We start from the raw sequence: 130,030 nt of genomic DNA on the forward strand, positions 1-130,030 counted from the left end.
CGTGGCAGTCCGTGAATTTTTGTAGCAGTAGACCTAGCAATTTAATAATATATAAATACCCATCTTTCTGCACTCCTCGGATTCACATACAGTTCGCTTTTCTTCCTCATTATCGCTCAATTTACGTGAACCGAACAACCTTTCCAAATTTGAAGGATATTTGTGAACTTTTAACAGCGTAACATCTTTTGCTAGAAAGATGCCAATAAAGGCGCTGCAAATTAAGATTTAAAAATACAGCTATTAATAATAAATATTAATATATAATACACTATTATTTAATTATTACAATATATTATTGCACTATGTTTTAAAATACACTTCAAGATATTTCTATTTTTGCGCATAAGAAGAAATTATTATTTATAAGACTGTAAATTTATTCCATCAAATACATAATCACAAATTATTAAGAGACACATATAAAAGTATATAAATATATTGTAATTATTTTAAAATTATATTCAATTTCCAATTGTAATGTTAAATGTCTATATAATAATTATAACTAATACTTTTAATAAATATATATTTAATGTAATACTGTATTTAAGGAAGCAATTATTTTAATTACATACATAAGAATGAATCGCCTCATGGCAAGGTAGCTTGTTGGCCGATATAAATTTTTATAATTCTGTACAGCAAATGTTCCGCAACGTTTTCTGTCACAATGTAAAGTTATTTGTCAGCAATTTATCCTTTTATATGTTGCTACTTGAGCGGAAAATCTCTAAAATGCAATCATATCGAATTGATAGAGTCGAAGGCCGCACACGCCGTTTCGTCCTTCTGAATTATATCTATGAAACTTGTCATAATCAGTACTGTATTTGCAACTTAAACAATAGCACTTCTAATTATTTTTTATTTATCTATTGCATAAATTTAATTGGAATTCTTATCATGGCCAGCGAACTCTGCGTATATTTATTTAGTTAATATATTTACTACAAATTATCAATTTTATAACATCCGTCATTTCATAATTATTATATCTACTTATGTAATTTCATTTTAAGCGAAATATTAAACAAATTTTTTACGGAATTTTGTATTGCGCGTTGCACTAATAGTACTATTCAAAATTTCTTTCTTAAATATTATTGGATTTATGAAAAATGTATTGTAAAACAAATAAAGAAACTTAATAAAATTTAAGAAAATACAGTTAAAATACACACACTTTAAGTAGTGTCCAATTAGATTTTAAAAATTGATGTGATATCCATAAATATCTATTCCGCCCGATAATAATATAGTGATTAAGTTGAAGTATAGATGTTTTTTTTTTAACTTATCTTATCAAACATTTATTGAATTTTTATTCATATTATTACTATAATGTACTGCCGTTTAAGATGTACTGTCTGTATAATATTAGCTAAAAATTATCGAAATTAAAAATCGAAGAACTTTTTAGTTTTATTCCTTTTTCCTAATAAATGACAAAAGATTTTGATCATAAATATTTGAATTTGGCTCAAAAACCAGTTGCAAAGAATAAACCAAATCATTTGGTTAATAATGTCTTTTGTAACGTATGACTATATTTGTAGTTTTAAGTAAATAACATTTAAACAAATTAAACAATCAAAATCAGCCTTTGCACGAATATCTATTAGATTTAATAATGTACGTAAAAAATGTGATTTAAATCACAATATCTACTTTCTCATTAAATAAGCAAAGAGTTATTATAAAATATTATTTTACATAAAAATTAAGATCAAACAAAAAATCAAATAAATTTTAAACTAATAAGAAGACTTCACATAAATTTTACAAAGTAAATCAAACAATAACAAAGCACTATGACAGAGCAATCGTTGAAAATTTCATATTGTTGATTATGCTTTGAAATGTGATATACATTCTTAACTAACATTTATCTTTAATATATCGAAGAATGCCCAAGTTCAATCGAGTACAATATTTAGAAGTTAGAGGAATGAAAAAAGAAAAAAAACATTTAGTCAAACATTGTGCATAATTTTATTTATCAATACATCTGGATAAATAATTTCTGCAAGATATATTTATGAAGTAATTTGCAAGTCTTTTTGGGTCATTTCCAAATATTGAACTTTTCGGGATTCATTGGACTGTCAACCGGACAATTATAAGCTGTAGCAGTCATTCAAATTTGATACAGAGCTTATAACTCTCAGTCGTCCGATGCTATGCATATCTTCTTTGGCGACGTTTATTAAATAATCAGGATTGATTGATTTGCACTATACCTGTAAATTTCATTATTTTAATATAATTAAACCATAGAAATAATATAATTCATTATTATCTTTATAATCTTGTATTGTATAGTTCTCTTAACGTCTATGATACTCAAATTGTCAAAGGGTAAAAAGAACAATTGATTATCGGTAAAATCTTCCATACCTGGTAACGCGGTTGCTCTCTCTTTCTCTTTCTTAAGTAGAGAGAAATAAAGATTTGAATTTTCACACTAGCTGTAGCTAATAATAATAATTGTAGCAATAGATTTCGCTATCAAATACCAAATTTTTTGCACTCTCGAGTTTGGCATATGCTAGGCTTGTCTTTTTCTTTATGTTTTCTCTCATTGTTTTAGGTGTTTTCAGTTAATTTATTGTTTGAGCCAAATAACTATGCCACATGTGAAGAATATCCTTGGTCTTCGAATGGTGTTGCATTCTTTATTAAAAGTACACCAATGAAGGCGCTACAACGTACAATTCAAAATAAGATTAGTACAATGTCCTCATATATTGGAAATGATAAGTAGTGTGATATATAAATTTATTAAAATAATAAATAAAATTTTAAAAAATGATAATTTTTAAATTACGTTATTGATTTTTAGAATCTGAAACAAAATAAAAAAAGTCATATGATAATGAATCGTTTTCTTAAATTTTTAATGCTTTTTCTAATCAGTAAAAAGTAAAATATTTTTCATAAAATAAAATTAGAAATTGTTGAATTTTCTTATGAGAGACTGACAAGTTTAAAAAATAGTTATCATTTACTTACAAAAAAATGAACCGTTTTATTGTTGGAAAACAATCTGAGGCTGATATACATTTTAGCTGCGCTATGCGAAACGTATGTGTTTTTGTATTCTCCACTGTAGTATGTAAAATTATTTGCTGCAGAGTTTGTTACTCTTTTATATATCACTTTTTTGCGGAAGGATCTTACTACGCAACCATATCGAATTGATAAATCCGAAGGACGGAGATGCATCTTCCGTCCTTTTGATTTATATTTATGAATCTTTCCGTAATCAGTCCTGCATTTGAAACTTAAACAATATTCATTTTCACAATTTGTTCTTCTTTTAAGTTTTATTAATGTGCAAAATAGTGTGGGACGTAGATTTTTAAACAAAATATTTTTTTTGTAATGATTTGGGAATGATAAATGAAGAATAATGATAAGATAGAGTTACTAATTGAATCTCCAAAATGTCAAATAAATGTTTAGCAGTTATTTACTGTTAGATTACTTTTACACAGTCCAACAGAAAAAATTGTGGCAAGGAAAACTAGTATTTTTATAGCGAATTCGGTCGGATGCACTAGTATGCACTAGTGCATATTAAGGCCGTTTTACATTAATCTAATATTAAATCAAACTGCAAATATCTTGACTGGCAAAATTTTTAATACTTGTATCTTATCAAATAACATAAAAGAGAAAATTTCATAATTTAATCTGTTTATATATTTATACTGACAATGAACACACATCTTACATCAATTTATGTACGAGTACGTTAACTTTAATGTGCACCAGTGCACACCGGTGCAGTCCAACCAAATTCGCTACTAGTAAATTCAAGGTTGCTGAATCCAAATCCGCCAGCAAAAAATACCCATCACACGTCAGACTTTCAAGAAAAATTGGGTAACATAGGCCAAAAGCAGTTTCTAACATATTTACTAGTTTACTATGAGCACGGAACGTCCTGTTACGTTGAGCAGGATGTCGTAGGGAGTACCTGTTATAGTCCTGGGACGTCCTCAAGGCGTCCTGTGGACTATTAAAGAAGCGCCTTATTCTGTCTTGTAAACATCCACAGTTCTAATTCTATGAATTCCTTCAAAATATTTGCATAAATATTATATTATTACGCCACATAATTCCAATGAGCAAAATTATATTTTTGTAACATTTTAAAAAACATTTTTCACAAAAAAAATCTCGGAAATTTTCGAGAGAAAATTTCCAAGTGACCACCCATTCAATTAAGTCATGATCGCGGTGGACGATGCTTCTGCGACTATTGCAAACTGAATATCTCGTGATAATCTATAAACACTTTATACTTAATACGTATATAACTGATAAATTAGGTGAATATATGTCGAAAAGATGGGGCATGTATAATTAAAGTACATTATTTATATAAATATACATATAAAATTAGTTTTTTCACTGATTTTTACAAATGCCAAATAACATCTAGAATAACTTTTTTGTTATTTGTTTAAATAAGAATGCAACTATGAATATGTCAATATAATACAATAAATAAATTAAGTTATAATTATTATAACAAAATTTTTATTAAAAAAAACATTTAAAAATATTGTTTAATTTGCTTATTGGGACGTAAATCAAGGTTTTTTCACCCATTGACTTATTTCGTCTACCGATAATATTTATGTTCTTCAATAGTACTGTTTCCAAAAAAGAAATCATAAATTTCAATATTAAAAAAAGCACAAGCATAAGTTTTAAATAATTAATATATGCTGTCCAGAAATATAGCTACAAAATAATGTAGCTAAATTTCTGGAACAAAATAACCCTGCAGATAAAAAAATCATTGGTATTATCAAAATCATAGATTACATACGTGTTTGACGTGTTTATAATCTATACGACAAATCTCCCGATATAACTGACAAGCATTACGTATGAAATAAAAACTTGCGAAAGTCGGCGTAACGGATATAAAACTGATAGGACCAATCACTGATAAGAGCATTCCGCCAATTTTGTATTGCGCACGTTCCACATCCATGGAACTTCAGCCTCAGTGCGTTTTCATGTTTCGTACACGCGAGTTTCTCCGCAGTAACAAGGTTTTGCATTCACGATTTTGAATTTACTATCGTTACAATAGCGACCAATTGCATCGACGACAACGTGCATTACGTGCAAGAGCTGACCAGTGAAGATAAGGAATATGTAGCAGCACATTTGAATGAAACTGATGTAATTAGAGAGAATGCTATCGCAAAGATTAAATGCTAGATTGAAGAGAGCGATAATTTGTCCGATCGAATTGGTAAAAATGTTATTGTATTGTAATGACAGTAACCACACATGGTAAATATGTCGTTAAAATATGTCGATGAAACTCAAGTACAACTCGTTAATTTTAGTTCGAATAAAATAAATTACCTCTAGCATTGATATGATGTCATTTTTTGTATTTAATTCGCTGAATGAGTTGAAGAATATAACAGCTGGTATTTGGAATAAAAAACGGAACCAATTTGAAAGTTTCATAAATAGTAATAAATTATGTTAAATAAAACGAGAGAAAATTTGTATCGATAAAATTTTTTATCGTACTATTATTAATATATTTTATTTTATATTTATTATATTTTATATTATAATATATTTTATTTACTATTATTAATATATAATATATTTTAGTATTTTTTTTTAATTTCTTTGATTTTTTTATATGCTTAATTATTATGTGCATAAATTAATTCGGTTTTTTTTTATACAAGTTAAAGCTTATTCACAAGAAATCAAATAGAGGTTTAATGTTTTATATTAATGTCAAAAGCTTTTTACAACACTGTTATGAAGTTCATTAATTACTTGTTGAGTTATAAGAATCTGTGAAAGAATAATTCTTTTTTTAAATTTAATTTCACACAAATGATTTTCTTATTCTACGATTTTTGAGAGTCTGAAAATTTAATCTTGAGAAAACGAAGGAGAGGATAAGAAACTATTACAAGCACCGATCCAACTTACCGGAATGGTACAAAAACAAGGACCCGTTTCGACCGGAACTACAAGAACTGCTTGAAATGGGGTAACGACCATCATTAAATGAAATCTTTATTCTACTCTATTGCTGTTCGAATTATATAGCATTATTTTTTAATTTTTAATCATTTTGGAACTTATAGCGACCTTAATTTTAATGACAAATTGCTTAAATTAAAAATAAGTTTTTTTAACTTTTTTTTTATAGTTATGTTACATTTTATTAATAAAATTTTTTTATAATTGTTTGAAGATGATTAAATATAAATACTGTGACAATTAACTTGCAAGCATCATGAAAAATACACAAAAGAAGCGAAAATACTTGTTAATTCTATTATTCTATTAGGAGTATAAATAAGTTTCCGCCATTTCACAAAAAATGGCGCCACTAGTATGTTATGGTTGAAATTGTCTGTTGTAAAACGTTATATCGTAAGGTTGGACATCTGGCAACAACATAACTTTAAAATATTAGCGATTTTGTATCAGCATCATATATCTTTTTTCGTGCGAAAATGTCGAGTTTTGAGCCGAATAAGCGTCATTTGCGGGAGCTTTTGATTTACTTCTTTAATTTGAAGAAATCTGCAGCCGAGGCGCATCGATTGCTTGTAGAAGCATATGGTGAGGCTGTCTTAAGTGAGAGAAGTTGCCGTGAGTGGTTTCACAAGTTTAAGAACGGTGAATTTGACGTCGAAGACAAAGAACGTAGCGGAAGGCCGAAAGTGTACGAAGACGCGGAATTGGAAATTATTAGATGAAGATTCTTGCCAAACGCAAGAAGCACTTGCATTTACATTAGGAGTGACTCAACCAGCAATTTCACATCGCTTAAAATCATTGGGAATGATTCAAAAACAAGGAAACTGGGTTCCATATGAACTGAAGCCGAAAAACGTTGAACGCCGATTTTTCACATGTAAAATGCTGCTTGCCAGGCATAAACAAAAGGGTTTTTTGCATCGTACAGTCACTGGTGATGAAAAATGGATCCACTACGATAACCCAAAGAAGAAGAAATCATGGGGACCACCTGGCCATGCTTCAACATCGACAGCCAAGCCGAACATTCATGGAAAAAAGCTCATGTGTATTTGGTGGGATCAGCTTGGTGTTGTGTATTATGAGTTGCTCAAACCGAATGAAACCATTACTGGGGCTCTCTACCGAACACAATTGATAAGATTGAGCCGAGTACTCAAGGAAAAACGTGCCCACTACTACTCCAGACACGACAAAGTTATTCTTCTGCATGATAATGCTCGTCCACATGTTGCGGCGCCGGTCAAAACCTACCTGGAAACACTCAATTGGGAAGTTTTACCCCACCCGCCGTATTCACCAGACATTGCTCCTTCTGATTACTACCTGTTTCGATCGATGGCGCATGGCCTGTCTGAGCAACACCTCACATCATATGAAGATACAAAAAATTGGGTCAATTTGTTGATAGCTTCAAAAGATGAAGCATTCTTCCGACGCGGTATCCGTATGCTGCCAGAAAGATGGAAAAAAGTAGTGGCTAGCGATGGACAATACTTCGAATAAAACATTAGGTACTGTTCTTTCACAATAAATGCCCAATTTTTGATAAAAAAACGGCGGAAACTTATTTATACTCCTAATATCAGTGGAGCCGTGATTTGCCAAATTGCATTTCGTGTTTTTGGAGGTTAATATCTCTTCGAACTTCTCTTTATCACGGCACAGATGAGACGTGCATCCGCTATCGATGCACCAGGTATCATCCTTTCACATATTTCTTACTGAGCACAAAATGACATTAGTCACAGAGATTAGGAAAGAAACGTCCTCGCCGATGGCGATTTTTTTCTTTGTTCTCACGGCGTTTTGTATGCTGCTCGTCTTTTAAGACAATCGAGGGCCTTGTGACCGATTTTGCGGCATCGATGGCATCTAAATTCAAAGGTAATTCAGGATCTTCCGTCTTTTCGATCGATTTATTTGTTGCTCTACGAGTGTTCCTTCTCACATTCGATTTTTCTTCTCGAGCAAATATGGCGTTATCGTCGACTTGACTCCGCTGTCTTTTCGAAATATTTTCATCGAGGATTTTGATTTTTAAATTTTCCGGAGTGGGTAATTCGTCTTTCGATTCGATTGCGCATCCAAAATCATCAAAGCTTTCGGGTAGACTATGTAACAACATAATAGATTGCAATTTGGCACTAACTTATACTGACAACTTCAATAACTTGTCCAACATTTGACTATGTCGAAGAATTCGTTGACATGCTGTTGTACGTCGCCGTTCTCGTCAAGTCGATGACCCGTCAATCATCTCCATAACAATACATTCTTCGCAAATTCTTTTGATTCGATAACCAATTTCAGCCAAATTTTTCAGGCCGTTGTGCAATACCTGATCTGCTTGAGTTCGACGTCACTAAACTGCAAGATACAAATCAGTTTTTGCCTTTTCGTCCTCTAGCTTCCTTCCACGCTTGCATTGCTTTGGCTGCTTGCGGGGCAGATTTTCTTCCACTTGCGTAGGCCCACGTTTTGTTTTTTGTCATCAAAGCCTGAATCTTTCAAGTATTGTAGTTATCTCTCTAGCAATAGTATATTTGCGTGTTATGTTCGCTCCTTGTCCGTCCATGATTGTCGTGTAGTGATGTTATACTTCCACGTGTATTCCGCAACGATTTCTCGTCTCGTCGTTATTTCTACAGACTGCTTAGCACTTAACTGACTAAGTGGTTGGGCGATCAATTAAACTGAGCCCATAACTTGTTGAGAATACGTAGGTAACGAGACAACTGAGACTACGAGATATAGGTCTTAGGACATTTGCTTTATTCGCGTGTGTGCGTACAAGATGGCTACAGTGAAGAAGAAAAACATGGGTCATGGGCATAAGTGAGTAGAAAGTTCAGAAGGCAAACCGCATGGTTCGCTATGGGGATGTTACGGTCGCCCAGTGACAAAAACGCTGGATGAAATTCTAACAAATTGCATAAAAAATACACGTAAATAAAATTAATAAGAGATCGAGTATGTAAAGTTAATTTCTTTATATGTGGATTCAACATTTGCTTTCTACGCAGTAAAATAAAATATTATTTGAAATACTTGTTATCATCGTATTTTAGTAACTAGTGCACTCGCAGTAATTAATTCTATTTTTGCGAGTCTTGAGTATGATGAAGAATTGAAGAAAGAAGGGAAACCTGAGGAAGATCAGGCACTAAACTAAATCAGAAAAACAAGAGGAAAACAAGAAGACAAAAGACAAAATATTTTCAAGAGAATAGTTAGATATGATATATTCAACTTTTACTAATATTTTATAATAATAATTATATATATCTTTATATTTATTTAGATTATTTAGGTAAATCTGCCGCAAATGTACAATATTTGACAGATCGGATGTTATGCGCGATTTTTGAAAATATCATCAGCATTTGTCTATATGCGTGTACGTATTTAGTCCATTCAGATATTTGTATCGTCTGTAAATCGTTTCGTCGCATTTTATGTTATAAATTTTTACATATGTATTCCACTTGTATCGATCGTGCTCCACAATGTCGCAGTTCATGAATGGACCACTGTAATGTACAATAGTAAGCTCGACCTAAATCTAAAGACTTGAGAGCGCACTACCCATATTCACAATATTGGAAGGACACTTGCAAAATATTCTTGCCACAAAAAGTTGTACATGTGTATCAGAACCATTTATATATTCGTCGGTCGCAGGTGCCTCGCATGGCACCTTCGGATACATAATATCTTGCGTTGTCGTTAAAAAATAGTAGAATCGATACAGTATTGCAAATCTTACATCGAGGAAAGTAGTTCATAAAAAAGTGCATTACAGTCGAAAAATCACTAAAGTAAGTTAATAAATTTATAAATGATAATTCACAAGAGCTTATCTATCTTCCATTAATCCTCAAACATCGGAAACTGGATCGGATTTTTATACCCGATATGTTCATTTAAGATTAGATTAAAATATGCTTGATGTTTAGGAATCGTTGATACTTTTCTTATGCATTAAGTACATTGAAAACATTTTTTATTGTATAATAAGTAAAGTAAATATATTTTTATTTATTTTAATATCACTTCTTTGATTTAAAAAAGTATTTTGTAAGTTTATAAAGAAATTACTTCGTACGTGTTAATATTTATTTAAACATTGAAACTGATACAAAATAAACATATTTTATATTAAAGCAAATTTTTTTATTACGCAACAAAAATTTTTGTTAAATATCTTTTGGAATAATTGAAACAAGTTGTATTAAAAAAATAGCAGATTTTTTACTTCCGTAGATCAAAGAACACAAAAAATGTAACATTGACTTATTTCGCTATTCACGTCCTTTCCGCTGTGAGGATTAATCACCAAAGTGATTGATAAAACAACCTGCACCAGAATTTTGTATAGTATCGACAGTATGGTTACAAGAATTGCTATACTAAATATGTCGGATATTAATCTAGGAATATTAAAATATAGGGGATATTTTGCCGCATGCATTTTTCGACATTTCATATTTAGTACATTGTAAATATACGTCTCGCGCCAGCATTAACATTACAAAAGTATATAATAATTAATTAAAGAGATTGTAAAGTGTTGTTCCTCGGAATGCGATCGCAAGTTCAATCGTCAATGTTTTTTTCCACACCACTATTTAAAAAATATACATGTAAACGAGTTATGATATGTGTTTAATCAAAAATTTTTAGAGAAAATACAGTATCTAAAGCAGTGATATTAATATAAATTAATCGATTAATTTATGTTCTAATTAAAATAATCGACTGAAGATTTAAAAAGGTATATAATCATGATTAATGCAATCAATTAATGAAATTAATTGTCAAACGTTTAATTAATCAATTAAGTTTTTATCTAATTAAAGTAATCAATTAAAAATGAACGAAAAGCATAATTATAATTGATCTAATTGACGATTGAAATAAATCAAACGTTGTTAATTAGATAAAATGATATTGTTTGTAATTTGTTGAATAATGTATTGCTCAAAAATAATATTTAATAATTATTAATAATAAATAATACGTAATTAATAATAATTAATCATTAATTTTTAATTATTTTTCAATAATTACGTTTATAATTTTACGAACAATTACGATTATATTTAAAGAACGTTACATTGAATAGATATTATTCATATTAATATTAGTCCAGAAATCATTTTATTTATTATATTAATTAATGCTATTCATCAACAGCTATAAATCAGTGATTAAAACTAGCGATTAATAATTGACGATTATTTTTTTAATCAGAAGTAGTTAGATTAATTATTTTCAATCAATCGATTGAATTAGACACAATTACACATAATTTCTTTTAATCTAATCATTTCAATTTATTGATTAAAAATTTATCGTAATTGTTTAACACCTAAGATTTATTCCAAGACAACTGAACAATTTTAATCGCTTATTATAATCATGAATTAAGTTTTCAGTCGTAATTATTAATCGATAACTTGATTAAATTTTGTCCAATACTGCAATAAAAGAACAAGATACAAAAATAAATTTATTTGCATTATAATAAAATTGTTTTATTTTTTTAAGACAGTACCTTACCATTATTACGATTGCATTAAAAATAAATTTATAACGACCTCTCACGTATATAATATGTTGCATAACTTGTTACGGATTCTGTTCATTATTTTTCGGTTGCTCAGACTGAAAAATGATTGTTGTATGGAAAATGACTGTTGTTTTGGTTTTTTCCGTATTTCACACATTTTTTTTACAAACGCGCATATAGGAAGCCTGCTGTAAAGTTTAAGTTAATCTTTTATCTTTAAATTCGCAACAAAAAACATTATAATCTTAATTAATATTAATTGTTATTTATATTATTAATTATATACGTGTATTATATCGTCTTTTTTTTATTGTTACAACTATTTACATACGCGATTATTATATTTATATATGCAGTGCTGCATTAATTTTAATAAAGTTTGTTTTAATATAATAATCGAACAATATATTTATCAATCTTAATTATTTAAATTAATCTGTTGCAAAAAAAGAAAAGAACCTCGATCATTGAGAAGGTATATAAATAGTGAAGAAAAACGTTTGCTAGCGCAGTGTATTTTACGTTGTAATAAATTTGGTCAGTTATTGAACTATAAATTTAAAATTCTATTCACTTAAGATAGTTTTTTGAGTTTTTAAATAATTTTGCTACACTAATAGTAATGATTTTGCTGCAGAATGCTAGCGAAAAATTATTTTGATTCAACAACAGGTGTTTTCCGTATGTAAAGATTGAGAATTTAAAGATCAATTCCAGCGCAAATCATGAATGTTAATCTCATCTATTAGATTTATTTTTCAGGCAAGTTATTAATGCTGCAGGTAAATTTGAGAATTTGTTTCTGTGCAAAAAGTGTATAGAGTGGACGCATACAAAAGTGAGTGAATAACGTTCTCATTATTTCGTTGCGTAACTTTAAGAAAATTTTAAGAGTGACTTGGGATTGCCATTCGCAAAAGAAGCGCATCGCACGCTTCCAAATGCCGTTTGTCTCCTCGCAAGTCGCTTGAGTCACAAGTGTATAAAGCCTTAAGACGTACGAAATTATCGACTACAGTCGAATGAGAAGAGCAACACCCCAAAAAGACGTGGTTTACTTTAAAATATTGAAACATTTTATCTCTCCGTTTTTTAATACTTAAAAATATTTTAATTTTAAACGGTATATAGATTCAAAACGTGTAAAAACTGAAATCTTCAAGAGTTTTAAACATTTTAATTATTTGAAAACAAAAACAGAGATAAAACATTTCTATTATTTTAATATTAAACACGTTTTTTGAGTAAATCGACTATGTTAGTCAATTTCTTATGTTTTTAAGGTTTACTACACCTATTGTAGATTCACCATTAGAAACCAGCACACCCTCCATACACGAGAGGAGTAAATCTTACTAAATAAGATCTTAAAATAATTATCTTAATAATAGCCAATAACAGTATCTTACAATATCCAAGTTGTCACGCTATAGTTATTTATCTGTATGTTATTACGCATTTGAATCACAAGAAAGTAAAACAAAGATTTCATCCGGATAAAGATTGAGGCAAGTGTTCTCCAACAGCGGCACGCGTTACACATATGAACGAGAATCCGAACGTTATCGTCCTGCATTCGATTTATTTTCTGGTTGCTCCGCTTGAATCATCAGATTTTACATGAAGAATTTCCTTACAAAAACCAAATAATTCCAAAAACAATCTGCCTTATGGCACCAAATCATTCTTTATCAGTAGTGCCGCACCGTGAACGATTTCGTTGCGATAAAAATCAAATGGAAAATAGGAGCTAAAAATATAAATAGGCAGCAAATATAAAATTTTCATTTCATTAAATTTAAAATTGTAAATATTTACATAGATATTATTAGGCACCAAGATCCAATTCAACCAAAAGGTAGCATTATTTTTCGCGCTTAATTACAAAATTTCTGCAAGATCAATTCTGCAATCAACAAGACTAAAAGATTTTGTTATTTAAATAGCTAAAATATTAATTAAAGTATAAAACTCGTCTTTTTGTTCTCACAATTTATTTTTATATTTATTAAGTATCTAGAAAAAATTACCGTATTTGTACAAAAAGAAATATAAAAGGACGTTTTTAAGAATAATTAGTAAAATTTTGCAAATAAATAGTGAAAAACTTACTTTATTACTACTTAAAAATTACTCTATATAATATTTCCTTCCTCACTTTTATTATTATTAATGTTAGAATTAGCGTAAAATATTAAAGATAAAAAATTTCTACAAGAATCACACAAGTCCACAGGTTTTTTTTTGTGTTCTTTTAAATTAGTTCTTAAAATATTCATCAATCAACTTTGCTTTCTTGTATTTATTACATATCCAGAGAAAAAAATTCCATAGTTATACAATAAATAGTTTTGAGAAATTTCATAATTTCTGAAAATTGAACTTTTTGGATTTATTTGATTTTTGTTAGAGAAACTCGTCATACACAAACACACACACACACACGCACGCACGCACGCACGCACGCACGCACGCACGCACGCGCGCACGCACATACACACACACACACACACACACACACACACACACGCACACACACACCACGCACGCACGCACGCACGCACGCACACGCACGCACGCACGCACACGCGCACGCACATACACACACACACACACACACACACACACACACAGTGAGTGTACACGAGACTGTAAATCCTATAGTTGTCAAAAGCACGATGGCAATGATTCTACAGATCAAGTTTACGAATTATTCATTTGTCTTACGTCTTATATCGGCGTGATCACGGTCTGGCTCGATAGACGGACCATAGAAAATTGTTTACAATAGACAGCTAGAAGGCAGAAACGAACTTCAGATGTACGGTCCCACTTTTTACACGTTTATACGAACTATAGCGTCGGCAGGCTGGGCGTCTACGTGTAAAACGGCTTCTTTCATTAATTAATCTACGCACGGAATATCCAAATTATTCTTCACGTGGTTTTTTTTCTGATGCATTATATTACATTCTAATAAGTTGAAAACTAACGTTGCTACTTAATTCCTCGCCCATTTAACCGCGAGTTTCGTTAACCGGGAGCTCGACAAAGAAGTGCAGTTTTAAACGTGTGCCAAGTTCTTCGTTTTTTTACATTAGCGGGTTTTGCATAACTGTCGTAAAGTCGTAGGCTAGATATAATATTTTACGTAGAGAAAAATATGTACACAGATGATTCCAACGCTGATTCGAGCGTGAATCGAGAGGAAAAGACCCGTGAGTTCCATTAAAAAGGAGAGAGAGGGAGAGTTTGGATGTATCTCCTAAATTCATTTTTGCCCTAGCGCATACTAATATATAGGCACATGATCCACGGAAAACGCGTGCGCATAGAAAAGATTCGCCGATCGTTTCATTCACATTCATCCGCGATATTGTTTGGAGCTTTAGTCGAGATTTGCAAGAGTTAGAGCGGTGCTGCTTCATTCATTAGCGCGACGTGTCGAACGAATTAAAACTAGTCCGTTGGACGTCGGCGATAAGAGAATATATTCGACGTGTCGGTTTAAACTAAAGCGGAGGTATCTGAAAGTTTACAATAGGTAGAAGGAGAGAGAAAAAGAGAGAGAAAGAGAGAGGGTGGGAGAAGGTGGGAGACAGGGGCGATCCTTCGGACACGGTTTTCTAACTTTTCACTAGAATAGATTGCATGTCAAGTCGCGAGAGAATAACGAACTTCGTCGTTTGATTCGTTCGAATTTACGTTATTACTAGTTCAATACTGATATAAGCGCGTTATTAGTTGTTAATTGTTATTAAATTTACTGTACGAAAAGAGAGCTTATTATTTGTATGCGATAAGCCTAAGTTGTTACCTTAAACGATTCTATGTCTACTAGAGTAACTTGGACTAACTCCACTAACTTGGATTGCGTGCGCGCATACACGATTTGCGTGTTTATCATATATAATGTTATCATGTATGTACATACATGCACGCGTTTGATGAATAAAAATTATGTTACATACTTTTTCAATCGAGATTCACTACTTGCACTTTGAGACTTTTTATAAGATAATTTTGCAATTACAGTAATTATTAAATATCTATGCTCGTATTTACATACAATATACTACATATTTATTTTCAATTAGTATTTTTTTATAATTATAATCAATTATTTTTTGATAATCATGATTCAAAGAAGAAAAGATTAATCCTTGGTCAATTATAATTCAATCATATTTAAACAAATTGCGAAAATGTAGCAGAAGCTTTAGTTATAGTTTTTAATAATTTTTGTAAATAAAAAATCTAACGTTCGCATCAGTTTGTAGAATAAAAAATCAAATTCTTAATTAATATAATATATTTGAGCTTTTTCAACAAAAATATATTTTATACAAAGTGATTAAAGAGTTATTGCTTTTGTAACTGGGAAAAAGTGGCCGTTTTATAAAAATAAATTCGAGAGACACGATAAAATAAAAAAAATGCCTAAGAAAAAATGATCCGTATACAATCGTATGTAACAAAAATGATTGTTTTAATTACTTTTTAATTATTTTTTATTATTTTATTTTTTATTATTTTTCCAACATATTGAAAGAAACGGATTATATGTATGTATAAAGTTGGGTACGTTAATATTTTTAAATATTAAATTAACGTTAAGTTGAAGTTAATAGTTTATAATATTAATTTTGTTACGCTTGTAAGCAATTTAATTATTTGCAATGCACTTTTTTACATAGATCAGGAACCATGATGAAGGTATGTCGAACATAGACGTCTTGATTAGATCTTGATTGAGTCTTAATTGCACATGATCATTAGCGATCGTTTCCCATTTCACAATACAACAGGCGATTTCGATTTGTAAGAGTCAGCAAAGTAACGCATATTTATTTTGACTCCGAGTTTTTGTCGTGACTAGCTTTATTCGAGATTATAAGTGAAATATAACAAACATTGATATATGAAAACTTTGATTTTTACCGTTTTTACACACTTCCTTATTAATTAACTATACTGACTCTTCTTTAATCCTTTTTATTTTCCTAAACATTAAAAGTTGTATGCACAAAAAACTAATACAATTAACAGTTGCGTTACAATTAAAAAATAAATTTAAGTTAAACTAAAGATTAATTTAAAAAAAAAATATTGTATATATTGAATTAAAATTTTTAAGAATTAGATTATATTAAATATTAAAATAATTACAATATACATCAAATAAGTTACTATTTTATTTATAATTTAAGTTTAATGAATTAAGTAATAAAATAATAAAAAAATATCGTTTTTAATATAAGAATGTATTTTTTCTTTTACATATGTAAATTTTTAACTGAAGAAGAAAGGAAAGGTTAAAGTTTATGTATTTTAGAATTAACTATTTAAAATTAAAAATCAACTAATTTTAAATTATCTAAGTTAAATTAAAAAAAAATTAATTTTTTAACTTTATTATTAATACACATTTCCATGAATTGTATAAAATCAATAAAAAAGTTAAAACTGAAAAAAAGATCAATAGTCATAGTGCAGATTTTAGTGCTCAAATATTATTTCATATGTGATTTCATACATACTTTCTTGTTTTTCAAATTGTGCGCCGTTAGTTTCGGTCTTGAAACGTAATTCTTTAATCGACTCAAAATAATAATATCACAATATTAAATTGATGATCATTTTAATAATGTTGATGTTTGCAATTATTATATTTATAAGATTTTCCTCACTCCAAAACTTTATTATTTAACATTTAATTTTTCAATTAATTTCCCCAACTCTGTGTTTATATATGATTATATATGGACCATTTTTTTCCCAAACGTCTTTCTACATTTTTGATTTATACACTATACACTATACAGGATCGATCGCCTTTTCCCAAGTCGTATATACAATAATGAATCGGCATGATAATTATCGAAATAATTTATGTAACGATACTAGAACGCGAGGTTATAGAATATCACTGATTTTTACGTAACTATAAACGGAATTCATCAACTTATTTTACATACTTCGTTGACTAAATTGTTTACATCGAGAATCATTATTATGTAATTCGCGAAAAGAAATTCGATTTTTATGTAAGCGCCACGTCAATGACGTTTATTGATTATTTCTACTTCTATAATGATAACCACCTCTATCTATTCATGATTGTATAGTACTTAAATTTCTTTATCGTGCACGTGCTCTTTTTCTTAACGGTACTCGCTAAGTCTCTTTACATGCGCGCAAAGAATTTCCCATTATCTATTTAAGCCGCTTGAAAAAGTGAAGTTGACGAAGAATAAAAGTGGAAATTTGGAAAGTCATGGTCGTTTCCCGAAATTCAAAGATAACAAAATTAATAAAGTTACACAGTAAAAAATTTTGTATTAAATTTAACGCATTTCATCTGTCCCAGAAAGTTCATCCAAATTTTTATATTAATTCAATACAAGATAAATATGTTAGAGAGTCGCAAATACCATGTAAGAGATTAACACAGAAAATATAATACTTTGATAAAATTTGGAAACAAGTTGTGGAAAAGCATGTTTCTTCAGCAAGAGTAACTCGTTATTCATAATACGTTGACGTACAGGTATACCTCTACTAACGATAGAGTTACACTAAAAAAAAAAGAGTTTAATTTCAAGATATTAAAATGTATGGTTTCTGTTTTCGTTTTTAGATACTTAAAAATAATTTAGTTTTAAACGGTATTTATATTTAAAATGCAAAAACATTTAAAAATGAAATCTTTAACAGCTTTTAATGATTTAAATCTAAACACCATTTAAAATTAAAACAATTTTAAGTGTACATTTCAAAATTTTGGTTATAAATCGAGTTTGTCGTAAGTTGAATAGCATTTTTATTCCATTTGAATAAAATATTAAAATAATTACTTTATTATTACTAATAATTATGGTTTCCTAGGAAATGACAAATTTTTTTACGATTATAATTCTTAATGCACTTGTTATTTTAAATTTATTATAAATAATTGGACATTATAATATATGTTTGATATTATAGAATATTTAGATTAAACGTAGATAAACAAATAATGTATTTAAAAAGAATTGCTATTGTTTTTTAAAAACATAACCCTTAATATAATAATAATGTTATAAAATTATTTAATTTGGATTACTCGTTAGTAAGTGCTTAATCAATTTCGTTATAATCTACTAATTAATTTTTAGTCAATAGTCGCAAATCCGGAAACTCGTAAGTAGGGAGTATCTGTACATTTTATTCATTTATCTTAAAATTTATGTTTCAAAAATTACGTTATTTTTATGTTACTTGTTCATTTACTATAATAAGTAAATTGTTATTTTAACGTTTAAGAAACGTTGAATATCAATTTAAAACGAAATATTTGAACATCGTCGCATTGTGTAAATTAATAATCGGATATGTCGAAAATTTAACATGAAAATTTGAACATGGATCTGTTTCAACGCAAAAAAGATATTTTTTTACTGCGTATCAATATGAAACGATTAGCAGATAAATGAGAAGGTCTTAGTCACTGCGCCGTCGTGCGTACCGCGAAAGCTACAAGTTGCATCGCATCGATATTCTCTATATATCTATCATTTATAATCTATATGTTACCGCAAGTTTTTGTTACTCGATCGTGTTAAGGTGGAATAAGTTAAGTGAGAGGCACCGTAGATTGTGCTCATACGCACGTATAGGCTAAAGCGTGTTTTACAGAGTATTTTGCTTACATTTTTTTTTTTTCCAGTGCACTTTCTTCGCATATTTTTCGATGAGATATACGCTTATAATAAACTGATAGTCAAATCGTCGCGAGAATCAGTCCCGTAAAAAGTGATCAAGTTTCACGGAGCGGGCCGTGTAAAAATGTCAAAAGTGCTAATTGTTATCAAAATCGGAGGAGTATTCATCTCTCGAGTATCCATTGTGATTGTCGAAAAATAGAGGAACGCTTATGTTTGGTCGAGAAAACGTCAAGTTTCGTATACAGTATTTACTTTTTAAGTGGTACGACCGTTTAATTCTGTTTACTTTTCAAAATCATCGACTCTTGACTATCATTTTATTATAATCGATAGAAGTTGTGCTTGATTCAAGAACAATTGAGCATTCGACGTAGGTAATAAATTATTTTGTACAGTTCTTACATACACATATGTATACCCGGCATGAAAAATACGAATGGGAACTGGCACGACACAAGACAAATTAAACGGTATAAAAACAAGTGTGGGGACAGGCACTGAAGTATAATAATACTGGAATGCGCACAGCCAAACAATCCTTTGTTAAAAAGTGATTCGAGAGCGTCGTTCGCCTGATAGACTGCAGTGAGAATCATACGATCTCGTGAAAACCCAACGAACACCCAGCAAATACATATTACATAGAAACTTGTGTCCGGATTGTATTAAAAAAGAGATGAAGTTGTTACTGAAGATTATCTTCGCCGAATCACGAAACTGGCACTCCTGTCAGATTGGAAGTTCCCTTTTCCCCTTTAAATACACATTTTGTTGTTATCATAAGGTTTTTTTTTGAGCAGATAAAAAGTTTAGGGAAATTTTTGTCCTTTCCAGAAAAATTTCCCGTGATAATGATAATTAAGAAAACAAATTTGGTGGAAAATCCCTCAAATCCTCTGACTCGTGCGCGTTCCAGTATTATTATAAATGTACGTATTTCAGTAGAGACAAGTTGTAACTTGGTTCGCGCGCGTAAAAACCAAATAGACGCACAATATGCACGTAACACCGAGTGTGCTTGATCGGCTTAAACACGTGTATGTACAGCTGAATTGATCGGCTCAAATCAAGCACCACGTCCATTGCAGCAGTAAAGTGTGGTGTTTTGGTTCAAGAGAAAGTCTTGTAAAATGTGTATAATTTTGGACCCTACACCTATATGTATATATTTATATATATATTTATATACCTACGTATATACATATATATAATATATATGTATGCATATAATATATGTCTCTCTGTGTGATTAAAAATACTCTTAGAAGCCGCTCGTTTTAAGAAAGTCGCCCTAACTCTACTCTCACTGTATATATGTACATAATAATATGTATATAAGAGGTGATAGATATATAAAGTGCGATAGATCCGCCTAGATAAAGAACGATCTCCCACCCGCGAAAGACTGGCCGTACTTTAATCGATCGACGCGAAAAGCCGCCAGTCGTGAAGCGACGCGAACCTGCCCCAGAACTTATTAACGTCGTATTGCCTGCTTATAGATCTTTGGCAGTCGAGAAATCATAAAGAATTGCGACTAACATTCGTATCAGTTCGATCCTCATTCGATCGTTCTCACTTAAGTCATCTTTGTTCAATCTAATTTAACGAAAAACTATTAGATTGCTTATCTTTGAGAGTTCTGTGCCGCATCGCGGTTTGTGGCTTCAAGAAGAGGATGTATACATCTAGACGGGTTTAGAGTCCCTAAAATAAGAGTCTAGACATACTATCTAGTTCGATAAAGTATGGCGTTGCATTAAACAAAAACTGTGGTAACGTGTATTTACGTGTGTAGATATTGTGATATAAAAACAACATTAATAATTAAATCAAATAAGTTATAATGTTATATAAAATAAAGTAAGATATGTATGTAGAAAAAAAATATTATAATATAAAAGATATAACGCATGCTCATAAAAATCACAATTCCTAACCTTTAATATTGTATTTAATGTTCATTATAAGTTACATAAATTTTGTAGGAAATACCTGGCTGCTGTGTACCTAATTGTTCTAATTGTACGGAGAAAGGTTTTTTTGATAAAAAATTTCCCGTCATACGAGACTTGGAAGGCACTATGGATAGAAAATATAGCTAAATTGCCATTATTAAATAATATTACCTTAATTATTAATTTTTAATCATAATTTTTAAAATTATATTGTTCGTATTTTTGTATTTTTATATTTTTACACAAATAAAACAGTTAAAAACAATTAAAATCAGAAAACATAGCGTAAATATGCCATTATTAAATAATATTAACTTAATTATTAATTTTTAATCATAATTTTTAAAATGCTATTCTTTGTATTTTTGTATTTTTATATTTTTACACAAATAAAACAGTTAAAAACAAATTTGTATCCCTATTGTTTTACTTATCATTTGAATAATACCGCGAGCAAAGTATTAATTCGAGATACTTTATTGGTTCCGCCATATTTTGTCGGCACTAATAGGATGGATGACAAGACTGTCCAGACTCTTACTTTAGAAACTCTAGACAGGCCTAGGATCTAACTTTTGGGGGAAAATGAAAAGAGATAGTGAAGTAATGTTTATTCCATTATAAAGATTATATTTTTTTTCTAATTGATATTTAAATTTTACTAAAAAATCGTGTAAAATAGCTATTCGATCGCTATACAAGTTCTTTTAAATCGTGTTTTCAAAAAATCGTTTGTATTTTAAAAACGACACGTAACCAATGAATTTACAATTTCACATAATTTTCTTTAAACACCAAAAGCTGAAATTAGTGTTTAACAGAAGATTTTTTTAACAAAGCTTTAACGATTGCTGTCGCAATAAAAAAAAAAAGCAGTAAAATTTATAATAAAAAAGCGCTTTAACTACCTATTTTGTTCAAATTTCAATATTTCAAATAATGATCATGTCGAGCACAGAATTGAGAATAGTGTTTATAACTTTCTGAAAAAATAAATTGAAGGAAGCCATGTTTTTTTTCTGTTCTCTTTTCTAAACAAATATGACAGCGTGTGATAATGACGGATTTTATTGATGCATTACATACGTATTAGAGTTCTTAGATGTAAAAGAAACTTGAAACCACTGACGTGTAAAAAATAATAAAAACGTCATTATCTTAAAAGAAAAAAAAACCGAAAAAAATATGGTAAGAAAAATCTGGAAATGACCTTTTTTTTTTAAATTTCCAAGAACTTTTTCAGACTAGAAATTTTATTTTATTTTGTTATTTTCAATTTATTATTATTGTACGTTTTGCTTGTAATTAATGAAAAATGCAGTATTTTTCCTTTGTTTTTATTCAGTATTGCGTTATTTATATTAAGCAGATTATATTTTACTCCCAACCATGGCAAAACTGTAACTTACTTCTATAAAGTAGTAATTATTTCCACAGAGTAACTTTTCCAATTCCGGTCAAGTACTAGATGTATGTTTAAACTTTACAAGGCTTGTACCATTTTGCTTTTTGATGAATCCCGTGGGAGTAATAGTGCCCATGTAAACATCATTTTTTTTTAAACATGACGTAAAGGGCGACGCAATTTTAACTTGTTTCTTAATAAAATTTAATTACCAAATGAAAAAAAGTTTGATATTTATAATAAACACGTCTCTGTCTCTTTTCATTTTTCCACAGAAAATTCATAAAGCTAGGAGTTGTTTTGATCCGTCTAAATGTATATATATTCCCATTAATTCTAAATAAGAAAACTTTAAGGTTTGTTCGCGTCGCATGCTCCAAGAGCACTTGGATCGCTTGGATCACTTTTGTCACCAATCACAGCATTAGTTCTATCCAGTGATCCAAGTGCTCTTGGAGCATGCGACGCGAACAAACCTTTATAATGTTGTGAGTCGCGCGGATTCAAGATCGCGTGATGCACGTCTCCGACTCTTATAATGTTCCGTAAGTAATGTACATATAAAATATAAATTGTACTTGTATGCGAGAGTGACGCGCCGCCACGCGCGATATATATACACATCCCTTTCGTCTCATCTCCGAATACCTGTGTCCTTATAATTCGTTTAAATTTTCATTTTCACGCGTGTATCGAAGACTAATATATATTACGGACACGTACATATTGCATATCGCGGATTTCACGAAACAGCACGGAGCACCTAAGTTCTACTTTAGACGTAATTCTCTTCAGGAACAGGCGCTGCAGGCAAGTGCGATCGGGCAATGCCGCAAAAGAAGAAAGAGAAAAGAGGATGGAGAATTTGTACAATGCGAGCTTGAAGCGGGCTTATCTCGAAGTATCTACATTTGTGCTAGGCCGAAGAATTAAGTCGGGATACAAATGAATCAAGAGAGCTTGCGCTGGCGAAATCGAAACTGGAAAAACACTCCGCGAGTGACGGAGTAAAACTATGGGTTCTACTTTCGCGGGGGCGCCACTTCCGTGTTCGAGGATCGAGAAGAAAACGGCGGAACCCACAATTTCGTGAAGTCGCGAGCCCTGCAGAATCGTTGGAATCTTTTCGGGACCGTCGACGAGCGGTTCCGCCGTTTGACGAACGAACGATCAGCCGATCGACGGAACGACCAGCATGGGTTTAATTAAAATCTGCTCTAGGAAGTTCAGTGTTGATTATTGTTTCCTCCTTATTACTTCTAGTTGGCCCGAGTGATGTTCCCATTGGCATTTATCCATTTTCTTTCGGCGAAATGAAAAGACGGAACGGAGTCGAGATCCTTTCTTTCCTCTCGACGACAGGGTCAACCTCCACGGGATCAAGAAGAGCGCGAAGGGATACGTCATTAATCGACCCTCGCGCTCTCTGTCTTCGATATCGCCAGCGATTATCCTGTGATATTTTGTTTTTATTTACGAAATGTCATCACAACGACGATCTTCGTAATTTTCCGGCGATTTCTGTAATCCCATTGCGCACACAACGCCGCAATAGAATTACAAAGATCGCCGGAGTTGCCAGTACTAGTGGCGATATATCTTCGATGCCACGAAACCCAGCCACGTCTCCCGATTCAGCAGTCTCTCTCTTGAGGGTCGAGTGGGGTCGAGCAGTCCCAAACATGTCCGGAAAGTACAAATATTATAGCGTTTGTTACATGTTCGAGACATCAATATCGGACGCGTGCCATCATCTTCCACGTTAAGAACCCTCGCTGAACATATTCTGCGTCACTGTAGTTATGGTAACGCGAGGCAGGATCTGTGGGACCGTGGCTGCTTGTAAAGCGAATTGCACGAGCTCGCCGGGAGTTCTATGTTACACGTCGTCCTCTATACTGCGTAGGGGTATCTGTTGCTTATGCGCTACCGCGTTCAGCACGTACACCAATTGATCCAGCTTCTTGTCCATCACCGACAGCTGAAAGCAGAGTATTTTACATTCCGATTCCGATCTTGAATATTTGTTCTAGGAGTGGCAAGTAAAAACGGGTATTTTTTTATTTGTATTTTTTGAGTTGCTAAATCTGGTTCTGACGTTCACAAATTTATAATTTGTCGGGAAAGTAAAATTAGCACATGAAGATATTAAATATCTATCACGAATAGATCTTTTATTACATTTTACCATATATGGGTGATGATAAAACTCGAGATAACTCTTGATAATCTGTCAAATATTAAAAGTAAGAAAAATTCTACTTAATAAAAATTACGTATCATTGTAAAATGTTTTAAGGCCAAATTTTTACAACTTGAAATAAAATTTTCATATATAGAAGAATAGCGACGTACTACTTTATTTATTGATTTTATTTCCTAAACAAAACCTAAACTTTAAAAATATAAAAACAAATTAAAAAGTGTCATTTATCAGATGATGTAATAGTTTTTATAAAATTGTTTCGAATTTTTTACTAATTAAGTTTTTTGTAACGTGTGTAAAAATGAACGTCTGGTGCAAAAGAAATGAGCTCCAAAACCAATATAGTAGACAGTATTAATGCTGAAATTTCCTTTTTTCTCCCTTTCATATGTGTTATCTAGACAAAATATTACAAGTTGGTGTATATGACAATTCTTAGAAGCCTTTTATTTCAATGCGTGAAACAATTTGTTGATTTATATAAATATCTTACCTGCTCCGCAAAACGCAACATGTAAGGCGATAATGTACAAACATTAGATTAGGTTAGGTTAGGTCACTAACTTAATGGATAGTTCTAATATGCTGTATATTTTATTTTACCCTGTATAGTTTTTACTATTTTACAGTTACCTTATCAACAGTAGCAGTTTACACTATAGGCTGATTTTATCTTTAAAATCAGTTTATAAAAAAAATAAAGAAGAGAAAAATAAAACGGTTTTAGAACGCTACAAATATGTAAAATGATATAATATTATAGTATTATTGTTTAAACTGTGCAATGTGCAAAAGAAATTTGTGTAAATTTTATTTTTGTTTTTAAAGAATTGGTTTTTAACAGGTTTTATATAGAAAAAAGCCAAGAATATAAATGGATTTTGACTTTTTTAATATTTAAGCAGAGGTTTCCAATATTAATAAAGTACAATGTTTAGTTTCAGAGAAATAAGAAAGTGTCGCTTTAAGAGATGAGACCCATGCTAATACTGGCTAATACTTTCTTCTAGCAGTAAAAACCATTTCATATTTATGTTAAAAGCACTCCTTGTTAAAATTTTTGTATTAAATTCTTAACGTATCAAGTGCTAATTTAATATAATGTGATTATATTATTTAATATTTTGTGTTAAATTGGTAGTTTAACACATTTTTTAGTGTTACAATAACACAATTTATAAACAAATAATGTAAAAATAATGTAATTTTAATATAACAATTAAAAAAAAATAAAATAAAATGTACGTATCAACATATTATAAATGTTAATTTTAATAAAAAAATATATTTTTACATTCCATGCTGTCATCTTTAATAGTTCAATTTTTGCTTAATAAAAAAATTGAAAAAATTATTAATATCTATTAAAAACAACAATATTATCAACGGAATTATTTTTGAAATCTTGACTATGGCATTTAACATTATTATTTATTATTGTAAGCTTTTGGCAACATGTAATAAGTACGATTACACTTTTTCTCAAAAAAACTAGCCTTCTATTATTTGAAGCTATAAAGGTCTTTTTTATGCATAAAAAAGGTTATAACTTTTTTTATTGCAACATCAAATTGCGAATTTTGCCGATTCTGCTTCATATTTGGACACGTACAAAAACAATGAAAAATGTTTTGGATCAATTGTGAAATCATATTTTGGATTGTTGGAAGAATGTACCAAAACTTTTTTAGATTTTTTAAAGCTTAAAAACTCTTTCAAAAACATTATCAGGCACCTATCACGGAGTTGGAATAGGAAAGCAGCAAAAAATAAACATTGGATCACGGAGACAGCTTCGTATGCTAATTTTTTAATAAAATTTTTTAAAAGTCAGAATCAGAATTAGTGTCTTAAAAAGTGCAAGGAAATGTATCCTTTTGCTTTGCCATTCCGAGTGCTGAAATCGGTGTATTTTACTTTACTCATTGTTCTTTTTGTCGTGATTAAATTTTATATTTTAATTTAAGTAAAGAATTTATTCGAAAATTATGAAGAAAAGACCTTTTCTACAATTTCCTTAATTAAATTTCTTGATTTATTTATTTAAATTTTTAATCAGGTAAATCAAAACATAAAAATTGAAAATAAATTAGCATAATTTATATAACTGACTATACTTTCAATATAAGGTCGAATGATATTTTAAGTAATTAATTCCAATGTTAGTTTTTTTCATATAAGCCAATGACAAAAGTAATTCTACTCGTATTTTTCGTCGTTCATATTTTTCTTCTTTCGGGTTAGGAAAATCTGGGAATTGAGAGAATAATTAATAGAAAGAAATCTACGCAAATTTTCCGTAAGAGAACAACGAGGACAGAAAAATTCGAAAAAAATCATTTAATAAAGATTGCGCAGATGTGAATATAATTCTGTCTATTCTATAACCCCAACATAAATAAAAAAATTAATTTGCACTTCTTTCTAACTTTATATTTTAAAAATGTACGTTCAATAAAAAATAGCTTTTTTTCCGAATTAAAAGGATTTATGAAATAAAATATAATTCTGGTCCTCGAAATTACAATACTGAGAAATTTGAGATTAAAGTTGAAACAGAAAGCAATTTTAGCATACTTAATTATGTCACAACTATAGCGTGTAGGAAAGATTTTATTCTATTTTAATAAAGTTAAGCCCGTTATAAGAACTTTCAATTCTCAGAAAGAGTTGTGAAGATGAAAATTAATACGATTTTCTTGATTAAATATTCAATCTACTACCTAGTGAAACAAAGCCATGGAGAAAAATAATTTACCGAATCATAAGTAAAAAAAGTAATATAAGGGGTCAAAAGTATTATTAAGGGTTAGCAAATTATTAAACACAAGTCCAAAATTAGAGAATAAGTAGAATTAATTAATTAGAGAGAAACAATCAATTTATAAAATATTTTCCAATAATTTATTCAAGCTTAAAAAGATTTCAAGTTGCTGAATACAAATTTAATACAACCTAATGATAGTTTTATCGATATGATGAAACTTATGTACTGATTAACAAAATTAAAAATATTTTAGATTTTTTTCAAAAATTTATAGGAAGAAAGATTTTCAAGTATACATATTAATATGCATATTAAATATGAATTCTAAATTATATAGAGGTTAACGATAATGTCTGACGAAATCAAATGTTCAATAAATTGTCTATAGGAATTAATACGGTTTAATTCAGAACTCTCTTGTAATAAATTCAATATTTGATCGCGAGACACTTATTAATTTTAATCTTCACAATGAATTTCTTTCAAAGATTGAAAATTCTAATAATACATTTAATTTTAAGAGGAGTAAAGCTTTTCTAGCGTTGACCATTTACTTTAACAGCAGTATGGAAAATTAAATTGTATAGAAAGTTTTGTTCCTTTTTAAAACTTGAATTTCAAACTAAAAAATTACATTGTATGACATAATATTTCCGTGATCAAATAGCAATCAGCAATAAAGATTAAAAAGTCATAAAAAGTATTTTTTTTCTACGGAATTGTTTTGGATTATATTTATTTGCATGTCTTTTATTATAACGATGTAGAAGGCTGATAATAAATTTGTAAATGAGTAAAGTGTCACTAATACCAATATAAGTTTCCTAAAGCGGCACCTCTTTCTTTCTCGGAAATTAAACATTGCATTTTATTAATACTAATAAAATCTGCTTCTTGTTAGATAATTGAAGAAATAAAAACCCACAATTCATATATCCGTAGCTCTTTTCTAAATAAAATCTGTTACAAACAAATTTTTTTTAAAAGCGAGAATAAAATGTTCACAATTTTCTTTTGCAAATTATGTAGTTTAAACTATAGTAACTATAATATTGGGTAATATAATATTAGATCATTTTACATGTTTGCAGCGTTCTAAAATTGTTTTAATTATACTTTATTGTTTCTTATTATTCTTATAATACAATTTTAAGAATAAAATCAGAGTGAGTATAAGCCGGCACATTTATCGATATGACCGATTATAAGTAGAAGCTGTATGAAATAGGAAAAAGGTACATCATTATCTATTCATTGCTTAATAACGTAGTTTAATCTTTATATATTATCGCTATATATTACGTCTTGCAGCATAAAATATTTGTATAAATTGACAAAAAGCATTTTACGTCTAATTATAAGTAAGAAGCTTCTGACAATCCTCATATACGTACATTAACTTGAAAATATTTTGTATTTTAATTGACTCATATAAAACTCAATCATTACAATATTACTTATACAATTATTATATCATCTGATAGAAAATGCTTCCTAATTTGTATTAATGTTTCTGAGCTTATATTTTTAGATTTTTGTTTAAGAAATAAGGTAAATGTACTCTTTATGGCCTGCTACCCGATATGGTTTACTTGCTCGCTGTTTCTAAGTAGATACATAATGAATTGAACAAATAACGCTAGTATGTCGTACAGGCTATCAACATGACTCGTTTGCAACAGTTGACTGTAGTTTGTGTATTTCGTTGTTCACAATGAGGTCAAAAGTAGAATTGTTTGGATTATGTTTCTCATGATCCAATATTTTGTTGGAAAGTTACTGCTTTCTATAATCAAATGATAATTATTAATCTCTACACTCCATATTATCGTAGCTTTATATTTATACTTTACAAAACTGTATTTAATATTTTCATCCTGCTTATAACCAAAAAAAAAGGGAAACTCTTTGCAAGATAGAACTAATATGGTCTAGATCAATAATAAATACAAACACACATCGATTATAATACTTTTTTTGGTACTTTTATGACTTCAGATTATAAATTTTTAATCCCTCTACTAAATTCCGGTTCATTAGTCATGGTTTTAAGGGAGAAAAGTTAAGATGAGTTAATTGCTTAAATTTTAACGGATTGTTGACGAAAATATTTCTTTGTTTACGTTAATGCATTAATATATATGGATTCGTTCTTACATTAATATGTCAATTAATAAACTTATGTTATGTAACATTGGATCACTTTATTTTCCTTTTTTCTACAACTTGATGTGAAAAATAGGAAAATATAATTAGGTCATGTTGAGTAGATACGTACCCAGTACGATTTAAACAGCATTCTTTCTAAAAATCTTCACTATGTCCACGTAAATATTTGAAATTTTCCTATGTTTTAAATTATTGTTTAGAAATGTTTCTTACTTTGAATCTGGCCACCAGTTTTTAATTTTAGATTCGGCAAAAAATTAGAAAAAAAACGCTTAGTGGGCTGTAGAGTGCAGTTATCTTGTAATTTACCTTATAATCTAAAAGTAGAAATGTGCGAATTAAGCATTTATGAAATCGATTGGAAACAAATTAAATCTTTGATAATATGTTCGAAATCGAATTAAATCAAATCTAAAATTTTCACATCAAATTAAATCGAATTGAATTTCTTTGATTCGAATCAAATTCGAATCAGATTTTTCTAAATTTATATAGCAATTTAAATGTTATAAAGTATTTTTAATGACGTTGAGGATCTTTTTTTAATAGACAAAAAAATTAATTGCAAGAATTTTAGAAAATAATTACAAAATATAATGTATTGATAAGTTAAAGTTTATAATAGATACTATGTAGATAATAAGTGTAAAAGTATTGTATTGATAGATGTGAATGTTAAATATACACCATACAATGTTACTATCGAAGCTAGTACTTTATTAGAAAAATAAAATATAGATTTTTTTTTTATTTTACTTTAAATTCTATAAAATCACGACAAACATATGAAATGTTGAAACAAATTTACGAAGACGATTGTCTTTTGCGTATACAAAATTTTACATAGTTTATCTAAGATTTAGAAAAATTTTAGAAATCGACAATCAAGCATGAAAATTGATACACGCGGGAGATATAAATGAAACAAAATATGCGACCAATTTGAAATCAAATCGGCAATTCGATAGTTCGAAATTCTCTAATTTCAAATCAAACGCACTATAATTCGATTAAAACTCGAACTATTCGCATCTATCTGAAAGCAAAGTGATATATCGGGATCGACGACTTTCCTTTAATTGTTAAAAAGTATGGATTCAGGGTTAGGATTTGGCAGTATTTAATTATGCGCTCCCCAAATACGAAGGTAGATTCGTATACACGCGTTAAGATACGCAATCGGGAACTAGGGCACTTATATATTCATAAAAGGAACATTACGGTAATTAAAGGGAAAGACGCACCTGCTGCTCCACACGGTATAAACGCGCGCCAATCGTCATGGGTTTTACGTTGCCTGCCCGGTCGATTCCCGCCAGGTAGCTCCCAGGTTTACCCAGGGTCTGATCCAATCTCCTCTGCAACTCCTGCGGACAAATCGAACGTGCAATCAACCGCCCCGTAAATCTACACGGCGAGGTTACCCCGAAAAACGCGACGGTCGACGAGCGGCGCAGACGTGAAAAGAGAAATCGTTATTTGCTGTTAATATTTCATATTGTTAATTAATATTGCTTTACACCCTCGACCGTCGGCCCCTCGTTTCTCTCATAGTGCCTGTGACCCAGCGCGATTTTGCAGTTAAAATAACGGAGCGAGTTTGCGAAATTATCGCAAATTCTTGACTCGCATGAAACAGATGATAGCGAAATTAGAGGTAAAAGACGAAATTTCGAGGGAGGAATTTACGACGGTGCTATAATTAGGCGATGCGCGAATGAGTCCTAGTTGCGCTTAAACCAGCGCGCAGCGGTTTGAAATTTCGTCGACGGGACTCGCTGCGAAACACCGGAGCTCGAGAGTGTTATCGATCTCCTCGATACATAATAGAATCCTGTATTCGTTCGCGAAGCACCAAAGCTTCTTTGGCAAACAAAAGACACAGAGTGTGCTTACAGAAGTAGAGCTTATCGTGATTGACGTTTCGTCTTTGCTGACTTTTTAACGTCAACGAATTATCGTGCAATAATTTGGAAAAATATTTCGATACAAATGCCTTTAAGATTTTGCAAATAATTTATACGTTAACGAAAACTTTTGCAAACCATTCTCGGTTCAAGCTGTTTAAAAAATGTCAAAAAATAATAATTGATCTTCTAAAACTCAAGAGCGAGAATATTCTCTTAATGAATATATGTATATATATATACTCCGAAAGCGTCCTCAGAGAGCATCTTGAGAGAAATTTGAGAAGAAAATTATAATAATAGTAACAAAAAAAGAAAATTATTCACAAGCCGATTTTATTACAATTTTATCGAAATAGCAAAATACAATATTTTTTTATTAGATGAGTAAGCGTTTAGATTTAATAACACAATTTTATTTGGTTACTCGGTTTATTTAATAAATTTAATGAATTAATCGACGTAGTAACCAACGATTAATTATTTATACATCTACAAATAGTTTTAAAGTCAGTAACAAAATTTTCGTTATTCATACTAAACATTTCTCTCATTGTCAGTGCTGAACGAGGAGAAAAGCGTCGAAATTCACGTGTTATTAATGACCCAGATTTGCCCGAGACATGACCTAGGGATTTGGAGGATTTTCTCCACAAATTTGTCAATTGTCAATTGTTATTATTACAGAGATTTTTTTTTACAAGAATAAGAACGTTATAGATCTTTGTATTTTTCTTTCCTAAAGATTCAGCTCAATTTTTTATCCATCCAAAAAGTTTCACGTGATAACATGATAACAAAATTTCGGGGAAAATTCCGCAACCTGGCAATGACCTCATGAGTACTGTGTGCATATAATCGATCTTTGGCGTTCGACGGATGTAAGCCACGCCAGCCGTTTGCCGATATTAACTGACGGCTGTTGTGCGCCAGCAATAATGTTCCATGAACCAACATGGACTTTATGCGACGTAGCCTTCGCTACTGCGTGTCGAATTAATCGTTTGGCACGGTCGATTAAACACGGACCGCTATTGACGATCGCTCAGTAATCCATCGAATAAGAGCAATTATAGCTATTACGCGGGGGGATTGGTTTATCCTGTCGTGTGTCGTTACGATGACTGATTCGGAACGATTTGTCGACAGCCACGGAGATTCGTCTGATAAATGAAACAGCGTTTTCCAAAAGAACCAGCCGTCTCTATTAAATAATAATCTTTAAGAATGCAGAAATGTGAATTCAGAATGAAAGATCGACTCACCTTAATTCGCACCATCATGTTCAGATGACCTTGACTGTACTGCTCGATGACGTCACGGACGTCGTACGGTTTCCGTGCCTGTTGAAACTTTCTGCGAGCCACAAAGTACTTGATCTTCCTGATCGCTCGGATAGCGTTTCGGTGCGCCTCCGTCAATCTAAAAAACGTCAAGATGCGAAATTCAGATTGCAAAAACAAATTCCCCCAACGGAGGAAGGGGGTACTCATCTCTCCCTTTTTTATTTTTAACACATGTAAATGCAACATTATCTCGTTAGATGTAAAAATGTAAGGATAAAAATAAACCAAAGACTGGTTTGAAGAAATAACTGAACTATTATAGGTAAGAAAGAAATATTGGATGACTACAAAAGTTTGTACCCAATTCCAAGATGTCATTACAAAAGTATAAATATGGTAGCGCCATTATGTGTATACATACTGCACATCCATTAGAAATTGATATATTCAATGATTTGAGTAGAAGACTTATGTTTTAATTGAATTTATGTTGTGAAAAAATTTGGAAAATAAAGAAAAATTACATTTTTACAGCATGTTAGGATAAGGTTGCCGATATCGTTCCGGCTCCTAAATCACATTTGATTATAGAATTGATAATTTTAACTTTGCTGTCAGCAACGGGATACACAAACTGAGCAATCAACTGCTACAAACAAATCACATTGACCATTTTGTACGATATATTAGCGGTATTTGCTCAATTCTATATGTGGTTATTTACAAACAGCAAATAGGTCATATTGGGTAGAGCTTATTACTATAATAAGTTCTATATAAAGAGAGAAGCGACATAGAACCCCCTCTACTACCTCCAGTAGTATCCTATATAAACTTTGACACCCCATCATCACGTCTAGCATCGTGATTGCTTCGAAGTCATCAAACTCGATCCATTTAATGTAAACATACTGTCAGTGTAAGATTAAGATTTATATTGTTTAATACACATGTCGCAATTTTCATGTTTTTTTATTTAATAAATGTGATAATTGAATAATACTCATTGTCAGTGTTTACCATTATCTATATAAAATTATCTAGATAATCATCTAGATAAACAAAATAACTTCATCTTATCTTTATATAGATTATTATAATGTACATAATCTTCATGTTTATCTTAGATAAAAGATATATTATCTTTTTTAAGTTATCTAAGATGATGCGAATAATGAGAACAAAGTACTGTCTTAGCCTTAGCCTCCAAGTTACCAATTATCCTAACAGATTTGTTCAAGAATTGCAAAATTTATTGCCAATACTGAAAATCTGTAGATACGTAATATGAATTATAGGCTTTTAGTACTGGCAATAAATATCGAAACGTAGTTCAGATCAACAGTAGTGCAATATAAAAATTGCTCAAAAACTATTAATTCAACAACTTATAAGAAATTTTGTCAGTCATTATACATATAATGCAAATTATATTCATATGTATATTTCTTCTATTTTTAAGTTTTATTTTTATTTGCGTATTGATTTAAATTTAACGAAAAATATTTTTTGTTAGTATAATTATTTGAAAAACTTTTGTTTTTAAAAGTATTTCTTTAGAAATAAAAATATGAATATATTTCATATCCTAAATTTGTTGCTCAATAACGATTATCTGAAAATTATCTAGATAAAACTGTATATTTTTTCATCTTTTACATAAATAAATTAAAATTAAATCATCTATATCTTATCTAATTGTAAGATATATTTACACGTAATTTATCTTACCTTTATCTAGATAAATTTTAAGTTATTTAAGCGTAACAATGCTAATACTTGAAAATTACATAAACATGTAAATTACATATTGTAACCATTTTTTTCTTCTCATTTAGATAATCTAATCATGAAGGATCAGTTTTGTAAGCAGCTGAGGTCACAATACGGCTGCTTCACTTAGAAGGTGATGCCCAAGAGTACCAATTAGATTACCAATCAGAGCTTCGAACATCAATATCGTTTCTCCCTTTATATAGAATTCTACTATAATATAACTGACATATTACATGTTAGGTTGAACCATTAAGAGTAAAAGTAGGGATAGATGAGTGTGTGGTCAAGAAATATTATAAACAAAATACCTTCTTGGCAAAGCACTAAAGTAAGTCAATATTCTATTCGATAAAAATAAAAATGTGCTCCAGCTCTAGAATGAGGAAGTAAGTTTTATCGGAATTGAAAGTATCGCACTGACAGCATTCGATCGCGAGCCACTTTGTTGTAGTTGCGATTTCAAATTTGCTCGATTTAGTTTAGAAGAGAAATCGATTTCTCCTCAAGTTGCTATCTTCGTTAATTTAATTTTCCTAGTCGATCACGACGCGGCAAGATAGAAGACGCAACTTGATACAGCTCGTTTTCCTCTCCCATTGTTAAAAATAACCGAGAAAATACAACGCTGCGCCTCGTTAACGTCATCAAGTACACCATGTTCAAAGCTACCTCTAAAGGCACTAACGTTTTAACAATTTCTCTCTGTTAGAATAATCATATAAATAGAGACTAACTAAATCTACTTTTGAGATAAAGCTACGAGACGTAACGTCGATGGAGTCCTTTTTATAATTTGCACAAAATAATTATTATATGAGTTAGAAAATTGATTCGTGTCAAACGCAATATTAGATGTCAATATTTATGTCGCATTATAAGCTGTCATACGTATATTGATCAAAATATTTTCTTCTCTCTCTTTCTATCTCTCTCTCTTTTGCTCGAGTTTACACTAGTCATCCATCGGCTCTCGACCCCCTAGCGCTTAGTCGAAGAACGGGGGAGTATACTCGAGAAGAGCGCCCTTTCTTCAGGTGTTTACGTCTCTGAGAACGCTTAACTGCCTGGTAGATGCTTTTGTCGTGAGTGTAAATGTGAGATAGAGTGCTTTATACAATGGTAAAACGTCACCTCGTCGTGAAGAACGCCTATGAAATGTCACGGTGGAAAATTCCATTTCCACTGAGAAAAGTAGGGTAAGGTTGCCGAAGTCGCACCACATTTGATATAAAGGCTTATAATTAAGAAATTATGAGGAATACATTTAATTTTCTTATGTCATAATAAAATACAACATTTCTTCGTTTATATTTATTTTTTTCAGAATTTTATGTATTGTCATAAATTTTTAAATGACAATTTTTATAAAACCTTCAAATAGTGCGATTTAGGCAATCGATCCCCTAAATCGCACCATAGGTTAATATTACTCTTTTTGGGGTAAAGCAACAAACTAGATTCTTCCTTTTCGTGAAAAAATGCGTTAGATAACTATAATTCTATTAATATTGAAAGTAAATACCATAAACTAAATATAATTTCTGTCAACGTCATCATTTCAATAACTTTTCAATAATATACCAATGACATTACTACATACGGTAATATTGTTATAATGCGCGCTTTGTATAATTATTATATTTGATTTTATACATATGAGCACGATCAAAGCAATATTGCGATTTAGGAAATTAATACATAGTGCGATTTAGGAGACTAAAGCATTTTGTAAAACTTTATTTATTTAATTTATAATTAAGAACACAAAATTATTTGAATTTTGTCAATCTAATTTTAATAATATTGTGATCATTACAAATTATCAAAATTTAGATTATTTATTTTACTTTTTTTGCAATCAAGCTACGAAATGTGTTGAAAAATAGCAGCGAAGTTACGATCTTTCTATAAATATTGATATCAAACTTTCCATTGTTCTTACCATGTTGAGTTCAATGAAGGATAATAGTAATGTTATATAGTAATGTTATATAGTTAAATAATTTACACAAAGAGTGTACAAATACTGTGGTTGAATTTATACGCGAGAATTTATACGTACGATTTAGGATCCGGTATCATATCGGCGACCTTACCCTAAGTAATAAATAGACGAATAAATTGATGAATTTCTTTTACTTCAATTGGAATATAAATCAAATTAGGAATATAAATTATTTCTTTCTCTTTCTCTTTTAATAATTGTCATATTACATATTTTATACTGTTTAAACTAAAAAAAAAATTTATATTAAAAAAATACAATCACGAAATTAATTGTCCGGACATAGGATATGAAGTTTACTTTATGCTACAAATTTAAATATAACTTTTTTAAGGAAAACTTCTTAAAACTAAGGATAAAAATAAAAATCTTTACTAGTATGCATTTCCATAAAAACTGCATTTCCTATAAAAAACTTTTGATTTGTAGTACAAAATAAATTCTTAACATCTTGTGTGTTCGCACAATTTGTGACTGTAAATAAGATTTCGTTTATTTAATATTTATTTCTTCACAATTTTCCCATTTTTTTACACATATTTTCCGGCTTAAGTAAAAACGAATAAAGATAGAGATAAAGTCAAAGTGGCGCGTTTTTGCTATTTTATTTAAATACATCTTTCAATCTGATTTTGTTAATGACAGATCAATAAAATCTTTCAGTTTGAACATAATATTAATATAATCTAGTTTTGATAAAAACTGGATCATGGTGACAGAGATTTTCACTTTCAATCAAGTTTTTTTTTAAAAAATATAGATATTTGGTGAATTTATTATAGCATAAAATAAACTCCTTTTTGTGACAACAAATATTTATTTTTGTATCATTTCCTGTATTTAAATAAATATTATCAAGTATAAAATTATTTCTTTACAAACTTACGAAATATAAAACAAAAAAAATTTTTTAACATTTCAAGAAAATGAAATTTATTTAATAACTACATATGCTTATGTACATGTGTGTGTGTGTGTGTGTGTGTGTGTGTGTGTGTGTGTGTGTGTGTGCGTGTGCGTGTGCGTGTGCGTGTGCGTGTGCGTGTGCGTGTGCGTGTGCGTGTGCGTGTGCGCGTGTATTATAAATATGTATAACTTTATTTTATACTATAATATATTTACTTAGAAAGCTTTTTTAGTATACACGTTATTACATTTAATGTAATTGTTCCATATGATTAAAAAAGAATTTTTGCATTCATTTTTATTTATAATGGACGTAGAAAACAATACTTTATTTACTTTGAGAGCATCTAAAGACAATGAGAATTAAAATACAATATATCTCGTGAAAATAATGCGAGATTAACGCTACAAAACATAAAAGCTCTTATGGTTCTATATTTAATCCTATTGAGTAAAAAAATTGGATAATAAAATTCTGTTATTATTATTTCTAAACTAATGGAAGAGATCTGCAGGAAAATAAAAATCATTAAAATTTGATATACCAAATCTTATTAAACCAGAGCATATTCAATGAAACTCGTACATAACTGGTAACAATAAAAAGCAAAAAATATAATGAATATCAGGATAAAAAAGAGAAGAACGTGGACACGTGCGAGAGGACTGAAGGATCTGATTTCACGTTGAGGGGCATAAAATGATGTTTTTAAGCAAACTCGAGATGGATGCGGTCGGCAATGAAACGCTAAAAGATACCCAAACAAGATGCTCTTCAGTTGGCAAGCGCGAGAAAGCTTCGGGCGGAAGTAGGTGAACCGCGAGAGCGAAAGGGGGGTTGAGTGAGGATGGAAGGGAAAAATCTGGCAAGTGTCTTTATGTACAAGTTTCGAGACACGTGAACTGGCGGGCATGTTCGTTCGACGCCGCGAAATCTGGGTCATTCGTACCGGCGCGGAGTAATGGCGCGATGGAAAAAGCACTCACGAGTCCGTGCGGGTGTACGAAAAGGGCCTTTTGTGCGGAATATCCGTGCGTTTCATTTCTGCCCGCAAAACCGACTCTCTTCTGACCGAAATGTCAATGACGCGAAAAGCCGCCTCACTCATCCCTTATTCCTCAACGCGCCTCTCTTTTACGCATTTAAGTGCGACGTGCAATGAAAGCACCAAAAAATTATTTTTGATGCAATGAATACCGATTATACATACAGAATGTATGTTCAATATTTGTATCTATTTAAATACCAAGTTTTATACTATGTATATAACGTATAATATATATACAAATTAAAAGTATATCTGACATCATCGTCAAAGGTGGAAAATTTGCTGTCTTAACAAAAATTTATATTTAAATATCCTAATTATAACTAAAAAGTAAGATATCAAAATTTCAAAAAAATGAATTTTTTAAAGGATGCGTGCAATACACATTCATGACTTCTGAGAATTTCAAAATAACATTACCTTTCTTAAAAAAGAATTTGAAATATTACAAAAAATCATATTTTGCACATTAAATCTCAATTATATCGAAAATCTAACGTGCTGAATTTGATTTCAGTATCATTTTCAACATGCAATCTATCTGTGAGAAATGCTTTGTTTGATTTAAAATAATTTTTAGCTGTAAACTAGCGTAAATATTAAATATTCTAGGAATGAGTCCCATGCGTATCGATCAAAAAAATTTATACATATAAACATAGTTTCTAGTATCGCTTAATTTTTAGTGATAGAGATAATTTTATTATGAAGCAAAAATATCTGAAAAACAAAATAATTGACAAAAAATGGTTTATACAAAAATTGTATGGTCTAAAGGAAGAATGATAACAATAGTAATAAATTTTTTGAAAGTTCAAAGTTATATAAAGGTTTTACTTTCTTTTAAACAAAGTTATGACCTTTTTTATTATGATTTGTCTAGTTATTCTGCACAAAAAATACTAAAGTAGAGCTATCAAAAAATCAATAGTTTACAAGATATTTTGCTTTATCCTAGTTTCTCAAACACAAAGGCAATAGCTTCGTTTTCAAGGTTTATCACCGTTTCACAATAAAATTCCTCCTATTTCAGAGAGAAGCATTCCTATACTCGAGTTTGTGCAAACAATTTTTAATGTTTAGTCGATGAAAATACACCCCTAGTATATTTGAGCTTATTTATTTACATCCTGTATTTAAAGCGTTAATTAAAGTCACGCTATAAAAACACATTCTATAAAAATGTAATGTACAATAAATATAAGTTTTGAAATCGATTGTAGTAGAAGTTTTAAAAACTTCTTCGTGAGATTATTCAATAGTGTACCGAAGTGTAGAGTACATGTATACGTCTCTTTAAGTAATATTCAATATCCCCCATTTTCACTTCTCTCTTGGCTTTCATTCAGCTGGAAGCGATTGGTAATAAATGGTGTAAATTGAAAAACGCGAATGCAAATGCGGGAGCGCATGATGAAAATGACGATCAGATTACATGGCTACGGCAAATCACAAGGTATTTTCTCGACAATATTACAGATCGAAACCTACGCACGTTCGGTTATCCTTTCATAGAAATTCGAGCCTTAGTATCCCGAGCATCGCCGAGCGGATACACGAAGAAGAATTACAGGATTTTCGCGAAATTAAATTTCGTCGAAGAGGAGAAGCATGTTGTATTCTAACAGAACGCTAACGCGCGCGTAACGATCTGCACGATATTTATCCGTATATTATGATAGCGGGTATGCACGAGGCACAGGAAAATTCCTAGACGCTATCGATTCCGCATACAAAGTAGAAGTAATTTGCATGGAGATATACGTTCCTCGACTTCCTATACTCTGATTTCGGTCGGCGCGGTCTAACTCGATGTACACGCGAAACGGGCGTTTAATAACTCGACGATCGACCACCACGGCAGTGGGTTACGAGGGTCGTTTTAGAAGATACCAAACAGATCGTAAATCTCTGTGTTTTGGTTTATGTTATCAAAGTTATCAGCGACCAGGGAAAACCAGGAAGAATAGATGAATTATTAACTCAACATAAGATTAAATTAACGTAATACCAAATTATTGTGACTACTGCGTATGGCAATTTTAAATTTTTGAACTGTACTTCTTTCAAAATTATTAAATGGAATTTTGAAAATTATTAAAAGTAAATATTTTTTACATATTTTTTCTATTTTGCAGTATGTAAGTGAATTTACTATTTGCAGAAAATCATTGACAGATACAGTTAAAAAGGAAAGTTATAATCTTGATTTTTGCAAAATCGAAATATGTGTTAATCGCTCAAATCACTCATAGCAAAATTGCAAAAAATTCTACAAAATATTTATGATGCTTCAGTATGCATTTATTTAAAAAATTTATTTAACGAATTATTGCAAGAGATATTTTACCTTCGTTTCGCATAAAGATTGTTAAACGTTTTAAAATTACATAGTGTCAAGATGAAACATTTTATTATTATTAAGATGGCAATTATAGTGTTTCATTGAGATGATTAAATCTCAAGAAGTCAAGGCGAAATATTCGCATATAAAGTAAGAAAATTAAGTCATTCAATCAATTATAGCACAAAGAGAAATATACAATACGAACTAAGCTGCAGATGGCTTAGATAGGATTAAAATGAGTAAAAGTATGTTAATTAAGAAGAGCAAAATTCTCATCAGGAATATTCGACATTAAAAGAGCAGAAGGGACATAAAACTAAAGAAGAAAGAAATTCGAGAAAAAAAGGCGTAATTTGATGAAATTATAAGAAATTAATAATCAAGAAACTGAAAATTATAGAATTCTGTCTAGAGAATTCAAGAAATTACGGAAATAGGAAAAGATATAATAAATACACACCTTTGAAAAGTGCAAGATTAATGTTTTTTGTATTAAAAATGTCTTAAAAAATTACGATAAGTTACGATAAGTTAAATTTTATTTTATATTTTATTTTGTTATTTTTCATTTATTTTTACTTTACTTTTCGTTTAGTAATTAATAAAAGAGTATTTAGTATTTTTTTCTTTAGTTTCTATTCACATTGTTACAGTGATCCTTTCAAACTTCAGTTAAGGAACTTTTCTCGCAGAAAGTTCCCAAAAATTCACCTGAATAAATCAAGGAATATATTTTTGTTTCGCTAACAACCTTCAATATGTCTCAACACATATGGGTCTCGTAAAAAATATTGTTAGATACTTACGTGGTTACTCTCTGCGGTTCTTCGATATCGATGTCAATTTCATCGCTGGTAGCCTCTGTTACCGAGCTCGTTTGTGAGGTGAAGAGGCTTCCCCTACCAACCGGAAACACACTATGATCAAACTATGGGTTCGCCAATATCGTTCCATCAACGTGATCAACATTGCTCCGGAAAAGACGCTCTTCGGCTGACGCGTCTGTCAGTGCGAGTTTTGTAAATCGCTGTTTCCACAATTTTGCAAGAATTACTTCAATAACGTCGCTCGCATATTTTATTTTTTCGCAAACTTTGCCCAAGTTTCACCAAAATATTTTCAATACGAATCAAAGTTGGGGCCAAAAGTAACGTGTTATCACAACTTATAGAAAAATACGTTTTCTTTCACAAAATTTTGAAAACTTTGCCTGGTGAAAATGTTTCTCAGAATTTGTATACGAATTTCAGAAAACTCTTCAGAAATACTGAAAAAATCTACAAAACTTTTTTCAGAATTTTTCACATACATTCTGAAATATTCTAAGAAATATTCGTATAAAAAAATTTGATTGTGAGAAAAGTAATAAAATTATACGGTGATTCTGAAAAATTCTAAAATTTACATAAAAATTATTTAAAAAATTAATGAAAAAAGATCTAAGACAAATTTTCACCACAGTTATAAAATTATATTATATTAAATTTTGTGAATTTTCAGATTTTTTATGTAAATTTCAGAATTTTTCAGAATTTCTTTTTAATTTTAAAACTTTTTAGAAAATTGCTCATATCTTTTTATACGAATCTTAGAACATTTCATAATTTACATATACAAGAAATTCTGAGAAAAAAAAATATATTCTCTTACTATTTCTCAAAAATAATCCAATTCGTGTAAAAATTTTTACAAAGATTTTTTTAAAATGGCATCCAATTGTCTGTGTCGCTATTTCACCAGTTTAATACAAAATCTACAGTAATTTTAATCGCAAATAATTCATGCGCTGTACATTTACAAAGTAAGGGCATTCGTTACTTCCTGTTGCTTACTGTAAAAATATAACGTTGTTACCATTACTGTTACAGAAAAGATAACAATTGTTATAAAAAGAGTAACGGTACTTTCGATGCCTAATTCATCAGAATTCTCGACTTCTACGCAGCACGTAACTTCTGAGAGTCTTTCTCCAGAGCAATTTGTTAAATATGTTTCTTGACAACAGAGAGAAATACAGTTGAGAGAGAGAGTTTATGCCCGTACAAATAAGAAACAGTAAAACAGACGGTTTACATTCTGTTTCGAAGCGGTGCATTAGGACAATACCGCAGGTATAAATTCTCAACTCGCATCGATCAAATGCAGATTGCGGTGAACACTTTGTTTTGTTTCGCGCGATATAGCGTTGCAACTTATCAAGATTTTACGTACGTGCAGGAATTTCTGATGAATTTAATTTAGATAATGCAGCAATCGATAGTTTCAATGGCTTCTTCGATATATCGTCAATTTGTACGCTTCGGAAATTCACGATTCTTCACGGACAAATTATGTAGGAATACTATCTGATATCTTGCATCAACTTTCGAACATGTCGATAATTGATGCGCTCGAAAACCGGTGGAAGATATTAAATATGTATGTGATATGTCGATGATACGTCAAATTATTGTTATTCTCAGTATTATTTGGAAATTTGTAGGTTTTTCATCGTACATATAATCTGATATTTTCAATCAATTCTCGAATGTATCTTCATAATTAATGAATAAACATCAAACAATGTACATATATATACTGATGTGCATCATGTGATATTTATGCGTGGATATAAAGAATTGCACATTTTCACTTCAACAATCTGTATTAGCATTTAATCTCTTAATACGCGAGTACACTAAGAGAAAAAAAAATGGTTGCTATCAGTACAATTTAAACATAATTATAGTTAACTATAGTTAAAATAGTTATTCTATAATAGTCATTTTCAGTTTGCCTACTATGGTTGTTTTAGCCATGCACATTGTAATTGTTAGTTATTATATAACGTAAATAGTAAATGTTAGCAAAATAATACCGACTATAATTACGATTATAATTATTACATAAAATTGTTTATTTTACTTTTAAATTCATTATTTTACATCAATAATTGAAATTTTCAAAATTTTTAATAAAATTTTTTCATAATTGCTAAAACTATGAACACAAGGTTACTGTTATTAATATTACAACAATAATAAAATAGAGCTGCTATTCATAATTATTTAATTTATAATTGAAAGTACCAGTTTTTCTTATTATAGATGATGTAGATTAGAAATGTCATTAACATATCGAAAGTGACATATAATAAATAATTTGAATTGTTGACATTTAATATTATAAAAATATAACATTATATAAACTAACAATTTTTTTGCTCAAAATTAACTATACTATGCTAAGTGAAAAAGTATTAGAGAACAATTAAAATAATTTATAATCACTTCTTATTATATATTTATATTGATAGAAAAACATTTATTATATCGATTATTGTTATTATTGAACTAAAAATATAAAACAATATTTTGATTATCTAAATTTTTAAAGAAGATTCTAAATTAAATATAAGCAAAATTATTATTAGATAAAAATGTAATTTTTTACTTGTACTCGTATATGAAACAATGTTTGTTTAATTAATAGAATATATTAAATTTAACGATTGTGTAATAAAATATATTAACTTTAATTTGATACTAATTAAAGATGTGCGAATATTTCGAATAGAATTGAATCGAGTTATAATGGATTCGTTTTTTTCTTCTGGAAGATTTAAATTTGAATAGTTCAAGAATTTTGAATCATTGATAATTCGATTTTGAAACAATTGCCTGTTTCTGACTGTTTTATTTATATCTTCTAGGCGATCAATCTTGTCAGCGCAAAACAATTCTTGAGCAGTATAATAATGACGTTGGCCGAAGATATATAATAATTAAACATCAAATGTGAAGCGTGGTAAGAGATAGAAACATCAAGAATTAGTAAACAGATCAATACATAAGAAAGCTCCTCTTTTTTTCACTATTTCTTGCGTTAATAATATTTCGGAAAAATTTAAAAAACTTTTTAAACATGAGCCCAACGTTCATAAGTCTTATACAAACTTGAATAAATTAAACAAATTCATCAAACTTCAAAAAGACGAACTTTTGTCTCTCTTACATATCTTTGATCAACATCATTATACCGCTCAGTACTCTGAAATCTATCGTTCCTTCCACATTGCTGTTATTCCATCAGTTTCTACTTGTTAAACAACGCTCGTTTCTGTGTAAGTCAATTTATTTCTTCTAAAAATTTTATCTTTTTTTATTTATTATTTTCTTTTTCAGTCATTATTGCTCTATATAGCATTATTCTTAGGCAAACTTTGTATATAGTTTAAGTATGACTGTTTAAAATCTCTTTTATTCAACGGCGCGAACCATACCGCACCAAAAACTCATACGTCCACACAATTTTATGGCATCACTATCAGCTCTGGACATATCAAGCGTTTGTACCTGCACTACACATTACCGCAAACATCACATTTAAATGGGAATTTAAAATTGTATCAAAACATAAATCAATGAGAGCCAACGCTGGATGTTCGTGTGTAATTAATATAATCTTTCCAGATCTAGCAATACTTCCATAACATTATACTAAAGATGATCCAAATTGAAGATAGAAATGTCTATTGTATTTGTAATAATTGATTATCAGTATATATTAATTACACACGAACATCCAGCGTTGGCTCTTATGTTTTGATACAATTTTAAATTAACGTGTACATATAACGTACATATATCTGTGAAAACGTTGTTCAATTTTGAGTCAATTTGATTTTGAACATGTTGTCTAAGACTTGATTTAATCTCACAAATGCTTGATTTGTATACCTCCTATACTATTGTTTCTTATCGTTTTTTTTTTCTATTCAAACATTTTTTTCTCATTGTAAATTTATAACACACTTTTTGCAAAGTTCCTTAATATCAGAATAAATTTTTGTTTTGACGGAAAACTGAATAATTTGTAAATTATCAGAGGAACAAGAAAGCAATTTTTAGAGAAGATTAACGCGTGACTGAAATGCGATTGAAAGCGTCGCTTAAGAAATTTTGCCCAAGTTTAAAGTGATAAAGATTGTGGAAGACTCTCGGCGCATTAACGAGTATATCCTTGCTTTTGAAAATCAGCGAGCAATTATTCGCACAGCCGCATTCAAAAAGTCATTGGAACAATCTGATACACTTTTCACTCGACGTCGCGACGGCGGCGCGGCGGTGAGCACTCAGAAATAAGCTCCGTCAATTTCATGGTACCAACTTCGTCTTCTCACCGTCGCATTTACCAAGCTGAAAGGCAAGTTGTTTTTTTCGAGCAGCTCTTCCGCTCGAAGAAATGGACGGAGATACGTCCGTTAAAGGTAACGATATAAAATTGTGCACGCTATTTAACAGATTGTAGTACAACGTGATGCGGACGAAGCTAATTGGGTTGAATTAATAGTTTTCCTTTATTGGTTATTCTAATTTCCTCCGCCGACAATATCTGAGGAACTGAGGAATACTATTTTTCATAGATTCTTTTATCAATTTGATTTTTTCTCCACGAAAGCGTTGAGTCATAAATTGAAAAAAAAAAGTTTTTTTCGTAAACTAAACTTCGGCGATCTAAATGTATTATAAAATCACATCTTTTAACTTAAGATAAAACTTAGATAAAGTTTATAATTCTATTTAATATGTGGCTCAGTCACAATAACATTTTGTGAAACACTGCAAAAATTATTATACAATAAATCGACATTTTTACTAAAAAATCGACTTTAAATTAGTCAAAATAACTGTTATAGCATCGACAAATCTGTATACATAAAAGAAAGAGTATTAAATGAACACTCTTTATCTTTATATAAGAACCTAACATTTTATTCAAACAGTTTATTAAGGTAAGAACTATTTTAAGAAGTCATCAACCAATCACAGAGCCATATGAGCTTTATAGGACATTACAGATCAAGTTGATCTTGAAATAAGCTTCGATTATAATTATCGGCCTTTGTGTAACTTAAAATATGTACAGCCGAATAAAAAGTTGAAAAACAAAAAGACACTCGAGTGTACATACATTCGTGTAACAATATGTGTGATAATATGTGCAAAGTGTAAAAGGAATAAAGATTGAAGTTCGTGTAATTAAATAGTAAAATGTGCCTTAAAAAAGTTACGAGAGATTCGAAAGTAAAAATGTTACTTATAACTATTATGTTATATTGGCATATTAACGTTTCTACACAATAGTAGGCTACTAAACGAATGATAAATAATCACTAGCATTTATCATTTATCAATGGAGATAATATAATGTAAACCTAAAATGAAATTTAATAAAATTTAATCAAATACCTGCATGGCTTATAATACCATTTTCTCTTCTATACTTGCTAACTTAACAAATATTATTTACAAGGGAGGGGGGATTCATCAAGTCTACTTACTTGTTGTCTCGTATCTGTTATAAATTTTCATTTAGCACATTATTTTTATAATTATTTTTCTAAACTTTTTGCAATCATTAATTTTCTCGTTTATTTAAAAGAAAAGACGTTGAATATTATTGAAAATATTTTATTATTTAAATTAACGTGTTGTGTAAGTCCAGGAAAGTTTTATTCTAATTTGATTTGTATCTAATGCGAAGAGATTCGTTTTGATTCATTTTGTCGTGAAAATCTCAGATTCGATTCGATTTAATTATTGCGGATACCTTAATCCATAAAGGTCACATTTCCAAATAACAACGGTCACATGGGATTCACTGGATCCTCCTGCACAAAAGTCGCCATTTGCTAGCTTTTTGATATTTCATCGCAAAAATTTTACTGAACATACCTTGAAGATCTGTTCTTTATCACCCACTAATTTTTTAAAATTAGAATTTAACATAATAAAAAAATTTAAATAAAAAAACTGCAAAATTTGACTTTTTTTACAAAAATATTCATAAAATTTTTAATTTTTGACATAAATCAACAAAAATTTATGAATATATTCTCAAGATAGTATACTTTCAGATAAAAATTAGTTTCATAGAAGGTTGTTCGATTTTGAAAGGTCTGTGTACCCTTAAAGTTAACGTCGGATCTCTTGGACCCCAAGTGACCTTTACGAGTTAACAAAGATTCAGTTCGATTCAATTTGACCTCGCAAATGCTTGATTCGCATACCTTCAATTTCCAGATTAATCATAAAATAATCTCACAATGCATATATCTCTCTCTCTCTCTTTCTCTCTCTAAAAATTTCATAGATGTCGCTCACCGATTGTCGCGTCTGGCACGATTCGGCGTGCCCACTTTGGGCTCCTCCATATAAAAAACCACATCCCCCTCGTTCTCGAGGCGTTGATTGTCGTTCTGTCCAGTCCCGGCACCGGCCGATATGCCGCCCGATATTGTGACGGGAGGCAGGGTCGGCTGTTGCTGTTGCTGCTGCTGCTGTTGCTGGACGTCCATCCGGTTCCGCGATTTTCGCCTCTTCAGCACACTCGCTTTCTTTGCCACCTGGATCATCAGATACTGAACCCCCGTTGCCCTCCCATTACAACACACATCGAACACAACATGCACTATCCCTACTGGCCAGATATTTCGGCTCCTTTATCTCTCTCTTTCTTTTTCTATATTGTTCACAAAACGATGAGCCCATCATCGCCGCTATCATCAACATCGTTCGGAGGATATACGATAAAAAGCAACGATCTCTCTCGTAAAACAGCCGGAACGAAAGCCTTCTGCGGGAAACTACGTTGGTCGCGGGCCGATGTCGTTTATGGCATCTTCTCAACGCGAAAACAATTCGATATATCCGATACATCGCGGAATTCCCGGCGTACAGAAATGCTGAGCGTGTGTTTCATAAAGTTTACATTTTTCTTTCTCTCTCCTCTCATTCTCAAGACTTTACCTCGTAAATATAGGACATTTCTAAAATATTTGGTCCATTTTATCAAACCGTTTTATTAATACAAACAAGAGTCTCACACGGATGAAGAAACACGCGCCGTTTTATTCAGGAAAAGTATTTATATTCCAAAGGTACTTAAAGAAACGTTAAGCATCTTCTGACATTCGAGATTTTCATTTGACGTACGGAGAATTGTCGAGCCGCACGACCGACGCAAATTCCCATTTTTGTGTCGCGAATTCGACATTTGAAGCCTCTCTGAAAGATAAGATGCGGAGACAAGGAGCAACGTGTAAGCACATATGTATATATACATATATATATCTACAACTAGATATGTGATTCACATTTGCGTATCTACACATATGTGATTCAGGCTCATGCAAACTAAAAAAATGTCTCTAAATAAGATGAAGTTATTTTGTATCACATGACACTGATCGCTATCCTTAGAGAGGAAGTAACATATAAAGTGTAGGAATATACAAGCTAGAGCTGCGAATGCGCAAACATGATCAAGTAGACGATTATATTGTTTCTTCATAAGCAAGCTTTAAGAAGCTTACGCGAAGCCTTCGTTCGTTCGAAAAGAAATAACATGTACGAACGCGCGGGTAAATCGTCTTGTTCGTTAAAAGAAAAGAAAAAAAAAAGACAAAAAAATTCAGTAGTATTTCGTTCGTCCTGGTTGGCATTTGTAGTTTCGACATTAAAAAGAAAACGAGTAACGACGTCTCGAGTAGATGGAGGATATAACATTGAAGCTAAAAAGCGGAGTAATGGTTTCGTAAAAGCTTTTTTTGTTTCTCGTTTCGCTTGGAAATCCGGAAATATTCGGTAACAACGAATATTCAGATCCGTCCTCGGCGCAAATTTAAACCTCAGAATGGCCACCATGGCCTAAATTTTCATCGTCTGAATAATAACTATCTAATGAATTTTGTCAACGTGTTTTGTATTGTTCATAAAGAAATGGTAGAAAGCATTAATTTTAAATTTAATAAACTGTCCGGAAAAAAATAACAAATAAAAATAAAAAATATTTTTTAAGAAAATAATTTGTTAAGACAAGGAAGGTGATAATTATTTTTAAATATCGTTCGGACGGCAGTTCTGTTAGTCGATTTTACGTTCTGTGAGAGAGTTAAATTTAAATTTCAAGATATATTATTTTTTTATCATTTCAGTAATTACTATCTAATAAATTTTGTTACGTAAATCCTTGATCGCGGAAAATTTGTATTTTAATTCTAAATTTTTATTTAATCCTACCCAGGATAATGTAGCAAATAAAAATAAAAAATTATTTTTCAATAAAAAATTAATTTGTTAAGATAAGGAGACTAATAATTATTTTTAGATATTATTTGGACGACAGTTATTGAAATCGCTATTATATTATAAGGCAATCTAAGGATTATATTTAATTCTCGAGACATAATATAATTTTTTTGCCGTCTGAATAATACAATTAAATCTGCTTGAATTTTTTTCAGCTATTGCACGTTCAGAAGGAAGCAGTAGAAATTTTAATTTTTAATCCTAAACTGTAGATAATGTAACTAATGAAAATAAAAAAATATTTTTTAATAGGAAAATGATTAAGATAAGAAAGTGATAATTATTTTTAGATATTATTTGGACGACAGTCATGTAAATCGGCATCATATTCTGAGGGTTAAATTTAAACCTCGAGACACGATACAATTATTTTTACCGTTAGAATAATATCACTTTTGCCGCTTGAATTTTTTCTATTATTTTATGCTCACAAAAAAGTGTGGTAGAAATTTTTAATCCTAAACTATCCGCGATAACATAACTAATTAAAAAAATGAATATATATTTTTTAATAAGAAAATTGATTTGTTGAGATAAGAAAAGTTGAGAATTATTTTTAACTATTGTTTGGACAGCAGTCTTATAAAGCGTATTACGTTCTGAGAATTAAATGCTAAACGCGTCCGCATTTGCGTAAAGGCTCAGATTTAAAATTGACCATCCTCATAATTAAGCATGCGGCGAGAAAGTACAGTTCTTGTGATTTACGTTGAATATATGTCTTTCAATGCGCATATATTATACATTCAGCAGACACAGTGAGTACAGTGATCCCGATCACACAGTATAATATAAAAGATAGGACGTTTCATGTCGTGTAACAGAAACGTGATAAAGAAACGTGATAAAAAAAGTTTGGAAAAAAAATAAACATGCAAAAGAGAGTAAAAATGGAAATAAATATAAATCATTTACATACCATCTTCTTTACACAAATCAACTGAAATATATTTAAGGTACATTTTATCATCGTTAAATTATCACTGAGCGTTCTTATTATCTCAATCATCATAAAATCGGTACACGCGCGAATAGACACGGGGTATGTAACGCGGGTTTTCAGAGAAACGGAATTTGAAAATTTTGGCAGCAGATGCAAAATGGAGATGCCGTTCCTACAAATGCGACCGCTTTATGTTAATCGAGCGTAACGCGAAATGTGCCGATTGACTAATTTATTCCTTCATCTCGTCTTTTGATTCTTGGTTTTTCTTTTGCAAATTCCTTTGAAAATTCAAATTTACCATCAGATTAAAGAAGCTAAAGAGATAAACTCCTCGAAAATCGTATTTGCTTTTAACAACTTTGTAACTTGATAAATGTAAAAAAAAATGAAGTTTGAGAGATATTTCTACAACACAAAGAATAATAATCAAATGTAATCAACAAAATGACTATAAACTCAATTTTTCCAACTGAAAACATTTTGGTTTTGTTTTAATCACATTTAGCTATCACATTTTGTTAATTCTGACTCGATCTATTTTGTAGAAGTGTCCGCTCAATAGCAACAAACCTCCTAACGATTTTTAGTTAGAAGTCGTCGTAATTGGACTACTAAGAACCGTACTAAGAGCTTGTTTATTTGTGTTTAATTATATGGCAAAATAATTATTATTAGGAACTCTATTTTTATAGTTATGATTACCATAATGTCAGTGATAACATTCCGTTTCTATAGTTCCGTTAACTATGAAAAAAGTCAGTGTTATAAATTACGATAATTCCAAATATTAAAATCATAGTATCAAGATAGAGATGGCAAAAATAAAATAAACTTTTCTATGTGGTAAGTGCAATCTCAATTACGTGATATAAAGAGAAGAGCCATTAAATATAACTTCTTTTAACATTCACTTATTATTTACACAGGAATGATAATTAATAATATAATTTGCATAAGTAAAACAACTACAAACATATAGGCAACATCAAAAATGACTATGAATCAGAGTTAAATTATAGTAACCGCAACCTTCTTCTCTCAAAATGTTATGTCATTGCGAAACAATGGTCACGAGAAAAAAAACAAAAATCATTTCAGTTATATATTTATATTACAGTAAGTATTTGTTAATAAAAAATATATCATTTTACTCTTTGTACGTCGTATAAATATTCCTCCAAACTTCACTTTCGTATTTAGTACACTTATTTAGTCTGTCACAGAAAATTGTCAAAGATTTTCGAGCACAATCCGACACAATCTATACCCCTTGATGCCGTAATAGTTGTAAATGGTTGTAAAAATAAATATTTCGAATGTACATACATCTTCCTATTGACCAATTTCCCATTGATGCAATTTTTATAATGATTAATACGCGGATATAATAATACAATGGTCATATCAATAAAAATCAAAAGCTGTATAAATCAAACACAGCTCATCCCCCGCACTGAAAGATCAATCGCAATTCGAAAACTGATGCGTCCGTTATTTGATCCGTGTTCAAAAGCAATTTATTTGAGCATGACAACTATTATTTTCAAGTGATAATGTTTAAAATATAAAAAAAGATATTACGAAAAAATACTGATAAATTCGTTGACTGACTTTTCATGAAATTTGTATTTACGTAACATGACAAGAGCCAGTTGACGCACTATTCAAACAATAACGTTTGCAATTGAGATAATTGTAAAAAAAAAATACAGATAAAATTATAATGTCTGAATGCGTGATTGTGCGAATGTAAACAGGTTGCTGACTGGCATTTCATGAAACTGCAATAATATTATCTAAAAAGGATTACATTTGGAAAACGGTTGTAAAACACACATGTGAAAGTACCCCAATAAATGTCTGCAAACATTTCAAATGCTCAGCATTCCAACTAATAAACGATAAATTAATAAATTATCCAAATTATAATAAACCATCAAAGTATATATACAGGATGTTTTATTTGAACCCTTTGTTGCATAGTGTTGCTCTGGTAGCAACACCTATCAAATCTGTTTATTCAATAAATTGTTTCACGTATTCCTTTCCATGTTTGGTACTACTGAATTGCAAAAAGGTTCCTCAAACTAATAAATCAATTTCAGAACCATGTTTTACATGGATCTTTTTTATTATTATTAATAAATATATACGCGGATCTGTGATAAACATAATTTTCAAACTTGCTCGGATTCGTTTAAAAATTACTAGCAACAACTTTTTGAAAAAGTTCTTTTAGACATATCCCCTATGTCAGCCATTAGGAACTATTTATTTCGGTGTTTCAAATTTCTAGTTTGAGACACCAAACCCTCCCTCCTCTCCGTAACCTTTTTCAAGCAGATCCCTTTCCTTTTAAAAAGATATTTTCTACATTTATCATTGGATATTTTAAATTTTTCACATCAGTTTCATACTCGGCGACCTGAACAACACCTGGATAACAAGTTTCACAAAATTATATTCACAAGAAAAAAAACGTGCAATAAAGGGTTAAGTAACATATACAGTCGATCATTTTGAAAAAATTTTTTCGGGAAAATGCTTCAGAAAAATTATATGATCTTAAAAGAAATAAATAAAATGGTAAAATTAATTTGTGAAAAAAATTGATTGAGAAAATATTTCATCTTTTTCTTGAAAAGCAACCGTACGTTTCTTTTAATGATAACTAAATAATACATTTGATTATTTTGTATATAAAATATATAATATACAATTAATAGTTTACAAGATATTATAGATTTTATAACAAATATGTGAGAATAAAATATAAAATATCTCGTAAGATATTGATATTTCGATGCTTCAATATACAGAATAATTAGAAGAATTATATTATGTAAAAAATATTACAAATTCCATTTGAAAAATGACAATAACCTTCACGTAATCTCAAAAATTTAACTTTTTTTTTAAATTAACTGTATCATTACTTTTCCCTAAACTATATAACTTTTGTATGATACGTTTTCTTTAAAAATGCTTTCTTTTCAACATAATCGACTGTGTATCACATAAAATATATATAAAACACACTGTATACATATTCAAAAGAAAAAAAGCAGTCCATTAACAAACAGTTAAGAACAGATTGTCCGCGATAAGGACCGCAATAAAACCAAATTGGACTAATGGAAAACGAAAGTGCAACTCTCATTATCTCGTATGTAAAGGGGAGGGGGGATAATATATAGAAAGCCTCTAGTGTATCTTTAATTACATAAACACACGTGTGACTAGCAATATAAAGGAGAAAACAGAATCGTTAGGATTTCGGCAATTAAAATAACGGCACATTGAGAACATCGAGCAAAAAAATTCGAAATTCTCCGCTTGTAATCATCCACTGCCAAATTATCATCGGATAAGTATAAATATTGTAAAAATATATGCCCGTCATAATTAATATTGTTACATGATAGTGGGATTCACTACAGCAGTAAATAATTAGTGGAAATTAACATTAGGCGGCGGAATTTGCTCGCGAATCTTATATTGCGTGAAACTCAGAAGTCTTAATTTTATTTAACAAATATGGATCTCATTTTCACTTAACAGTTTCCGATATCTCAATGTATTTAAGATAAATTTGAATTGGCATGATCTACTTATGTAAATTAAAACTAATTAATAAAGTAAATATTAATTATAATCAGTGTTTGCCGCTATCTATATACAATTATTTAGATAATTATCTAGATAAAGAAATGGCTTTATCTTGTCTTCATTTAAATTATTATAATGTATATAATTTTCATCTTCTGCTTGAAAGTATTATCCTTCTCTAATTGTCAAAATCTAAAAAATAATGAACGAAAAGAAGAATGAGAAATATTGTCCTTAGAGACTCTATCTCAAAGTTACCATTTATTCTAAGGGAATTTTTCATAATGACAACAAGGTTCCGAAATTCACTACTAGTACTGAAAATCTATAATAATACCTGAGGCGAATTATAGATTTTTAATAAAGACAGTGTATATTGGAACGCAGTCTAGATTGGTCCAGATTGCATGGAGATAGTCATAATTCAATATAAAAATTGTCCCAAAACTATAAATTCAAAAACTTTTACAAAGAATTTTGTGAATTAATGTATCATGTGTATTATATCTTCTACTTTTTAACTTTGATTTCTATTTGCGTAATTAATTCATATTCAAATATTTTTTATCAAATTAAGTTATTTGAAAAAATTTAACTTTTAAGAAATAAAGATTTAGAGATAAAATTATAAACATATTGTTTTCACATCTTAAAATGTTTTGCTCAGTAGTAATATTATCTAAAAATTATCTAGATAAAATATTCTTTTTTCGTCTTTTATGTAGATAAATTAAAAGTAAATCATTCTTATCTCATGCAAGATACATTTACATGTAATTTATTTTATCTTTATCCCGATAATTTTAAGTTATCTATGTGCAACACTGATTATAATCAATTATTTTTGTACTTTTAATGAAAAAATGAAAGATCTCTATCACATTGAGATTCGTTCAATTTATCAAAGAATTATTTAGATCCGAGAAGCGTAAGAACTAATTTATTTGCTTGATTGAAATTTGCTTTGATTGAAATACTCGATAATTTACATTATTAGTTACTAATTTTGATTGAATAATCGCCTCACACGATATTAGCCTTCCGAGTTACTTCGCGCGACAAATCGACATAAGGCAAATTTGATTTCTCTCAATCCGCTTAGAGCACGACCAAGTCCCTCGCGACTCAACGGTATTAGTCGACAATCCTGGTCGCGCGTGGAAATGCAATAGCGATAAAAGTCGAAAGATCTTGGCAGCAATTAATTCGGACATGATATCACGGGTAATCCTAGATCCCTTAATGTGTTCGGCTGCGCGTGTGCACGCGCATTGATCGAATAAGATTACAAGGAAAGGAGGAGGAAAAGAAGTACAATTTTCGCGTGTTTCAATAGGGTGATCACGAAATTCGCGACGGATTAGCATTCGTCTCGACGGGCAGCGCGGCACAATAAGGTAAATGTCTCAAAAACCAGATGTATAACTATGCAAAGCTAATATTGAATTTTTATAAAATTTTACAATGTAAAATGATCTAATTAAACAATTAACTGAAATACAAAACATAAAGGGTTATTATTAATATACAAAAATACGAAGAAATTCAAAATTTTTCCAAAAGTAATAAAAACTTCTAAAGCAGCTGAATAAGTTAATATACGGACAATCTAAAACGCTTGCTTCTAAAATGTTTGTCCTAAACACTCTTCGAGGATTGCTCTTAATGTTTTGCTTCTTGTTTTTTAATTATATTGTTTATAAAAAAAGAAACATCTTGTATCTTTTGTACCAAGTACATGTTTCATATGAATATCATCAAAATATGATCTCCAATTTTTTTGTATAAGAAATTTATTTTGTTTGCATTAACTTTTATAATATTTAAAATAACTCGTAATATAGCAGCAATATCATATAGCAATATTATTTTTTTCACAGCAATGTTACAATGAGATATCGCATGGATATTCTTAAAATATTACCAAGATATAACCGTAATATTAAAATATTAAATCCGTCAAAATAAATAATAATAATGGCTTATCACAAATGCAATACAACATCTAATATTCATGTAACATTGCGAAGAATTAAATCATTTTATTATTTCTATATTACAAATATGTTATAGTTATTATCGTATACAACTTAATTACTTTTCTTTCAAAGCTTAATTTTCAAAGCTTATCGTTAAAAGCATCATTTTATCATTATTAGAACATAGCTAAGAAATCTCATATCCCTGCGTCTTTTAATTTATTCAATGTAGTTTTAAGGTGTTTCTTGATTAGAGACACCTTAAAGAACATCGGCACATTTATTTGTCGATTGTGCCACGTAATATTCTGCGATATTGTAATATGCGTATAATAATATTTCAAATCACATGTCACAATATGTTGTAATATTTCTGTAAAATTTCTATAATATTTAATTGTAATTTTAATCTTGCTGCAATATTGTAATATTACTGTAATATTACTGACATTACGTGAAAATCTACCAAATGTATATCTTATTTAAAGATTACAATTAAATGTTAATATTATAAAAACACATTTAAGATGAATAATAATAAATTTCAGTATAAATATAGAGACATATTCAGTCATTGAGACATTTACCCTAATCGCTCACGGCGCGGTCAATTAAAAGTTGAACAGTGTTGTGTAACCTTGTGTAAGCAGCTAAGAACATCAACAGTCAATAGCTAAATATGGCTACTGCGCTCCGGTTCTCGCTAACATGAACGCAAATAGGAAACGTTACCTTGCCCAAGGGCGTCGAGGGCTGGCCGGCCGGCGCTGGATCCTTGATGTAGATATTCCACGTAGCGACGCTGTTGATGGCCTTGTCAGCGGCGTAACACCTCCACAGACACTGTATCAACATCGCGGCTGCCGGTATTTGCCGATTGAAATGCTTCTGCCGTTGCTTCTGCTGCACTTTCAACGCAAAGCCGGAACCCAGGATACCCTGAAAAAGAAATGCGAAAACATTGGTTCACGAGGTACGAAAATGGTCCCCTGTCATGCGCGATTGTTTGGATTTCTCGTGCAGAGACAGACGATTCCACTACAAATACAAAAATTCAACTTCGTGTTCTTCAGATCCATATTTCTTTTATAAAAATATCATGTGTGAAACTTGTAGTTTCCTAGTTACAAGCGATCTGAAATAGAATTCTTAAAAATTGAAATCGAGAAAAAAAATAAATATTAGCAGTATAACGTATTGTTTATCAAGACATTTTGAAAGAACGAAATTTGCATTTGAGATTTTTAGTTGCAAAGATGTTGGCTACCAGAGACTAATTTGAAAAAGAGAGGAAAAAGTGGTGGGCTGTGTAGGTATTATGCCATTTATATTATCTCCGTTATTACGTGACGTAATTATTTATAGAATCATAAAATGTTTAGCAACCTGCCATTACCCATTATGTAATGCTAATACGCCAATACGTAGTAAACGACATTTGTTATAAGGCATTTTCTTTTACTTTCGAGCATTTTGAAACTTTTTAAGGCTTATTTTAATTACCTTGAAAATTACATACCTCTTCATTCTTTTTAAACTTAAGCGTATTGTCACAAAAATGTGTGTACACTCAAGTATCTTTTTATTATTTAATTTTTCCCAGTCAGAAATAGTTCCTCGAAACAAGGTCGTTTTGATGTCAAAAATACAAGTCGAAAATTGTTAATTTCGATGGATTTTTAATTCCAATTTTGAGTAATTTTCGACTTTCATTCAACATCGAAACGACATCGTTTCGAGGAGCTATTTTCATGTTTTCCTAGAACATCCCGTCAGAAACAAAAAAATAGTTTACTTTTTCTCTTTTTAAAGAATTAAGAACTAGATAAAATGATTAAAAAATCGAGATCGTTTCGATATTGGTTCAAGTTAAAATTATTGTTGAAGGTATTCTTTTTTATTTTTGTTCATTTAAGATAATAAAGTTTTCAATTAAATTTATTTTTTTAGAAAATCGCTTAATTTTTATGTTTAAAAATAAAAGCAATTTTCGCTTCTTAAAATAATTATTGAAAATTATTTTTTTAACACATAAAGAATGAATAAAAAAATCTTTTCTTAGAATTGTTCTAATTTTTTGTATAACATATTTTTTGAAACATTTGTCAGATTTTTTATAATGTGAACCTTAGAATATATTGAAATATACATGTATATATAAAATTTCTGAGAAAAAAATATAAATTTCTCAATATTTCTGAAACGGTCAAATTTCTATAAAAATTCTGAAAAAAAGTTCAGATAACCAATAATTATTGTTTTCAAATTGATGTCGAATAACGTTGATTCTACAAATCATTACATGCGGAAATCATTTTATTTGTTTTCATGTAATAAATGATAAAAATAGATGATGCAAAAATAGAAATGCAATTAGTAATTTTGCTCTTACATCATCGCTTCATCGAATCGATATCGATTTGATCTTTGAACAAATATTTTTTTAAATATAAAATTTATTTATTACATATATATTTCAAAAATAAAAAATATATGAGACTTCTACGCAACTTTTGGTTACTCGAAAATGTTGTAATTTCGACGTAAGTTTTGAATCGATCTTAACGATGTCGAAACGACATCGTTTCGAGGAACCATTTTTGCCTGGGTTTATATTCGGCTGTGTAGATTTCGAGTTAAATAATAACAATAAATTTTGCTAATATGATCTTTATGCGCATTAAAGTCTAATACGATCTCTTTCTCATAGTTTTCTTATCGAAGTAGTTGTTCAATAAATTCATTGTAGCTTTATTGCTAACTTACAATTTACATTACATTTATTATGTGCAGTCTATGTGCGAAAGTCTTATGTGGACATACATTTGCACATTTTATATTTAGCATATATATTATCTCTTTAAATAATTATATAATTTCACAACAAAACACTGTGTTTTTTAAATTAAAACTATAATTTATTTTATTTATTTCTATGGTGGGTCGTATTATCACCTCTGTTTTTCTTCAATGTATTATACAATATAGCAACATTTTTATAAATAAGATTTAATATAATAAATTTGTTATAATTTAATTTCAGAGTAGAATTTACTTCAGAACATTTTAATGATATAACCGTTAAGTTTTCAATTTAAAACATTGATTATTAACAAAGTTATTGTAAATGTAAATGGATAACCATAATATCATCTTCTCCTCTATGTACGAGTATATTAAAAAAAAAGTCTATAAACAAGAAGTAAGTGGAAGATGTTAGTTATATAGTTTACTATGTGCATGAAAGCGCTTTTATCGGTAAAAGCGAATATGTGCCATCGGTATATTGTAAAAAAAGTCAAATTTTTTATTTTTTTATTATAATATACTTACAGCTGGAAGTGCGAAAAAAGATATGGCGAACACACTGAAACACGAGGCCACTATTTTCCCCATCCATGTTTGCGGAACCGTATCACCGTAACCTATCGTTGTTACTGTGATCTGTAACACCGGGAAACATGAAACAGCTGATGATCCTAATTATGGGTCATTTAAAGTTTTATTAATTCGTGTAAATTCTTGATTAAACATTTAAAAATATTATTAATGTCAATGTAAGCAGCAAATATTATAATTTCGAAGAAAGATTATAAATTCAATAAATCCATTATGAATTTTAGAAAAATATTTTAAAATATTCACATATTGGTAAATCCCAATCATGGGCATAATGTGCATAATGTGCATTAACGCATATTAATGTACATTCTTAATGTATATTATGTTTGTTTAGTATATTATTATAAATATAATCTAAAAGAGTGTATCATTAATTCAAGAAGTTATTACAGATATCTTTTATGAAAAAATACTATTGGACTCGCGAAATAACTATTGAAAATTATTGAAAAATCATTCAAATCCATTATTATATGTTATAAGTTTCAATAGTTTTTTGTTTGTCCAGTAATATTTGTCCATAAAGATTTTGAGATGTTAGTAAAAAAGTTATTACAGGTAACATTCGGTTTTTTTTTCTTAAATATTAACAGTGATGAGGAAAGAATTTCATATTGTAATAATTATAAAAAAAATTAACAAATGCAAAAAATCTTTTATAGTTTTATTGATAAATATACATGTATGTCTACTTTTATTAATGAATATATAAAGCATTTAATTTTGTAAATTTAATCCATAATTAAGACTAGACTCATAAATGGCGACGTCACCTTTGTTGATGTATACGGAATTATTTCATTTTCATACGCCCGATGCTTCCAATGATATGGAATTTTCTAATGATAACTTCTAACAAATTTGTGTGTATTAGAAGAATTATGCCGCATGACATCTGCTTTGTGAATGGTTTGACCCGCGAAATGCAACTAATTAAACCTATTAATTACCATATATTATGCCCCAATAAGTAATTTGTGTTGCCTGCGTAAAGTTACAATTCCAACTATTTGCATCGATACCGATACTTCTTTCAAATATATCGTTACATGTAAATTACAAAGTGATTGCTTCCGCAATTATTCTCGAAATTTTTTACAATTTTTTTCAATTAATTAATCATGCATTAGTTTTCAAGTTGCTTTCTTTCATAAAATTAATTTAACTGTTTAATTTTATTGAATTTGTTCTTACTTTCAAGCTCTCTAATTATTAAACTGCATTTTGTTATACTTGTGATAATCCAAACAAGTTCTAAAATCTGATTACATCAACTTTTTCAATGATCAAAGTCGAAAAAAATACATATAGATTTACAGTTGCAACAAAATAGGAATAATTTGGTCTACGTATAGAGAAAAAGATTTATAATTAAAAAATGCAAAAGGAAATAATATGTAAAATTAATAATAAATATATGCGAACTATTGGAATTGAATTGAGTCAAATTAATTAAAATTTTATTCAATTTAAATTTGAGTTTCTGTGATTCGAATCTAAACTATTCAAATTTAAGAGGTTCAAGTACAAACCACATATATTAGCAATTCTATAAAATCATATTTAAAATAATTTACAATGTAATCAATATTATTAATAAATTTTTCTTACATAAAAATTTGTTTATCTGTATATTAAAATTTAATGTAATAATAATTATGTTATTAATTCAAAATATATTAAAAGTATTGTTTTATTTCAACGATTCAATTCGCTTCGGGTAAAATATTATTGATTCGATTATTCAATTCGAACAAAGAAATCAAATTTAATTCGATAAGATTTAACATCGAAAAATATTAATTCGCAAATCTTCAGTTTGTTAAAATAATCAATACCAAGAAATAAAGATCTTTGATATAAAAAACTTACCACTCCCCACCAAAGAGCATCGGCGTAACTCGAGAAGTCCGTTTTGCCATTCGGTCCAACTGCGTCTTTTTCGGCGAGATATACGAAATAGCTGCTGAAAATAAGGCCTAGGAATCCAATGTACAGAGTCGTAATCAGCTCCTGTTAAAGAAAAACAATTATAAGAAGAATAAAAATATTTCGCATCAATATCATTTGATAAATTGTATCTATATATAATTTATAATATTTGTATCTTCAGGGCTAAACAAATAGCATTTCAAATACAAAATACAAAATATTAGTAATCTTACGATTTAAAATGCAATTTGTATTTTGTATTTCAAGTACAAATTGCCAGTATTTTGTATTTGAGAGAAGAATACCTTTTACCCAGGCTTGTATGAATATTAATTTATATAGAAATTGTTATTATATATATACGTATATACATATATGAGCCGAATAAGGTCCAGCACTAACCCTTAGACACAAGAGGGTGAGAGAGACCCATTTAAAGTTTCAAACGCTTGCTGTGTGAAGATAAAATGAGATGTAGGAGGTTCGGACCAGAGGGTAAAAAAAGTTTGAAATCTCCTTTTTCGAATGATATATTTGATCAACTTTATTGGTCAACTAGAATTCGAACGGCACTGCAGCAAAGACTTATTGGGATCTGTGAGACTACCATTGTGTGCGACTAAAATTTTTTTGGAAATAATTTTATATAAAAAGGACAAAACATGTTCAAACAGGTCCGTTCGCGTATGTTACTCGCATATATTCTGTCTAGAGATAGAATGCTATATAGTGGAAAAGGCGGCTTCTGCGCACGGTCCGAAATATATCATGAAACACATCAATGTTTAATTTTAGACACCTTGAGTTAATAAAAAATTATCATATTTGATTTGTTACATAATTACTTTTTAATAGGAATAACAATGGCATGACTTTTTTTGAAAGTATGACTCTTTAGCTTCAAAACGCCATGTTATAAAGTCTTCAAAAGTTTTTTGTTGCAAAGCAATGATTTTTTAAAGAAAAAATTGATTTTTAAACAATTTTCCATTTTTGCTTAATGGTTTTTTCTTTTATGACTTCACAATAAATCATTTTTCGGCAATACCACTTGTGCAGTAACATTTCTGAGATTCTAATTTTTCATCTGAAAAAAAAAAAGATTGTTGAAAAATATTGATTGAAACCAAAGTTATAAATTTCTCAGAGTTGAAAAAGTCTCCTAGACTGGAAAATGTGTTTACATATTTTACGAGATCGGTGTGTTTAAGGGTTAAGTAAGAACCATTTAAATACACCATTTAATAGCACGTTTTACGTCCTTAAAATATATGTTTAAAAAAGTGTGTCGTGGGAAGTAAGTAAATAGAGGCTTGGTAATTAAAACTGACAGCAACGCGTTTGTTTAGTGCAACAAAAACTTGTAACAAAGTGAGTATATAATCCGTTTTTATCAAACTTCATAGCAAAGTTTAAATACACGGAAAGAACAATGTTACTGTCGTATCTGAAAATTTAGATACACATCAGAAAATAATTTTATGTTGGACTATCAAAATAATTATGTGAGTGGTTCAAGCATAATGATGCTGATGTAAAGTTTTGATAATTTAGCAATCAGCTTAAATGTCCAATATACATTTTTTAATGGTACATAATTATTTTCAGATCTATATTTCATTAAAATTGTTCTTTCCGTATATACATTATTCAATTACATACATTAAATGTATTGAACATTTATATAATATATAAAAATATATATGTATTGAGTGTGTGCGTGTGCGTGTGCGTGTGCGTGTGCGTGTGCGCGCGCGTGTGTGTGTGTGTGTTTGTGTGCACACACACACACACACACACACACACACACACACACACACACACACACACATATATATATATGTGTGTGTACACACACACACACATATATATATATATATATATATATATAATCTACAAGTAATATATATTATATACAAGGTGTATATATCCTGTATAATCTATTTAAAATAATATAAGACATCAAGCTCCAGATCTTGATTGTTATAACAGTTGATACTTATTTACTCATTTAGAAATGTTCTATATAAAAGAATTCTATATATTTTATTTTTGTGAATGATTAAAGTTTTATTCTCCTCTGATTTATATTTCAATATTCTCATAAATAGAATATTAAAAAAGTACAACAATTTAATAAGTGAGCATTATTCGGAGCAAATTATCTAAATTAAAATCATTGTTAAAGTCTGTTTCTTGTATAATTAAAAATTTTTGTAGAGATATACCTGACGGTGTATGAAAACCACCGAACCCAGAAGTCGCCACGTGCCGCCTTGACGATCGACATGAAGCATTCGCAGAATTTGTAGAAACCGAATGCCTCTGATGGCGGAAGTGGCGAATACCTGTCCGTTGCTTCCTACCGACAAGACTACCATGGACGCTACTACGACGATTAAATCTGAAAAAAAACGAATGAAGAAAGTGTCATTCAATAATAATTTATTAGTAACCAAGAAAGCATGCAATTCCAATAGATCAGAGTGTGATACATACGACAGCTTAGAGTGTATAACACGTGATAAACACTAAACCATTTATTTATTAACATAGTTAAAAATATATATAAGTAGTTAATATAATTAATTAATGAAAATAATTGGCAAGCAACTTTGTTAATTTATTGATTAAATTTTTGCTTAACTAAAGTAATTCACTACAAATTAATAATAAGCATAATCAGTATTAATTTAAACAATTATTGAAATAAATCAATTATTAATTAAAAAATAGTAATAATCAACTGTTAAAAATAATAATCATTATTTTTAATCGTATTTCAAAAATTATAAGTATAATTACAAAAATTGTTAAAAAATTACAAAACGTTTTTTTATATAAAAAAAATGTTTAAATTAACATTGGTCGATAAATTTATAATTATTTTATTTATAATGCAAATTCATGTTATTCAGCTATCAATCAATGCTATAAATCAGTAATTAAAATTAATAGTTAACTTTTAAATAGCAGCAGTTAAATATTTTCAACCGATTGAATTAATTATATTTGCATACGATTAATTTTAGTCGATTTATTTTATTGAATCAAATTAAAAATGTTATTAATTAATGTTTACGATTTATTTCAGAATAAAATATTTTGTATGAAAAATATTTATAATCAAAAATTAAATTTTAAATTATAATTATTAATCATTTTTTAATTATAATATTAATCAATAATTGATTAAATTTTGCCCAATACATAATTCATCCACACATATGTAGAAAAATTTTTAATACATATGTAGTATAATGCACACGCGCACACACGTACACACACTACAATATTTATTTTAATATACATGTATATATAATACACTCTCATTCATATTCAATTTTTAAATAAAGTATTTATTCTTGTGTGCATGTGTGTGTATGTCAAAATAAATACTTTTGGGCATCGATTAACTATGTATAACCAATTGCAACCGATGAAAGCAAAGCACATAATCCGATTAGTGTTTCATCCGACACCACCATTTATGTGCAAAACTCGTCGACGATACACATTGTTGACGATTAAAAACAACTCTCTTTCCATCCGCACGTTACGAAATTGCCAGAATAGCTGTAATCTCTGTCGCATTTCCGCGGCTAGCCTGTTAACAATAATGCTCCATTTTCTACTCTGCGGACGATTATTATTCTCTTGTGGGCAAAATGAAATGCGGTATATTCTCGATTATTTGAGATAACTGTTGAAAAAAAGGAATGAGCGAAAATCGAAAATAACAGATAATCTAGAGTACTGTTTACCACGCGGTCTAAAACACGATGTAAAATCGATTCAAAAACATATCATTTAAAAATACTGATCCACGCAAATTGCAGGTATGTATAATTACGCACGATTATTGAAGTATAACGAAATTTGGGTAACAAAGAATTTTCTCGTTCTGAATAATCTGCACACGAGCATAAAGTAATTAAATATATTATATGCAGAGAAAAAGAATGTTAATTAATTTGAAAATGTTTCTTTGAAATGTTAAGTATTGAAATAAGATTATATAGCGTTAAAACGTAGTTTGCTTATATGTAGATATTTTGTATAATTTTATTATGAAAAATATATTTAATAATAGTTTTCATGAATACACAGTTTAAAAACAATAATATTTTCTAACCAAAAGTTAGAAATTTTTAGTATTTTTGTTATCAAAATCATCATATTGTATCCTTTAAATAATTATTGAAATACTGAAATAACACAATTTTTTGGTGAAATTTAAGATTACTAAATTTTTCAAGGGGCCAGGACCCTTTGGAGGGTCAAAAAACCCTATTTTTATGAATTTTTTTTACGGAAACTATATGAGCGATTAATTTGAAATTTTGCACATATATTTATCTATATTTTGTTGTTAATCAGTAATTCTTTCAAGTAAAATTAATGAAAATTGTAATAATTATAATATTGTTCGCGCGATGTGTCTGAGTGCGCATCGTCTCATGGTGACCATAAAATCTTGTTATCAAAATCATCATATTGTATCCTTTAAATAATTATTGAAATACAGTTATCTTAAACAACAAATAGAAAAAGATTCTTAATTTACAGATATTTGGTTATCGTTGGAACCAGAATTATTAAAATTGAACTATTTTTAAAATAATTATTGTGTATGTCAAAATAAATTTTAAAAAATTACTCAAAATTTTTAAGGTTTAACATAAAAAAAAAGAACTTTAAATTTAAAAAAAACTTTAAGCGCATTTTTCTTGAATCTATGTTTTTCAAACTAGTGACGATGCGCGCTTGGGCACGTCGCGCAAACAATACTATAATTATTACAATTTTCATTATTTTTACTTGGAAAAATTCCTGATTAACAATAAAATATAGATAAATATGTGTGCAAAATTTCAAATTAATCGCTCATATAGTTTTTGTAAAACAATTTATAAAAGTAGCCTTTTTTTAACCCTCCAAAGAATCCTGTCCCCTTAAGTTATTTATGTTTTAGAAAAATGGAAAAATTATTCTACAAATTAGTCTTCTGTAATTTCTGGGCAGAAGCATTGCTAAGACACTTTAAAATAAAGTGTATTTATTATATTGGAAAATAATGAAATAAAATTAAAAAGAAATGCAGCATGTAAAAATTTTTCCGCTTCAAAAAAAATGTTATAACTTCCATAATTTTTCAACTTTTTTGATAAAAATTTAGGAGTTGATTCTGAAAAGTATATACTTTCATAAAATGCAATTTTTAAAAAATTGATTTTTTTTATCCTCCAAAGGATCTTGCCCTCTTAAAGATGATTAAATTATATAGATAAAAAGTGTCTGACAATTAATAATAAATTTCTCGTATGTAGGTAGAATGGACCAAACTGAGTCGAAAAGTCTTGTACCACTTTGCGATCCTCGCAATAATTAACGAGTTATAAATTAATAAAAATTTCAAATTAGTCCCGCCCACCGCCAAATCTAAGCGTGCAATCGAGATTGTCAAGCATGCAAGGCGGTGTGTTTACTGCTTGTTGTAAGGAGCGGCAACGGCTACGCAGAAATGGCGCGTAACGCTAGGATCCCGTTCTGGGGCAAGCAGTAAACATTCCTGCGCGCTTGGCAATCTTGATCGCGCGATTTGGCGATGGGCGGGACTAATTCGGAATTTTTATTAATTTATAACTCGTTAACTATTACTAGGATTGCAAAGTGGTGCAGGACTTTTCGACTCAGTTTGGTCCATTTTACCTACATACGAAAGATTTATCATTAATTGTCAGACACCCTGTATAAGCAAAAAATTATGTTTTTAACAATAATCATTCTATTAGTTTTAATCCTATACTAATATTTTGTTTCTTCTGTGTATAAAAATTTTGCAATAAAAGTTTTGAAAATCTTTTATTTGAGTAGCACTTTAATTTTCGGATAATAATTTAGAAGAAAGTATTTGCCCGTTTCTTTCTGTTTTCGCTGTTAAAGCCCCGATCGCGCATTTATTATCAATGTAATTACAAAGTTTGCGAAACAGAGGCCAAGTAATCAATTTTAAGCGAGTCTTCAATTAAGGGAGGAATTTCGCCTTTCGCTTGTGTTCCATTTGTGGAACGCATCCGACAGAACGATGGTTGCGATACAAAGCGCCCGCAATCTTGATTTTAGCAAAATGGACTCGATATTAGGGCCAGAGCTTAATATCACAAAGTTAGACGGTAGTGACGGTCACAAACGGTCTTGTACATGTGGTGCGAAACAAAGGGACGATTGTCGCGATTCCATTTTTCGCCGGTCGATCGGACAATGCAAATATCAGATTAATTTTAGTCGTGCTGCATTTCGGCCGCATTGCATCGCGGCTTGCCGCTGAGAGAAATCAAATGTCAGCAACTCACCTATGATACAAATCGGTTTCCGAATGAATCGTAGCCGTCCACAGCAGCCCATGTATTTGGATCTGCAGCCCGCGCTCCATAGCCGTACCAGATATTCGACTCCGAAGAATACCACGAGACATATTTCCTAAACAATAATGAAATGTAATTGATCTCTCAACTTTTTGACTTTTGATACTAGTTGAACGAGTAACAGTTCAATTAGTGTTATATAATCGATGTAATATTAGTTTACAAAAAATATATTTAAATTATTTCAAATCAAAAGAGATGAAACAAAAAATCAAATTTTAACACGTCCAAAGTATCTGAAATAATTGAAGCTTAATGTGCAAAAATGCAATTATACTCGTGAAGCTTTTTTCAAAAGAATAATTTGATTATTTCGTTTAAAGTTTAAAAAAAAAAAAAATATATATATATATATATATAAATTTTACTAAAATTCTGTAATTCTTGGTAATTATTTAGAGATAGAGACCACTTTCCAATAATTTTGACCTTGACATATGTTCTCAAGGGCATGGCCCTGAGTAACCTCCAACAAAATTTAGCCGTCGTTCGCCCTTCGTTAAAAAGTTATAATTATAAAGTTTGGGTAATAATTATAAAGTTTGGGTAATTATTTACCTTTTTTTTTTATTATTTTAGAAAATATTCATTTTACAAAAAAAAGCTTGAACAAAAAGTGAAGTTCGTGATAAGCTTTACAAAAAAGGTCATATATATATATATATATATATATATATATATATATATATATATATATAAAATCTAACTTTAATACTTTAGACGTTATAATAGAAAAACTGGGTAATTATTCAGAGATAGGGACCACCTTCCAATAAGTTTGGTTCCACATTCCCATAAAACTTATTGAAGGTTACTCAGGGCCATACCCTTGACAACATATGTCAAAGTCAAAATTATTGGAGGGTGGTCCCTACCTTTAAATAATTACTTAACTTTTGAATAAATTCTTTGGTAGTAATATTACTGCAGTAAATTAATAAAATTTTTGAAGGAAACACTCTGTTAATGAAAAAACAGTGCAGCGTTGATTTTAAAAATTCCATACATAAAAATCATACAAGTTTTAGTACATTTTATACTTCTTGGACTTTATATAAAAATAGTAACAAAAATGCTTCTTTAAGAAAAAGCTTCATATAACTACAATAATAGGCAATTAAAATATATAGGGTAAAGTCGCCCATTACGGGACAAGTTCCTAATATGAGTGAGCTTTCTGCTACATTAACAAACGCATGTGGTTGATACCACCATAAATTTATTGCTCTTCGGGTAAAATCTATTTAGTAAAAAATTCATTATTAGATCATGCGTGTAGTCGTTAAAAAAAAATTTTTTTTAATTAGATGTTGCTAAGATTTATTGAAATTTATTGAAATGAATCTTTAAACCTTGTTTATTATAAAATACACAAATATAACAAATATAACAATTTTGCATGTATTGATAGAATAAAGTATTAATAAAAAAATACGAGATGAGATAATTTGCTTATTTTATAAATATTAGATTTGATAATCGTGAAACCGTAAAGCGTGGAACTCATAATATGAGGCACACAAAAATCCATTTATTATTACATATTCTGACTTCAAGAGCTTTCCAAAATGCTATAATAAAATTTTTCATTGAAGACTTTCGAATTATGAGGCTTGAAAGTTATGGCTTTCAGCTTTAGCAATGAGACTTCAAAATATATATCTCGAAGAGAATAAATTTTGGAGAAAAGTGTTACGTACGAAAGTTTTTGAGTATCAAAAGAGCCATTTAATTAATCAATTAGATTTTGAATCTGGAGTCTAATTTGAACTTAGTAAGGTCCATAACACTCATCTCATATAAAAAAATCTTTGTGTCTCACAATAGAAACCTCATTTTTGAACCAGCAAAATAAGCAGTTTTGATAAAAAATTATTAGTTGCTAACTTTTGGCGATAAAACTTAAATACATTTACTATAATTTAGATATAAATGTAAGAGTTAATGGTATAAATTAAATAAATTATAAGCCTTTAAAGAAAAGTATCTCATAATAGGCGACTTTACCCTATAAGGTTATGCTATAAAACTTATATGATCAAGACAGTGATACCAATTTTCAAAAATCCGACAGTTTATTTCATCAATCTAATATAAACTATGAAGCGATCGTGGCACAGAGAGATTCGTGCGTCTGCTCTCTGTGTCGAAAATTCGGATTCAAATTCCACTGATTCAAAACATATTTGATTTTAATCAATCGCTACTTCTCGGAAGGCAATGGTAAACCACCGAGAGTATCTTGCCAAGAGAATCCCTTTAGATAAGGCCATTCGAAACTGGCGTTTAGACCGGTAGGTCTCGTATATCTGTGTACATTCTAAACAGCGTACATCAAAGAAGAAATACGTTGAGGGGTCACTACGCTCTGACAAGAGCTAAGGACTGACGAATGAATATAAACTATAAAAATAAATTTCCATTATGTCGTAGACAAAAAATTCAAGCTGCACAATATTAGCAAAACTCTGCTCTTAAATAACGTTAAAAAATAAGATATTGAAATTAAAGGATACATCAGAATTTCAAGATAATGTTAATCTCATTTTACAAAAAAAATGTCAGTTATGTCAAAGATTTCTTACATGTTAAACCTTAATTATTTCGAAAACCTATTGAAATTTGGTTTGCGGCTTTATTTTTAGTATTTAAAAATCTATGGGAAGTACTTTGTCTAGTTTAAGATTATTTTGAGCTATAAGCTAGTGTAATTATCCAACATATCGGTGGGAGGAAAATGCAGGGGAATAGTTTTGTTCCATAAATTATTATGGACATTAGCTAATCATCCCTAAAGTGAATATGCAACGAACGCGGTAGTGTATGGACGGTGGGTGGCTATTGTATCGATTGTACTAACGCCGTTGTATGAACGGGATGCTCTAGAAAAACGAGGACGTCAATGTTAGAACCGCAATGAAGTGGGTCCTTGAAAACTAGTTTATACAATATTTCTTTATAATCCAGGACAATAACGAGCTTCGTGTTTTATACGAGCTTTTTTCCTCGCATGTGCGTGGGAAGAGGTGAGAAAGTATCTCGAGCAAACGCTACTAAATTTGTAATGTCGAATTTTACCCAATTTGAGTTATTTTTAATTATTCTTTTAATTATTCCTATCGCCATTGCTCTTACGTATGTCGATAATTTATCTAAGACAATGGAGTTAAATAATTTAATTCAAGAAATGTTAAATTCAGTGCTGAGAAAAATAGTTTAAATTAAAAGCAATAACAGAAATATTTATTTAAGGAGTGTTTATATAAAAAATATTATTTAAAATAAATATTTTGTTAAAAAATATAAGAAAGCAAATAGTATTTAATATTTATAAATACAATTATTTTTTATCAGATATTTATTTTAAGACATTATAAGATGTTTATAACATCATGAAATATTTATTTTACATGTCGATATATGATAAATAAGTTTTCTCTGTTTTCTACTGTTTATTTACGATTTTATTAAAAGTATGTATTTACGAAACAGATCCCATGGATAGATAAATGTTCATTCTTGATAGTAGCTAGGTATAATGACAAGTGAATTTATCATAAAACACTATAGAAATTACAGAGTTATATCTATACATCTATGAGATGAGTTCTGTTTTTTATTGTAATATTCTTTATTTTGTATTTTTTATTTATTAGCACTTATATACTACATTAATATGGACACTGTTTATTTCAAAGTTAAGCAATTCAACCACAGAAATGGATTGATCAGATGAGGTTCATCTTTTAACGTGTTTCATGATAGAATAATAAATTTCAACACACATAGAAAATAAAAATACCAAAATATAATTCAACTGAAGGAATTGGTTTAAATTTCATCCTTTAATATTTAATAGTGAAAGTTTTCCTAATATGCAATACCAATTTGTAAACGACACTCATTCTGTATCAGTGACAGTCTGTGAAATTTTGTCCGTAAACTTTCACAGAGTTAAATTTACTCCTCTTTAAATGATAAAAAGACGAGAGAAGAAATTAATTTTATTTGTGCAGCTTCGGTGGTGAAGAAAAGAAAAAGTTTTTCGCCGAGAGAGAAAACTATTGTAAAGTCTATTCTTGGGCAAACCAACAAATCTAAAGTGTTCTTTTTGATGGGCTAATTAAATGAAGTTTGTTTTAACTTTCTTACAAGACTCTTGTTTCGATGAATTCATAATCATTGTCAATGTTTAACGTTTGGCTTTGCAATCAGGATAACATTCAGCATTAATTCTTTCCTCGAAATAAAACATTACGTTTTAAATAATACAAAAAGCATAAAAATATGAAGAATATGCAAAAATACTTAAATGTAAATTAAAATTCTGTTACAAAAATAAATAAAAACGATAAATTGCAGAACACTTAAGCGAGAATTTTATCGAATTCTAAATGTGAATATTATTAAAACAAAAAGATATATAAAATACATATATAGAAAATATATATAAATGTAGAAGATATATAACACTGAATACAGAAAAGATCTTTAAATTGCGACCAATGATGACTTACTTTGATATTAAAAAAAAAAATTCCGAATTAATCAAAAGAATTCCTAGATGAAAGGTCGTTTGTCGTAGGCCTATATACACTTTGTATATGTCAAATGTATGTCTCCCCCTGTGCAATCGATGCGGTTGCGATAGAACAGTCTTAATCTAGCAGTTCTGCAGTATTTCTTTAAATAGTATTATTGACATTATTTGACCCAGAGATGCTTTTAATATACTGTCCAGTTATGCACTATATACCACTTCTATTGTACTTGATAATGAACACGAGCTACTCACCATCCAAAACAGAGTTTCGTTTGCAAAGTTACTGTATTGGTCTATCGTTGACAAAACGCTAAATATGAGGCACACCAATACCACCATGAACCTGAAAACAGAGGAAAATTATAATTATTATAATTATAATTATGACGTTACTCTATTATATCGATCAGAACGTAAGTTCTGTTATAACATTTCAATTAGATGAATAATTAATTAAATCGATTCATTAGACACATAGTATGTCATATAAAATCAGATTTATATTTAAAACGACTAAAGTTTTAATTTAATTGTATATCACACGTGACAAACACAAATCAAAATTGATTCGATCAAAATTTCGTCCAACGAACAGTTTGATTTATTAAAAGCGGAGACTGTTGTACATTACGTTATCAGATACATTTAAAATGATTTTGGATTCTTTATCAAATTTGCCCGCTATTTTCTTCTTTCAATTTATATTATAATACTTTTTAAAAGTTTGTATAATAAACTTTTAAGGTGTTCATTAATATTATAAACTCATAAATTAGTTTAATAAACAAGAAATTTTTATATAATTTAAAACATTTAGTTGTATAAATATATAAATGTAAAGATAAAAAGATTAAAAAGATAAATTGAAAATCAAAAAAAGGAATTATTAAAATTTAATATTTATTAAGTTTTTGTATTTTATTTGTGATAATAAGCAGTGTTGCGCTTAGATAACTTAAAATTATCTAGATAAAGGTAAGATAAATTACATTTAAAGTTATCTTAGATAAGATAAAGATGATTTAAATTTAATTTATCTAGATAAAAGAAATTTACACATTGTTTTATCTAGATAATTTTAAGATAATTTAACTGTTAAGGAAGGACATAGGATACAGAAGAATTTTTATAAAACTTCTATTTATTAGTTGAACATTGAACATTTATTGGTTAAAATAATTAATAAATGAAAAGGAAATTATAAATCATTATTTTTAAAAAATAATAGTTTTTCAAATAATTTGTCCGATAATCGATTTCTACGAGGTACAAATATCTGCTGTCCGCAACTGAAGAGGCGCTCTACTGCTGCCGATGATGGCAATGATGTATTATATTTTGGCGTCGAATCTGACCCGGGTTCGCCTTCAGTCAAAAACGCTATTTGATTATAATAGTTGTTGCGACAACGTGAGATCGACTTGTGGTTTTTGTAGATGCGATTTTTGTAATCCCACTACACGTCATCTTAGATAATTTGATAAAGATAACATTTTTTTAAACCTAAGATAAGATAAAAATAATTTATATTCTGATCATCTAAAGATAAGATAAAGCCATTTTTTTATGTAGATAATTATTTAGATAATTTTATATAAATAACAGCAAACACTGATAATAAGTAATAAAATTTTTGCAAAAATCAAACAAATTCAAAGAATTTTAATCTTTTTAAAAATGTATTCTCACAAAATATTGATCAAAGTCTAAATTTTTTCCGGACATGTAATAAATGTAGAAACAAAATTGTGAACTTTGATTAATATTTTAAGGATTTATCTAAAAGAAAAGAAATAATTTGTACGTTTAGTTTATTAATTTTATATTTATTAGTTTATCTTGTATTATTTTATAATTGTCTTTTTTTATGGCATTAATAATAATAAAGATTAAGAGGAAAAAAATATTATTTGAAGTAAAATGTAATAAATTTTTTATCTCTTATTTTTAAAAATTTATAAAATTGCTCTTAACAAAGACATTTTATACGTCACTTTGTATAGTAATTTCTTTTCTGTGCATATAATAAATACAATATAATAAAAACTTTGTTCTCATTATATTGTATTTATTATGTATGTACATCCAAAAAGAAATTACTTTATACAAAAAGAAATATAAAAGCATGTCTTCGTTAAAAGCAATTTTATAAATTTTTAAAAATAAGAGATGAAAAAATTACATTTTACTTTAAATAATATTTTTTTCTTCTTTATCTTTATTATTATCAATGTTACAAAAGAGACAAATATAAATAATGCAAGGTAAACAGCTAATATAAATATAAAATTAATAAACTAAACGTACAATTTATTTTTTTCTTTTAGATAAATCCTCAAAATATTAATCAAAGTCCACAGTTTTGTTTCTACACTTATTATACGTCCGGAAAAAAATTATGATATCTATACAATGGACAAATTAAAAATAAATTTTTTTTTTATTTGACAACGGGCCAAAACTTTCAGACTTGTTTAGCTTTAATTACGAAAGTATACATATGATATTGACCGTCTCACACTGGCAATGAAAGAAAAAATTACTAAATTTTAATAAACATTTGTTTGAATACTTGCAATGAAAATATTTATTAAATGTATATAAATATTTGTTTAATATAAGAAGCACTAATGTAATTTAACCATCATTTTCTTTATATTTTTCCTAAAAAAACACTTATACACCATAAATAAATATTTCATTATAAGTATCCAAATAAACTTTTTTCTCAGTGCAGCAAGATTAAAAACTGAGAGAAGAAAAATACCATAGTTTTAGATATCATATTGCGTAATGTAAAATTAATAAACTTTCATTAATGATAATCCAGATATTAAACTCCCCTGGTTTAATTTTAATACAAACAGTCACATAAATTGCCGATATTACACAAATCCAACATGTTATTAGCACAACAAATACTCAATGATTAAAATGTGACATAAATCACATTACTATTGACTATATATTACTTGTATTACTATGTATGGCGTTTCAGTTTGTGCATCAGCATAGAACTTTATTTTAATTCCAATACTCGGCATAATAAGAGTACTGCTAAGCTTACCTGGTTTTTTTTTCTACTAGAACAAACTGTTTGTTAAATTACTATGTCACCTGAGTTTAATCAAACTGACAAATTACTTAACAAACTACACGGGCATGATACACTAGACATTCTTTACGTTACTGATTGTCGGCGTTGCAAAGCGTAACTTTATATTTAAACTTGTAAGAGAACATTATCTGCAGGATATATATACATATAACACGGTGCATATCGATCAAGGTCGCGTATGTTCCGCGACAATTGAATGTAAAAATATTCATGGACAACGTGCACGCCGATAACTTTCCTACTATCTTATCTAGCGTTCTTAATTTACCGAAAGGTAAAATTGAAGAAAAAGAATCGGTTCTTTTTTCGAAAATTACGAAAATCTTCTATATCAATAAAACACTAGTGTTCTTAATTTTCCGGAAAAATAAATCAGATCAACTTTGTTTTTTTTCCGGAAAAAGCTATGATAATGATTACTGTTAATAGCTTCAATTGATGACTAATTTACTGATTAGAACTTTTAAATGTGAAAGAAATCTTAAAACCGTTGATGCGAAGGATTTTCAAGTGACATTATTTTAAAGGAAAAAAACCTGGAAAAATAAAGTAAAGAAAAATCATTTTTCCTCCAAAATTTTCGAGATTTTTCTGGGCTAAAACATTAATTTTATTTAATGAGTAAATTCAGTATAAAAGCTGTGAAAGTCATTAATCTTCGAGTAAAATATAGAAATTAATCAAAAATTTTATATTAGGTGCATCCATATACACACCGAAAGAGTTATCACAACATTCCACTAAATAAAGTACAAAATAATGCCATGAAGTGCATGTACAAATACATATTAGACAGTTTAATAAAAAGTTAAATTCAATAAAATATTTATTAAACAATTATTTTAATGGATTATTTTTACGCGCAAGTAATAAATTTTACAAACTCTTTGTGAATTTTTACTATAAATCTCTAAAACTCCATATTTTAATCAAATGTCCGTCGATGTACTTCGCTGCGTATGCACAAATGTGCATTTACCGTGCTGCATGTTCTATCATTCGTGCTTTCAGTAATAAAATATAACCTCAGTTCAACAAAACCGTACATAACATCGAATTCCGATTACAAATATAAATTCGCGAGCGTGTCCGTGAGAAGTATTACGACATCAACATATTATATATAGAGTGTCTTAAAATTTACAAATAAAAATACAATAGTTATTTGTTAATTTTTAATTCAAGCAGTAACTTTTTAGATATAAGAAATTAAAGCCAGTCAGTCAGAGATTACATTTAAACGATCACATGTCATGTGGTTATTAATTCTACCGCATACGCGACTCACGAAATCAAAATCGTCAGGAATTTAAGCAATTTTCCACTAAATTTGGATTTATTAATTGTTATTATCGCGGAGATTTTTTGGGGGAGGATAAGAATACTATAGCTCTTTATGCCTTCGTCCCCTAAAGATTTTCCTGAACTTTTTATCCACCCAAAAGATCCTCGTAATAATAGCAAAACCAACATTAGGGAAAAATCCCTCAACCTGTGGCAGCTCCGTTACGGATACGTGACTATAGAAAAGTAGTTTATGATTGGCTAACTTTAAATAATTATATCCCAAAAATTATTGTTAGAAATAAAATTCACAGATAAATATTTTATTTCATTTTTTGAAAACTTTTTTGCTACATAATATTTTGATTCACGAATTTTACTTAATCTCTAATTTTTAGACAATTACATGTTAATATCGCAAATAAATAAATAAATAATCATTCTGTATGTGTGTATATATATATATATATATATATATTGTGATTATTAATGCATGTTCCTACTTTTTACCATAAGAGCATGATTTACCGACGGATGCGTATTTCTAACATATTATTATATTAGACATTACAAATGCATGCTCCTATGTTAAAAACTAGAGGCATTTATTAATAATCACTTTGTATATATATTTGCGACTCATTAATATATAAATTTTTGAACGTTTGAGAGTGTTTGATATTTGTGATTATAATTACGTGATAAAATAATTATAGTTAAGAGCCCCATTTTTACAGTTATTACGTCTGTTATATTAATAATAATAATCTTGTGTTTACAGTTTTATCAACTGCGAAAAAAAATTTATTACAAACTATGTGATAATTTCAAATATTAATGCAATAAAATATCAAGATACGTATATCACATTTTTATGTAAAAATATAATCACAATTATAATAAATATAAATATTTTTTAACATTTGCTATTTACGGTGTAATAATAACTAATAGCCACAATTTGCATGATTAAAACAACAATAAATATATGTATAGTTGCACCAAAAATAACTACGAAAATAATTAAATTTTTGTAATTGCAACCATTTCTTTTCCTCAGAGTAACTTTTCCATAAAACATTTTCGGACACAAATTTATATGAATCTTTTTCATGCTGTCAATCCCATTAATACATTGTATAAATTTGTCCCCGACCTTTTCAAACTTTCACTTGCATACATATCAAAATTCACCTATATGCCAGCCATAATATGCAGAAATTCATATTTCATCTTTTCAGCCAATTTTTAGAATCGTCATTACGAATCTTAATCGACCGCTTATCGATGCAATGCATCGCGCGAACTTTTTATCTACGACGTAGGAAAAAGAAAGTAAAAACGATGACCAAGCAGAGCCCGCATATACGAGGGCATGAACGCGGGACCGGTAATTGCTACGATCTGACGATCGATTGCGGCGACACTTTCGTTGTTTGTACAAGTAATTTATTATTGAGCGTTACCTCGTTAAGTAACGGGACGAGCGCGCGGCATTAGCGAAAGCGCGCGGTCTTCGCCGTGTAGTAGCTCTTTAAGATGGCGTGTCGAGGGCCTATAATTCCGACGTATGTACAGCGCTTCGTGGCTGCACGGGTCACCTTCATCGACCTACTATGATAATTGTCTAATATATTCCTCCTTTTTTCCCCGAGCATAGCTAGGAACTCATCCATCTTCCGCCGAGCGTCGGACAGACATCTCACCACTCGCGGATAACACGCTTTTTGTGTTTGGCCGTGGAAATGCCACAGTCACGGAAATGTCCGTTGATTAAAGCAAAATAACAATCCGATGAATCGCCAAGCATCGGAGAGCATTATTTATTTTATGCAACTTTTATGTTTTGTTGCTCAATTGTTCTGTACATCAAAAGAACTGTTTTGCTGAAATATCTAAAAACTCAGCTAGATACAGATCTAAAAAATAGAGAGAAAGAGAGAGAGAGAGAGAGAGAAAAAGAGTACACAATAATTATAATAATTATTTGAATATTTTCTATATTTAACAAAACATTTTATACATATTTGTGTAATATTACATTGTGTAATATTAGATCAAAATAATTTATCATAAATATAAAAATATTTGTTCTTTTTGCTTTTGTAATGATAAAATATTTAGTCCATATTTCAATAACATATTGACTAAAAATTTTATAATTCTTTTTCTTTGTTTATGTAAAATATTTATAAAATATTTATATAAAATAATAAGTAATAATAAATATTTATAAGTACTTCACATAAATATCTGTGATGTCTAGGAATGTCACAAAAAATGTTAACGTTCTAACAATTAACTTGAGCGTTCTATTTAATTATTTTATGGTCTAACAAAAAATTAATTTCAAATTTATATCCGGCTGAATTTTTAGATACTTTAGCAAAACTTTCTATATACATGTAGTGAAACAGACATTTCAGAGCACCCACAAATCACGTGTGGAAAAATTAATTTTTCAGATTTTTTCGCTTAAATTTTTAGGAACAAATTGAACTTTTAAATGCAAATTTGAATAAGATTTAATTTATATTTACTTATAATCGTGAGCAAAACGTACTAAGAAAAGTAGAGGACTAACATATAGCTATTATATACTGACATAGACATAAACGTATTCCACATACAATTACACAAAGTTTCTAGATCGAGTAGCGAGATTATTATTTATTAGAAACAAAATGTTATAATGTTGTTGAAAATTAGAAGAAAATCTTTATTTTTGTTAAATTAAACCCCACAAACTTTATGTTTATAATAACGGATTATTTTACAACTTTAGGATGTTAAATTATTACATCATGGAACAAAAAACAACTTTTTACATTTTATTTTAATTAAAACTCTTATTAAAATTTGGGGTACAAAATTATCTCGCAGGTGTATCAATCTGGTTTGTAAACGTACAAACAGAAGGCTTTATTATTTGTAAAGCTATTAATTTTTGAGAAGCTAAAATATTGCGCCTAAATGGCTAAAAATGTTCAAAAGTAGAAAAATTAATTAAAAATCAAATTGAAAATAATTATAACGTTTAACAGTAAAGTAAAGCCCTTAAGGAATTTCGTTTTTGTCATTAATAATCATTTTAAAATTAATTTAAAAGATAATGTTCCTTTATTATTTTCAATTTATTTTTTTACTGTGGTCTTATACGCTTATAATAAGGCTCAGTGTCAGAGTTAAAAATTTTTTTGTTTCTTTGTTTATTTAAAAATATTCTATATAGAAGATACATTTTATTTTTGTAGATGATTGAAATAAAAATTTTATTTTGATTTTATCTTAATATCCACCATAAACAAAATTAAAAAAAAGATACAGTAAATTAAGTAAATCTTATTTGATTAGATTTGATTTGATTTGACCTTACTATATGTTCAATCTACTCTAATACCTTAAAGTTAAAAAAAAAATAGTACATATTTTGAATATTTCGGACAGTTTGAAATTTACCAATGATCGATCTGTAAGGTCAACTCGTTATGTTTGAAGTTCTGACAATTCAGACGGTAAAGAAGATTGGAAACGAAATAAATTGTAAACAAGAGAATGCTTTTTTTATAAGTCTTCTCTTTTCTACACTGATATATAAAAATATTAGGTTCAAACTAAAATAATTTTAAACTTTGCAATTAATTTAGACACTTCGAACATACCTTTAGTTCGAAAAATTCAAACTATTTAATGTTTGAACTTAAAATTTGAACTGTCTGAACTATTCAATCGCCTGATGTTTCCGAATACAATTTTTTTCAAATAATTATTTCATAAGTTCGTATATTCGCAAAACTATTATAAGTTTATCATAAACTTCAAATTTTAAATACGTGAATCAATAAACATAAAAACCATATCAATTGGAATTCAGACAAACGCTTGATAATTTTCAAACAACAAATAGGTATGTTATGAATTAGAGTGGAATAAAGTACAGATTTTAAGAGACGAAAAGAATTTAAGAAAACGTTCAATATCGGAGATGTGTAACATACACGAACAAAAACATGGGCTAATTTTACAAAATGACACGGAGTTACTTGACAAAGTATATAAACAATTATTTATGAAAACCTACTTTCCTTCTCCGATAATTTAGGTAGGGATAGAATTAAGCAAGCGTTAAATCTACGTGTTTTCACAAGACTGTCGCTCGATATAGTGGAAACATTAAGCCTCTGATTTCCTTTGACTACATAAATTTTTATACTATTTTTATATTTAACTAGCTGTGCCCTGCCACGCGCTGCTGTGGCTCAGTCTGGTGAAATGGAAAAGTAAGAAAAGAGAAAGCAAAGTATACAATTTTTATATGTATAAAAACACGCGCGTATTCGAATGCAACGTTGTGTCAAAATTTCAAAGCATTCGTTGAAGAACTTTCGGAGATTTAAGATTTTAAGCAAACAAACATTTACATTTTTATTTATATAGATTATTGTTGATTGAGTGTTGCTTTTATTTATACAGTCTTATTATAACGACCATCGTTTATGTTTTTATTGCATCTTTTATGTTTTAAATGACTTCAATTTGATAACGTTTACACTAATTGATTGCGACAGTCCAGTCCCGTTTTAAAACATCTCTGTAATTATTATCTGCTGTAAATTTTCGTTCGAATCACTGAGGACGACTCAAACTTAAGGTTGAAACATTTTGATTTTCACTTACCAAAAATAAAAAAGTTTTTATATACATACGAAGAAATTGTATCAGCTTTTATTGGCTTTTCACATCTTTAAATTTTAAAATAATCCAAATATGTATGTTGTATCCTAGTAATATTAATATGTACTTCAATCAAAAATGTTAAAGAAATATTCTAGCCTAAAGCACGAAAAAGTTTACTTATATTTAAGAATTTTCTTAAAGGAAACTGTTGCATAGATATTTTTCTATGATTTTACCAATCTACTTGTATGTACATAGGGCAAGGTTGCCGAAATCGCATCACTTTTGACATAAAGGCTTATAACTAAGAAATTATAAGGAATATTTTTAATTTTTTTATGTCATAATAAAGTACAACATTTCTTCTTCTATATTTATTTTTTTCAGAATTTTATGTATTGTCATAAATTTTTAAATGACAATTTTTAATAAGATAATAATTTTGAATAATGCGATTTAGGCAAGTAGTCTCCTAAACCGCACCATAGGTTAATACTATTCTTTTTGGAGCAAAGTGACACTTTTTCGGTTAAATTCTTTCTTCTCGAGCAAAAACGTATTAAATAAGCACAATTTTATTAATATTGGAAATAATTACCGTCAACTAAATATAATTTCCGTCAATGTTATTGTTTTGATATCTTTTCAATAATATTGCAATAACATTGCTATATTACAGCAATATTGTTAAAATATATATATGCTTTGTACGATTATTATATTTAATTTTATAGATGTAACCACAATCAAAGCAATAGTGCGATTTAGGAGACTAAAGCATTTTGTAAAACTTAATTTATTTTATTTACAAATAAAAACACAAAGTTATTTGAAACTTGTTAATCTAATTCTAATAATATCGCGATCGTTACAAATTATCAAAATTTAGATTATTTATTTTACCTTTTTTGCAATCAAGCTACAAAATGTGTTGAAAAATAGCAGCAAAGTTACGATTCTCTAATAATATTAATAACAAAATTCCCATTATTCTTAATATGTTGAATTCAATGCAGAATGATGATAATGTTATGCAGTTCCCAAATAATCCAACAAAGAATGTATAAGTACTGTAGTTGAATTTATATGCAAAGTGCACAACATGCGATTTAGTAACCGGTGTGATATCGGTAAAGTTATCCTTTGTAGTAAATATCTATAAATTCTGGTATAGCTAAATGTTCATTAGTCTTCGTGTTATAAAAATTTAAAAGCAAACAAATATTTTTCTAATTGTAGACGTCATTTCTCAAATTTCGTTACAAAATCGTGCATGATTACGACAACTTTGGCCTCAAAATGAAAGCAATTTTCGGAAACATTTTTAACGAGGAACACAAAAAAATGGTAAAAAATTCTCCAATCAACAAATACCAAAATAACTAACAATTACAAACGAAAAAAAGGAAAAAAGTTTCAACAATGTAAGTATACCGATGAGGGAAAGCAGCTCCGATGACTTTGATCTTCGCATACGTTGTCAAGGTAATGACCCTAAGTGATCTGCAAAAGGTTCTAGCCATCGTTCACCCTTCGTTAAAAAGTTATTCACAAATAAAGTTGACAATGTAAATAAATTGTATTTCTTAGAAGAGTGAGGTCCACCTGGAGGGTTCCCGCGCTCCCCTACAGAAGAGCGAAACCCGGAAGGTATAACCCAGCTCAACCCGAATTTTCGTGATTGATCACATTCATATTGAACACGTGTATATTGACCACGATATCCGTTTATTATATTCCTCGCTAAAAATACTTCCAAACGCTTTTATTTTGAAGGACCAAAGAATCGTAATCGCCTCCAAAATCGATACTTGCTTTTTTTTTAACGTGACACCGTTGTTAATAATTCGCAATATTTTCCATTAATTTTCTTAAAAGAAATTCTCAAATCTTTAGATCACTTTTTTCTCTCCACTCGAAAGTATTCCTTTAAATTAATAGGAATACCAATACGCCAAAACGATAGGTCTAACTTTGAAAACTTTTATGGAAAAACGGAAGGAAATAAAGAAGCAATCGTTTTAACATAAAAATCATACTCTTCTCTCAATTACATTTTATTAAAAAATATTATAAAATGGCATCACTATTCAAATTTTTTTCAAATCACGTTTTCAAAACCGCGATTCTATCTTAAAGATTTCTTGATCGATCGATGTGAAATTTTACACACTTTTTCTGGACGCTAAAAACTAATATTTAACAGAGGATTACTTTTTTTACAATGCTTAATTTTTTGTCGTAGTTAAAAACGAAGTTTATAAAAATTTATAAAAAATTAAATAATCGCTTTTCTTAGCAATACAATCGCTTTTCTTAGCAATACAATTAAAGTATACAAAAAAAATGTAATATATTGGGAGAGAAAGAGTGGAGAATTTATCACAGAACTTTTTACAGAATTGAACAGAAAAGCCGAGGCGATGAAATCTAATTATCAATATTAATACTTGCGCACGTCGACGGATGGCACGATATGTTGCTTACGGCTAAAGATGTATAAAATGATTGAGCATATACATTCATCGTGCATCCCTTGCATATCAATTAACCTATATGCGATCGAGGGGAGATAGAACGTGCGTGTGTGGTTTCTACAGCAATAATGTCACGTAGTGTCGCATCATTTATTCATACTCATCGCGGTTTAATTACAAATGGATCTCCGAGGAATAAACTTCTCGATACTCCGATACTCGGGCGAGCCGCTCGATATGCGCGAATATAAGTATCCGTGCATTAATCAATCTCTCGGAAATTGAATTTGCGTTTACGCGGGCCGCGTGCTATACCCTACCTCCCCCTCCCCCCTCTCCCTAGTAAGAGAAATTAATTGGAAAAGAATATAATATTGTTACTAATTAACGAAGGGAATAAATAATACAATATTCTCGCGCGCAATTAACGAATGTAATTCCACCGTCGTTCGCGACAAATTGGAAAAATCGGAAAAGATCAAAGGGTACCTCTGAAAATCAATTCGCGCACGGCCGCGTTTGCGTAACCTCCCGAACAATTACTCCGTATTTTACATTAATGTAAATAGATTGCGAGTGTCGCGCGCGTGCCCTCACGTTCCGTTCGCCAATCTACGTGTAATCACGCGAATCGGTCGTGATTTTCACCGATCGGTTGATTTCACTCTCAGATTCGCGCTCGCTGATCGCGTTTGAGTTGTTGAAAAATTTAGTTGCGCGGCACGGTAATCTCCATGGGCATCATTATGCGCGCGCGATATCGATATATCAGTTTGCGCGCGCGCTCGATTCCGATCTAAAAATAACATGCCGCACGCAAATAGCTTGCATATGCATTGGGCCTAACAACACGCTGCTATTTACGCCCGCTCGAAAGTAGGCCAGTCGAATTGGAATTACCGCCGTTATGGACAAACGTTTCTCATCGTTTTACAGCGCTACGCATGAGACGCTCATGTCACGTTTGACTAGTGTTTCGAAAATTACTGTATAACTGCATTTTCCGGAGAAAAAGAACTACTACTGTTAGTTCAAAATTGCGATGTTGAGAAAATTAAAAGTTTCAGCGTTAAAAATTGAGAGTCAATGTAAATCCGCTTTGAACGGGATATAATTTTTGTGGCGGGCTTTCTTCAATTTCTGGAAATTTAATGTTGTAATTGATTAAAGGGATGGGCAGAGGGAAAATTTATGACATAATTGCGGCAAAGGGGAAGAATTCTTCGAGGAGAAATTTCTGTGGCTGGGAGTTGCAGCTCAATATGCAGCTAACGTAAACGAACGGATTCCTCCGCAGAGTCTCTCTCAAGATTAAATGACTCTTATCTCCCTCCCGTTGTTATCCTCCCTCCCCGATCGCATTAACATCGGGTTAGTGGTAGTGCGATAATAGATAATAACGGGCACCGTAGCGCCGATCAATAGGATTACTCGAGCAATTAAATATTTACGGCGTTTCGTGCAGTGCAACTTTATTAGTCAGCCGTCTAATGATTGCATAAACGACGCGGCGCAGGCCGCACGAGGCCTGTGTATTGTTCGTCACGATCACGCAACGATCGCACGCGGTTGAAGGAAGTTTTACGAAAAATTTTGAAATTCAAATACTTCTTCGTGCTACGCTGGATTTTAGAACGGGGCTTTTAGAAGAATTGTAAATAGATTCGGAATTATTTGGTAAAATACTGCACGGAAAAAGATGAATATAATGGAATTAACAAGATAGATTTGGTTAAGCAAAATTGATCAACGTAAACAGATTTTCTGCTCATTACAACCAGCATATTTAAATACGATAATTAGGTTACCCGTCCTAATTACTGTCGGTGTCCCGATTGTTTCCGCTTTCGTCAAATACAGCGTTAGAATAAAAAAGTTGAAGAGAGTTACGTATTAAAAATGTTTTAACGTAAAACTAAAATTATCATTTGAACCTAAATAAATGCATGACAGTACTGACAATGAGTACATATCAATAATGGAATATTAATTATCTGCAGAAGTAATCGAAAGAAAAAGGGCGGCGATATTCAAGATATTGACTTAAAATTTAATTTCTTTCGTTGAAAAGTATAAGAGCGTTATGTATTAAGAACGCTTCAATGTTAAACTAAAATTATCATGAGTAATTTATTAATATAACAAACAGAAATCATAGATAGGCGCTCAAGTAGAAATTTATATTTGCAAAAAGTATAACGAGTAATATAATTTGACAAAAGAAATGAATGCGGCTGAAAAAGGACGAGTACGTGCGAAACGTTCTGCTAATTTTGTCTCGACTACAAGAATAAAACAAATTGTAATTTGCAAAACCAAAAAGTAGCTCGTTCACGGCCTTAAATTATTCATTGTTTTATTAACACGAACGTGAAAGGATTAATGTTAAAATTATCAGACAGACATAAGTGAAAATACGTGGCAACAAATATGGACGCAATATCAGATACGTGCCGTAGTAATCGGAGAAGTAGTATTCAGGACATTGACTGGCAGGACATTGACTGGTAGTAATAGGCTCATACTTTATATTCCTATTTCTTTCGTTATAGAGGAGAGAAAGTGATGATGGAATACCATTTCATTTTCTTAAAATAACTCAGTAAATATTAACGCGACATAATTCTTATGAACACTAGTTTGTTAGCTATAGAGTTCTACCAATCACCCTATAGATAGGAGTTCATCAAATATAGAACGAACGTAATTTACAATTTACTGAAGAAGGGGGAAAAAGGACGCGTTTGTGAGATAGAAGAGATGGGGTGGCGTATTACCAATTAATGCCATAAAAGATATTTTTATTTATAAAAAATTACAAACTAATGTTCTTCGCAGACCTTACACGCTCTTGTAATACTACAAAGTACTACAAAGCAAACAGGTTTTATAAATATATTTCATAAAATATATTATTTACTTGCCGAAAAGATAATTTCTAAAATTTACTTTTTAAACTAAATTTCTTTAGCTTAGAAAATAATTGTTTAAAATATATGTAATTTCTTTGCTGCATTACTAACAAGTAAAACTACCCATGTATTACATTTCGATTTTGATTAGCTTTGAATATGTTGTAATTTAGATCAAAATAAGAAACACATATTTTTTTATACGTGTCCATACAGTTAACGAAGTGAAACACGCTCTTGAAAAAACCTGTTTTCTTTTTATTTCTGAGCTAATACCATCGAAACGGTAAAAAATATTAAAAAAAAGTTTCAAATAAAAGTTCTATGGTTTTTTATATACTTTGTAATAGTTCACTCAAATTTTTGGGAAATGTCATTTTCTTCGAATTTCTCCCTCCTTCTTTAAACTTTGAAAGCATGTTTCATCCCTTTAACAATTGTATATACTATATAATAGATATAGAAAATATTTGTCTTTTATTTTGACCTAGATTACAACATATTCAAAGCTTATTAAAATTAGAATGCAACGCTTGAATAGATTTATTTGTAAGTATTATGCAAGGTCTACATTACGATATTAATTACGATAGTCCATCAGAATGCTTTTGATTAGCAAGTAGCCCACGATCCTTTCCACATAATACTACCTACATAATAATGGTACGTAATATAATATAACTTCATATGTCGGATTTGTATACACATTAAGTATGTCACACATTAAATTCAACTATTTGAAAGCCATATTCAAAGCCTTCAAGTTAGATTAAAGTTAAAAAATGAATACCTAAAATACTTTTCAAAATTACGCGAAGCGTAAAAAAAAAACGTTCAATTGACTAAATTTTTTAACTTAATTAAATTTCTTTGGTTCAAGTTATGTATTTAACTCAAATACACGAAATATTGGAACTTTAATTTAAGTCTTTATATTTTTAAATTAAACACTTGTATATTTAATTTAAATATATAAATACTTGAATTAAAGAAATTTGATCAAATTAAAAATTTTAATCTAGTTAACTTTTTCCATAAGTGTATAAAATTTAACTTTTATAAAAACGCAGTGAACACTGATGATCAGTAAGCAACAATGTCTAAATAAAGACTGTAACAAAATAATTTTAATGGTTTTAAATGGTAATAAAATTTGGTTATTCTAGGAATTCAATACAAATTATATGGTTACAATAAAAGACATCGAAGTGTAGTACTCTCAAATTGTTAAGTAATTAACTATTAGTGGGCTAATAAGAGTAACCGCGGTTGATAAAAATCAAAGTTAAAAAAAAATTATGCACACCAACAAGTGCGGTTACTCTTATTAGCCCACTAATAGTTGATTACTTGACGAATTATATGAGATATCATAGTATTTTACCATTTCACACCAATCTCACGAACCCTTTTTTGCATTTTTAAATAATCAATTAGTTTTTGAACTTGTTGCTTTAATTTTGTACATATTAAATTTTTTACTTAAATAATGATGAAAAAAAAGATTTTATATATTTTTTTTCCTCATTATTTAAGTAAAAAATTTAATATATTTACGAAAACTACAAAATAAGAATATCAATTGTCACTATATGCCCGAATATAGTGGCAGTTCATTAAATTCTTGTACGGTAAATTGTTGTCCAATTATATAATTGAAACAGTAATAGTACAAAGATTTGATTAACACTTTCTAGTGGGATCAACAAAATTTTTTGTATATAACAGTTTGCGGCAAACAGACGCGGTAGGTTTTTATTTCTCGTAAGAAGAAAACCACACATAATAGAATGTAAAGCGCAGTATTATGAAATTTTTTATCAATATTTTAATCAAATGATTTCTCTTATAATGAATCTCCATAAGTTCGAAAGCAAAAGTAAATGAGAAACGTATCTTGACAGTACAGTTTTTAAATTCTCTTAACAAACATTAATTCAAGTCTGTTAATTACAAGAATTTTCTGCTTTCGACCAGACAACACATCTGATTGCATTAATTGGAAATCGGGTTGAATTTATTGGATTTCCATTTAATGCAACCAGTTGCAAAGTTACTATTAAGATAAGGTATTAAAATATGAAGCGTGCATAAATATAAAAATACATATCCAGGAAATAGTTGTAAGAAGAAGATTATGTAGATATTTTCAGTATGCAGGAAGAATAGATATACGTTTCCGGAAAGAAATGACATCCTCGGTATGACAGCAGTACCTCGAACGCAAAATGAAAGCCTCTTCCGTGGCAATTTCCGACTGTAGCGTTTTAACTTTCGCGTCATCAAAAGTTCTATAGCGCGGTATAATGTCAAGAAATTCCGCGTGCTGCTACAAGAGAAGTGGCAAGAGAATTTTGATACGTTACCAGTTATTCGTACATTTATCTCGAGCAAACTCGAGAGCAGCGTTAATTTTGAGAATATTGTGCAAGTTCGTGTTAGTCAACTTTAAGTAGATGCGTTTCCTTACTTATTACGCGTACGACTATTCTGCGGAAGATATCTCGGATTTAATTTCAGACGCATATTAGCTTCGTACTTTTGATAAAATATTTTGTAATTTATAAACATAGAAAATGTTTCATTTTATTCACATTATATTTTTAATTATTTCCATTTTTAGTAAAAAAAAAAATTTTCAGTCAAGTTGGTCGAAGAATTTGACGTTACAAATTAACCATGTCCAAAGTGTGCATGGTATTAATGACACGTTATTGTACAGTTCGTGCCAGGTATGCCTGGGGTCCGATTCTAAGGTCCATGTTTTGTTCTTAGTTATTTTTACGTTCATGACTATTATAAGCGGATGCTGCGTCAACGATCATGAATGTATCGTAGTGTTAGTAAATTATGTTTTGACAGCCGGCCTCAGTTTTGATCGGTGAAATCTCCGAAATATTCCAAAGCTTAATTGAAAAGAAACGGATCGAAGCCTTTGATATATCAGATAAGTTGTAGTTTTGAAAATAAAAAATGTTATTATTTGACAATAAGAAAATATACTTTGTGAGCTGTTTTTCTGACGATTACAGGTAATAATAAGACTTGGTGCGAGACATTACCGTATTCTTTAATAAATGTAAGGATAGTCAACAGTGTTTGTAACGATAATTATCAAAGACTTTGATCCGCTTCTTTTTAATTAAGCTTTGGAATATTTCTGAGATTTCACCAATTAAAACTGAGGTTACATCGGCCGGCTGTCAAAACATAATTTACTAACACTACGATACATTCATGATCGCTAACGCAGCATCCACTTATAATAGTCATAAACGTAAAAACAACTAAGAACAAAACGTGGACCCTAGAATCGGACCCCAAGCATACCTGGCACAAACTGTACATTATCAGTATGCTTAGATAACTTGAGATTATCCAGTATTTTATATGATGTAATGTATTTTAAATAAGAAAAAGATTAATTTAATTTGATTTTAATTTATATAGATAAAAAACACAATTTTATATGGTTTTATCTAGACAAATTTTAAGATAATTCTAATAATAATTTAAGATAATCACTATTGAACAAAACAATTCATTTTGTCATTTCTAAATCTTTGTTTCCTTAAAAACAAAAATTCTTTAAATAATTTAATTTGATAAAGTATTCCTTTTCGGAATTAATATGCAAATAAAAATCAAAGTTGAAAAAGGATTGTATCAATATAATGACTAATAAAGTTCGTTGTAAAAATTTCAAATTTATAGTTGATTTTCTGACAATTTTTATTATATATTGCACTACTAATGTACTCCGTGCGAACTGAGTTGCATTTCGATATATACATTGCCGGTAATAAAAATCCAGTTCACATTACGTGTACTATAGATTTTCCGTACTCGCAGTAAATTTCAGAATGCGATCTGTTGTTATCACTTTGAAAAATTTTCCTGTTATGATGAATGATAACTTGAAAGTTGAAACTGACAATACTTTATTCTCGTTATTATCCACGTTATCTTAGATATTTTGAACACTTCTTTTACCTCAGATAAAAAGACGAAGATGAATATTTAATCTAGATAAACATGAAGCTATTTCTTTCTTTAGATAATTTCTAATTATCTAAATAATTTTATATAGATAACAACAAATACTGTACAATACTTTGTGTAAAACATAATGCAAAAGAGGTCTCAACAATTTTAATAGCTCTCAGTTTCTCGCTTACTCGATCATTCGTCCGAAATCGAATAAAAATAGACGCGGAAAGTGTCGGCGAGATAAAAAAAAAAGCGAGAAAACCTTACCTATATTTGCGACGATCGATTTGTCTCGCGGATACGTTGCATTGCCGCGTTTTGTTTTGATAATGAATTATTTAAAAGGCTGCGGTGCTTGGCGACAGTTTGAAAGAAATGAAAAACAGTCCATTGAATAATGCATGAATTCGCGAAGTTTTTTCAATGGATGATGCCCGTCCAAGCGGTAGATGTACTTCGCTGGCCGATGTATACCTTTCGTTGCGGGATACAAGGCCGAAGTACAATCAATGTATATGTAATGCTGTTTATTAATATCCTAAACTATACATGAGAGTGGGTATGCTATAGGGCCATTTTAACCCAAAGAAAAGTTGTGCGACAGCAGTAACTATATGAAACAGAACCAGCTACATTTTTTAGGGGATGAAAGAAAGTCCTCCTATGGCGCGAGGCGGGGAGAGTAAAGAGGGTCTTGGAATATTTACAAGGGGCATGTCACAACTGCCCGGAGCCAATTTGATTCTCCTTGACATATATTTTGTTAAACACAAAAATCTAAGACACGTATTTTTTTTATTACGTGGGGAATATCATGTTTAGGGGAGTGAAATATTCCTTTGAAAGGAAAAACGGTATTTCTCTGTCGGGGCAAATATTATCGAAAGTATAAAAAAATTAAAACAAATTTTTTAACAAGAGTTATACAGTTTAAAGAGTACTTTGAAGTTGTAAAGAAAAAATTCGATATTCGCCGTAAAAGAGAAATACTGATTTTCTTCAAAGGGATGTTACGCTCTCTAAACATAAAATTCCGCACGTATAAAAAAAGTACGTAAAGAATCGAATCGGCTCCAAACAGTTGCGATACATCCCTTTTTAGAAATTCTCTAATAAGAAATTGGACACGCCAAGTGTTTAGACAACTTTTTATTGATCCGCCATGACGTTTAGGACGCTTAAGATAATTGAAATTAGATGTGCCTATTTCGTTCTATATAGATGCATCTATCTTATTTTATCTTAAGCGTTTGTTGTATTTAAAACGCCTCAGTCGACTTGTTACTTATATATTCATCGTATAATAACTGTAACTTTCAGTATCACATTTTATACAACGTGAAAGTTGCATCAATTGTAGTTGAATTATAATTTTTCAAAAATAACGATGATGATATATTTATACCATCTTATTACAATTATTTACAATACTCTTTTATATAAAGTTTCAACATGTAAATTCCATATATTGAAGCATATTTGTTATATCTTTGTTATATAAACAATATGTAGCATTTGCACATTTATATCATATAAAAGAAAGCAATAGATTCAAGTAATTATGATATAAATATCACAAAATATTTTTTATAGTTTAAAGTAATATTTCCAAATTATATAACAGTTACAAATTGTGCCGACTGAAGCGATGATTTCTTAGTTAAGATCTCTGAGAATACTATTTGAATTGGAAGCATATTTACCCTCTCGTCCCTCCCCCCTCCGGCTCTTGACATATTTACTCATGAATACACTATTGTAATGTAAGAAAAATATCAAAGTTCATAGGTTACAATTGATTCCAAAATTAACTTTTCTTCTATTGTCGAATCTTTTTAATAAAAAATTTATTTCCATTTCTTCTAATTGTAAGATATCAAAGTACGAAGAATTATGATTTATTTTTTAATTTTATAGGACAACAATGGGACCAAAATTTTTGCAGAAATAAATGATGAGAATTGTTATCGAACAAGGTTTTCTTAACGCATGGTAATTAAACTGTAAATATTAATTTTGTGAAAAACTTTTCGATAAAATTATTCAGTCTTTATCGTTTTATCGCACCGTCACAATAAAAACACATTTTCATATACAGTCACGAACATGTTCATTCCCGTAAAATTATTCACGTGTTTCTCCGAATATTCAAATGCGAAAATATCACATAAGACTGGTTCAAGAATTAATTTTTCTGTTGCGTTTTGCGCGTTTCGGGAAGTTTGTAACTGATTTATTCGCATTTTGAATGAAATGTAAGGATCAATTTACACAAAACTACACAAATATAAGTGTCTTGATTGAATTTCCAATTTTAATCAAATTATGTCAATAGAATACTAGGAAAAAGAATATAGAATGCTTTTAGCAAAAGCAGCTGAGGCATTTTCAATAGCAACTAAATATTCTTTTATATAATCCAATATTTTTTACATAGAAAAATTAGTTACTTTTGCAAAATGTATGTAAATAAAAAAATATTTGTCTATACTTTTACTTCGATAAAAAGTATCGAACAAAACTATTTAGTTATAGTATAAACTATACTACACAGTAATAAATAAGCTATGAAGTTAATATAAACAAATATTTTTTTATTTATATTTATTTCGCAAAGTAACTAATTTGCTCAAAGCACTAAATTTGTTTTTTCTAGTGAATGAAAGCGATAAAGTAACCTATTAAATTTTTTAAATTTACAGTATTATAGCAATCCTATCGATTACTCATATAAATGATAAACTATATCACTTTTGCAAAAATTAAATTAGAAGCCGTTTACATGACAATAAATGTACAGCGTATAATAAATTAAAAATTGAACAGACGTTAACGTAAAACTATAGTAAGAAGTTGCAGTATTACATTTGTAATAAAAATATGAAAATTACAGCAGTTTCTTCATTGTTAAGAATTAAACGCTGGTTGCGTAATTCGGTCAGTCGTATAACTTCTACAGAAATAGAAACTGTTAATAATTTAAGTTACAAGATTTTGTCGCTAGCAGCATTTAGTAAAATGTGAATTTCTCGTGTCGATGGTGAAAATGATAAGAGTTGGCATCAACCATCTTGCAAAGAATATACGAAACTCCTTTCGACACTCTCAATGTCGAATATTCTTAAGGTATATTCGACTGTCGACGCTCGTTACATCGTTTATCAAATCAGGCCAATGATGAGCAATAAAGTTTTATGCGAGGTATCTGTTCTCCGATCAAAAATCAAAGATTACGCCCGATAGACAGTCTGATTCAAGCGAGTGTTCGATTGTAGAGGGAAGTCCTCGACGTTGTCGAGGATTTGGGGCATGCCAGGTGTCAAAGGCCATGACGCCAAAATCGATTGCGCTTGCACGAAAAGCGGAAGCAGGAGGAGTCTCTGACACGGCATTTTATATTCGTGTCTCCCAACATTTAGCTCTCTTGACAGTGAACGAACGTACACTACTAGGGCGATCGTATAAGTTCGTGTATATTTTTGTTTCTTTCTTTTTTTATCAAATTATTCGTAAGAGAATGTATATCGATCAAGAATGCGGAACACAAATGACATCTCAGCTTAGACGGAAGTGAATACTCACACAGCGAAATGGTAGATGAAACACAGCCAGCCGCCGGGATGTTCAAGGAATATGTAAAGGCGCTCCTGAAAAGTCTTGCCCCTCTTGTGATGGAACACGTACTTGGCCTTGAAGGCCTGATCGATCGGCAGGTAAATCGGATAGTAAGGATCGGGCATGCCGGTCTGATCAGGACTCGGCGGCTCCTCTTCGGCGCCGGTCACGTCATCATTGTCAATATTCTGCTTGCTCATCTTATGCCGATACTTTCGCTTCATGGGCGTCGGTACCCGCTTATGGTGGGCCTCGGCGAAACGCGGCGAGCGAAAGCGACGTAGAAAAGTGAAACGGCGCGCGGGTGACGGCGGCTCTTCCGCGTTCGCGCCGTTGTCCTCGGTGTCCTCGGTCTCGCTGCCGGGCGTCTTCAACGCGGCGTCCTCCGCCTCGAGACCCTGCTCGGCCGCGAACTCGTCCTCGCTACCCTGGAGAGCAGCGTAGGCGGTCGCGGTACTGCATCGCTTTTCGGCTTGCCTAGAGCATTGGTCCTTGCTTCGTGGAAGACTCTCGTTGTCACCTGGGCATTTCCAGGATTGACATTGAAGAACAGAGATTGCGCGGAATCGCGATGCCGCGTCGTTCGATCCTCGAGGCTCGTAAGACTAACGTGATAGGACATCTTTCTTCCTCATTCAAATTGAGGATTATTCCGTTAAATCCTCGCGCGTCGCAAACAGAAGAATAGGTATCGCTCAAGTGCTCGGAAAAGCGATTACTCAATTTACTTCTGTCTTCTTAGTAAGTGACGATTATCTTTACAACGAATATTTTCTAGGTAATGGAGCTTTAGAATCTAGATCGTTTTACTTTCACTTATCATTTGCTTGAGACAAGTAATACTTAAAATATAAATATAAAAAGATATGTACTGTAAATTTTTTGAAATTTACAGTTATATTATTATAGGGGGGAGTGAGGTGAGTCGGACATTTACAGATTTTGCTCTTTACGGCGCAAATAAAGTCCGATCGTAAAATTGAAGGTACCGTTGGAAAAATAATTTAATTTTCTTAATTTTTGCTTTAGATCATCTTGGCGTATTTTTCACTTGTGTGGAACTATAATGGAAAATGTAAAGAACGCTTTATCCAGTTCGATTAAAACCAGTGGTTCCAAATCGGACCTTTTTCTGGCCCAAATCGGACATTTCTATTTCTATCGACTTTTAGATAGAATTTTAAAAGATTTTTCTTAGTATTGAGTAAAAACGAGCAATTTGACAGTTAAGAATAAAAATTTTATTAAAGAGAAAATAATTAGTAACGGTTTATGTAATTAAACGTTTTCTGGTCATGTTATGACATCATTATTATATATCATTATAGAACTAGAATTGAAATCAATAAAATTCAATTATTCCAAATATTATAACTTATAATATTTTAATAATGTAATATTTCTAGAGCTAGATTTAGTCGGCTGATCGCCAGTGCTATGATCAGATTGCAATTCCAATGTAAAAGTCTGATTTGGACACCAGTCTTTTCGAACTTTGAAACCAATTTTATAAACCGCAAAATTGATCAATTATCTTTTAAAAATTTAGAGAAAAATCTTTTAAATAAGAATTTACAAGGATTTTCTTTTTTTTAAAAATTTTCGTAGGATAGCTGAAATGCATGTTTGCGTCTATTCTATAAATCTTATGACAGAGAACTGTTAAACTGCTGCTACATATTTGGTGTCTTATAAGGTCTTTCGATTATAAATGACACGCAAATCTACTTAATCGTATTCATTTCAATTAGAAAGATCTTATTTAGAACACGATCTGATTTAGCCCACTCTTCTCTATAAATAGTTGAAGTTAAAAATTAACTCATTTAAAACTAACTAAATTAAAATTTATTAAAAATAAATTTGAAATTTGGACTGATGAAAATGTCAAACATAAATATAAGACGATTAATACTATTAGACGAGCAATATAATTGTTTCGATGTTCAGAAATAACATCATACACATGTCGGCAGTCAAATTGATTGAACTGGAAATCGAAACTATTAAATTGCTCACCAATTTAATAATATTAATCCGACGAAAATGCGGCACGTAGTTTGCATAAACCGGTGATTGTAAAAATTATTCTAATTATCAGAGACGACACATCGTGCGATAAGTAAACAAAAACAGTTGAATATAGATTATTTAACAAAGATTTACCTTAAAACAAGACCACAATGCGATTGAATTGTAATTTGTAAAATTTGGATTTCGCGTTATAAGGAAATGGGATTTTTGGAAGCTAAGCTACTACATCTATGGATTTTACACATCGACCATTCGAACAATTAACAGTGAAATGACTATGTAATATGCGCACCAAAAGCTTAAGTATCCCGTTAACAAATAACTTCTAAATTACGTGTTGAATTCGAACCGCTAACTCGAAAAAGTCCGCATGACTCGAAAATATAATTTTTAATCATTATAATGTACAAATCTTTTGTTCTACTAATTACTATGTACGAGCAACTTGTTTAATTATATTGCTAAAGCGATTGAATAAAACTAAGTAGGTAGAAACTAATTACGCGACGATTATTTGAATAAAGCTTACTAGAAGGACAATAATTATTTCCATCTTTGGTTTGCTCGCACTTGGCCTTTGATATTTATATTGTTGCAATACAACGAACAGCTGATAAATATATATGTAATAATTATTATTCAGCACTGAGATCCGTTTGATTGATATACGCGTCTTATAAAAACTAACTTTATAAGTTTATTATTTAAATTTTAACTTTTCAACTAATTACAATCCAATATTGTGTGTACATGTATTATGTTTGCAAATATTCTGCTATATTTTCTATTTTCGAAAAATATATAATTTTACAATAAACTGTGTTTCTTTAAACAAAACTTTTTAAGTCAACTTTCGTGGGAGAGTCACATTAACGCTCCATTCTCTCTTCGAGTCACTATGCAGTGTCGTCACATTTTTATAAATATCTTCCTAAGTCATACCTTCCTCAATCTTTTACAACTCTGAGTCTAGAATTGACCAACACGAATTTTAAGTAAATATGAAAGGAGGAAGTAGTATTATGACTCGTCAATGCACTCAGAGAAAAATGTCGTAGCATACTGTGAATTACTTGAATTATAAATAAATGTTAAAGATTTCAAATATTTTATATAGATTCACTTATCCGTAAATCTGTCACAAATTTATTATAATTGTCAAATTTATTCAAAGTATATTCTGAATCTCTCTTAGAAATTTAATATTTCAATTAAGAATAGTTAACTAAATAAAAAATTCGATTTGCTTGCATTATTCTGACTTTCTTCAATAAAATTTTATAATATTCTTTGAAAGAGTATAAATTCTTTTTCTATGTCCATAATAAGTTTTTCTAAAATTTGTAACGTATTTTTAGATTAGTATTAAAAAAGTATTCCTCATTAAAGATAAACGTAACTTACTAAGAAAAAAAAAGAAGATTGAATAATCGCTCTGGTTAGCAGTAAAATTGATATTTTCTGTAAATAGCAAAGACCAAGCTTTACTTATTATATGTTATACATCGATCGCATCATGTTTATGATTTATCCTCACGATCGCGAGAATAATTCGATTTCGTGATTTTATATTTTCAAGATTGTCGCCAATGAGAGGATTCAATCATTGATGAACCTTGGGTGAGTCGTCGGCGGTAAATAGCTAGATCAGTCATCGTACGGAGATTATTCAAATATTTGACGCGGCTGGACTGAGGCATTTGCAATTCTAACCACTTGAGAACCGCGGAATAATATCCTATCATATAATAGGCGCGCGAAAACCCGCCTGTGATCGAGAAGCTTATTTACGAAATAGAATCGATAATAACATCTGTTATTAAATGCGCTCCTCTGAATAAAACATTTTAGAGAGCGATGTAAAAATTAACGAAGAAGATTTTAATGGAGCTTTGGTTAAAACTTTTTGATTCCGTGCTCACACGTAATGCAATTCAATTATTTTTCCATTTTATTTTTCATTACAAAAATAACATAAAGAATTTTAAGGATTATATACACTTCAGGATTACGCGCTACGGATTATATGCTCACTATGTTACGTTTTAAAAAAGTTATAATCCATTAAAAATTAACCATACCGTTACAACTTCCGGACCTCATGAAAATTCTGTTGTCAGATTAAAAGGTTAATGAAATTTTCTCTCGTAATGAAATATTCCATTATACTACGAGAAAGTTAGAAGATAATTCCGTCATTGAGGATCATAAATAATTAACATATTTTAGTTTTGTTAATAAATATTTTTTCAAAAATATATATTAAGCCTTTCATATCATTTCTGTAAAAAAAGCTCTCAAAGCTGTATGTAATAAATTATTATCAACGATTACCTAGCAAACAATGATATAAAATAAAATATCATGTCTAGATGTAATGAAATAAAATTGTTTTTTATGAAATAAATTGTTTTTTATATCAAGATAATTTTGAAACTTAATATTCATTGGTCGCAAAAAAAGTGCACTCATTTTAAGAAATGAGATTGCAAGTGGGATTACCAATTCCAAGTTCTTCGCTCAGCTTTTTTTGAAATGAAGAACTCATCGCGGAAAATTTTTGTAATCCCCAGTGGCAAGCGGGAAGATTGAAAAACTGGATGGAAGCCGAAAGGTACACAAAACGCCATTCCATTGTTCATTCAAACGCCACGTTCTGCACGAAAAATAGAAGAGACGCATTTAATATTGAAGAGAATGCCGTCCGCGATTAACATTGATGTCCACAAGATGGAGTAACGAAACATCAATGTTTCACATATGCGCCTTTCTCACGTCTTCTTTCCGCATTACAGTTTATCGTACTGTGTTGGCGAACGTATAAGCAGCCTCTGTACAAAGGTCAATGGCGCATATACTTTAATCGATCTCATGAATATTAAATTCAATACACCAGAAACATTGTCACATTCAGAAAATCCCCGGGAAAAAATGGTCATCTATGAACATGTAAGATCATGCATGATCATACATGAACGGTCCACATGCAATTAGGCATCGTCATGTATGAATTTTGTCTCTGAGTAATCACATCTGTCCATGCATGATTATACATGATTGCATGTGATTATGTATAATTGTACGCCCGATGAAAACGTGGATCATCCAAATGTGAGCAAAACAATATTTTTGTAACATTTTACGAAACATTTTTCGCAATAAAAAAAGAAATTCCTTTCTCAAGAATTTTTTTTCGGAAACTCCCAAGCGGCCACCCATCCAACTCTGCGACTGCTGGGAGCTGATCTCTCTTAATGATCTATAAACACGTTGTACTGATACGTGTATATAACTGATGGATCGGATCAATATATGTTATCAAAAAGATGAAACATGTACAATTAAAGCATATTATTTATATAAACTTATATAAAATTGTAATTCTTTACTATTTTCACGAATGTAGAATAACATCTAGAATAACTTTTCCGTTATTCGTTTAAATAAGACTGCAACTAGAAAAATGTAAACATAATGCAATAATTAAATTAAATGTGAAAGTATTTTTATTAAAAAAAAAAAAACATTAAAAAAATATTGTTTGCTTGTTGGGATGTAGATCAAGATTTTTTTATTCATGGACCTATTTTGTGTGTTCATAATTTACATGATTGCATGTGACCATGCATGCTTACATCTGAAATCATACATAACCACGTATGACTGTATATGGCAACAAAACGAAGATTTTTCATTCATGCAAAATCATACATGATTTCATATCACCATGCACATCTCCATGTGCAATCATACGTAATCACGCATGATCATGCATTACAATTAGACAGAGGCTTCCCAGTCATGCGAAATCATACATGATTTTATGCGACCATGCACACCTCCATATGCAATCATTTATAATCACGCATGACTATATATGATAACAAGACAGAGGTTTTCCCATTCATACGAAATCATACAGGATTTTATGTGACAATGTAGACTACATGTACAATCATGTACCATCTCGTACCAATTGATACATAACTATACGTGACTATGCGTGATTATACATAATCTTGCATGACCATTTCGTAATCCAGGCATGATTATTCATAATCATATAGAATCATATATTATTCTGTATGAGCAGTTTTTCCCGGGCATGTGTATATCATTAATTATTCCTGAGTAAAACGTCACGTTTTATCTCTTATCGAAAGAGTCAATCGTGAGTTTATTTTTACGAGAAGTGTGACCGTCAAAATATCTTCGCTTCTATTTCTGCTCGAAAATCACATTAATGATCACACGCAAAATATTAGCGTGTAGCATTACAACATCTATCATGCGTGCAACAGGAGAGTAGAATTATCGGGAAGGCGGAACAATGGAAACCACAAATCCGACTCCGCGCGTTTCTAGTGTTTGTACATTAACATGAATGAATTGTCCGCAGAACTCTATTTATAAAAGCGTCCTCTTTCTCTCTTTCTCCCTCACGCCGTTTCTTTCTTCCTCTCAGACGACGAGACATTAAAACTCTGTCACATGAACGGATTCAGCCGCGGATCGAGCCTCGAGTATCGAGCGAAGAGACACTTTTCTCTTTCTCTCTTTTTCTGGTCGAGCAGAAGTTGGGCTTCGCAATTCTGCCTCTCCGTTAAGCCGCATGGATTTACGAGCTATGCGAATTCTCGCTTCCGGCCGGAAGAGATATATCTAATATTCGTTCGTCACGCGCGAAATTATATATATACATGTTGCATGTCACGTCGTCACCATCGTCGTCGTCGTCGTCGTCGTCGTTGTCGTCGTCGTCGTCGTCGTCGTCGCTTTAGTCGCGTTTCTGTCTCATTATGCATGGAAAGCAAAATATATAAAAAATGTAACAAACGTTCCATTTCGTTCGCGCTGCTACGTGCGACGTTTTCAGTAATTGAAAAAAATACGTAAATTAATATTGCGAATTGCATAAATTTTCTTTGGCAGAAATTCTCTGAAAGAAATGTTTTTAATTAAGACGACTTCGCAAAAATCTCAAAATGTTCTTATGGAAAAAAAAAAAAAAAAAAAACAACGAAACGAAAAGCTATAATATACTAGAAAATGCAAAAAAGTAATTAGCATATATTTCTTCTTATTTATGATAAAGTTAAGCTTTCGATCTTCCTTCTACGGAAAAAAGAAACATATAGCTCCGATATTCCACATAATTCTATATAATTATAATATATTCTAATAATTAATACATTAATACATTTTATATAATTTTGCTAATTATTCTGTCTATTCTGTAGACTATAGTTTAAAACTAGTATCAGAAATATATCCTTTGTTAAAGATAATCGTCACTTATTAAGAAAACAGAAGTAAGTTGAGTAACATCGCTTTTGTTAGTGGTAAAATTGATATTTTTCTGTGAGTCTCAAAGACCCAGCTTTAACTGTTGTATGTAATATATTGATCGCACCGTGTTTATGAATTATCTTTGCGATCGCGAGATTGTCGATTCTATTCGCTTTATACGTATTTTAACAGACTTTATTTCTCTCTGAATCACAGGATTAGATTTGATTAGAATTTAAACAGAAAGAGAACTTCAGTTAATCGCACCCCATACATCACAAGAGTGTGCAGCAACATTGTCGCAAAATCGCAAAGTTACAGTACAATGTTGCAACAATGTTTCAAGATATTGCGAAAAATAATGCCTTAAGCTTTACTCGCGAGCAATACGCGCCAGATGGTCGCGGCAAAGTTCTATTTTTCCTAATAAAAAGATCACATAGAAAAAGGGCGCAGCATTGTGAGATCCTTCACTCATTCTAATGAAATTAATCCTTGAAGTAGCAGGTTCCCAAAACTCAGTTCAAAGATAAAAGTAAATGAATAGTAAATTATTATGACAATAAAATTTTGTTTTATTTTGTATAAATTAATGAATTAGTTCGGAAACATATAATATTCTTGAAGTATAAGATGTGATAATGATATTTGAAAGATTATCAGAAACATCAAATCATCTCAAACGGTATAAAGTCCCGAACAATAAAGTCAGGTTCTGAAACGTCTTTATAACCTCAAAAAAATAGTTCGCTGATGTAGTTAGATTTCTCGCTAATTTTGTATCTGCTAAATTATTTGTCACATATAAAATTGATAGCTGTATTTAACAGCAATATTAATACAGCAATGTTTATCAGTACTTTCTAAAAAATTCAGGTTTCATTGCCAACTATACAATCAAATTTTATAATAAGTATGATTTTTTTGGCCTTAATATGAATAAGAGCTACATACAAATTTTCTTTCTAAAATTCATAAACAATTCAAATATAAATTCTGTCTCTATTATTTAGATTGATTAAGTACCAAATATATGCGATATCACAATATTTGTTAATCATTTATGTATTTTAGTTAACATTTTTCAGTCAAAAAATTGGAATTGTACTTGCAAGAGGATTTCTTTGGGTGTACGATGTTTCATTATACATTTCCAAAAATTAATCTTAAAGATATCTTTCAGACGTTTCAAAGAAGTCTTGTGTTTCGATTTTAGACTTTATGTTGTCTGAGATATTGACCTGTATTCAGAATTACGATCTTGTAAAGATGTTAGGGCGCTTTTTCGTCACTTTTCCACTTTTATCGCATTGCATTACAATATTTCTAAAAGCGAATACTGCTGCAATGTTGCAACAACATTGCCGCAACATTTTGTAACGCTTTTACAAAGTTGTAATTCTGTGATGAAATATTTCTGCAATGCTACTGCAATCTTCTGCGCTGTATGGGATGGCCTATTCGCTAAACCACTGACAAAACGATCGACAAACCGCGGTATAAATATTCCATGACGGGCGACAAATGCAACGTGATACATACAACAGTTAGCCACATCATGCTCGTTTGCGAGATTACTTAGGGCTCGCGCGATAACTATACATAATAAACGCGAATCACGGCGGAGATTACGAGAACGACGTCTTCGGGGCCTCTTTCACCAACTCCGGTTAATCTAATCTAACCAATTAATTCAGCCATCATGTTTGCCAACATGAGAATTAAACACAGTCTGTCATTAGAAGAGGGAAGAAAGCGTTCTTGCATTTGTATTAAACTTTATTCACGCAAATGATTTTCTAATAGTTTTCATTTACATTAATTATCGGATATTACTTATAACTGAACATAACCCAAGGCAGGAAAGAGATGTTAGATACGACATACATTTAAACCATTGTTGTTGGCAGTTCTGCGAATTAATCGTTAATTAAGGTAATCGGAGGTTGACAAAGGAGGCTTTCAGTCTCGTATACCTGAATGACTGCACTTCCTATTATTTGGATGACCTTGGCAGTTAAAGCGACCGTGGGTGTGCGACTGATACGGATGTCGACACTGCTGTCGTTGCTGTTGCTGCTGCTGTTGCTGCTGCTGCTGCTGCTGATTGATCGGCGACTTGAGGACGCTCAGAACGAGATCCTCGCGGGAAGGAACGATCCGCGTGATTTGCCTGCTCTGCCGAAACAGAGTCTCCTGCTCGCCGCGATTCATCCTACAGCCGAGACGATGACGTTGAAGATAAAACCCTGGATACCATTCGCGTCTCCCCCGTCCTGGACCACTACCTAACATAACGGCGTGTAGCATCCCGGCTCCAGCTTTTCAGTTGCGATCAATGAACGGCTCCGTGTCGGCCGAACGATCGTCCGATCACGCGTCTTGTCCATGATCCCGAGTCACCGTAACAAGTCACCGTAAATCCGCGCTCACAAAGCAACGCAATCGTTTTGATGTGCGAGATGTCGCGTTGTTAAGCTGACTACCAGAAATTTAATAGTCCGATCTTCGCAATAAGTCGCTTTTGGATCATTTTGTGGAATTTATCTCGGAATAAATGGCGGGATTTATTTCACCCCCGTCCTGTCACCACACCGCCGTCGCGCGTCGATGCGACAGCTGCGGAGGGGTATACCGTCGTGATTCTATCGCCTCTTCTCTCGTGAGAGAATATTCCCTCACGGTACGGATGTCGTCAATAGAATTATCCGACCTGGCCGTCGTCGCCGGAATTGTTGATCGCGTTTGAGACGTAGCGCAACGTACGCTTCCATGTCTGCCATCGTTAATTGCCGTTCTAGGAAGTGCTCGTTAAAACTCCCGATATTTCGACGAACAACATTCAATTATCCTCAAAGTCGTCTTTCCGATGCTCGTACTCCCATTGCCGCCTAATCGTATCAAAGGATCCTACAAATTCGCTGACTTCTCTCACGGATCACCGCGCTTTCCCTCGCTGCAGATATCGCTCAACTCTGTAGAATGAATCTTACGTCATGATAGACTCACTCGTATTTGCCGAAGCTATTACTTTCGGATGAGACAATCGTAGTCGTCAGATGCGGGTACTCGACGGCCGGGTCATGCATAATGTTCGCGATATGACGCAGAGCCACGAAAACTTCTCGGGCAGCTCGGCGAAGAGAATCTGGATGTGCGCCGCAGACTGAAGGAAAGGGGAAGCAGAAGCGGAGAAAGAGAAAGGGAAAGGATAGAGCGAAAGAGAGTTGAGGAGAGAGACAGAAGGACGAGGAAGAGACTCGGAAATATTCTCGTTCTGGTCCCCTGGAAGATGAATGTCGAGGGTGAGCGGGCTGCCGGGACCACACCGCGATCGATCTTACCTACGGAAATCCTTCGAGTATTTATTCGGACTAATACGATAATGAAATTCCGTCCCACGATTCCCGTGAGTCTCGTTTCCGTTCGATGAACGTCTCTCTTTCCCCGCTCTGAGAATAATCGTTGCTCAAACTACATCGCAAAATATATTTGTCGTTCGACGTCTCTCTGATAACCTCGCTTTTCCTTTGACGTTCGTCGCTCGTTATCGAAATCCCTTTCCCTTCATCCACTCATCGCTCCTTTCCAAAGGTCAACGCTGCCGTGTAATCTCATCTCGTTCCAAAATACTTTATTTTGTGTCTGTCTAAAATGTTCCGGACCGCTGCAAGATCCAACGTCTCTGTCACACAAAAAGAAAAAAAAACACTCTCGCGTTCCTGCGACGCAACGGAATTTATGAATTGACGATTGTCGCTCGACGAATGAATAATACGATCTCGCCGTTTCTCTCTTATTTACTCACGCCGAGTCTCGACTGTCTTCTCAACAGAAAATGAGACCCTTCGACGGCCAACAGATTTTCTCAATCCCGGAATTGTATTTTTACGAGTACGCCTGATCGATTCTTCCTGAAAAGAAGCGGGACAATTTGTCGCGTAATACTGCTCTCCTTAATGCACTTCGTTATTGCTCTTAGGGTTTAACGTGAAGTTACAGGAGACACTGACGCGCGTACACACGGGAGAAGACAAGCGCCTTAATCCTTCTCAACACCGCCAAAGCCGCGCTTTGAGGAAACCCTTAGCTGCCCGTGTACAGGCCGCGAAATCGGAATCAACGGTGTCTGTCTTAACAACATCTCGTTTCTCGACACCTCGTGCAACTACGCCGCCGCGAGATCCGATAATTCCTACGTGAACCTTCGACGTGTCTATACGTTGCACACGTGTCACCGTGTAGAGTCCCGGTTATGAAATACGTGACGATGAACCTGTCGAATCGCAAACCGGAACTATCGCGCGGCGAGCGGGCGAGGAGGCGGGAGGCACCTTTTGGTCTTCCGCACGCGACAGGATTGATCGAGCTTGACTTTTCAGAATCCTTTTTTTGCGGTTCCTCTCATCCGCCGATAACCTATCCGGATTAACAGTACGGCTGGACTTCGGACACCATGGAACATCCGGTGCTGGATGCTCTTTGAGAACGTGGCACTGCGATTCAACGCCAATCGGAAATCCAAAGAGAAAGAAGACGAATCTACCCGGTGTCTATCCCACTCGTATCGATTGCCAGTAATGTCATTTCTCGCACGTCGCGTTCGTGATCTCGTCAGTTCACCGTTCAGCTCGAGCTTAAGCTCCGCGTGAAAAGGGAAAATTAACTGGAACGATTTACTCGCGCGCGCTCAACGAAATTGTCCGGAAGCTGTTTCGGGTTATACGTGCCCGCCATACATACACGCACGTGCACATATATACCGACAAGTTCGCCAGGTTGGAAAAAAGAGGCAACGTCCTTCCCCCGCAAACTCAAGGGAATCGCTCCGCTCGCGATTTTCGCGCGCCAAGCGCCGATACGTCAGCCTCTTCGGCGCTTCTTCGCTTCGTGCGATATGATGGTCGGCTTCCGAACGACCGTGGCTTCGTTCATCATCATCCTCCTCTGTGGCTGAAGCGCGTCCCTTTTGGATCACTGCCAGATCCCCCTTTCGCATCACTTCCGTAATTGTATTTAATATTTCAAAATTCCCAAATCACAATCTACGCGTTCACCATCGCGGATACGAGATCATTCGCGGAACAAGCTTTCTCGATATCTCCGCACTGATGAACTCGCGAGAATCGCTCGACCTTTCTCCCTTCCCCTCCCCCCTTTCTCGCCGAGATAATGAATTATCAACGTATAATTGAACACACATGCACACATTTCAACACACATACACACGGTCGCACGATTTCAATTTACCGTAGCCATTCGAAGTAGGCAATTATCACGTAGGGTCCCCTCCACGATCCATTTCGCCGCCGAAGGGCCGTGCGCGCGCGAAGAACGCGAAAGCGAACGCGAACGCGGAGAACTGTCGAGGCGCTGTCAGAGAGAAATCAGTAGCGATTAAACCGGAGCGAACGTCGCTGCCAGTGTCGCGTGCCCACGAGACCTTGGCGGACTGACCGCGACGATCGCACGGCCGATCTCGCGCCGCGCGCGGCCAACCCACACGATCCGCTCGATACGCGACGCGCGCGATCACGAGGATCGCGTGCCGTGACCCGGGAGTCGCGGAAGCGCGCGTGCTTGCTATCAGGGCGACAGCCCGCAACCAACTGTGGCTCTTTGCCCGCCACCCTCGTAGTTCTGCCACCCACCACAACCCCGAGCAAGGGTGGCCTGGCGCTTCTGCACGGTTTACGAGTATCCTTCCCCCTCGTAGGCGCGTAGCCTTCTCACTCGTTATCGCGACCGCGGGAATCTCTCCCTTCCTTTCTTTCTTTCTTTCTCCCTCTCCATCTCTCCTTTCGTCCGGCTGGTGCCCGCATCTTCTCGCGACCGGGACCGGGAAAGAGCAGGTCACTTTACCCTAACCCAATCTCTTTTCCTACTCTCTTCGCCATATGACTCGTCGGGATAATCCCGCGCGCTTGGAGAAATTAATAATCTGCCATCGAAAAAATGCAGCAATGTCCAGATGGATGAAATTTGAATTTCGAAAAATTTGTCCGAAAGGTAACCGAACATGATCGTTGCAAAGTTGAAGCGTTTTTCGAGAGAGAATACAATTGCGAAATTAACTTAAAAAGGAACAAAACTATCTCTGCGTTTCTTCCTCTCGTCATTATGTATATCCTATGCTCCATAAAATATAGAACAGTCTAGCAACGTTTGCAACAACTTTGCACAGTTTCTGTAATATTTCTGAAATGTTGTTGCAATATATTAAAATGTTACATTGTGTTCAGTGCCATACGAGACAGCACACAAGAGTGTTAAATCAATATTTCAGAAACGTTGAACTATAACATTCCGAACGTTGAATCAATGTTTCATAACATAGATTCAATACTAAAAAAAATGTTAGAATAGAAATTAAAAAGACATTAGTATTGAAATAATATCTATTGAACGTCTTCCAAACATTGCGATTCAGCGCATTCGAGAACATTGTTTCAAACTGGTTCAACAATTTATTCAATGTATACGTAATGTAGATTCAATATACATTATATTTGATTAAAATAGATAGATAAAATAGTTTTTAAATTGTTGGGAAAAACATCAAGAAGTAGCATTGTGATATTTATTCAAAATTAACTCTTTTGCATTTCTAAAATGTATACATCTATACAAGTATAAAAAAAATATATAAGCTAAATTTCAAAAAGCCAGAAGAACTAATTTTAAATAATAAAAATCAATATTATTTCTTTACATGCTTCTTTGAACGACTTATAAATATGTTTTTATTTCACATTTATGTCCACATTTAATTTATTTAACAATGTAAAAGTAATTATAACTTAAAATTTCCATAAAATTAAGACTTTTATTTTTAAAAAATTAAGATTATGTTTATTAGATTAACAAATTATATATTATTTTATATTAAACATTGTATTTCTTTAATTATAGCACATTATTACACCTTAAGTAGATAATGACGTCAATAAAATCTGTTAATATCAAAATGCAATAGTTTACAGTCTGGAAGTATATTATTTCTTTTCAATTTTCAAAACATAATCATTTATAATTTATTCAATGTTGTTTCAATGTTGCAGTAACATCAACAATCAACGGAAAAAAAAAATTAATATAGATTGGTTTAACGTTGGAAAAACATTCACATTTTGCCTTTCAGCATTGTTACGTCTCAGCAACGTTTTTTCAACGTTCTGAGCTGTACGGATATGCATCAATAAATTTCAGTACATTAGTATTGCTCATGTTTTTGTTATTATATAACTGAATTGTAAGACCATGAAGGTCTATGTATAATTTTAACATTTATTTCAGTGAAAAACTGAATATTTACGAAAAATTTAGATTCTTCCATAAATGTAACGACGGCAAGTAACGATTTAACAAGTAGAAATGAAAAATTCTTAGTTAAAGTACAAATAAAAATTGAAGAAAAACAGTCTGTTTAAATATTAATACAGATTAACATCAGGAAATGCCAAATCGCTGAAGCGTCGCGACTCTATGCGAAACTTGACGACTCTGTGCTGACTTGCAATGCTAGTTACTTCCATTATTCGTGTTCGCACGCGGCGCTTTCATTTTGCTCTCATTTGAATTTCCGCTCACCCTTGCATCTCTCTCGCTTAACACATTGCCTTATAAATGCCCAATCGTTGAATAACGAACGCAGAGAGAATTACGAAGATGAATGCGAAGAGCGTGCACCGGCGCGTGAATGATTTCTGCGCGAATTGGCTCGGAATCTTGAGCGAATATTTCGAAAACGACTTACAAGAGAGGTTTTAATCTCAAGTAATGTCGGGGATAAGGTAAGAAGGAAATAGTCGAAAAAAGTGGCGATAACTGTGAAAATTTCTTGAAATGAAATATCTCAAGTTCGCGCGAAGGACGTTTATCGTTATCTGAAACGAACATGCAGCGGTTATCCTCTCAAAAAAAGCTTCGCGTAATACGAAAGATGCCCAAAACTTGAAATCAACTTTGAAAGTAATTTCGCAGGTAATCCGGAGTCGTGCACGCTGCCGTGAATAATTTAGTCTAGACCGACGACAAACATAATTATATTTACCGCGATAAATTGAGATTTACGCAAAAGAAAATAATTTGCAGGCGTACGTTAAAAATTATCTCAAAAATATCTCAGTTTTAATAAAAAAATATTTCGGTATTTCGTCAATTGTTCTTTGAAATTAACGGAAATATAAAAAGCATATAAGTATACTTTTAATTTAGTTAAATATTTAGTGTGTATAATATACGTGCCGTCACGATCTCGTAAATAATTTAAAAGGAATAATGGCAGAATTATCGCCGGTATATCAATTTCAATAATTCATTAATTCACATTTCAGTTCATACATGTTGAAAGTATAAAAAAGTTCAGTAAACAAGATGACGAAATTGGTTTATTGTGTCAGATTTCCGATAAAATTGTGATTAAATATGTCAAAATTGACATTCTTTGTATTATTTCCATATTATTTCCTCAAAGCGAAAATAATTTTTTTTCCACTTCATAATATAAATTTATATTTATTACGATATAATTCTTTTTTTATATGCATATTATAAATCACGAAATTGAATAAATAGCAATTATACAAAAATAAAGGTCCTTTTTGGATATATGAATAAACAAATGTTTTTTGATGGACTTTTGTTTAAAAACGAATTACACGGCAAAATTGACCTACCACATCAGGTTTTCGAATTGATAATTACCTATTAAACTTTATAATTCATAATATGCTAATAATTTATATAATATAAGTAAAGATAAAATTGTACTATAATAGAATATAAATTCATATTATAGACAAAAAATAGAACTTGAAGAAAAAATTATTTTGACCACAAAAATGAAGATAGTCAAAAACATCGTTTTTGACACATTTAACTTTAATTTTCTCAGTAACTTAATATGACAGGCCAATTTTGCCGCCGGATTCGTTCTCAGGGACCAAAAGTCTATCAAAAAATATTTTTCATTGAGAACGCAAGAAAGTGCTGAACTATATTATTATTCGTACCGAAACTTCCGGTAACATTATAAAAATATTGAAACATTTCAAGTTGCAATATAATACACGTAATGTAATGAGACGTTTCAGAGACATACAATAATAATATTTCGTCAAAATGTTCCAGCAATGTTGCAGAAATATTATAAAATTCTCAAAATTGCAAAACGCGCGTTGAGCATGTACACCGATACGTGTATACTTCGTGTGAGAAGGCATTTCGTTGGTTTACACCACGCACTTTGATTTACTAAGTTCTAGTACTAAATTGCTTAATATCCTTGTTTATACCGCGTATATCAAGCGATTTGGTACTGATATAATATTTACATGTATATTCTAGGTAGCAAGCTGACGTCAAAATAACATCTTTGACGACATTTTAATGTCAACATGACGACAAATAACGTCAACTTGCTACCTGGAATGTATTAATATTAATATTATTGTTTCTATATCTCAACAAATAAAATAAAATAAGGATGTTCATTTCATAGCAGAACATTATATAATAGTTTCCATTCTTATATTAAGACTAAATAAAAATACAATAATTTTCTGATATTCATAATGCTTCAGACTTTAATGAATTTGAAAATATATAAAGATCTTCAAGAAAAATGTGAGGAAAGCTCATTGAGATTGCGTAAATTCACAATCTTTTTGCATTTGAGTTTTGGATGCAAACAGGTTCCCTTTATAAAATGTTCGCCTTTGAAACCTTGCACAAATATTGCTGAAAGGTTATTGAGATCTTTTTGAATTATTGCATCAAAAAGTTACTGAAAACTTTTTGAAATATTACTGCGTAATTCTCTGAATATAATTAATTTTAATGTTATTTCTAGAGAACTTTAAAACAAATTACACTTTAGCATACTTTAAATATTAAATACTTCAAAAACATTATTTAAAATAGTTATATTCAAAGAATTATGATCAGCAATATCTTCAGAAAGTTTTCAGTAACATTTGAAAGTTACAGGTACATTAAAATATTTTAGAAGTAAAATATTTAAACTTATTATATTTAAAAAATTAACAAATTAATATAATAGAAATTATATATAAAAATTATGTATAAAATTTTTTAATTTAAAAAGTTTACAAGGTCCAATTTTAAAATTGCACATGATAGACTTCAGAAACATTTCTATTATAATTCTATTTCACATTGTAGAAACCTTTCAAAAGTGTTGCACATATAATGTAAAATTTGAAACCTTTCTGAAAACTCTCTGCAACAATGATGATATATGGGATACTATATAACGCAATCAAAGTTGTTGATTGTTCAATTCGGTGCTGACGTCTTTAAAACTGTGCGATTCTCTAATAAAAGCTTTTTCAAAATTTTTTATGTAACTTTACAGAATTTTTGAGAATTTCTGATTAATTTTATATTTTTATCATATTTTTATATGATTTAGAACACTTTTTAAAAATATTCAGAAAGCCTGCATATTTTTTTTATATATTAATTATAAAGTATTCTAAAAGTTCCAATATTTTTTGTTCTATAATTTCTGACAAAATGTTATAAAATCTAAAAAGGATGAAAGTATCTTTTAGAAACTATGCGATTAGAAATCTCGGAATATTTCAGAATTCACCTGTACGAAAAATTATTTTGAAAAATGTAGACTTTGAGTATTTCTGAATTTCTCTAAAAAATATTTCAATTGATATAAAAACTATGAAAAAATTTTTCACCACGGTTCAGTTGAAGAAATCCAAAGAACAATGAAGAAAAAGTAGAACTGTGGATATAACAAAATTTTATAATCTTAATTATTGTTAACATCTATGAAAGTTAATTCTTCCACGGACGCTGCCATATTTTCACTGCGACTGCCTTACCTCACAAGCCGCATTAACGAAAACAGAAAGAAACATGTGTATAATATCACAACAGATGACTATGACATCATGTGAGCACAATCATACTTTAAAAACTTACTGTCGCGTATATCAGAACAATATTCGTAGTGCTGCCTATACTTGCAGTGAATATCAAATCGCATCCATGGTCTACTAAAGTAACAACCTTTCAATGAGGGTTTGCTTGAGGCACACTCAAGCGGTGGCTAGCCGGAATATCCGGCCGAGAAGGGTATGTCCTCACCTCGGTAGCTATATTGAGCTGAGATTTCAATCGGCTCGGAGAGCTCCTTTTCGTGGCAGGATCAGAGAGATAGATCAGAGCTCGCGAGGAACTGATTTTCAATCGCAAAATTTGCATCTTTTATACCCAGATTGCTTGGCGCTCTAACTCTAATTCAACTAGTGGAGATCAATCGATCCGGATAAACCAAATGTTCGCGGTATTTACATTATACTGTTTCAACAATACCACATGTAATGATAAAATTATATATATATATATATATATATATATATATGTAATACTTCTATATGGCTAAAGAGGCGCGATTTTCTTGTGGGGTAAAGTCAATATAGAAGGAAAGAAGATATCTAGTTATTGATTATCTGGGAAAAAGTAGGAGAAAAGTGTGTAAAATATTACTAATTTGCAAGCGCCGGCAATAAAATACTCGTATACAGAGTGATGTTTGATACACGTACGAGTTGATACTCGTACAACAACTCAGCTTCTAGTAACATTTCAGAAACGTTGCAACACTTCAAGTTGCAATGTAATATTGCATACACGTTTCAGAGACATACAATAATAATATCTCATTAAAACGTTCCAGCAATGTTGTAGAAATATTATAAAATTACAAAACATTTCGCTAGTTTACACCGAGCACTTTGATACTCTAAGTTCTAGTACCAAATCGCTTAATATTCTTCTTTATACAGCGCATGTCAAGCAATTTAGTACGAATATAGTACTTATATGTGTATTCTAGGTAGCGCAAGCTGACGTCAACGTAACGTCTTTGATGACATTTTGATGTCAAAATGACGACAAATAACATCAACTTGCTACCTGGGATGTATTAATATTAATATTATTGTTTTATATATTGCAACAAATAAAATAAAATAGCTATGCTCATATGTGTGACAGTTTCCAATCCTGTATAAAAACTAAATAATAATACAATCATTTTGTCATATGCAGCTTCTCTTGTAGAAATATTGTTGTAGATAATTTCGTTGCAACATTGAAACATTGCTGCAAGATTGTTGCTGCGCGCTTGTGCTGTATGGGCAGCAACACGTTTCAATTAAACAAATACATTGTAACGTATTATAACATTACTGTAGTCCTACATTATGATAACTTTACGGGGCGGACCTTTCAACATTGTTGCAAGCTTACAGTAACATTACAGAAACATTTTGCAACGTCTATGCTATATTATAATGTTTCAATGTAAGATTTATGCAACGTTTCTGCAATCTTTTGGTGCTGTAATTTGATGAGTACTCTGCTTAAAATAATGGATACAATATGATAGAAAATTTTGCCTATTATTTTCTATGGTGATTTTGTCTCCCTTATTTCGTAAGTGACTTAAGAAGTTTCGTATAGACAGATTTGTATCGTAGTTTATCAAATCCCACGTAAATATCTTTCATATTTTATAATTTTTTTTGTTTTGGTGTATTCTATAATACACTGATTTACCTATGTTATTTAATGTTATTTCAACTATTTTTTGTACGTTAATCAATATGTTTCTATCAGAGTTACAAAAGCATCTGCCTATCCTTATAATATCCTATAATATTCTATAATAATCTATAATATTCTACATTTTATAATATCCTATAATATTCTATAATATGATTATATTCTATAATATGATGACAGATTTGTACACCAAAATTTTATTTAAAAAAAATTTTTTTTTAGTTTTTTTGCAGATTTTATTTTTATTTTTATTATAGGTTAATCTAATTCGCATATATTCTATTTTACTAATTATGATTACGCATTATTTTACAATTTTTGAAAACGCATTTGGCGCCGGTGAGATTCGAACCTAAGATTTACGGAACAATAACTTAATACGCTAACACTGAGCTAATCGTACACTTGTGATATTGTTAATAAAAAATTATATTTGAAATAAAGCTGATTTGAACGGGTAAAATATGACAATTTATACAATGAGTCAATTTTTTTCAATGATAAACAATAATATTATGCATTTAATATTTTATGATAAATTTCTCATAATATATTTTCACGCACAAGTTTTGTAAGGAATAAGATATTATAAAATATTCTAGAATAGTATAGAATATTATAGGATATTATAAAGTATAGGATATTATAGAATATTATAGGATATTATAAAATATAGGATATTATATGACATTATAGGAAATATTGCTGGTATAAAATTTTATAGATTTCAAAGTTCGTCATAAAAACATTATGAAAAATGTATCATAAAATGCATATCATTGATTATCATTAAAAAGGATTGACACATTGTACAAATTTTTATGTTCTACATTATTAAGTTTGTATAGAATATTATAGGATATTATAAGATATTATAGAATATTATATGATGTAAAATATTATAGGATATTATAAAAAGTATAGCTTTTACAAAATTTTGTAGCTTTCAAAGTTTGTTATGAAAATATATTACGAGAAATATATCATAAAATATTAAATGCATAATATCATTGTTTATCATTGAAAAGGATTGGCTCATTGTATAAGTTTTCATATTTTACTTTATTAAGTATATATAAAATACTTTTATATAAAATATTATAGGATACTATAAGATATTGTAGAATACACATTATAAAATATTATAAAAACTGCAGCTTTTATAGTTTCCGAAGGTTGTTATGGAAATCTATTATAAGAAATGTATCATAAAATAATAAAAGCGTAATATTATTGTTTATGATTGAAGAAGATTGATCCATTGTACAAATTTTCATGTTTAACGTTATTAAGTTCTTATAGATTATTATAGAAAATTCAGCTTTTATAGAATATTATAACTTTCAAAGTTTGCTTTGAAAATATATTTTGAGAAATGTATTAAAAAATAGTAACAAATGCGTAATATTATTCCCGGCAAACACAGAAAATATTAGTTACATAACTTGTGTGTGTGTGTCACGTTATATAACGAATTTTTACTTTCTAGCAATATTATAGTAAAATTGTATATGTAAAATTATATATGTAAAATTGAATTGTTGATATTACAACACCATACAGTACAACAACTCATAACAGTTATATAACTGCCATTTATTAGGTTTATATAACAAACATTTTATTTTAGTAATATAATTGTTATAAAACTGAATTATTAATACGACTCCTGTATAACAAATATGATGCAACTGTTATGTAATTATTATTTTTTTTATAAGTGAGAAATTACAACTAACATGGACATTACATGTAACGCACATGTTATATTGCGTGTTACTTCCGATTTTATTCTATTAACATTGCTGTTATGCAACTGTGTTTGCTGGGTTGCATATGATTGAGAAACATCAAAGGGATTTATGAATTTCTTTATGTAACTTTATTAAAAAGAACTGTAACATAAAATATTATTGAATTTGATAAAAATCCTATGTACTGTGACATTAGTAAATAATTCGTCATATAAGTTAACATTGATATTCTTTCCATTTCTATAAGATCCGTTCATTTTATCTGTCATTTTAAACAGGGTAATTCATGATTAAACTCTCGCATAGAGATAGAACGGACTAAATTGAATCGAAAAGTTCTATGATTTTGTGATTTTATCTTACTTCTCTTCAGCTATCACTCCCGATATGCTTGATAACTAGATCATTTTTTATCAGAACGATGAAGAAAGAGAAAAGAATATTCTCAATGAATCGGATTATCTATTCTTTGTATTGAAATCAATTATTAAACAGGATCAAATAATAAGTTTCTCGAAAATAATGAGTTTATTACAGAATACAGTTGAAACGAAACTTAACTACGAAGTTGTGCATGACCGCTTCTCGTGTACTCTTCAATATGGCCTCAAGTGATCTTTTATTGGCGCTTGCCTAAATATCGATGCTTGCATATTATAACAAGTTTAACAAAAATGAAGGTAAAAACAGCATGCTGCACCGAAGTGTTCTAGCAATGAAGAAACTGACAATGAGTTAGTCATATAAGAATATTATGAGTAAAATAGCGCGGTAAAATAGCGCGGCAGTTGCCTTTGATCGCCGTCGGACCTCTTTGACCACATTTAGTTGCCGGGATACTGGCGCGTGCAGCCAACTTCGGACGGTATCGGTACTCGCATATTTTTCGTACAAATGTGTTATTCCAGAGACCACCGTTACAGATTCAACAAGTATATCTGTTCAAACTGAATCAGAATTCTTATAAGATTTGAGATTCTTGAAGCAATTTTATTAGATTTTTGAATTAATCTATTTTACATAAGTAAAAACTATCAAGAACATCTCTCATTCATTTTCGTCTTTAAACTTCCAATTTTGAGAAGTCGCAAGAGAAAGAAATGCTTTCATTAGAATATTTGTGAGAAATCTTATAATGCTGCACTTTTTCTATTGTGTGTTTTTTCTTCTAACAAGAGATAAAACTATCATTCATTTAACGGTACTGCTACTCGTATATATAGGTATATACCAGACATTTTGTAGATCGAGCCAATCAGAACGTATTAAACAAATCTTTATAGTTATCACATCTAAATGATTTTTGATTGCATACCAAAATATTCGATTGTAACAGCCACACATTTTATTTATTTTATTTATTTTTAAGACCCGCACAAAGTATAGGGAGATTCAGGCTCAAACCCTAGCCGAGATGATATTTTTCGTAATAAATTCTTTAATTTTTCAGAATGTGAGGGGTATCTGTTGACATGAGTAATATGAAATTGATTTTCAATTTAATTTCGTGATAATACTGTTCTAGTTTAATTTAAGAGCTCTGTTTGAAATTAAAAATAAAAGCACAGGTAGTTGAAGAGAATTAGAAATTGCATGAAAAGAACTATTATGTTGGGTAAAATTACCAAATTCGATAATAGTTACCAAATCCTTTTTTCAATGCAATATAATTATTTTATTGATTCAACGTAATTATTTTCATATACGTATTTTCAACAAAGTCGTTTTCTTCATTTCTTTCAGGGTGTACGTAAAATTACCAAAAACGTTATTTCAGAACTACTTATTAGTTAGAAGGCTTGTTATTTATATTTTCACATAATAGTCCAGGTATTCTTAATTATTTTTACCAAAATTTGCTTAATCAAATACCTTGTTAATTCAATCATGATTATATTTTACATTCAAATTTTCGACATTTTAGAGACAAGGTCTTTTCTTCGCAGAAAAAATAAAGATATATGAGAAAAAGAGATGTATACGTAGTATGTTGCGTATGAAAAAGGTGCAAGTAAATATAATTTCAAGAATAACTGTAGCTTACACAAATTATATATTCAAAAAGTTAATAGGTATCAGCACGTGAAACGAGAGTCAGCTGTTTTCGTATCAGGAACCTTCCGATATCGGCCGGCGATAACGCTGTGTTTGCGGAACACAATGTCCGTGAATGCACGCATCCGAACAATAATTCGCTTGTTCGATTGATTTCGACGCCCCACTTCGTCCGACGCGTGACGTCGCTACTGTGTACCCATGTCCGGACGCGGGATATGTTTGCGCGCAAACCTGCAGCTAACTGCACAAACATTTCAACCGCAACGTAGCCCGATCGACAATAGCGGCCCGCTAACCATCTCTTGCATTAATATTCGATAAAAAATATTGCATGCTTCTATCGATCAAGTTTTGTTTGTAAAGTGTGAAAAAATGATTAAAGATGGTCTTGTTATAATTTTCCCAGCTTCTGGGCTAGCTTTTTATTTAAAAATTAAATAAATTTTCTATCATCCAATAATTTTTCACCTAATAAAAATTATTTTGTAAAAAATATTTTTTTGTTTGATAAAATTAAATTACGTGTGCGTGCGTGCGTGCGTGTGTGTGTGTGCGCGTGTGCGTGCGTGCGTGCGTGCGTGCGTGCGTGCGTGCGTGCGTGCGTGTGTGTGTGTGTGTGTGTGTGTGTGCGTGCGTGTGTGTGTGTGTGTGTATGAAAAAGAAAGAGCGACGCTTAAAAAGAAAGAGAGACAATCCTAAAGAAAATATTCACACGCATTTACACAAGCCAGTATGAATCGACATACAGAAAACAATAGGATCAAACTTTAAAATCAAATTAATTGAAACTAATATATCCTATTTAACAATCATTGTTTCATATGTAAGCAAGAAATTATATTTTTATGTAAAGATAATCTTGTTTGTACATAATTTAATCTTGTGTAAAAAATTTTATAATCTTTAATTTCAACAAAATATAATATTTCTATTTTAATATTAAAATATCATTTAAAAAGCTTAATATAATTGTTTTGATAATAATAATATTAAAAAATTCTTTTGCATTATTCTAATATATTTCTGATATTTTTTCTCGACTCCTGAAAATTACTGTTCAATAATGAGAGTATATTTCTACTAATAAATCTGTATAAAATTTCTTCATGCAATTTATGTATTTTAACGCTTTAAAATTTATAAATAACGATTTATAATTCCATTTCGTATTCAACATTTCAAAAATAAACATTTGAAATACAAAATATTTTTTTCGTATGTATTAGTAACAAATCATATTCTTTCTTACATATGAAACAATGATAACTTTGTTTGTATGTAATTTAATTTAATTTTTTTTAAATTGGATAATCTTAAATTTCAGCAAAAAGCACATAAATTACAATTTTTTATTTTATTATCTAAAAAGCAGAATATGATTGTTTTTATAATAATATTTCTAAATTTTAATTCTTAGTCTAAAGATCTCGTTATCTCCGATACAATATTTTTTTATAATGATGAATAATGAGAATACATTTTTCTTGAAACTATAAAATTATACAAAATTTCTTTTTCTATTTAAATAACGATGTGAGTTTATAACGCTACACATATAATCCCATTTCGATAGTTAACATTTCAAAAAGATTTTCAAAACGAAAAAATATTTTCTCTTTGTGCATATATTCGAACAATATCATATGCAACATGTATAATTATTCGCGCTATTAATTTGGACTGTCATTTGTAGCGTTTTTGACTGCACTATATTTGAACCAAACCCGAGAGGGGTGAATGACGTCACATAGTTGACTTCAAGTTCTAATTGAACGGTTCCAACATGTGACGTCAGTAACTCATCTTAGGTTGGGCTCAGATTCACTGCAGTCGGAAACGCTATTAGATTTCTCACTGAAATACTGACTATTGATTAATAAGAAAATAATTCTTGGTGTCCAAATGCACGGATATACTGTAGACAAGGAAATATTTCTGTTAGCAATGGTACGTACGTTTGTCCACAAATAAGAGTAAAAATTAAACTTTTTGATATCGTCCTGTAAGATCACAAGTTTTTCATTTAACTTGCACTCCCGATGGGCAACCTGTGGTCCACAGCCCGGGGAGTAACTGACTTTTACAACATCCAACGCACGTACTCGCGTCGACGCGACATTCAACAACGAGTGAGGGCAGCTTTCCGAAGTGAATAAATTTCGCGTTGCTCGCGTTTGGGATTTGTGGGAAAATGGAGCTCGCATTCCATTCGACGAGTTATCACGGTGCGATATCGCCGATGAAACGAATGCAAAGTTGTATGCAAACAAATGCATTGTCGGGATACCGTACTCCGTTGATGGAACGCTCTGTATTTATTTACGCGTAACTTGCTTTAAACTCGCGCAAAGCTTGTCGAATTTGATGGAATGTAGGACTAAAACTCGTTCGCTATTTGAGCAATTTGCTCGCCGCGGCGTCGTTACGAGCGCTGTTTGCGGCACTCGTCTAATATCACCATGAGCTTATGAGCTCAGGCAAGTAATGCTCGTCCAATAAATGGCACCTGATGAAAGGATTGTAGCAACCTTTTGGTAACTATGGCAACGAGCTGTGTGCCAATCAATAGGAAAAGAGGATTACGTTAGCCGCGTGTCTTTCGTCCACTATGCTCCCCCCCCCCTCCAACAGTTTCTTATTAGGTGAACTTCAAAAGACCGGGAGTCAGATTCGGTCGGAAGTAATCATCTGCGACATCGAACTAACAGCCTGATTATTTTGCGAAGAATGAGTAAAGATATCAAGATTTAAAAACATAAATACTGTAGAAGAGAAGTATTATATAATATATGAACTATAAAAGTTACTCGTATTATCTCCGTTTTAAGTTGACGAATTCTAGTAATTAGTGGAAAGAAGGGTAAGATGACGAATTCTTCCAAGTTAATAACAAATAATGAACCGGTGCTTAATTTATTAGAGACTTTAGATGGTAATAAATAATCCGTGGTAGTTTGATATCAATCTATCTGTAAGAATAGATAATACAATAAGAAATGTGTTTTGGAAGCACCTATATGTAATTTCTTAGTGTTTGTTCATAAGAAATAACATAATTATTTGTAATAAATATTTTCATTTTTTCTATAAAATCTCAATATTGTGTAGCTAAAAATGTATACAATAATGTATTCATAATTTTTTCAATTTTCATATTGCAATATTCTATATTTTATAAACGAATAAACGCAGCCACTGTAAATAAGATGACGAAAGTTGTGCATAGGCAATGCGTTTGTGCATTAGATTTCGGTTTTAACAGCATTCTGACTATTGATAACGCAATTTTAATCGCAATATATGTCGTAATGTACATATATATAATTTTAATAATTTTAATTTTGCAGATTACATAAATATTTTTTGTTTCATTTACGTGTTTCTTTAACTAAGTTGTAATATCAAAATAGTATAAGATTATTATGTTATAATAAAATTTTTTTATTCATAAGAGTACATTTTTAACATTATTACTATTATTCACCTTACTCGGCATTAAAGGTCAATTTATCCGCATATGGGAAAAAGATGGCGTTATTGAAATGTCCTAAAAAAATTTTAATTAAAAAAAATCTAATTTATTTAACAACTTCTAATTTTTATTGATCATGAACCAGATTTTAGTAAATCTAAAAAAAAACAGATTATTATTTTTACATTGTTACAGAAGTCAGCAAAAATCGACAAATCTTAAGTCGTCATCTTATCCCCCCTTTCCCCTACTTATGGAATCATTTGTTTAGTCTGCCGTTATGCAGTGGCACTAATATGCGCAATAATTCATAATAGCCGACATTTGTTGTAAGGCATTTTTATTTTTAAAAACTTTGAAATTTTTTCATAGTACATTTTAACATTTAATTACACTTCCTCATTTTTTGTAAACTTGAGCGTATTATCACATAAATGTTCGTTTACGTTTAACTGTTTACTGTTATTTAACTTTTTATTCAGCTGTATATTCCCTTAAAAAAAAGAACTGATGAGGTGTTTTAATAAGATCGATTACTTTATCGGTAACTGATATTTCATCAGTTAACTGATATGTCAGCTACCGATAATAATCAGTTTAATGAAACACTTTACAAGTTCTCTTTTTTTAAGTCAACTGAATAATAATCATCAGTTACTCATATAATAATTAGTTTATTGAAACACTTTATTAGTTCTTTTTTTCTAAGAGATTATATACGCCCAGGTGGATCAGAAAAATTCGATTTTTCAACGTTTGCATTTTCTTATAATAGACCTTAAGAATGTTTTCCTGCAATTATAATTCGCAATGCGCAAAAATAAAGAAGTTATAGCGTTTTAACGTTTTATCGCGCAAGTCTCAACCAAAGGTTGGTCTTTTCATAAGCACATACGTAATAATTCATTGAAAACAAGCATAGCATTAAACAATTTTATTATACAGTGTATTTACATAATTTATTATCGTAAAAAAGTGAGGAAACATTCTAAGCATACCAAAAATATGAGATAACAACATCGTTTATGTCGCTCGTCACAAACATGTCGCATGAACTGTAAGTATGTTGTACGTACGACTAATGACAACGTGATACTGCCGAGTTGATAGTAACCTTTGCAAATTATGAATATCACATATAAATATTATATTTATAAACTTTCGGGTATTTTGAAAAAGATTAATAAATATTGAAAATAAACAAATAAGCTGAATATTCGAATGGAACATTTGGAAAGAAAAAAATGTTAAAAGATGTGTATAAGCATTCGTAACTTGATCGCTATACGTTTCGTCCTACTAAAAATGCCAATCTTTCTAAAATTTTATATTTAATATTTACATAGGTACTCCCCGCTTTCTTTTAGGTAATTCGTATTATATTTATCTATAGTCTTATATCTTATTTAATTTTTGTGCAAATTTGCAAATGCCGTTTTTGCACTTTAATTAGAAAACATATAACACTGTTTCTACATGCCTATCTAGACAACATAAAGTCTAAAATTGGGCCATAAAACATCTTAAGGTGTCTCAAATATGTCTTTAAGACTAATTTTGGAAATGTGTCTTAAAGAGATTTTTTCATTTATTTTAAAGATGTGTTATGACCCAATGTTAGACTTTGTACTTGGGTAGCATAAAGAATGTATGTTAAAATTACTAACATTAAATACAATTATCTTTTAAACATGCCTTGTTGCATCCCTCCCTCCTAAAAATTATGCGTATGTACAAAGAATACCATTATTTTTAAATAGTAAAAGTTTTAAAGAAATCTTAAGGAAGTTATTTCGCGAATAAACTGTCTTAAAGAAATGGATTTTACAAGTGTCAGACGAGATAAACTTTAAATGTGTTTTTTCCGTAACAGTGTTTCTTAAATCGGTACCCAAAACAAATGGATGAATCAGACTTGATTTTTTTTCCTATTTTTTCAGTACGAAAATACGCAGCCTTTGTCGTAGAGATTTTTTGTTTAGATCTTAGTTCTTATATTATAATTGAAAAACGATCGATTTTTAAAATTTGCATTATATTCAAATAAGCGTCATTTTGCAGTAAACACTATTTTTTTAAAAATGGCTATAAAAAACTAGATTTATTTATATACTTTAAGAATTTTGTACTGCATTTTTAATGAGCCGTATAAATTATACAGTAAATGCTGCAAGCAGCTGCAGCAGCTAATATGCCAATATCGTTCTTACTAATTTTAAATACTTTTATATACGAGATACTCGTATATATAAAATTCAAAACTTACATTTTATTAATAATACTTTATATAAAATATTAGTACATGTCCCGCTATGATACCTCTAATACATTCGGAGAAAAAATTTATGAATATAGAGCTATTTGGTGCCTGTTGGTAATTTCTTAAGGACACATTCCGAGTCAAGCATACTTAAATAAAAACGTGGAATTTTACTAACATAGATTCTTACGTACTGGCGTCTCAACAGCTTCTTTTTTAACGTTTTTATATTAAAATGGTTAATCGATAAGTTGTGATTTTACTATTGATTTATAGTTCACATTGGGTATATTACAAATTTTCAGTACTGCAGTTTTTATGCTGGAGTCTTATGTACGTACATACATTGGAGCACATTTTGCAATATTTTCTCTTTATATTAAATAAATATATAATTTTATAATAAAACACAATGTTTTTAAATCAAAACCAATTTTTTAAATTTATTTTTGTGGTAGGTCATATTACTATCCCTGTTTCTCTTCGACCCATATATCATCCCACACAGAATATAATATCTATTAGATGTCTACTGGATGTTCTTGCTGGATATTAAGGATATCCATGAATATCAAAATGACAGCTACTAGATATGCTTTGGATATCCAAATGTCCGCCAAAAAAGAGCTGTTGAATATCTACTGGATATCTAACGCAATATCCACCAACATCCATGACATATATGTATTAGATACAGAGTTGGGAAGTAACGCGTTACTTGTAACGCCGTTACCATTTTCGTTACTTTTTTATGGTAACGAGCGTTACTTCTTTATGTCTGTAACGGTAACGTAACGTCGTTACATTTTTACAATAACGGTAACGGAATTCAGCCGTTATTTTTCGTTACTTTAGCTGGCAGTATCTATGTTTCATAAAACGTATGATGCATCATTTTATGTTCGTTTTACATTCGGTAACCAACATGCGCTTTATTCGGCCCATAATTAATAGTTACCAAATTAAACAAGTACGTTCGTTTATACAGCGCTCCAGCGGTATCAGTACGGGCACTATTTGCAGACCGCGCGCAGCGTGGGAGAAATGGTTGGCAGCACTCGTCCCATTAATTAACGTAGACTTTTTGTATTGATCAATTATGTTTAATTATCACTCATAATCATTTGATATGGTATATGATTACGAATCGCAATTGCGATAGGATTTATATTCAGTGATAGAATCATATTCCTGAATGTACACGGAGATATATGGTACATATGATATTCATAGTCCACTCTTATATTTAAGATCGTCTTAAGTATCATTTTATGATGCTATCAACCAATCAGAGAGACGTATCAGCATCTTAAGACATTACTTAAGATGATCTCGAAATAAGAATCTACTATGAATACCGGCCATAAATGTTTTAACATCTGAAGTTGCACGTGTATTGAAGACAACATAAGAAAGAATGAGATAAAAGCATGAAAAGACATAGGAAGGTATTTATGTCCCTCTGTGCGGATTTTGTAAAACAAAAAAACATGAAATGTTTCTTTTTATCACGTATTGAATAGATTTTTTTTGACGTTAAAAGATCCCTATTTTAACATCATCAAAAAATAACAAAAAAGTAACGAATCGTTACTTTCCAAGCAACAGTAACGGTAACGCGTTACCTTTTTAAGTTAGTAACGGTAACGGTAACGAGTTACTTTTTATAAACAGTAACAATAACGGTAACGCGTTACTTTTTTAAGGTAATGTTCCCAACCCTGATTAGATATCTGTTGAGAATATCTACCAGACATCCATGACATATGTCCTAGATATCTGTTGAATATCCACCAGACATCCATGACATATCTACTGGATATGTGTTACTTAATATACAAATAAAGTGTAATAAAAAAAAACTTTTTTAGTTTTTTAACAGATATTATACAGATATTAATCTGTTATTTCCTGTTTTGCATATAAGATTCCTAATTTTGTTAATTACAATTACGCATTATTTTGCTATTTTATTACATTATTACGCACCATAAATATGATTTTTCCTGGAACTGTTTTCTAACATTTAATGGCGCAGAGTCACCTTGACGTCCAGACTATTTTGCATACCAAACGATAAATAAGATACTTCCTAGAACTTTAAATTTCTAACGTTTAAGTTATTTGCACAAAATGTATATGTATCTGTACGTATATATATAATTATCTATTGCGTCTTTTGAGTAATATAAATGTGTCCAAGGAAGTATTATTTCCAGTTTTATTTGCGTCGTGAAGCAATCATCATTCTGTTGAAAAGTTAGTAAAGGAATTGCATGATAGAAATTTATTTAAAATGACGTTTAATGTTGCAAACATAATAAACATGTTAACAACAACATTTTAAATTGCGAGTATAACACAGACACCTATAACACCGTTTAAAATTGAAGTACACGACGAAATTCAGGCTATTTTACAAAATGTTCAAAACACACGTTTGGTGATATTAATAGACCATGATGATATGCTTGGCTTTGACGATTCATCAAAACCACATTCAACACAAGTTGTAAAAAATATTACGCCTGCAGAAAAAGAAGAAGGTAAAGGCAGTTTCAAATTTGAAGAATGCATTGATAATAATGTGGCAACGTTGACTACAATTATAAGAGAAATGCTGTGGTGTTTTGGAAAAGCGGAACATAGAAAACTTGTATAACTTTAACTGCAGTACAACGCAGGTTGCGTAAAGTTAAATCTTTGCAGCAACTATACAGATGGGAGACAAGTGTAGAAAAAGGTGGAACGAATGCAGATAAATTTGCATTTATTACAAAATATGTACTGCAAAAGTTTCAAGAAGTTTGTGAGAGAAAATTTGTTATTCATGATATGACTTTACAAATTATGGGTCTTGGAAGCAAAGGATTAAGTGGATCTATCTGAATTCAGGGAAAGTAAATGGCGGATTTGGAAATTTAAAATAGTACACGGAATTGTTTCTCGAAAAATAACCGCATTCTGAATGCAATTTACATTTAAACATAAAGACAATGTACAAAATATCGCAAAAGAATTTGTTTCAAATGTAGAGTCTATCCCTGGTATAGGATTGGAAAAAATTTATAATGCAGACGAGAGTGGCATCAACCTTGAAGTACATTCTGGGCGAACATTAGCGAAATCAAGAGTGAAAATAATTGAAGTAACAGTTCAAAATATATATATTATATCTTCAACAACACATAGTTACACTATAATGCCTCTTATTTTGGCAAGTGGACATCTTCTTTCACTACATCGTTTTAAAGGTGTCTACAAGAACATCTGAACCAAGGGTGGAAGAAACTCTATTTTGTCCAATTAACGCATACATCCAGGATTCCAGATCAGAAAAACTCACTGTTGAGCATTTCAAAACTAGGTTCACCGAAGTATATTGTAGCGGAGAATTGGAGAAATAAGCACTCGCTACAGTAGACATGTGACTGGAAGAAGAGACATGTAGGAATGAGAGAGTCGGATGGGGCAGAGCGCCGAGGAAAGGAAGGAAAGACGCAAGCGGCAGAAGAATATAGGCCGTGGGAAGAAAGAAAGGAAAAGGAAGATGGTTTCTGGACGACTGATACAGGCAAGAGTCTGAGCAATCGGGAGACGTGCGACCGCGGAGGTGTAGACACGCGGCTACTCGAAGGTATCATTGGAATCAGCCATCAGAAGTATCCGACTTGCAGCCAAGTTCAGAAAACGTTAGATATCCAGAGGGAATGGCCAAGGCCTCGTCGGAGCACGTGGTCTCGCAGAAACAAGAAGTCTAGTGGAAGTGTGCAGCCTCGTTGGAGCGCAGTCGTATTGAAAAGTACAGTCTCGTTGATGTCCAAAACCTCATTTAAGTGCGGATTTGTTTTGAAATATACGAAGGCATTCGTCGAAGAAGACAAACTACGATGACCCACACTCTCTCTCTATCTCTCTTCCTTCCGCTACTGTAAGGTGATATCTCACGTTTCTCAACATTTGCGTATAACGATTCATTTGAGCAAATCGTTTGGCATCGCATGTGATGTCGCGCGTTCGGTAATATTGCGTATAATTTGTATAACATTAATTTGGAAATATATTAATCTTACATGAACGACTCGTTTATCTCCTAACAGTCGTCCTTACCGTATAATCGTTACAATATCTACCGAATACTGGCCGTAAAAGCATGTTTCTACTTGACTCATGGACGGGACACTGTCCAAGCCAGCTAGAGCAATATATTCCACAAGATAAAGAAATTACATTTTTAACCATTCCAAAGAAGACGACGAGCATCATTCAGCGTTCAAATGTATTTAGATTCCGGATTTGGAAAAATTTCATGCGAACATTTTTCGATAATGTAATTCTTCAAGAGGAAGATATTAATTTGCAATCCCGTAATGAAATAATTAAATTACAATCACTCACTCACAATCAGTTTTTTTCGCCTAGATTTAAAAATCGTTTTCTTGGTATAAAAGTGGATATCTGGAAATTCATTCCAGCCATTTTCAAAATCCTGTAGAATTTTGTTACTTTAAAAATGAAAAGCATATACCCAAATGTAGTACTTGTGAAAAAGCCGCTTTTATGCGTTGTCCATGGTGTGGCGAGTACTTTGTTTTAAAGATTTTTATGAAGAATATCATTACTATAGCATAATCCCTAATTTTTACAATATCTGCGTTTTGTATTAAATAACTCTTGCAAGGTACGATTAAACAATAAAGCATATACAATTGCTTACAAGTTACAAATAAATAGATAGAAGACGATGAAAGTATAAATTACCCAGGAAAAACTTATATACAATTATTTATAATTTTATATACAATTATTTATAATTGTATATAAAATACAATTATTTATAATTGTATACAAAAAATTTTTTCTAAATAATCAATATCTTCTATTTATTTATTTGTAAGCAATTGTACATGTTTTGTTGTTTAATCGTACATTGCAAGAGTTATTTAGTACAAAACGCAGATATTGTAAAAATTACGGATTATGTTTGTTACAGTAATGATATTCTTCACAAAAATTTTTAAAACAAAAGTACATACCATGCACTACGCATAAAATCAATATATTTATCTTCAATTTATTTAGGGGAAACCGGGGCAAATCATTAGACGGGGTAATTCGATAATTGGAAACATCTTTTTATGGGTACATATTAAAAATTTACTTTAAACACGTCCTAATGTAACGATGTTGCTAATAAAGTTTTGTTGGCAACGGCGTCATATTGAAGTCATAGTAGTGAAAAATGTGTTTTGCGACAGTCGAAGTAATTTCTGATAGTCGGCATTTCTTCGAAATTTAAGCAAGATAATAAGGCTTTTTTGAAAACTTTGAATGTATTGTGTCCAGTTGAATGTATTTGAAACATTTCGTGTTTACTTTTTGCTGTGTGATGTCT

General features: G+C 30.7%; 2 protein-coding genes, 1 long non-coding RNA gene and 1 pseudogene across 11 annotated transcripts in view; 1 reads left to right on the forward strand and 3 right to left on the reverse strand.

The window, feature by feature from the left end:
* The window catches only part of LOC105202906 (membrane metallo-endopeptidase-like 1), a 5,693-nt gene extending 4,970 nt beyond the window's left edge, over nt 1–723 (reverse strand). The window contains exons 1-2 of the mRNA XM_011171594.3: nt 579–723; nt 60–214 (exon numbers count right to left, since the gene is read on the reverse strand). Coding sequence (XP_011169896.1) covers nt 60–214; nt 579–598 — 175 coding nt within the window. The 5' untranslated portion in view covers nt 599–723. The remainder of the gene's footprint in view (nt 1–59; nt 215–578) is intronic.
* A 1,248-nt stretch (nt 724–1,971) lies between these two features.
* Nucleotides 1,972–4,464, reverse strand: LOC120357804. 2 transcript variants are annotated; one of them, XR_005574807.1, is made up of 3 exons: nt 3,016–4,464; nt 2,401–2,704; nt 1,972–2,243 (listed from the first exon to the last, which is right to left on the reverse strand). It is a non-coding gene; the product is annotated as an uncharacterized LOC120357804 (long non-coding RNA). The 2 variants fall into 2 exon arrangements; XR_005574806.1 differs by lacking the exon at nt 3,016–4,464 and having other exon boundaries at nt 2,401–2,876.
* A 275-nt stretch (nt 4,465–4,739) lies between these two features.
* Nucleotides 4,740–6,158, forward strand: LOC120357978 (annotated as a pseudogene).
* Nucleotides 6,159–17,988: 11,830 nt separating this feature from the next.
* On the reverse strand, nt 17,989–109,258 carry LOC105202915 (potassium voltage-gated channel subfamily KQT member 1). Of its 8 annotated transcripts, XM_039449664.1 has the most exons (15): nt 107,730–109,257; nt 104,456–106,164; nt 95,124–95,676; nt 73,336–73,426; nt 68,469–68,595; nt 64,341–64,516; nt 62,053–62,193; nt 60,112–60,222; nt 57,511–57,717; nt 51,164–51,184; nt 48,259–48,515; nt 41,920–42,030; nt 33,010–33,166; nt 31,082–31,204; nt 17,989–24,676 (listed from the first exon to the last, which is right to left on the reverse strand). In XM_039449664.1, the coding sequence occupies exons 2-15, from the start codon at nt 104,787–104,789 to the stop codon at nt 24,575–24,577; spliced, it is 2,511 nt and encodes an 836-aa protein (XP_039305598.1). In that variant the 5' UTR covers nt 104,790–106,164; nt 107,730–109,257; the 3' UTR covers nt 17,989–24,574. The 8 variants fall into 8 exon arrangements, with proteins under 8 accessions (XP_039305598.1, XP_039305597.1, XP_039305599.1 ...); XM_039449663.1 differs by having other exon boundaries at nt 104,456–109,257; XM_039449665.1 differs by having other exon boundaries at nt 48,259–48,500; nt 104,456–109,256.
* Between the last annotated feature and the right edge of the window lie 20,772 nt (nt 109,259–130,030).

This window comes from Solenopsis invicta, chromosome 5 (genome assembly GCF_016802725.1).
Source record: "Solenopsis invicta isolate M01_SB chromosome 5, UNIL_Sinv_3.0, whole genome shotgun sequence".
Taxonomy (NCBI): domain Eukaryota; kingdom Metazoa; phylum Arthropoda; class Insecta; order Hymenoptera; family Formicidae; genus Solenopsis; species Solenopsis invicta.

Bases quoted from the DNA above. Each gene is read 5' to 3' on its own strand.
- LOC105202915 (XM_039449664.1), bottom strand. From the start codon at position 104,789: ATGCTACACGCCGTTATGTTAGGTAGTGGTCCAGGACGGGGGAGACGC. The intron at 95,677-104,455 runs GTATACGAGACT...GGAAATGCCCAG, and splicing joins TAGGAAGTGCAGTCATTCAG to GTGACAACGAGAGTCTTCCA. The intron at 64,517-68,468 runs GTGAGTTGCTGA...GTTTTTTTTCAG, and splicing joins GAAACCGATTTGTATCATAG to ATTTAATCGTCGTAGTAGCG.